A 144,179-nucleotide genomic window follows, 5' to 3' on the forward strand; every position below is an offset into this window, starting at 1 on the left:
GGAAAATGATTTCAAGTTGGCAAAATCGCTCCAATTTTTATGACTGTTTAAAGTTGTGAAAACGCTCCTTTTAAAGGCCTGTTCACACGATACGATTTTATCGTGTGAACACATAAGAAGTGAGCACCCAACAGTCGGATGCGTAAATCGAAAAAATCGGATTGAAATAGAACTTGCTCTATCTTCATCCAACAAAATCAGAGGAAGCCAACTAGTCAAATTACATAGATTTGAAATGAGTTGGAAACAAGAAAAAAATACGAAAAACTTATCGATAAATGTACTGGATAACACAAATGGCTGTTCATACGACTATAAATATCTAAACGAATATAAATATCAACAAAATTATAGGACGTATGAACAAGCAATCAAAAGTCGGAACCGAAACAATAGTGTGTGAGCCTTAGCCGTCTTTCGAAAATTCTGGAACGAGTTACTTTAGTTATGTCACGCAAGGGATTTTTCAATACTATAGATATATATACCAACTACCTTGGATGACGTCAGAATTTGGAAAGATTCAGAAAAAAATTTTCAATTTTGTAAAAGCGTCTTGTTATGGCGTTTTAAAGTTGCTTTTAACGGACCTTGTCAGTCGTGGCATAAAGTCTGAAATGTTACACAACCACCTAAAAGCTGATAGAGGCACTTTCAATTTTACCTTAACTAACCTTAATCTCAAAATGTTAATTATTTGCGACAGTTTTACTGCCAGATGACACATTTGAATTTCAACTAGCTATTTCACGCAAAAATTTTTCGCAAACATTGCACGCTGATGGATTTAGAAGCGTTTCCCCAATAAGCCCAACTGTCTACTTTTTGTTTATACACCCTTAATAAGCAATACTCACGTGACCTCCCAGAATAATCAAATTTCACTTCAAACGTATGTCGATTAATGAGCAGGTTGCACCAAGATACCCATGATTCGCCCTCGGGAAGAAGCGCGATCATTTTACCGTCAGGAGCGAGTGCATCGAACGAAGTAATAGACTTGGATACGTTTACCATGCAATTGTATTCGTCGTCTTCTTGCAACAGAGTGTTCAAGTAAGATTTCGCTAACTCTAAATTATAGGTGAGCAGAATAGGATCATCTACCCAACGCATGTACAACGATTCTTCGTCATGGAGAACTTCGGGAACTTTTGTTCTTTCCATTTCACCCAAATAAAGATCACAGCATATCGATGATAGTGACGAACCTTGCGCTATACCTAGTTACAAAATAAAAACAATAAAACGCGTGTGCTGATTGGCCTATATTCTGCTGAGTTTGCATTAGACTGTGCAAACCGAATTAAGCTCAAGAAATTAAATAATTTAAAGAGAATTAGCAAATCAATTACCAATAAATTGTTATAAATTTATCTGCTTCCCATTGAATTATTTTATAAAAAGAATTAAAGACGTTTTTCGTGTTTGCAGTTGCTTATGCAAAGCTTCGGCCTCGGGTTTGTATACCAATTTGCTCTCGAGTTCTCGAAACGTCTCCTCGGTTTGCACAGGCCTGTGCAGACAAAGTAAGCATCTTTTATTTAAGAGAACATGAAAAAGTTTTCAATCATTTTGTAGCTCGCGTTCCTGTGAATTTTAGGGGATTGTAGCTTTGTGTGCATCGAACAAAGATTTAGTAAATTGTTCCACTAAAATTCTTTAGCGTCAAGCAGTGGTCACAAAATGGAGTCTTTAATGCGACATAAATAAACAGGATAAAAGAGTTTCGTGGAAATTATTTTCGTACAAAGTCGGAATTAGTATTGTGCATATTTAATGTATAATAAAAAGATATTTATTATGTTTGAGAAGAATCAAAAGCGTCGATACACTTTACTTCAAACGTAAAAGCGAGTGGTGGCGATAAAGATCGCCAAATTATATATTAGCATTGACCTTAAATATACATACCACAATGTTGAAGGTAGTTGAGTTGCGCAACTTGGACAACATTGCACTTGATGTGTTTGCGGACAATCGTTAACAAGTCGTCACGATAACAGTTTTGATCGTTGTCCAATACGACCGAGTTCTTCAGTCGGTTGCCTTTCACCTCGTCTTTTACTAACGCCAGAAAATATCGGTTGTCATCTATCGGTACAGCCAATTTTTTATGATTATAAATCACGTGATTACTCATGTTTAAACCGACGCGAGAGTACTCACGGATGGAGTACTCGTCTTCCTTGAGAACCTACAAAGAAATTGAACTGTAAAAAAACTGCATGTATACATTTTAAAAAACATTATAATAAAGTCGAACAGGTATCAATACTATGCGGCACCGCATAAAGTTGTCACTCTGTGTTAAGCGGACCTGTGACAAATCCAGAAAATCTCATATTATAAATACAAATAAAGGAGCCCTCAATGTGTCAACCAAGATGCATTGCGCGCTTTTGTAATTTTTTACATCGTAACTTTTTGAGCTTGCAGTCATTGAGTTCTATAATAACTGGAGCGGCTATCTCAAGCGCGGCCTTAGATATCTGATGACGCAAAAAAATAGCGGATTTTGTCCTTTGCCGCTGAGATTTACCGAAATTGACCGCTTTTCCGACAATTTCACAATTTCCCACTCACTCCTGAGGAAAGAGTGAAGAAAATGTATGTGTGTTTTTGGGATTCGGTAAGCAATTTTTTGATGAAAATCAAGGTAAAAACCTTAAATTCATAACAGTGAGTCAACTGTGGTTGTCGGTTATCTGCTCCTACGAGGATGCATTTATAACTATCGAAAAACGCGCTATATGTCGGCTACACATGTATGAATGCAAATGGGCGTCGTTTTCTTACCAGCTTCAAACTTGTTTGATCGATTAAACTCATTAGTCTATACAAAAAAGTATATCATAGTTCATCTCCACGGTTCACGAGAGAGAAGTTAGCTTATTTGTTATCATTGCTATTTTGCTTCTTTTCATGCAATGGGCAATGGCCTTTTTCGCCACAATTGTGGGATTTTTACTTTTTTCTTTAAAAAAGTAAATATTAAGTCTCTGGATATTTACGGATTTTCAGTAATTGAGTTTCGTATTAACTTTCAAAAAGACACAAGTCTGCTTAGGTTTGGTAAATGAAAACAAACAATATTGTATAGAAATTACTTTATTTTAACCTTTTTGTGATGTTCTGAAGTGCAACTGCATCAAATACTTGTAAAATTGTAGCACATTTTGATTTTGTTGTATTGATATATGAATTGGGCAAAATGCAAATAATCATCAAAGCACTTATGCTTCCAATGGTGTTTATAATTCAATTGTAGTTTTATTACTTCTACCCTTCTTTTTCACTTTGTTTTTCCTATATTTGCAATATAAGTGCACAATTTGAATGATTAACATAGTTTTCACCTCAATAATAAATTTCATAAGCAGTTGGTAGTGCATTTTGTTCTCTGAGTATCCACATCTGGTGTTTTGTTCATACAAGAATGATGAAGTGCAAGTACATATGTAATAGCAAGGCAATAAAACTAAATGAATTAAATACTTTTAGTGTACTTTTATGCTAGAAGCTTAAAAGCTTTTTAAAAATTAAGCCGAAGGCTCAGAAAATCAAAAAATAAACATAAACAAAAGCGATAAGTGCATCTTGCTTGACACACAGTCTTTAAACGGTAAGAAAACGGGACCGTTTGATCAGGTTTGCCTGCATTGTGAGCCTAAAAAAAGTTCGAAAGCCCTTTTAAAGTATTTATTTTAAAGAAAATCAGGCTTACCTTTTCAAGAATTTCCACCATTTTATCTTGACGAATCCTGTCAAAGCATGCCGTAAAGTCAACCTTGACGATTTGTAATGGACGCCTTTCGTGTCTGTGCTTTTTTTTAAATGCTGCCAACATGTTGAATATTTTACCATAGGTCATTGCTCCGCCACCGAAAACGTCTGTCGACAGTTTACATTCGTAGTCGACGGCACTCAACGCGTCAGAAAGCTCTTCGTTCACTAAACGAGATCTCTTACGGCGCGTTTCTGGGGGATTCGTCAATTTTCCCAAATTGTTAATGGGTCTTAAGCCACTAAGTAAAGAAGTGTAACTATTATTCCTATTTCAAAGTAAACAACAGCTAGTAAATCTCTCTTAATTCTCGAGAATTGATTAAACCTATATGACCGCTATTTGAGTTTTTATTGACTCTGACAGATCTCGAAAAGATTGTTGACAACTTTTGACTAAGTTTTTACAAAAAAATTAATATATCCAGAAATAACATAGCTCGAACATAAAATTAATAAGCGTTTAATAACCAACAGAAAGCAAGGTTATTAAAAGGACTATTATATGGCATTATTTGACCTGAAACGAAGCTCGCTTTCTTTCTAGTCCTTGCTGTTTTTTACGGGTTGGCTTTCCTTTTCTACTTTTCGTCCAGAAAAAAATAAATCGTTTCAAATTGTATCGTCTGGATAGTTAAACTGTTTTCCAAGTTGAATTATATAGTTTGTTTACATTTAACAGTAAAATTACGCGTTTTCCACCGTGGTCGATTACGAAAAATAATGGACCGGCAAAAATGTTTCTGAGCCAATCGAAGCGCGCCATTTTCCGGAAGTGACGCTTGCCATATAATTATAACTCAGGCACAGTCAATGAACTCTAATACAACTGGAAGGCTAACTTGACCGCCATCTTTGAAGCCTGCATGATCGCCGCCATTGAGGGTACGGAGGCGAAATACATCACTTCGAAATTACCGGATTTTTTGCAAAAAACAGTGGTCTTTGAGCCAGCTTAATGTCTAAAAACAGAGCATGTGAAATTCTTACAAAGCAAGTCTAACTTTAAAAGCAATAAAATTGCTATGAGACATGTTATATTAATTGGATTGTGTGTATTTTGCACAGCATTCAAAGATACAGACTACCTGTTATCAGTTTTATCTTAAATTTTTGGTCTTTCGACGACAAATAAGAAATTCATATTTCGAAGCAAGTTCTCACTTTTATGATTTATATAATACAGCGTTACGTATACAAAACATGTCTTGGAACGTCCACAACGAATCTCAACACATTAATAACCGAATTTTGTTAACGGTTTTGAAAAAAATAAAGCATTTAGGCTAGCATTCTATTTCCAAGTTAGCAGTTTTTGCAAAACAATCCGTCACGCAAATAAAACAGTCCACGCGAGATACACGCGAAGCGGCAAATCAGCTTCTAAGTGGCTTCACACAAGTCTAGGCTTGTGTATATTGAGTTGGCCTTCCAGTTGTATTAGAGTTCATTGGGCACCGTTCAAACGTAGAACTTTACATGTGCCGAATGCTTTTAAGACAAAAGGCAATTAGGAATTTCATCTCATTATCTTTTGTTTATAATGCATTCGGCACATGTAAAGTTCGACGTTGGAACTGTGCCTCAATGCACGACACTTCAGTCTCGCAAGAATCTTCCATTTCTTACTTATAAACTTAAACAACTCCACAGATGTACTCCTGAGTTCCAGTTTGAAGATGAGAATAATATTTTAGTTGAACGCCAAAGCAATATGCAAAATAATTTGAAGATGAGAATAATATTTTAGTTGAACGCCAAAGCAATATGCAAAATAATTTGCATATTGCTTTGCTGTCTTCATCAGCTGCCTTCCCCCGAAAAATTATGTGTTTGAGCCGTTGGAACTATGGAAATACGGCATTTTACCAAAAAGAAATTAGACATTTTTCAAATAACTTTTTGAGATCTATCAGAATGAAAAAAAACAAACTCAGAATGAAGTCCACTTTATTGTAACAAGTGACTGTGTCCTCCCTCCCTTTTTCATTAACATTGGGTTAAATTATCAGAGGTTGAAATAGCTTTAGGTGGCCTTTGTGGCTACTAAGGGCGTGTTTATAAGGAAGCCGAGCTGGCCCGCTTACCGAGATAGCCAGTTAAGCGAGATTTCCCTATGTAGTAGATATTATATTAAAAATGTCTTTGCGTTTATACGGCGATACGGGCTGGCACGCTTAGCGAGATCTCGCTTGGTAAAGGCGAGATCTCGTCTGCCAGGATAAATTTTTTCTCATGTAAACGCTCAACTGCCTAGCTAAATTTCAACTGGCGGAATATACGTGCACGTGCGAAAACGAGCAAAATAGACACGAGAATGGTTCAAAGAATGAACTTTCTCTGCGATACAAAGATGATGTAGCATTTTATTGTCAATCTATCAGATTAAAATAGATACTTTATACAAGTCTTGATTTCGACCGCGAAAAACGTCGAGATCACATCAAAAATTTATTTCGTTTACCGGGCTATCCCTCTAAGCGGGCAAGCTCGGCTACACATAAACAGCCCCTAAGAAATTTAAGTTGGTGGTCAAATATAGCAGCAGGGTTGCCTTTCTGATAGTTATAAAAAAAGATCAAATAAAGCACAAACAGAACAACTTAATGAGTTTTGCTTCATTGTTTAAATTAGTAAAATTTTGTGTTGAAACGTATACTGTTAATCGAAAAGATGTTTGATTTTACGGGGTAAAATGTTGCTTGTATGTGGAATATAAGCGATATTTTATATATACTACTCAACTGTTTTGATGGTTTGTATATTTTCATTTTTATTTGGTTGCCTCGAGGGCCACCTTCGCACAATATCTGGTCGCCATATGAAATCTTTTGTCGCATTTGGCGACCAGGCAGGGGCTCAATTCAACCCCTGAGCATGATATAAAATACAACAAGAAGTGAGTATACCTTGTTTTCGGAATAAACCGCACGCGACCAAGCCCAAGACAATGACGATTGTTGAGCAATTCAGTTGCATCCTGTTCAGTTAGGGGTTTCAAAGTGGTTTTTACAAGTTTATTAACGGCCTCCTCTTGAGCTAGGGAAAACACGTTCTTTCTATAAAAGAACACGTGATTGCCTCCAGACTGCGTTTCCGTAACAAAGAAAGCACGTTTTACAATCGGACTGATGTAAGATTCCACCAACCAGAAGAGCAAAGTTCTTATCAAGTCTTCCTTTTTCTGGGATAGTGTTAGAGGTGAGCGGCCAAAACCATTAGATTTATTGGTAAAATTGCAATCATTCATGCTAATACCTCGGAGAATCAATGATTTAAATAACTTTTCGTTTATCCTGGCAGTCGTAAATTTTACCACATTTGAAATGAACGTCCTCTGGTTGCGATGCGATCCCCATACTTTCATCGGGATGGTTCGAACAACGATCGTGGTTAAAAAAGCTTTTACCTGTAATAAAGAATTATTAAAAACGTCACTGAAAACTATAATTACACCGTAAACAAAATACTCCCAGTTTTCAATCCACTTGTTCACATTAAGAAATGCTTTTACAAAAACAACGTAAGACTAAAGAATGTGTGTCAACAAATGGTGTAAACCAAGATACATTGCAGCTTGCGCGTTAATTACGGCAGGACCATAGAGATTATAAATAAAACTAGAGGTGGCATTGATGACGAATTTAGGAGACGCGTAAATTGGGGGGTGGGGTGGGGGGAATTTAGGTCCCGGATTAAAACACGAAGTAAACAAGTGATGTTTTTTCTATCTGCTTCGAGTTTTGGATTCTTTTTTAATACATTTAGTAAGTTTTTTTGCTCTTTTGTATGGGCATCAAGAAAATTTGTCATTTTAAAGAGTTAATACTTGTTTTTAGAGAGCTTTTATTATGATTATACGCAGATTTTTTTTGTTTTTACAACCCGCATATTCACACAGGTCAACAGTTTTTAGCATTTTTCCGGTATGGATGACAAATATATGTTTTTTGAAGTCTGTTAGCGGTTGAATTAAAGACGAAAAAGGTCTTTTTATCAAGCAATGACTTGCGACTTATAATTTACTGAATGAGTAAAAAAGCAACACAAACATGTTTTGCAAAATACAAGTGGCCTAACCATCTAAAATTACGATAAAAGGGCAAGAATAGTTCAACAATTAGATCGTGATAGTATTCACTAGAGTATTTACGCTTAATATGTAGTAAAAAGTCAAACAATCATTGTGTTCCACTGTGGCTTAACATCCGGAAATCGATTTTGCCCCCCAAAAACGCGTACCATATTTTGGACTATAGATTATATTATGATGCCATCTCTGGTACTATTTATAATCTCTATGGGCAGAACAGCCCAGGGACGACCATGTTTGTGGGTCAGGAAAATGGCGGATTTTTTTATTGTAGTCCATGCAATTACGTAAGACAAACGGTAATAATTGGTGTAAAATAAAGTTTTTAATCAATGTTTTTCAGAAACTTTTCAGATAAATTAGACGATGTAGTGACTAGATTGAATTCAGTGTGTTGCAAGCTCAAAAAGTAACGATATAAACATAAACAAAAGCGCCCAATGAATCTTGGTTGACACAAATTCTTTAACTTAACTGGACAATTGGACATTCAATCCCTTTAAATCATCGGGCTAGCTCGCTATCCGGGCCAGCTCGCCTCCATATAATCAAGCCTATAACATTGAGTTCTATAATAACTGGAGCGGCTAAGTGGACTGGGACCTGACGCCAAAAAAATGGCGGCCAATGGACCTATTTCCGCTGAAATGATCGCTTTGCAGAAAAATTATATTCTCGACCTCCCCCTGATGTCTATATAGCTAATTATACAACATTTTTCAAAAACAAACACGATATCTTTTTTGGCATCTTTTTTAAAATGCCAACACTTCAATCATTCAATTGTTGGATATCGTAGTGTCCACAAAAAGGAACATGTCGCTTTCACAGGTGAGATATTTGTTTTGTTTGTTCATCAAAAATTGAAAAGCAATTGAACTTGAAGTCTGACTTGAAGCCTGACCGATAAAATCCGACCGATGTTTTTCTGTTTTTGTTTTTAAATATCAACATACTTTTCCACTTATTTGTTAATGTGTGAAACCGTAAATCTGTTTGCAAAATGGTTTCCCTGACGCGAAAAAAGATTCTGCTGTTTTTACTCAGTGGCCATATACTATGAAGAAGCGATCACCCCAAAGAGAACCCATGAAGTAGAGCAGAGTTTGTTCTGATCAATTTGCAGACAACATGAAGAGATGATCGGATAGCAAAATGTTTCTGGAATATGCTGCAGTACCACTATTTCATAGATCGCTATATTAAGACAATTGGAAGATGCTATTCACCAGACAGAGACTAACTGCAAAATGCTAAGGCTGAATACAAACATGAATAAGGTAAAGACAAAGGTAAATGATTTACAGACTTCCCTGTCCAACAGTTATTTGAACTTAGACTAATTCTATGGATGGAGATAATGGATTTAGTAAAGATCCCTTGAATGCTTTGAAAGTAAAGGTCAAGTACCAAATAAAGATGACAAGGTTTTGTGTGTCTTGATGTTTGATGAAATGTCATGTAAAAAGGTCATAAAGTTTGCTTATGTCAATATTGATACTGGGATTGATGATGACTTAGTGCAACTGTACAATTTTTGTACAACTAAATTGTAAAATCATGTCACATCTCTTTATTAAATTATTTTAGTAGAATGCTGTTTGTATGTTACTTGTATGTAATGCATGCCATATTGAAGCATTAAAGATTCAGTGATGAAAACTTCAGTGCTATATATTTCTTCTCAATTTCAGTTTTGCTGAAAAAATATTTTGAGCTCATTTACCTAATAAAGTACAGAATGAACATTTGCCATTAGCTATATTTTCTACTTTGATAATCCAGGGAAATGTTTTGACTTTTCCAAGTTTTTCTTCAATTTTTTGCTTCTTAATTCATTTCATAATATGAATGAAATACAGGTAGTACAGTTTAATAACTCTATAATTACTGAAAAGCTGTTATGCTGCTAACATTAAAAAACACAAAATGTGTTTAATTCATCTGGTTTTATTGCCTTATTTTTACTTGAGTACATGCATTTCATAATTCTTGTATACACAACACCAGATGTTGCATACTTAGAGGGAAAAATCCCATAGCAACTGGTATTAAATATGGGTATAAAATTTATTATTGGGGTGAAAGCTGTATTAGTCAATCAAATTCTGAACTCACAAGGCTAAGAGGAAACATATAAAAAAGAGAAAAAGAAGAGAAGTATTAAATACACAATTGTGCATTAATGTTTTCAAGTATTATAAACACTATTGTAATTTAAGTGTTTTAATTATTTGCTTTTTGCCATTTCAAAATCATTACAACGAAATCAAATATACTACAACTTGGCAAGTATGTGATGCAGTTCTTGTTCAGAAGACCACAAAAATCTCAAAGATTGTCGACTTCTCGTGATTTGTATACAATATTTTTTTCATTATTCATTTACGAAACGCGAGATGCATGCACAAAAACAAATCCTACAATTGTTGCGAAAAAGGCCATCACATAAAAGAAAGCAAAAAACTAATGAGAATAAATGAGCTAACATTTCTCTCGTGATCTGTTGAGATAAAATATGATATATTTTGTTTCGTGCGTACTACAAACTTTGATCGAGCAAATCGTTAAACGACAGTTACGACGCGCACATCTGCATTTATATGTGGCCAACAAACAGCTCGTTCGTCAATAGTTAAAAAAGGCATCCGTCATAGAAGCCGACAACTGGCAATCACAGTAGACTCGCTTTTATGAAATTTATGTTTTTACAGTGATTTTCATATTAAAATGCTTGCCAAATATGCGAAAAACACATAAACATATACTTTTTCCTCACTCTTTCTTAAGGGGGGAGAGAGAAATTGTGAGATTTTCGGAAAAGCAGTCAATTTCGGTAAATCTCAGCGGTAATGGAACAAATCCTCCATTTTTTTGGCGTCAGCTGCTAATTAAAGCTGTGTTTGAGATAGCCGCTCCAGTTATTATAGAACTCAGTGGCCCTTAAAGCCGGGACAAACGCATACAACATTGCATTCAACATCAATCAACATTGTTGAACTCAACACGTTGAGTGCGTTTGGCCAAATGTGTTGAAATATATTGAACATGTTGAACGATGTTGAATGACATGTTTTGTCCGTTTGGCCATCATGATTTGACAAAGTTGAAGACAATGTTGAATGTGTTGTTGAATGCGTTTGTTTCCGCCTTTAGAATTAAAAGTTGGCTGATTATTTCCTTTTTAAAACAAAACAAAACAAAACAAGTCTTCGCTCGCTATAGGATTCTGGACCGCAATGAGATATTGTAAATTCCACCCGTTGCAATAGGACAGGGGTCTCCAAACTTTACAGCCAGAGGGCCACATGAACTTTCATCCAGCATGTTGAGGGCCGAAGAATATAAAAAATTTCCATGTTATCCTTCAGCTTTTTAAATTTCGCAGTGTGCTTGAAACGGAAGTAGGAAGTTGGGAGAAAAATTGACGTAAGCCACTCTTGCTAGTTGGCTTGCGACATAACGTGAACTTTCTGCACAAAATTTATTTTGTTTAATAATATTATTATTTTTTCTGAAGTGCCTCTGTGGGCCGGATTGAGAAGCCCAACGGGCCGTAGTTTGGAGACCCCTGCAATAGGACATTAAAAAGAGTAAAAACTTGAAGCGAAAAAATTACAACTGTTTGTTAAGCGCTACAGGTCATTCGTGTTGTAATTATCATACTACGCCAAATTGGTTATTTTCATAGTGAATGTTTGGCGTATTTATAAACTCAGAATATTGTGAAAGTGCTGAAAAAGCTCTGTCTGATGATAAGAACTGAATCGTTTCACCGGGTTCATGTAATCAGCCCTTCAGAAATGTATAGCGTCAAAGCTGTTTTATACATTCATCCTCGGGGAACGAACTGGTGCTCCGCTTAACGAAGGTGTCCGCTTGATGGATGTTTCATTATTACCAAGTAGCTATATGAGACTAAATTTGGGACTTTAGGAAGTGTCCACTGAGGCTGAATATACATGTAGCTTCGTCTGCATCTTTAGAGCGTGAGGTTCCTTCATACAGAGTGCGATTAGGCGGAATATTTTAAGATAAATTGTCGCATTATTATATTTTGCTGAATTGAACTTGTGTGGTGAAGCTTATTCTAACAAGCCGTCTTGGACTGAACGCATAAACGCTCAACAAGACGTGGTCTTGTCACTCGCGTTGACGCCGGAAAAATGACAAAATGCAAATTTTACTCGTGCCTGTCCGAACGATTTGCCTTCGCTTCTCCAAAGTAGTCTGTGTCTTCTTATCTAAAGCGGTCTATTACCTGAAAGTATGGTACATTAGAAACTCCACCATTCTTATTTTGATAAGTGCCGCTCGTTGGACAAGTCTTGTTCAAAATGTCTTTCAACGGACACGATTTATATCGACGTAAAAATTGTTGAAAAATGGGAATCGACTCTTTCAACTGTTTTGGAATCTTTTTCACTTCCCGAGACCCACCATAAATCGCTTTTATGAGACGATCGGCTCCCTGTGGGCTGCAAGGTGCAACCTCCATTACGTGGTCCTTTTTCAACAATCGTATCGACTTCGAATCCTGCCCAGATGAATAAAATATATCCCTTTGAAGCTGTCTATTGCCACCATCTATGGATGTCAAAACGATAGTAATTAGTAAATAGCAGTGAGGATAAATTAAAAACAGGGAGGCTACCATGTTTAATCGAAGATGTGGCACTTTCGTGGAGCACATGGCACGACATTTTTAAGCCAGTTCACTTATAGTGTAATTGTTACAATTCTATCAACGATGAAGGTTTGCAACAATTACAACTATAAGTGACGTAGGCTTTAGTTTAAAATAGGTAATTTTTCAAAAATTTCTGAATTCTTATTTTTTCCTAAAAGATACATAACTTCAATTAAAAGGACACATTTTTCATTTGAAAGGACACAAGTGTATAAAAAACGCATTCATTTTAAGGCCAGAAAATAAGTGACGTTGACTCATGAGCTAAAACGTTGCGTCCTCATTTGTCATGTGAAACTTGAAGGGTTGTTCGTTTTGTGTGACATGCGTTTTGTACATGTATACTATTGATTTAAACATGTTCACGGAAGGGCGGCATGACACTGCAAACGAATTGAGCACATTTTGTTTCATAGGTTAAAATAATGCACATTAGGCCATTAATGTTTTCGCAATAATTCATGTTTTAATGTCATTTAAGTTTTTGCCAGCCCAAATTTACGCATAGTCGATGACGACTACAAAAAATAGCATTTACGTACAAAACAAAACACTCGAAATATTCGAAGATTTGGGAACGTTAGCGAAACTTTATCAGTAAAGCTCTAGAGGAGGCGCAAAACCTCCACGGACGTACGTAAGAAGATCGATAATTGCCATTGGGAGCCCGAAGAGGGGGGCTCATATTCATAAATGCACGTTATAATTTATTGAGAACAATGAATTTCAAAAAAACATACCACTGCATATCATACATATATGAATATGAGCACCCTCTCCCCCTTAATTATCGATCTTGCATTCTTGGGCTTGCACTGATCAGTTCTCAAGTTCTCCCAAAGATCTCCTCGGTTTGCATAAGCCTGTGCAAACGCGATAAACATCTACTATTTGTTTAATGTAAACAACGTGATGAGATTACATTGTTAAAACATGCCAGAAACCATACATATTTCTTCACATTACTACTGTGTGGCAATTTCAAATTAAGAAAGTTTGAGATTTTTCAACAGATTTATCAACGCATGTGTAAAATATCAAATAGCTAGTTGTGTATACAACCAATCCTGTTTTTCACATTTCACTGAAGCTTGACAATGCAGTTGTGACAAAATAATAAAGCGAGCCATAGAAATAGCAATTTTTGCAAATACTTATTGGGAATTCACATTAAAAAAAACATATGACTAAATTATTGTATTTCAATGTTTGCATTGAAGAATATCCAATAAGAGTTATGCAAATAACAAACAGTCATGTACTAAATAAATCATGTGAAGCACATCTGAAGAAATTTTACCTCACAGTTAAATAATACGATTAAAATAGTTGGAAAATTCTTCAAATCCAAGGTTTATGCATGACAGAAAGATAAAGTTCAATCATATTGAAAGATAGCAAAACAAGTTTGTTTTGAAACAAGTTTGCTTCTAAAATCTTTTTCTATAAATGGATAAAACTTTTCTTGATTATAGAAACACATCACATTGTAAAATGTTGTAAACTGTACAATACAGGTGCTGAGAAACCATTCAATATGAAGCAAGGCTGTACCCAAGTCTGCAGTCTGGTAAGGTAAAAAACATCATAAACTGTTTTTCTATGTTATGCTTTACAATTATGGAAAGAGGGTAAGCAGTTGGCTCAAGTGAGACTCGCTTTTTCCTTAATTCACAGTGAAACTAACAAAGTAATGAAGGCTTAAAAAGAGGTACTTTGGGCTATAGTCCTACTTCATAATGGATAATTGCAAAAATAAAGTAAGAAGGGATGAAGGTGTTAGCTTGCATTACTCTTCGCTTATACAATTCAAAAATATTAGTAGTATTCAAAAGCAAGCATAATATGTAAATTAATTCTAGGACTCCCCCTTTCCTAAAAGTTTCTGATGTCACTGGTCATGGGCTCCTGATCAATGACGAAGCTGACTCAAGTCAAGTCTGTCAAGACTTACATGTGAAATTTTAATACTTATCTAAGCCGAGTTAATTTACCAGTTTGTCCATGGTGTTCAGAAAAAGCAGGTTTCATGTTATGGATTGATTGCCCACACACTTGGATAAAAGTGTCACCTTCCCGAATAAAAACGCTGAGATTCACTAACAAATGCGCCATAAGATCACTGCCTAAGAACACATGCAGCTGTTCGAACATTTCTCCTTGAACATATTGCACCATGCTGTTATTTGACCAACAGATTTGACTATTGCGATAGTTGCAACCATTAAGTCCTCCCATTGTCGGTGAAACATCCTGGTTCAACCAAAATCCGCGCGCTAAAACGTTATCATCTTTCTTTTTCAATTTGCGACTAGTGAAGATCTTTTGCAAAACACTCGTTATCATATCTTCCATACATGCGTGCTTCTCCAACGTGAAATGGCCAGTAGCTATAAGTTTGTCACGTTCACCGCAGCAGGCAACGATTGTGGAATGCAAAAAATCGCTTAAACCATCGCTAATATTGGATGCTCTTTCTTGTCGTACTTGAGCGCACATGTGTAGCCCTGCATATTCCCATAGATTGCAATATACGTCAAAAAACTTCGAAACAACTTCCATAGTAAATAAAACTGAAAAATCGGCTACGATGAATTCAATCGAAACTTTTCCAAAAACAATGCAATTCAACCATTGTCAGTTCGCCACACGTGTTCAAAGAAAAATAGCATATGTAAACGGCACAGCGGGTGGAATCAGGTTTAATTCGTCACGGGCGGAAGAAAATGCATATATTTTCAAACTGACTTCCTACCGGAAGTTTTCCAACTCATGTCTCTACTTTCTAACTTCATTCTCGGTCATAGATCCTTCTCACATCAACATTATTTCTGTCTTCAGTGTTTTGTTTTTCAAAAAAATATTTGCTGAGTGTTATGTACGATTAAATGTCTAAAATTGAACATCACAAATTTTATCTTTCACTACATGTAGCAGAATAGCAAAATCTAACTGAAAAGCTGCTTGAAACGTGGTTATAAAAGCCTGTAAATTGAAATGCCTAAATTTGTTAATTTGTTGCAATGTTCTGAAAAAATGTCCCAAATCCAGAAACCAGTAATATTCAAGGTTTTGGAATCTGGAGTCCACTGGTATATGACACCATTTTTTTTGTGCATTCGGCGTCTGCTTCTGCGTCTTTCTCCAGCTTCGTTGCTTACTGTGTCTGACTCAACAGCTCCTTATATATAAGACACCAGTTTTGTATTATCATATTTCTGTCGTCTAGTGATGGGCGATACCGCTAATATCGATTCGATACGATACCGATCACTTTTTCTTAAAAGTATCAAGGTATCGATTACTAAAGCGATTACTTTCTCCAATTTCGAAAATAAACGTCTAAGTCACTTGATAAAGATCTGATAATGGATTGCAAAAGTGTGGCCTTATATACTTCAACAATACGACGAAATTTTTATTTTTCTTGTCTTAAATTACAAACTGTCATAACATTATTAGGAGTAACGATAAGTTTTCAGAAGCTGTATAAATTCGAATTGAAAAAATTGGTTACATGTTATTATTCTGAAGGCGAGATCTCGAAGTGTATTGTTTAGTAAAAGTGAATAAAATATTAAAATAATAAAACAGAAAAAAAAACATGTTTGTTAAAACCAATAATGAAAAGGAAGACAAACTTACATAATAATGAAACTTAAAAAGTAATCGAAGTCCTTTTTCGATACCAGGCAGTATCGACTACTTCCGGATTAGGCTCGGTATCGGGCGGTATCGATACCAAGTAATTGGTAATCGCCCATCTACGGTGGCCCACAAGTACAAGCACACTTACAAATAACAGCATACGCGCACAAATTCGAGGATGCACACTTACAAATAACAGCATACGCGCACAAATTCGAGCATGCACACTTACAAATAACAGCATACGCGCACAAATTCCAGAGTGGCCCACAAGTACAAGCACACTTACACATAACAGCATACGCCCACAAATTCGAGAGTGGCCCACAAGTACAAGCACACTTACAACTAACAGCATACGCGCACAAATAAATATTCACATTCATGGCTTATTACATGACGTTTCGTAAAATCGGGCTGCAAAAACCGAAAAGATTGCCGGCGAGAAATATTTCATGATTCACATGTTCACAATAGCAATAAGTCAATAACCCAACGATGTTTTGTCCACAATGTGGAAAAGAAAAGGATGAAAATGCAAATTTCTGCGAGAACTGTGGTGCAAGTGTATCAGAAATTAAACCTTCGGCCTCTAGTCATTCGAATTTGTGCGCGTATGCTGTTATTTGTAAGTGTGCATCCTCGAATTTGTGCGCGTATGCTGTTATTTGTAAGTGTGCATCCTCGAATTCGTGGGCGTATGCTGTTATTTGTAAGTGTGCTTGTACTTGTGGGCCACCGTACCCATCACTACTGTCGTCGACAAACTTAGTAAATCGTCCGATTAAACGTACAAAATACACAAAAATCTCCAGTAATCAAGTTTTAAATGAAAATTGCCACTAAAACATACACTTCTCTAACAGACGTATTTCGATGTACAAAGAAACTGCCATATTACAAACAATGAACTATGACCGATCACAATTAATACAGCCTATTTGATTTATTCCATACATTAAAAAGTTCTCCTCTATTTTCGCTTTCGCAAAGTTGTTCACACTTGGAGAGTTCAGTTTTCAAAAGTAATTAATTAAAGCAGCGACATTATGAGGAAAATGGCATAAGTTGGGCCGAAAAACTATGCCTTGGACACATCGCTCTCAAGATAGTTGTTTAAAATTGCACCCAGGATGCGTCTTGCGAGGACCTAAAAAAGATAAACATTTTTATTTTTATATGCGGAGTGATATATTTTGATGCCCTGCAGTCCGATTGGCTACAGCAGCGGGCAGCTTTTTACGATATCTTGACCGTGATCCAAAAGTGATGATTTTTTCGATGGAGATTACGAAGGGAAATTTAAATTGTTAAAATTTATTAAAAAGCCATGTAAAGTTATTTTATTTAAAGTACTTAAGTAGAAAGAAAATGTTTTCAGATGGTAGTTATCATGGCGAGAGTGAATTTTACCATGCAGACGAAGTCAACTTTGTAGAAAATAATTAAATTTTAGTCTCAACAAGCCACATCGACCATATAACAACATGAATTGCTTTATTATAAAAAAATAAAACGTTGTTTACCGTTTAGGTCAGTCCTTGCTGAAAAAATATCATCTTCGGCCTATTTTGACAGTACGAAAAAAAATTTTTCAGCACGGGCCTTTCAGCCGGTACATAACATATGAATTTCAACGATAATTTAAGGACAAGCAGATATTTCTTAAAAAACATATTGGTTTGTTCGCTGCATGATTTCCACCTTTTTTGTGATCTCACTTTTAATTTTTGGTTATTTTAAAGTCAATGACGTGTCATATGACGTATAAATAACATATTTATTTTTTATTTTTATTATGAAGAAATTCGCGTTGTAAAATGGCCGACGGCCGATGCCACTTGATGTTGAGACTAAAATTGGATTCTTTTCTACAAACTTCGCTTCGTCTGGAGAGTAAAATTCATACTTGCTATGATAACTTTTATCTGAATACACTTTGCCCACTCGTTCACCAATTTATATCGCTTTTAAATCAATTTTAAGAATTTACATTTCACTTCGTAAACAAATATATTGCGAAAAAATATCGCTTCAGCTATCGTAAAAAGCTGCCCGCTCAGGAGTAGTTATCATGCAGCTTTGTCACATGATAACTACTCTCAGGCAGCCAATCAAATTGCTGGAAATAAAAAAATATCATTTTGGACCACTAAATAAAAATAAAAAATGTATGTTATTTACCGGCTGGAAGGTTCGAACTGATGATATTTTTCAGGACCAACCTTCACCGATAAACAACATTTTTATTTTTATGTGGTTTATTAAGACGGTAATTGATTGCTTTCTACGAACGCAAGGACGCCACCTTGAAAGATGGCAAAAAAACAAAACATAAAAGAAAGATTAAAAACTAAACCAATCCTATCACACATTTTAAAAATCAAACCTTAATACAGATTTGAGTGTGCCGTCTGAATACACTTTACTTTCAACTTGAATAATTTACATGGCTTTTAAATCAATTTTAAAAATTTAAATGGTACTTTGTAAACAAATTTTTAACAAACACACTTCTTGATCACGGTCAAGATTTCGTAGAAAGCCGCCGCTTCTGCAGTCAATCAAATTGCAGGACATGAAAAACATCACCTGTCATGTACAATTAAAAATTAAAAGTTTCTCATCATTCATTGCACAAGACTTACGGTTGGTTCGATGAAGATGCCATCGTAAAGTCACTCCAGTCAGAAGGCGTGTTATTCGTCATTAGTGGTATATTTGTGGGCTGAAACGCAGATGAGCCGATGTTGCTGGTCGTATTTGGTTTGCCACTTGTTGCAGAAACTGGTCCAGCAATCCTTGGTACCACATTTCCGCTTGGTGGCGGTGGTAGTACACCTACAGTGGAGTTTCCTACAACGGTGCATCGAACAAAAGTACAGTAAATGAAACAAGAAATAAAAGACGCGCGCACGTACATAAGCCTGGTCCTCACTTGCAAGGAACACTTAGATTTATAATTTGCGATGTTTGCTGTGTTTGCACAAGTCTCAGGCCTAAGGTCGAGCTCAAATCTGTTTGTACAGGCTAATACAAACACGGCTATAGACCAATAAAGGCATGCCTTTTACAAAATGATATAAAAAGCAATATGATTGAAACATATCCATAACTATAGCATACCTGTATATTTCGATTTGTTTGTCGGCGCACTGGCAGTTTTGTTCTACAAAAAGAAAGCTCGTTCATTTGGGGTTCGTGCAATGCAAAAATATTAAAATTTAGGTATCTTTCAAAAACACTCGACGACAGATTTTGAAGACCTTGAATTGCATGCAAAACACAACTGATGCAATAAATCGTCACACGAATATGATCAAAATATAGAAAAGCAGAAAATCTGATGAATCGAAGAATAGTGCGTTTTTATGTAATGCGAGGCATAGCTTACTTAAAAGCTCCGACACTACGAATTAAGACTTTAAGGCGCTGCTTACATGATCCTGGCCAACCGGGATTCAGTGAGGCGTGAAATAATTTCGAGATATTAAAAAGGAGGCAAAACTTCAAGGTTAAAAATTACAATTGTTTGTTAAGCGCCACAAGTCATTCCTTTCGCAATTTTTAAATTAGGCCAAATTGGTTGTGGTAATTTTAAATGCTTTACAAAGTTATTAAACCAGAATATTGTGAAATTGCTCGGGAAGATTTATCTGATAATGAGTAGTGAATCGTTTCAATTTGCCAAAATCATTTATCGCTTGGCTGAATCCAGGCTAACCGCGGGCTAAATTAGCGCCTAAAGACTACAATTTACCTCTACTAGTGAAAAAAGAAGTTAGTACCCTAAATCACATGTTTCTTAGAATTTGACCAAAAAACTAGAACAAAAGGACACTCAAACACCTTCTTTTAATTTAAGAACTTTCACGAAATATTCGTAAGAATCATGTTGATATGGTCTACGCAGTTTAACAAGTGATAAAAACAATATCGCATTCGCATCTCCAACAAAAATATTTTAATCGTGTGCATTGGTTTCTACTGGAAACAGTGGCGGATTACTAATTACGTTACGGGACCTGTGAGCTAAGACAAAAATGAGGACCTTTAATGATATCTATTCTTTCAACTAAATTCAGTCTCTTGACGACGTTTGCACGGCTTGTGTTTGTACAAGCCACAGTGTAAAAGGAGGCTCCCTGCAGTTACTAAGCAGGGGACTGGTGATAATTTGCACGCGCATATTGCGCTAATGTCGAGTGGATTTTTTTCTACATAAACGCATGGCCGCGCTGACTTTGTTGAAAATTTTTTCGTTTTTCCTTCGGTAAATTTTGTTAAAAGTTAAAAGTGGATGTTTATTACTAAAAAATATAACATACGCAAAATAGAAGAAAATCTACAAATAAGTTTTCATGTAGCCGAAATTTCAAATATCTCAAAAAATTATTTATAGAAATCCTTCAATGTTCAACATGTTTCCTGAATGAATAATAACAATCGTCACGCAAAAAATCAGAAAAATTCACGGAACCAAAAAAAAAGATACGGTCAATTCCTTAAAAACTAGACAATAAAAGTGTAAAAGAAAATGAGACATGGTTGCCATAACAACGCAAAAAGTTATCCTATTCAAGCATTTTTAGACTTTACTGACATTCTTGAATATTCCCGCATACTTCATATTTCCAAAGTTTCAGTGTGTGTGATCAAAATAATGTTGTAAAGTGAAGGCTACCTGAAACACCCGAATCTCGGGTGAATTGTAGGAGCCTCCTTAAGCCTTCTTAACTCACTACATGAGTAATCACCTATTGATTGCAGTTGTCATTGCAATATACATTGTTTTAAGAATAAAATAGTGATAGCTTTTTTCAACAGTAGCTACAAGTGAATAATCGGTTTTGTTTGTTTCAATTTTTTAGAAAAACTAAACATACCCCAAAATTTATTCTTATTGTTTGACCTTCTTTAAAACCAAGATCTAACTTAGGAGCATTCACTGTCTCTGAATCAGCGTGATCTTTCTCTTGCTTAAGTTGCCTAAAAAAACACACAAAATAACTAATGTTACTACATATGAACTGCAATTGGTAATTCATTAATCATTAACACCTCTATCATATGTAATTGTACGCATGATTATGCAGCCACTGTTCGAATTTTTTCTTAATCTATATCATAAAACCATACATTTTGTACGGGTAAACGCACGCAATATTGAAGAAAAGCTTGTCTTCGCATATCTAATTCAAAAAGCTTTTGTGAAATGAGTTATTTTCAGCTTGGTAGTGTATCTTCAGTAAATTTTGCTTGTATCTCGTGTCTTAAAGTTCTTTCTGCCAAAAATGTTAAAAAGTTCGTAAAAGATGATATCAGAACAGAGTTGGAAGACGTTCCTGGGAGCAGCTTGAATAATGCAGTATAATTTATGCGACAGTTGAAAACGGATGTGACATAGGAGGAAAGGAGAGAATCTTTTCTTCAATACATTGCATAGACCACTGGCATAGACCGATACGACAAGTATGGGCTTATGAAAGGCAACGATTTTGCGATGACAAAAAAAACCATAAAAAATATTAATCTAAACGAATATGTAAAAAAACAAGGTTCACGTACTTAAAATGATCTTGTAGTGAAACATTGAAATCAAACGAGTCTCCTCGATCTTGAAAACCTATTCCGATAAAAGCATGACGGCCTAGAAAAAAACTATCGGTTAAAAAAAAAATAATAGAAAGTAAAAACGATGAATTCACCGAAAAATCTATTCACTGAACAAAACAAATAGATTATTAGTTAAATAGCGATGTTCACTACGTATATACTATATACATAATACTTTATATGTTACATGTTAAGATATTTTATTTCAAAACACTTCCACGAACAGTACATGTTCGTTAGCGAAATAAAGAGCTATCAATGCAGCTACATGAATATAAATAATGGACTTTGGTATAAGGCTTATGTCTACTTCTATATATTAGGGTTGTGTTTTAAACCGAAGGCCAACTACGTTTTCACTAGCCAATAATGTTCCTTGATAACATGCATTAACAACCAATGTATACAGGGTGTTGCTAAAAAAGCCCCCACAAGTTAAGATATTTTACATCAAAAACAGGCCAAAAAGGCAAATAATTGCACGCACAGTGTTAATATGATCCAATTTGTAGGTCATAGCAGAAAGTGCTGCAAAGCTTCCTTTTAGCAGGCAATGCAAAGATACAACGACGAAGAAAGAGGTACGAGCCGAAAAAGGCAAGAATAAGATGAAAAAATATTGTATTGTTGGTTTTATTCGTAATAATGCATGGAATTCTTGGCAAGTATCAAATTTTCAAATAAAATGAATTATTAACGTTGTTTAAAAATTTGTACTGTATAGAAGTTAAACTTCAGGGAGCACAGCATGATGCATTCGCTCCTGATAGCTACTTAAGCCTGCATACTTTCGTGTACGAGAAAGCTGATGTTTTTACAGGAAGCAAATAGTAAATAAGTGAAGGGAAATCATTCATTTAGAGTAACAAAAATAAAACAAAAAATACATAGTTGCAAAAAAAATTATACGATGGTCACGACATCACATCGCATGTACATAATCTCGTCGATAGACAGGGAAACTGTCTTCAGCACTTTAATCAAAAATGTAATTCTCGAACACTCCTTAACACTTCTTGCATGCACCCCTTAAACTTGAACACCACTCAAACTTGAACATCCTTTTCGTTTCATGAAAACTAAATAATCGATATCGTGTTAAAACATACCACCATCATCCTGAATTCTCAAGACGAAATATCGGCTGCTATCTAAGACGGACTCAACAGCAATACCAGGATGAGCATCAACTGGACATTTGGCAAACAACTCGCCTAAACATTACAATTAAGAGAAGAAGTTTATACCCGATTAAAATGTATTTTGTGTGTCGAGAAAAGTACATTAGCTATACATCTAGTGAACTAAAATGTGTGTCGAAAAAAGTTAACATTGAGGAAACGAGCGAAGATCTACGGTATAGGTCAAGATAAACATTTGAAATTTCAAAGACTTTTTAACATCGCCGTTGGTTAGAAATTTCTAAAGAATATTTGAGGCAGGGTACTTCAAATAAGATTTGCTCTGAAGTATTTTAAAATGGAAATATATTTTCAGTAATGTATTCCGATAGAACATCGATCCGCTGGTGGGGAAAACGTCGCTAAATATATGAGTGGGGAAAATTTTGGAAAAATATTTAGAGATGGACATTGTAGCTACAATATATTGTGGAAAAAAGGGGGTGGGGGTGGAGTGTTCATTAATCTAAAATTTGCCATTTTAAAGTCCGATGAAATCCTTTCAAATCGTCGCATAAAGTTCAGCGCGAAATATTTTTTCGGAGTAATAAAATTCATATAATTAATATAAGCTCCCCAAATTATCAAGCTTGATGAGCAACTGCAAATGATGATCATTTTTAACAGCTGTTGGCACGACCCTGGATCACTGGGATAACGAAGTAGTTTTGTTACTTGCTACATCATAAACATTATTGCCAGATCAGTTTTTCCAAAATCAAATAAGCAACCTCACAATTCTTTCCCCGAGAAGTACTTTCGAAATTGGCTTGCTCCAAAAAATCACACAAATAAAAGGCAATTGGAACACATACGTATAGGGTTAAAATATTGCACACGTTCTTCAAACTAACAAAGTTTAAAGGAGTTTAGTCAATACCCGCACGAACGCCCAGTTTCCAATCTGGATCATCTCGTTTTTTTCATTTTTAATTGCAAATTTTAAAGCCCTTCGGTCATTCAAATTTTTGGACTGTTCCTAAGTGATTATCATCTTTTAAACAGTATCGATCTTCGATGTGTGCTCAGTGAACGAATTTGTATTGTTGTTCAAGGTAGAGGCCTTAAATGTTGAAACAACAGCTTTAAACGACGCTAGCAAAACCTCAAGGCCCCCTCGTGTATTCGAGGGTTCGTACTTGCGCAAAAAATTCGTGTGCAAAAACTTAAACTTATTAACTTAAGACGAAAAACACAAAATGATCTGAGATTTGGAAGATGGATAAGCGTTCGCGTATGGTTTGATTAATTACCGTGAACAAAGTGTGCCATATTTTTATCCTACGCATGAGTTCCATTGCTTTTTATTGATGACAGTTATTGGCAAGCCATTTCAATCATGCTTCTAAAACCAAAAGACAATAACCCAATTCTCATCCTAAACTTGGTTGCAACAACGTAAGATAAGTAAGATAAAGCCATCAGTACACATCTTTTTCACCGAGGTTTTTGCCAAATTTGCCGTGTTAATTTAGCAGCATATTACTGGGGATGTGATGTTACAAATAATTCAGGTACTAGTATTTTTATATTGGCAGTGTAACATTTTCAATTTTGAACACCAAAAATTCACAAAAACCACACTTCAGAATTATAAAATACATTGTGAAAGTATTTAGAACTGCCTAAACTATCTAAATGGGTCAATGAGAAAAGTGCTTCTTCAAAATCGTCCTTTGAAGAACTGGATTATGTAGCTATTTTAAAACAGAACATGCAGCCATTTTCAAAAAGTAAATGTTTCCAAACTCAACTATTTACATTAAAATAACTATTTCCTTTCATTTTGTTTTTAACTTGCTTGAGGTAACCAACTTCTTGATTCAAATTGCCTAAATCATGAATAAGTAACATGTTATACGCACCATTAGTGTTATCTTCAAGTTTTACATAAAGTTCGTTTCCTTTAGAACAAACACGCATTCTTCCTGTCCAATCAGGTTGATCTAATTTCCAATCAGCAGCTCTATAATCAAAATAAACATTAATAATACAAATATAATTAGGGTCATTATTAGCAGATGACATTATGAGGGTAAAATTTTGACAAGAACAAAGCTGACCAGTTTGGCCATATATGCCAATTTCTTAGTAAGATTTTGTCTAAAACCAAAGGCCTGTTCATATGAGCTGGGTTGGCCACTTTGCCAGGCTAGCTCACTTTGCCAAGCCAGTTTATTATTTAATTCACATGAGGCAGGGTGGCCTGGCGAATACATAAATAATTAATCAAGCACGCATGATGTTTCACTTAACTTTTATAAGCTGAAAGAAACTCAATGACGTTCCGCATCATTCTATGGTCCACCAAAAAATATTCTTCTGCTTGCCTACCATATTTCATCAAATTGAATTTCACAAGCATGTGCACTAGTACGATGTTTGGCCCAGCATGCCAAGCTAGCCCGCCTTGTGCATTCACATGAACCTATTTAGGCCAAGATCCTACCTAGCTCAAGCAAGATCCCCGGCAAAACAAGCCAGTCCGCCTCTCAAATGAATCAAAATTAGAAATTACATGCAAATACTAAAAGAGGCGAGATTTTGTAAATCATGGCATAGCACGGTAAAGTGGGCAACCCAGCTCATATGAAAAGACCCCTAAGCTTAGACTCCACCACTTGCTTTATATATTTGCAAAGTTGCAAAGAGGAGTGAATGTTTATGCACATCTAACAGAATCTGGTAAAAAACTTTCATATATGGTCACAATGGTGCTGACTAAAGTCACCAAGAAACGAAACTGCTTGGGAGTTATTTACTAGTAACAAAAGAAAATCAAGAATATCGCATTTATGGTAGGAAGACCAGAGTTCACATCATAAAAATGGGAGCTTAATCTAAATATGTTCGTAATCACCACAAATAAAAAGAAGGCCTTGTATTTGGGTTCATATTAACAGTGAAACAAAGTGCTTTTGTGTATGGTAACATGACTGTGAAAATCTAGATTATCAAGGGGCTTAAAATGATACTAGGGAATTTCTAGTGAGCATTCAAAGTCACTTTAGTTGGCAATAATAATCAACAAACTTTCATTTTTAGCCATAACGAAAGGAATTTCACTTGGGGTTTTTTAAATGGCACAAGTAACAAAATTAACTAATCAAGCAGGAGTGGACATGTCATTTTTAACTTTTTTGTTTGATATTGTATTAGGTGCAGAAATAAACATATGCTACAGTCTGCTTTAGAATAAATTAGTTCATTCAAAAGTAGAAGTAGTTCAGTCAAAATACTCAAGACTCTTTAAAATGACGGCAAGGCACGTTGATAATAAATGATAAAATAATGCGGTATGGTTAATTAAATATAAAATTAAAGAATTAGAACTATTTGGCATAATTTAACGCGAATGTAACGAGAGGTAAGGACTACCGAATGTCACGAAGAATCAAAAAATATATATAATTATGGAGGAAAAATGAATATTTTGTTATCCGTAACGACATTTTTTAACAAGGCTAAAGTGTGATGTTTAACTGACGGCGGAAATTGACATTCATTTTAACTATAAACGTAAATTAACAAAGACATACAAATAAAACATTACATATTCGTTACATGAACAGCAATTATTTAAACCTACAGTATCGATACATACCTGTAACCTCTGTTTGTACTCCTGGGCGGTATTCGAAAAACAAAAACTTCGTTTTTGACACATAAAATTCTCTCGTATTCATTGACATCGGCCATTTTGCTCAAGCATTTCCGTTTTTACTTTTTGCGAGTCCACGATTTAATCTCGTACACGCGTCATCAACACATCTATCCATTGTTTTGTAATAAAGATCACAGCCCACGTTCTGATTGGTTCGTCAAATCCCAGGGCTCTTAAAAATTGAATGCAACATTTGTCTGTTTTATAATTTTTTTGCATTGTTGAAAAACTCCAGGGACAACTTGTTTTGTTGCACATTCGCAAAAACTTGGCATATGCTGCTGTTATGACTGTTGCTGCATTTCAACAACCACGTTTCTTTGATTTCTTGTATGGGTTTCTTCATTCTTTTCTTTAACTCCAACTCTTTACTTCTTTTCCCTTCTTCTTTTGTTTATTGCCACTTCCTGTTCCTTGTTTGCATTTCCCTTTCTTTGAAGTATTCTAAACAACTGTTTCTTTATTGTTTAATTGATATATTTTCCTTTTCTCTTTTTCAGCAAGACTTCCCATAAACCGTTTCCTTACATCTTCTGCTGTAGTCTTTTCGTTTCAGTAAGCCTTTGGTTCTTTTTATTTTCTGCAGCCAATAAGTAAGTTTATGATTAGAGGACGTTTGGTGAATTTCTACTGGCTAACTAAAAAATACACCTGATTCATGTTGGGAATCACCGATTGTCAAATGATGCTGAGTTATCAGTTAAGCTAAGAACAAGGTAAAGCTATTTTTTGTTACATTAAATCAGTATTACAAATTAAGTTCATATGTTAATTTGATTTGGTACTTTAGTAAATTTTCTTATTATAAACAAAGTGGTACTAAAAACTTATATCATTGCGCAATTATTGCAATGTACTAGTTCATTTTTGTACTCTAATCGTATATATGACAACCAAAATTAGCTATTTTTAAGGATAATTGCAAGGAATTTTGCAAAGATATTAAGAAATTTGGGCAAGGAAATTTACTCAGAAAGAAGATTTTTTAGAGTCCGAACAAGAAATTTGACATAGCCATTGTGGAAGCTCTGGAAATAATGCATGCTTTCTTGGCAAGTGACGTTTGTTTTGACTTGTTGGAAGGGGTACTGTCAAAAAAATGGGCCACACGCTTTGTAGCAAATTTTACAGGTAGTCTGTATCTTTGAAAGCTGTGCAAAATACACACAATCCACTTAAAATAACACGTTTCATAACAATTGTGCATGTCTATGCATGTCTATATTGAGTTAGCCTTCCAGTTGTTGTAGAGTTCATTGTGTAGAGTTCACTGGTGCCATGCTAATTTCTAGTGTTTCCACTCCATTATTGATATTATTTCATTTCCATTTATTTACAAAGCAAACTTGATTTATTTCACAGTTTGAATTAAATATTTTTTTAACAGTTCAATTGTAGTTTTGTTTCAGTTTTGTTTTGTTTAAGTTTTGCTTTTTTTCCAAATCTGTTCAGTTTTCCAAAAATAAACTGAATCAATCAAATGCCATGGCCTACGAGTGCCATAGCCTGTGATTAGCATCAAATATTAAATTATCTGTTTAACTAAATGACATGAAGTACAGAGTCAATATTTGGACAAGGGGTATATTTTCGAATTTTGATTATTTATATTTATTTATACTTTGAAATTGCTACCATTGCGAAGGCTGTTTCTCGAAACTATGTCAAAACAAAACTTCAAAGAGGATTTTGCAAAGTTTAAGGAGCGAATCTCAAAAAAGAGAAGAAAAGAAGAAAAAACTTCCAAGTCGGACATGGACTATATCACAGTTCAAAGATTGTCGTCTCATGTCAAAGGAAGGTATCAAAAATACGCAAGGATTGGGCCATTAGCAAGTGTTCCTTTTGGTGGAGAACAAACAATCCAAAATATTAAAGAGGCATGCAAGCGCTATTTCAACATGGAAGACGGGTTGTGCTGGATCATCTAGCTGGGGAGAGAGGGCCATCTTGAACTGAATCAGTTCAGGATAAATAATTGGAAGGTAATCCATGTTCCTTTTATTGAGGGAAGTGATGAGAGCCATTTGTGTCATGAAAAGCCAATAGAAATCAGTTTCAATCAACGGTGGAAATCTCATGAGACCCCAACGAAAAAGCCTTCATCAACAAACGCGTTTGTTCTACGTGGTCCTTTCGGTTTTCCAATTCCACCTCGTGATTGCAGTCCTTCTGGGTCAGCTTCTCCCATTACAGCGTAAACTAAGTCGCGTGAAACATTGAGCCCATGCCCCTCTCTTACCTTTTGCTGCATTGCCTGATAACCTAGAAGAACGCCAGGACCGTTCAACTCCTTTTTGACAGCTGTTTTAACGTCTTCCAATGCAATGTCGTGTATTAAATATTAAAATGTTGAAGCCTGCGACTTAAAGTGCGAAAGCTCCATGCATACATGGGATACTCTGCAGACATATAGTCTAGTGTCTCTTTTCGTTTTAAATTTCGCTGTACATATTTTTCAAGATCATGTCTCATCTCTTCATCATTTTCCCAATCAGGGGCCGGTTGTATAAAGCTCTTAACTACTTGTTAACTACACTTTTTGCAGTTAAAAAGTAGTTAAATTTAACCACGCGGTTAAGTCGGTTGTATAAAAAAGTAGTTAGCGCTAACTGCAGTACGTTAAAAGGTAGTTAAAGTTAACTATGCTATGGAGCATAGTTAACTTTTCAAAAAACAGTTAAATATGGGGGCTTAGCTTCTCAAAGACAATTATGGGCGAGATGTTGTTGATCAACAAGGTTTTACCTTGAGTTTTTAATCACATATGTATCTTCCATGGCAAAGGCTTTTAGAATAAGAGCTTTATGGATGGTGTACTACTTTCGTCAGTGCTGTAAACATCCCAAGTTTTGCTGACGAAAAACAGCCTACAACTTATCTTTTGTTGTCATTTTTCTTGATCTTGAAGAGATTTTTCTTGATTTTGAAGTCATTTTATAGTTCACTTGCCCGCCATTACAAAGCATAAATTGATTAAACTTTATGTCATTTAACGTAAACAACACTCCACACGCAATTTCCACGCAAGTTAACTACGCAGTTACTTAACTATCCGACAAATTACGTTTTGTGCAACGCAGTTAAGTCGAGCAGTTAAGTTACTACAGTTAAGGAGTTAACTACGGTAGTTAACGTTAACTATAGTTAAAGTTAACTACGTTTTTATACAACCGGCCCCTGAGATTTTAATGCGTTCCGCCATGTTTATAAAGTATAGAGCCCCACTCCATGTAATATGGCAATATAGGGTTTATGAGGCAGGGCTGCCACTCGTAGGGGAAATACCCCACAGTAGGGGGATTTAGTGGTTTGTTGGTGGTAGGGGAACCTACGGGGAAAACTGTAAAATGTAGGGGATTGTAGGGAGAAAAGAAAATCGTTTATAAATGAGAATGTCTATTCTAATTTTTGCCAAAATACCCTTTCTACTTGTGTTCTCACTATTTAAGAAGTGATTGTAACAGAAACTCTTTGTTGGAACATTTTGTGACCATATATGGCAATAGAAGATTAGCAATTTAGCCTAAACACAATGTGTCATTTCTGTCTTTTGCGTGTCTTTACGTCACAACGTCTTACGCCAAATTACTAATTTTGTAGTGCAGATGTTTTTCAATTTTTTTTTGTATTCACTTTTTTACAAACGGACTAAAAAGTTCAGTGGTCTGACCCAGCATAGGTATATAATAGGGAATACGTTGTTGCTTAGGGGAAAGTAGGAGAAAACAAGGAAAATCGTCGTAGGGGAGGTAGGGGAATATAAAGTTTTGGTAGGTGAAATGTGCATATACGGAGTGGCAGCACTGTTATGAGGTAAGAATTACAGTGAATTGTGGTCTATGGCACTTATGGGCCATGGCATTTGATTGATTCAGTTTATTTTTGGAAAACTGAACGGATTTGGAAAAAAAGCAAAACTTAAACAAAACTTGAGAAAAGAAAAGGATGTAGGCTCAGCAGTACTTACAAGCAAAAAAGTAAAATTTCACAACACCACAGCACTACGAATAGCTAATAATTGTCGGCGGTACTGCTCAAGTGCGAATAACGACAGTTAATTTGTCTCCGACTGAATGAAGTGATCCCAGTTGCCCAGATAATATAGAACGATGAATGCGTTCATAGTTTAAAGCTGAAAAAAGTTAATTGTTTTCATCTTTTCTTACAGAATATGCAACAACCACAAACATTAATCAAGTTGGGGTTTCAACTTTTCTTAGGCAATGAATAAGACAAAGCTATATCCGGTTTCCACAAGGTCTTGAATTTTCCGTACAATGAAACGGAAAACTTTAAAGTAGAACAAGCGATAGCAAATATGGCATTGGGAATTCTTTACAGATTAAAATGCAACGATGAAAAATCAATTGATCATTTAGACAAAGCTCTGGATATTTCAATGAAACAAGATGATTTAGATATGAAAGCTGAGGCCCACATGGGCTTTGCACATATTTGTAAATGGAAGAGCGATTGGGAAAATGCTATTAAGCATTACGAAGAAAGTTTGAATTTCGCCAACAAAGGACACGACAAACTTCAACTATCTAAAGCATATTTTGAGCTGGGACACATCTTCATTTGTAGCAAAGATGAAGAAACATCCGTTTATCTAAATAAAAGTGTTGAAATTTCAAGTGAGTGTCATGATACCTTAAGCTAAGCTAAGGCACTTGTTGGCTTAGGAATTATTTATAGTCGTAAAAATGCTTCGAGTAATTCAACAAAGTATATCACACTACTAAAGTATTACAAAACAGCATTGACTATAGCGAAAAAAGAGCAACGTGAACGTCTAGTAGTCAAAGCTTATTTTGGGTTAGCTCATGCACATAAAATGAATGGCTACCATGAACAAGCGTTATAGAATTTAAAGCAAGGTTTGAGAATTACACAAGAAATTCCAGAAAACAGCAGCGAAGGCAGTACCTTAGTACTGCCTTAGAAAGTATTAATTATGACAACAAAAATTTTTGGAAAATTGCATTAGAATGTATGGGAAAAGTATTGAATCAAGAAAAAGAAGAGAATGAAAGAACTTAGGATTTATTACAAGCATATTTTGAGCTGGGAGACATTTATAACTTTAAGGGTGACGGTCAAATTTCAATCGACTACATGAAGAAAGTTTTGAAAAGGTCACGTGAGCTTGAGAAAGAAGATTTGGAAGCTAGTGCACTGAAAATGTTGGGATATTTTTTTCAATGGGAAAATGACTGGAATAACGCACTTGAATATTGTGAAGAAAGCTTAGGTATAGCAATAAAAAGAGACAATATTGGTGAAATAGCTCAAGCTTGCATTGATTTGGGAAATATTTATTTGCATCTGTCAGCAAAGGGACGAAATCAGAGGAACGAAAACGGTAAGGTCGTTAGGATCAATAGAAATATCACATTAAGTAAAAGAAAATGTATTTTCTATTTTTAATTAAAAAACATTATAAAGATTGATCTAAGACTGGTTGAAATTCTGGTCATTGTTTGACAATAACATTCACAATGATCCAGACATCCAGTGCCGTAGCTAGCCACGATAATTTTTGTTGAGGGGGGGGGGGTAATATTCATATATGCATGTTATAATCTCCAGAAAACCATTGATTTTAACGAGATTGTGGCCTTGCTGAGTGATAGTGAACATCTTTATGTAAATAGTCAACTAAACGTCTTCATGAAACTTTTACTCATTAATTAATTTGCATTTAAATTGTAGGTATCAGGTAAACGATAACCGCGACGACCAATCCAAACAAACAGATAACGACGAAGCAATAAAGTTTTTTGAAAGAGCAATAGTCGTTCTAAACGAAAACAATGAATTCAATGATATCAAAAGAGAAGCGCATCAACGTTTTGGGGGACATTTTCGCAAATAAATTCATGTATGAAGAAGCGGCCAAAAACTACGAAAATGCACAAAGCCTTTTTATAAATTTGCCAACTAACGAGGCGGAAATCCTTTGCTATTTGTGGTTAGGTTGCTGCCCTAAATGAGAAACATCCAGACTCCAATGATTATTATAAACAGGCAAAACGTCTCTCCATCGCGAATGGAAGAAAACAATTGAAAATAAACGCATATCTTGGACTAGAAATTGGATTTTACAATATAAAGGACTACGAATCCTTTGCCCATTATATTGTGAAAGTCTTATCTGAAGTAGAGCCGAGCAATCGAGCTCATGTTTTAGAATTCATTGGAAATATTTTTTATCAAAATGGTAATTATATAAAAGCAGGCGAGTCATATGCTGAGACGCTTGGCATTTCACTTCAGCTTGGTAAAACGCGGGGATTCAAATTTTGTTTAAAGCTTTTCGACGCATACCATCAGTTAAATGAAGTCGAAAGACCAGATGAATATTTGCATAGAGGGAGCGAAATTGCAAAAGAAATAGCCAATGAGCGAATGATTACGGAAATTCATAAAAATTTGGTAAAATTGCACGGGCGAATAATTGCAAATACTGTAAAGCAACTGGATCGAGAAGAGAGGGCTGAGGAGATTGCGAGAAAAGCAGAGGAATATGCAGAAAGAGCTAGGACTATGGGCGATTAAATGCGCAATGAAGACAGGCTTGAAAGTTATATCCATGAATTGGGATTGACATACATAGAGATCGCGTTACTTGCTTGGGAAAAATTTAATTTTCGGAAAGCGGAATCACCTTACAGTAACTTACTAAAACTCCTTGAAGTGGAAAGTTGTGATCAGCTTTTATTCGAAAAAGCTTTAACAGGTTTATTATATGTACATTTAAGTTTGGGGAGCAAGAAAAAGCACTTGAATACGTGCAAAAGGTGTTAAAATTTGCAGAAGAGAGAAAGAAATCATCAGAAGAAGGTATAGAACGACAATGCATGGGGAAATATTTCTGTGATATACTTTTCTTTTAATATTAAGCCCTAAAAAATACACAATATTAACTTTTACACACAACAAGCATAATTTAATTAGTTTTCTAAACTCCAAGACCAACTCTTAAAATAAAATTTTTTTACATCTCATTTTTTACATGCAGAGGAGAATAAAGAGAATGTAAGTGATTTTGAGCCAAATGAAAATGAAACAAACGTTGAACCAATAACAGGTAGATCTCTTTCTTTTTTTTTCAATTTACTGCAATGATTGTACAATTTAAAGCTATCTTAAGGTAATTTTTTGGTTTAAAGATGAAAAGTTAGACGAACTGATAAAAGATACATCACGAGCAGGGATGTTAACCACTAATAAGATCCTTGCTGTTAAAAAATATGTCAGTGATATCCTACCAACTTACGTGTATGATCGACAAATATGGTGCATAAACCATTTGACGACAGAGTTCAAGCAGCCATGACCGAATAGGTCAAATCGTCACTCTGCGACTGCCTGACGGCGGACAGCGCAGAGAAAACGCATGGAAAAGTCGACTTTATGGGAGAAGCCGACACGGAAAAGCTTAATCTTGTGAAATGTGAAGTATGTAAGAATTCATCGACCGCAACTCCTGCAAGATTGAATAAAGATTTAGCAGTATACATTGATTGGATCGGTCAAATAACTTGCGGCAACGTTGGAGGAACGTGTTTTCTTGTAGCGGACAAGTTGGTTATAACAAACTATCACGTTTACAGAATGATTAAGAAAGAAAAAGCAAGGAACACTAAATTCCGCGAATCATCGTTAACTTTGATTATTTTTCAAGGAAACAGAGTGTGATGAACGCTGTATTCGTTGATGAAAATAATGATCCGAATATAGAGAACGCGTATTTAGATTACAAATTCTTCAAATTGGAAGATAGTCCAGCATTGCAAAAACGTATACCACTCGGACTTTACGTAAGAAATTGGCAGCTGTCTGACGATCGGGTCGTCATCGTAGGCCATCCAAGATGTGAAGAAATGAAAAACGAGACATGTGTTGTTGTCGGCTATCGTCGTATGCATGATGTGCTAAGAGCGCGATCTTGATAAAACTGAAGATTATCAGAATAAACTATCGTATGATACAACGTTTTTCTCAGGAGCAAGTGGTTCTCCTGTTTTCGATATAAGTGGAACGATTGTAGCCATGCACACGCAAGGGTATATTATCTCGAGTAGTGAAAACGACAGTATCGAAGACTATACAATTCAACAGGAAACATCAAAAACTTCAAAACAAAAGAAGATGTCAGTTATTGAATTTGGAGTTCAGTTCATAGTCATTTGTAGAGACATAAAACGATTATACGGCGAAGAGGTTCTTTTAAAACTATTTCCCAACTACAACTTGAAGCCGGGAGAAGAGCGGATGAAATAGTAAATAACAGTGACTTAATTTAACTGTTAAAAAGCACTGGAGGTATAGCCTAGTAAGAAAACGTTCTTTAAAATAGATACGTAGTGCGTACATGTGGGTAATCTCGCAAATATCATGGCCAAAAAATGAAGTAAATTGATGAACATACTTCAAATAATATTATTCATTGTACAGTTGTGATTGGCTAACTGTTGAAAAGATATCAAAAATCATTTGTAGGTGACGTAATTGCTCATGTGAAAATTCAAGATTGTAAACAAAAAAGCTGTAATGGCGGAATCTTGCTCGAGATTTGCAAGCGTTTTACCAAGTATTTTCACTCGAATTATTGAGGATAAATATTCAATTCAGTTTTGCATAATGTCAAAAAATTTTCCGAGATACTAGGCAACGTTATCCGCCTCAGTTAATACCGATCTTCTTCTGAATAATTCTTGATATCTGGCTCAACCTTTTTCAATAATTGTTAAAAATTTGTACGTGCATAATGAATACCAAACTATGAAAATTGTTCGAGATTGCGAAAATGTGCTTCTTGCTTATTGTATTTAAAGGGTGTTAAATTGCATTTGAGGAAAATAGGAAGTTTGGAAGACAGGACAGAATGGAAGGGGCAACATATTAAATATTAAATAAGGTTGAGGGGGAAGGAGTTATCTTGAGTGTTCAGAGAGGGTTTAAGCTTGCGTATGAGAAGACTTTCGTAAATCACAAGGTCATCTTCTTCCTCTGACAATTTCGTAAATATCTCGGATAATCTGCTTGTATTTAAAGCCCCATGTAAATATTTATCATTTTATCCGAAGATGTCTTAAGGCATAGATAAAACGTCATTAATAAAAGTATCTTTTATGGTAAGTTAATTTCTTAATGTGAGCTATCACATTCTTCATGAAAATTACATAGAGTATTTATAATTCTTACACTCTAAACATAATCATTCCTAATGATGACCGTAAGTAAATTTGAAACATGGAATCAAAATGTAGACATTATAGAGTTACCGTAGTTGCATTTTGAACGCTGACGTATTGAAAACCAGACCATTGATGTTGGCAAAGCTTAAGTTAGGATTGGTGTAGTGGTACACAGTGTGCAATCACACTCAGTCAACAAACTCCTGTTTTGTTGTTATTTCTGCTTTCGTTTTCTAGGTGGATCTGACAATGATTGGTATAACATACCAATCATAAAAAGAACAGCTCTATGTCCGTGCAAAGAGCATGAATTTCAATTGGAAGATTGTGTTTTCAGTACATCTGCATTTGCAGAACGCTTCGGCTTACATCACATGTCACGAAAGTTTTTAACATGTTTCGAGTATAAAATTCAATGACCATAACTATATGACATTTGACTGCGAGGGATCTGGGCTCCATTCGTAATCAACAAATGTCAAACTTTATATAAGCTTTTCTATTGTGGATTGTGGAGGAACAGAGGAGAGCAATGAACATTGTTTTTATGCCTTTAAAGGAACAAATCTAAAATTGTGCTAAAAGGCTTTTTTTCAATTATTTGTATTTGAAACTTGTTAACCTACGTTGTAAAAATGGCCAAAATGGATCTAATTTCTTCACCTTTGTTAGCACGGACGATGTCACAAGATGATTTTGATCCAGAACGATGTAAGTATTGCTTCTTGTGTGTTTCCTAGCGTACAATTTTGAAACATTTAGCCACAAACAATGTCATACTTCTTGTTTCGACGGTTGGAGTATTGTAAGCAATATGACGGTGGCTTCAGATGCAAGTTCACTTTACTTTAATATTGAAATTATATTGTTATTTTTGATTGAACTTATGCATTGATACATTAAACAAATCAGTGCTCAAACGATTAAAATACATCTAGCAAAATTCTATAGCAGCATAATTGAATTCCTTAAATGCTTTTAGCTCAATTGTGATGATCTTACTTGAAATTAGAAAAATCTCCTTCTAACAATTACACAATTTATTTTCATATTGTATCGAGAATGAACACTTCCATTAATCTACCTCAACTTTTTTGTTCATCTTGGTTAATCTTCTAAAGATATGCCAATGATATTTTGAAATTTCAATTTAAAAATTCCTTGCTAAAATTCATATTGATTATCAGTCAATTCAATTGTAATGTCCAAAGTCACCTATTTGTTATGTTTAGATGTCCAGAACTTGTGCAGCAATCTTAACACTCATGCAGAGTTAAAGGAACAACAAAAGAAAATAAAGACCTTGAATGAAGAGACAGCAGCTACTTTGAAAAGAAATGTTTACAGAAATTATCAGCAGTTTATCGAAACGTCACGAGAGATTTCTTGTATCTTTTCATCAAGTACTTTTATCAAGTGTATATAACATTCGAAATACAATCCTCATTAAGATCATATAATAGTGGGCAATTATTTGTAGAAACATCAAATACCTCCCTTTCAATCCCACTCTGAATATGATTGAGTAAAGTGGTCACTCCCTATGCTGTCATATGTATGGTGAAGCCTTCTTTTTGATAGTTTAAATTTCGATCCATGGGATGACTGGAATCTTTCAAAATTTTTGCGCAATTTCTCAAATTCCTTCTTTGCTACCTTTTTCCACATCTTCTTTGGTGGTCCTTACTTACACTAAACTCTTGTCCTTCACCACAAACTCTGATGCTTTTTATAAAATGTTCACACCTTCTCACTCTCAGGGGTAGATATTCTTGGTCTTGTGCAGGGGGTGCACACCCCAAGAAAAATTCTAAATGGGTTACATACTGTAGAAGAGTTATATAACGGTATTAGAATCTATGATGAAAACTGAGTACAAAGTAACTCTTCTCATTTCAAAGACAAATTTTACAAATTTTATACTACCACCATTACAATTTGGTACTACCATGTGCGTTTTTATTGAAACATTAAAATTGGAATAAATTGCTAAATGCACATGCATTAACAAAAAAACATATAAATTTGTTTAGAAAACCAAATAAACATGTTTACTACACAACGTTCACTAATCTTTAAGCCTAAAAATGCACAATAGCTCAACTACTTTGCAACTTAAGCTAGGATAACAATTTACCTTCCTGGGGAAATGAACATTGATCGGCCCTTGCTTACTCAAACCAATTTGCCAATTGCCATTTAAGTCTACTTCTCTCTCAATATCAACAATTTCATCCAATCACAACAAAAATTGCTTACAACATTTCTTACTCCCATCTCAATAATGCCACTTTTTTTACCTCAGTCATCTTGTGTCACTTCTTTATAACATTGTCAACCTTGCATAGACTGACTCTCACTCGTAAATTAGTTGTTATAAACTAGTCATTCTTCAAGTTGAAAATCGTAATGAAGGCCGGGCTATCCAGTTTTCTTTCTCCAACACTTGAACTTAAACCATCATTTTGAATTGTTTTTGTAAATTAATGTGACATAGCCTTTCCTGAGCACTTAATTTAGATTTGGAGGCTGAAATGTATCAGTTGAGTCATTTATTGACAGATCAAAAGTCCAACCTATCATCCCAGCTTGAGATGTGTTTGTTTGGTCGGTCTGGTAAGTGTGTTTGTTTGCCTGACTTACGTAGATAGTATACACGACGACTTTTTTTAGAATAGACATGTTTCGACATCTCATGATGCCATCTTCAGTATCTTATTATCTCACTCATACTGAAAATGGCATCATGAGATGTCGAAACATGTCTATTCTAATAAAAGTCTTCGTGTATATTAAATGCGCATTAGAAACAGTGCTTTTACGAAATTACGTAGATAGATAATGCATGGGTTTGTGTTGCTTTGCTCTGAGTCTGACCCAATGACCTAGAATCCAATCTACTAGTTGTATGACTTTGCTAACTTCTATAGTTTTGAGTGAGGCAAGCTGCCATCTTAGAAGGTGGTAAAACGGACGATATTTGCGATATATATCTGCTTTTCCTATGTACAGTTGCAAAGTTGATAGTCTTGGTTCAACTTTTTAAATGTTTGACAGGATTGAGTTTTCTAACCTTGTTTCAACTTATTTTTAATTTTGTGTTTTGCTTTTTGCCACCTTTCATGATGGCGTCCTTGTCTCACCTTAACTACCCCAGACCATTGAACTAAAATACATGGAACGCTCCCTGTAATAGAAAACAATTTTTTGAGGGCCAAATCTTACTCCTAGACACGCGAGATTACACCCAGACACGCGTATGTAGCCAATCAATTTTTACTCTGCGAGAGAATCTCGAAACACTGCACACGCGTGTCTTTGCTTCAGGTAGCGTTTCATGTATTTTAGTTCAATGCCTCAGACACACGTGTGTAGTGTTTCGAGATTCTCTCGCGGAGTGAAAATTGATGGACTACACACACGTGTCTAGGGTAAAATCTCGACTAGGATCAATCTTGGAACCTGACCAGGTCAAACTCCCCTTATCTTGGAATTCAATCTAGATAGATAGATCGATTGATAGTTTTATAAATCTAATATAACTCATAATGAAATATACATGTACATATTTAAGAAACTGCCAAACATGTAGATAAAAGAAACGAATTGCAACCTATAAAGCCCTCCTCTCATTTGCAGTTCAGCGTATTTTAAAAAAGCTTGCCACGTGCTCTATGCCCTTTTTGAATTTAACCTACGCGTGAACTCATGCGCATATTTTTGTAGTAGTGGCATCATAGTGGACAGGGACCTTGATATTTCTGCACGTGTTACGATACTTTGAAAGTCTTTGTCGTTATGACACTATGAAAAGGGATTATTTCGAAGAACTTCAGGGTTGTATGAGTTCGCTTGCGGGTGTTCGAAACAAGATTTCATCCATAAAGACTGACTGTCAGATCACACCGAGTACTATGTCGACATGACTAACTTATTTTACGTTTTAGAGTCGTTAGCTTCGATTGATGTTAGCGATGGTTTACCTTCTGAAAGCGATAGTTACAACGAAACCATGTCCCTTCTCGAAAACATAGATGGATTGTCTGTAAGTGGGCAAATTTTTATTTCGTGTACAATAGCGTAGGGAAGGGGGGAGTTGCCCGCCAATATTTCCCATAATAAGCCTTCAAATAACATAAGTTGAAAACGTCTGTAACATCAAACAGTGTGTTGTACATGTAAGTGCCATTTTAAGGGTGTTTTGCCCTGCAAAATACAACCTTGCCGGGGCCATTATTTGTGTTGTACCATATATTCTCAAAAATAGCCGCACGGAGCCCCTTTCGAAACTAATGGCCTCCAAGGGCGGCTTTTTTCTGAGACACAAGTAGTTTCGGAGTGTGCTGAGTTTCGAGTAGAGGGCGGTTACTTTGGGCGGGAGGCTACTTTCGACACATTATGGTATTTTGGTATAAAAACGCATTTTTCGTTGGTATTTTTAGCTTCTTTCTATCGCCGTATATTTCATAAGGATAATAAAAGTGCACTGTGGAAGCCTTCTTTTACATTGTTTAGAATGTAATCAATAACATCCACGAACATCATTGTGTGATGGAAGGAGATCTGTTAGAAATAGATCAATATTCTTTGGGTGCTGTAGAAGGGATCAAAGCATTCCTACTCGACGATTTTTTGGTGATTGCGATGTTCGTTACTAACAAGTATGTTCTATGATAACAAGTACCAACTCTTTTATAAGTTACCTAATAGAAACACAGCGTTTGCCCGACTCTTTAATGGTAGCATGTAAATTTTAATGTTCAATAGTGTATTGTCATCATAAATTTTTCGCGTGTAGGAACGGTCCAGGACGTTTTAAATTGAAATGTGTCTTCGAAGTTGATAATGTTGGTGTTGTCAATGTTCATGATATGGAAGGTTAGAGATCTGTTATTGCTTTGTTTCTGGTCCAAAGCTCTGAAGTTCTGTATGTTCTCAACTGATTTCATTGTGTTGATTTAAATTATCGTTCATTTTTATAAAATAACCCTTTACAAATACGGACGCTGATTCCTTGAATGCTCAAACAATAACCCAATTGTGCATGTTGCACGAATTACGTTAGTATTTTTGATTATCTCATGCATGGGTGGATTTAGGGTAGGGGTGCGTAGGATATGACCAACTCCTAACCTTGGCTAGATTATATGGTGAGCAGGAGGGTGGAAATTTCCCTACAAATTATTAATAAACCAAGCAATCGAGCAAAAGCAACTCTGATGAGCTTTCGTTTAATGGAGCACACTTTTAAGTGCCCATATCATCCTCAGAGAAATTGTCTATTTAGATAGAGTTGACTGTTTTAAGAACATTTGCAATTTATTTTATGAGAAGAAAATTTGATCTTCCTTGACTTTTTGGGCCTCAATGTTGGCTTTTTTCGTGTTTGGCCGTGAGATGCTGTGACTGGGTCTAGTTCACCGGACGTGACGTACATTGGAGAACACGCCGCTTTTTAACCCTATAGAATTACAGTGTAATTCAAAACAAAGTGTTCAATACAACTCAAGATAATAAAAATAAATTTCTTGACTTTGCTGTATAAGCAAAGCGAAACACGAAAAAAGCCAACTTTGAGGTCTAAAAAGTCAAAGAAAATCAAACTTTTGTCAAATAGAATATATTGCAAATGTTCTTGAAACGGTCAACTCTATCTAAATAGATTATTTCTCTAAGGTTAACATTGGCACTTTAAAAAATCTCACATTCATAATAAAAAGGTAACAGATTTAACAAAAAAAAAGTCAGACATGTTAAGGTAACAATTAACCGCTGAGATTTAAACCCAACTAGAGCTTCCTCGAAGTGCCTATGTCAGGGTCGGGGGAAAAACGTCTTTAGATAGTTTCCATTTTAATAACATTTGCAATATATTTTACAGGATGAAAATTTCATCTTCATATGTTTTTGTTTATTTAATTATCTAAAGAAGTTATTTTTCTGACCCTAATGTGGGCGCTGAAAAAATCGTGAATCCGTCCTGGTTTTATGTTACAAATATATTTTTCGTAGGGTTGACCGCTGCGTTTCGTGTAATGAATTTCCCTACAGGCGAAACTTACATATATCAGGCGAAAGACAACGACACTAAGGTAAGATATAGCATGTATTAGTATATAATGTGGGTAAAATCTCCATTGTGATTGGCTAAGAGCCTACTACATAAGAGATAATTCTCAGGAAAGTGTTATAATGTAAGTCCGGAAAGTTTTCATTGAGTATTTACGGGTAAAAGACAAAGGGAGCCGCAAAGAATACAGTTAATGTCGAAGCACGGAAGACTTTATTGCTTCCTTACAAAATAGTTTAAAAGCTTCTGTATGTGTAATTGTGTGATAAAACAATTATTGAATTCGGTTTTCGCCTGATATTATAGAATTATTTGACCAGCTTTTTTCTGCAATATCACCGACCTCGGTCGAATGATTCTTGATATCATGCTCAACCTCACCCAAAATTGTTAACCATGTTAACATATGAGCACTGTTGAACTTACGTACGTAGATAAAATTTTATGATAGTGATTGTCTATGTAAAATCGTAATCAGGATAGTGTTGACTGACCATATTTTTACACAGTAGCTACAGTTTCCAACTTAAGTAGAAGCGAATACATCGCACGAAGATTACTTTCACCACTTTCAAAAGAGTTTCCACGTTGTAGCTAAAACCCATGAAGAGCTTTTTAGCAGGATGTTTTTGTAGTGAATACAGGCTATTGAAATATTCTGTGAAAGTTTGCTTCCATCGATGTTAGGTAAAGTGGATGAATATGCTCGAAGAAACTAAGCAGCGCTTTAAACTTCAACTGCAAAAAGAGGTTTCTGCACAAAGTCACGTTTCCGCGCAAAGTCACGTTTCACAAGAGCCATATGATAAGGAGAAAAATCCGTTTTATGAGTCAGGTTTGGATATTCTTTTGATATCAAATCAGAAACACGGACTTATAAAACTTGGAAAACTTGTCTGCTGAAAAGCTGAAAAATATATCATTGTTCATTGTTATATGGATGAATAAATTTACGTTATGTAGACAATGAAGACGATAGTACATTTGTGGACGAAGCTGCATCACCAAGCCTCGTGTCAAAGGTACCTAACTTCAGTCATACTTGTTTGTAAATGTAGATCGTCCAGGTTGGTGTAGTCCTGAGAAGGACTGTTTTTGTTGTTGTTGACTGACGGTTCGACAACCTTAGCGGTAGTCATCTTCAGAGTCAAATACTCTACCAACCTGGACGATCTACATTTACAAACATGTAACGATACTCACGGGTTCAAACCATTTACTTTATTCAGTCATACTCTCAAAATTCCCGAATACATGGAAATGCATGCAGAAGTGAAGGGAACACAGTATTTTCCTATTTTCTTCATATATATATACACAAATTTTCAAAATATAATCCTACTTTGAACTAAACATGGGCTTGATATATACATTTGTCTTTCGGTTTGCTTAATTGCTTACTTCCTCTATAAAATTATCTTCTCTTTCATCCAGACTTCGAAATAAATGCCAAAAGCACCGGTCATTATGACTAGGGCATTATTCAATTTGCCGTCAAAACTGATCTTTTGATTTCCTTGATTTATTTGTAACGTATTTTGATTTCCAGCTTTCTGAAGTAATTAGAGAAAACAAAATTTTACCGCAGGAATTTTACATTGTAAAATAAGCACAAACTTTTCGGTAGTGCGTGTCCGGAAAGAAAGATATTTTTCCGTCAAATATTTTTTTTTCTCTGGACTTTTTCCATGCCGGCCTTTACCCCGCGCAAATAAGTGTTATTGAGCATGTAATTTCTAAAGTTCCTTCATCGGGGTTCAGAAAAATGACTTAATTACTTAAATCAGTTTTAAGAACATTTGCAATATATTTCGTAGGTCGAAAGTTTTATCTTCGTGGATTTTTTGAGCCAAGAAGTAGATAACTCGACGTAGAAAGGGAAAAAGGCATTTGTACTTTCTAATCGTTTTCTTTGTTTATTTGTTAAAACGAGGTTGTCAAAACTATACACCTATGCAACTTCTTATATTTGTAGTGCATATTTTCACGACGATTAACAATAACCGTGTTTTTCTGTAAATGTAAGCTATATGCTCGCTGTTCGTGTCCTTTTTTTTTCGTCACATCCGGTGCAGACACACATTTTTCCATGTCCAAAAAGTCCATGAAGATGAAATTTTTGTCTTATCAAATATATTATGAAGTTTCTTTAAAGAATGTGTGTCAACCAAGATGCATTGCGCTTTGATCACGGCATGGCGGCCATTTTCTGGGTCGCGAAAATGCCCGCTTGTGTTATTGCCTTTTATCTTATTTGTTGTCCTTTATCTTATTTGTTGTCCATGGAACTTTGACCAACCAACAACTTTAAAATAAGTAATTTTATAAACTTTTGTTTTGAAATGGCGTCGTTTCCCAAGCGTATAAGGCCAAAACGGAAAGTTGAACAACATTCGACTCGTAAATAAGATAAAAGGAAAAGACAAAGCCAAATCGGATTCGGACGTTGACATTTTTGAAGTGCCTTGAATTTTTACAAACTTAATAATTTTTTAATTAATGCTTTTTTGCTCAATTTTTCAACTAAATTAGACGACGTAGTGACGAACTTGGATTTAGTGTGCCGCACTCTCAAAAACTAACAATGGTTACAAAAACTAACATAAACAAAAGCGCGCAATGCATCGTGGTTGACACAAATTGTTTGACTTGGTTCAACTTTATAAAGAAGCTACTTCCCTCATCCCGATACTCGTGGTGAATATAAAAGGTAATATTAAAAGGTACTTCATTTTAGAATTTAGATGTGGAATGGCTACGTGATGTACCCGATGACTTGGACGTCTGCATTGCGCAGAGAGAGTTTGAGCAGGCTATGAATCTTATTGAGAAAGGTGCGTCGATGTTGTCGGATGGTTTTGTCGAGCACGTGGTGTAAAAGTGTCCGTCTGTCTGTCTGTCTGTCTGTCTGTCTGTCTGTCTGTCTCTCTGTCTGTCTGTCTGCCTGTCTGTCTGTACGTCGTAATCCTCAGTGATAGTTGGATATACGAATATTGGAGAACATTACCGTTTATTGTGTTCGTCGCTTTGCCGGAAAAATATCGTCAGTTGTTTTGCTGACAGCATGTCGTTTCATATAATTCATTGACTGAAAGCGAATTTTTGGTGAGAAAAATCTAAATTTTGTTTGTTTAAGTTGATTCAAGTGAATTTTGTCATTAAGTAATTAAGCTTGCTCGTTTTATAAATTTTTTTGTACTCTATAATTTAAACTCAATGCCACAGTAAAGAAAGGAACTGTAGTCACACAGTAAGGAAAATTTTATGTGGCAGATATCTTATTGTCCGTGTAATTAACTTGGTGCGGAGAAGTAAAATGCATTATCTAACCAATGTGAATGTTAACATGGCTAGATGCAGCCAGTAATCTATTTGATGAAAAATACAACACCAAGTAAGGGGACTATTGACTACTGTTTGTTCCGTGTACTATAACTCTGGTCAAGGCTATGTTCACACATGTACCCACATGTACACACTATTTTCCATCTTGTGTGGCACCTGTTTTTATGTACTTTTTGTACGCATTTTGTGATCTTGACTTTTTCAAATATACCTCAGCAATCTTTGATTTTGTCAACACGTTGAGTTTTAGAAATTATATGGAATAAATAAATAAATCTTCACTTTATGCTTTGGGTTAACTGTTTTTGAAACATATTCTTCATGTGTTGCCATCAATTGACAAGTACCTACGTAAGAAGTATAATTTGCGAGCGAACTATTTTGAAACATATCTTACTTGTTTTTAGTGAACGAATATTTGAAGGATTCTCCCAGCTCTCATGCCCTTAATGAAATTCGGTATGTATTGCTACATGTTAAAGGTCTCTCTGTTTTCATTTCCTTAATGGTAGGTCTGGGATGAAGATCTCTTAGCTCTCATGTTCTTTATGAAATTATGTAGGTCTTAGCCATAGCGTAACGATCTCTCAGTTCTTATGTTCTTAATGAAATTCGTTGTGCGTTAGCTATATGGTAAAGGATATGGATTTTTTAACTATCAGATTTATAAAATATAATGCAAATGTTCTTAAACTCGAATATTTTAAATTAAAGCGCTGTTGCACTTCCGTGACAAGAAACCTGAACGGTAGGATTGTTTTATTTTTTTTCTAGGAGTAGAGTGGATCATCGAGAAAAGTTATTATCCGACTCGTTGATGACAGAACTGGAAGCAAACCAAAGTATTCTACTTCATGGCGGCCCCCAGTCGAGTAGGAGGGCAGTTTTACTTCTCAACAAACTTGGCAAATCGCATCAGGTAGCTATGATGGACGCCTATAATATGACACAATATAACATTTGACTGTCTTTTATTTGATATTATAGGCAGTATGATGAATATAATGTATAGTGCTGTAAATCTTATTACTTGTGCTCTGGAGGGCACGAGTAAAGGTTTCGGCTAACGGTGTCGAGAAATCGACTTTTTGACCCAGAATGCCTTGCGCATTCACAATATGGCGACTGCAAGGAGTGACAAAATGTAATTCTTTGACAATACAAACATTGAAGCCATCCTTTTTGAAATAATATGAAGGAAGCGAAATATATACACACAAAACAAAGCTACGCCATAATGCATGGTGCGATTTATAATTTTAAACTTTTACAACTTCCTTTGCTTGATGGGTTATACTACTGCAATTTGGCATTTAAGAGGATTTAGCTTTCATACTTTTGCTAATAGTACTTGTAACGCTACCCTCTTGTTCGTATTTGATAAAACTACTTAATATGTTTCTCAAATGTGCGATCAAATAAATGACCGGTGGCCCGTTCCAAACACATGGGAATATTGCTCGAATTAAAAAACCGTAAAAATCACTCGCCCGAGGCATATTTTTTCCCACATTCTTTCATTTCGTAATCTGATCATCAAAACGGAAATTATTTGATCGCCAGAGCACGAGTTTTCGCCTAAGCAGGCGTCTTGCTTCCTTGATAAAGCCCTAAATTTTTTAAATTTTTAATTTCGTATCGATTTGTTTTAGTCACTTTACTCGTCATTCATGTTGAATTTGCAGACTGCAGTATTATATACATTTTAGAAGTTGATTACCAAAATTGCAGTGTATCAACCTAGCTTTATCCTGTCGGTTTTTGATATGTAAATTCTCTCGTTTTGACGTCATCATTTTTCATTTAAAACTTGCTATAATGAAAGTTATTGGTTTAGTATTATTTTAAAAAGTTGAACTAACTGTGTGCTAAATTGCTTTTTCCTTCATAATAAACACTTGGAATGGGCTATTTCTATAATGATTTATGTATACACTGTAACAGGAAGTTTTTTTATTGGAAGGCGTTTTTCGATGGAGCCTTATAACATCCACTGTTCTACGCATATTTTGTCTCGTGTTAAACAGTCATATATCAACATTTACTTTTTTGCTTTTGTACTTTTGTCACATTCAGGCGTGCACGTTGTTTCTTCGCAACAGAAGCGAGGCCGTGAAACAGAGCTTTCGGTAGGTTTTCACTATATTTAGACTAAAAACAGTGTAGAATTTTTTCATATTTTAAACGAAAAGTGCTCATATCACAATTTTATTTTTACTACATTTGGGTAGAGGACAAAAAAATAGTTATTTAGTTCTTTAACACTTTTCGGGTGGTTCTTTTCATTCGCCAGTTGTTCTAATCTTAACAACAGAAAGTCAACAGTTTTGATAAAAATGTTGGTAGAAACTACAGTCTTGGTCGGGTAAAGTATGGCGTAGCTTAAGGGACTTAAATTACAAGCTTCTTACTATTGATATATCAAATAGCCTCAGCTTCGCTTCGGCAAATAACATTCACCTCGGTCTGAATAATTCTTCATGTCCTTAACCTCATTCAATAATTGTTTATTATTATACAATGTGCTTCACGCACTCGATTGTGATTTTCTCAGAGACTACAGATAAATCTCAATGTCTTGCCACTAATAACACATTGAGATTTATCTGTAGTTGACGTAATTGCTCATGTGAAAATTGTAAACAAAAAAGTGTAATGGCGGAATCTTGCTCGAATCTATTTAATGTCGAGACACGGAAAACTTAATGGCTTCGGTACAAAATAGTTTGAAAACTTCTGTATTTATAGTTGTATAATAAAGCAATAATTTAATTTGGTTTTCGCATGATATCAAGAATTATTCTTATCTCGGCCAATGTTATCCGCCTCAGCTTCGATTCGGCAGATAACATTCACCTCGTTCGAATGATTCTTGATGTTGAATACAAACGAATCTCTTTTTCTTTTCGAATTTTCCATTTTAGGCAGCTGAAAATCGAAGGTGCTACTGCTTTGTATATTGATAAGCTCAGCAATGTTTTTTTCGCCAATCTTGTGGAATGTCACAAAGAGTTTGGTAGATTGTTTTCTGAATGCAAAGGATTCAAATCAGGTTTGTTATTATATGTTGTATACATTGTACATTTCTCTCTTTCGTCTATAGACATGTTTTTACTGCAATCGATCTATATTTTTGAAATTATACTTGCATAATTTTTACACCATGTATTTTTGAAGCATGAATTCTAATAAAATGGATGATCTCCAGTTTTGAGATTATGTCAATTTGTTTTTTTTAGTATTCAAGATTTTACTGTATCCTTGCTCTACATGTCGATAATATGCTTTGAGATATTTTTCGATCGTGATTGGCTAATTGCATTGCAATTGAAAAAATGTGCAATTGCCCTGTAGAAAAGTGTTTGTTCAAACTGTGAAAATGTGTATTTGTATCGTAACCTGATTGGCTGAAAAGCAGCGAAAGCCAAACAAGATGGAAGCAGTTATAAGTAAACAAAGATTTCCTCAATTTGCAATTGAAATTCGTGTGAAATTCAACAATTACAAAAACAATGCAAAGAATAAAGACACAACAGCAAGTGCTGTTTTTATGATGAATGTTTATAAAAGTTGGGCCTTGCAACGAGGTTTTTGCTGAAGCAATAGTCAAGAAGCGAGACAGAGGTTGGCGGCGTTTTGCGAAGTATCTCAAAGTGTATTATTAGCAAGTAGAAGTATAGTTTCTCGTGCACGTATGGTAAAACATGCATACTCGGAACGCACACGCACATTTGAAAAAGTCACTCGTTCATCCGTAGTTGCACTCGAAACTGTACCATTACCTATGAAAGTAGAAAGCGAGTCACTTGTAGGCGTAAGTTTGTGTTTTTTCATATGTTAAAACTGTGTTTTTTCAGCATTCATTGTATGGGCTAATGATGAGTTGGAGTACTTCGTTTCAAAGTTCTCCCGTCAAGTTTTTCATTGTGACATCACTTTAAATGCAATCGGCGTCTGTGTTTGCATTGCGACAAGACATTGTAACAAGGTATATGTCGATATTCAGTATGCGCGTAATAATTTATTGTCAACATTTATAAGATAGAAACAATAAAAGCGTTCGCTGATTGGTCATAGCCATGTGTTTGCATTCGCCTGGCAAACCGATATGAGCTCAACCATGCAAGCAGATCAATCAATCAATCAAAGACAATTTGAAGTTAAATCATAAATACATGTTAGAGGAAGTAATAAAACGTTTTTTTTAAAGTTGCCTGTTCCGCATTTTGGTTGTTTTATAAGAGAAATAAAAGATATTTTCGTGTTTGCACTGGCTTACCTCAACGTCATCGGAGACGTTTCTGAGAATTGTTGAGCACATGTTTGGCCTTCGGTATGAGCTTGCACTGATCTGCTCTCGAGTTGTCTTTGATTTACATAAGTCTGTGCAAACACAGTAAACATCTTTTTGTTCTTAATTAAAAAAAAAACGGCGATTTTAATAAAGAAACGGCTATATGTTTCGGATTTCCTCTTTTGTTAAGCTCCAAGAAAATGGATTAGATTTGACGTTCTCTATGCGTAAAATGATGATGGAAAACATCAAAGATGGAATTTATGAGAGTCATCGTCATCATGTTGAGGCGATAAAACACAGAGTTGTGGTAAGATCAATGCATTTGTAATACATTCAATGAATGAAGTAAAGAGAATTTTGCGATAATTGAAATTTAAGATATGATGATGATGGCCTAATGTTTAATTGAGTCAATTGACACACACAGGTATCATTAATACATGTTAGAGGAAGTAATAAAACGTATCATTATATGTATACACATTTCTATAATAACCATAAGAATTTGAGCAATTCCATTGGTCGAGAGCTATGATCTACAAGAGGACAGACGCATGGAATTGACGTCACAGATATTTCTTGTTTTTAAATTACATACGAACGGCGAAATTATTTGAATATTTATCTGAATTTATCCCTGAATGGGCAAATGAAGACATTAAGAATACCTAGTTGAAGCAGTTCACGTATTGAGCTAAAAGAATATTACACAATTTCAACGAAATTGATCAGCCATTGCTTGTTTATTCTGTCACATTCTAGCACGTGACTTAAACTAGCCATACATTTCTTCAATCCTATTGATCATGTACGCTTGATATTTGATCATGTACGCTTTTTAATTTTTCAAGTTTAGGGGACAAAGAAAGCAAACTACTCTTTGGGAATTTTTTGATTTTATTACATAAAAAAATAGATTCGGCGGCTCGTGGCCACTTTTTTAGCTCTTATCACAACAAATGACGTCATGACCGTGTATCTACAACTGTATAGACAACGGTCAAACACGAAAAAAGCCAACTTTGAGGCCCATAAGTGTCAAGAAAGGTCAAATTTTCGTCTTATAAATTATATCGCAAATGTTCTTAAAATAGTCAACTCTATCTAAGTAGATTATTTCCCAGAGGGTGATTTAGGCACTTAAAATGTTGTCTGTTAAATAACGAGTAAAGCGTCATTCAATGCGTGCATTGTGTGATATTAGGCAACTTAAATGTGTAGGCTTTCGTGATCTATCCGGTGTTGACGCAAAAAATTAAGTGAATAAATGTTAATTGCTGTAAAACATATTGCTATGATATTGTTTCAAGTTAGACATTTGTATAAGCCATGTATTTTTGTGAAATTTCTCACTTGGCTTTCACCGAAACTTATCACTCTTTGGAAACCTGGCAATTTTTCCATACGTTTTAGAGTCTAGACCAAGTCTAGACTGGGTTTTAACAACCATTAAAAAATATATTAACTATTCAATGCACTTTTCCTGCAGGAGGAAAAATGGCAAGCTGTTGATTATACTAATAGACATGACGAACTGGATAATTTAATACGTGAAATGGAAAACATGGGGATCATTACGTTTAACACTGTCGTTGTCTTTCGTAAGTATCTGCCTTTATTTACGGTAGTATTTCTCGACTTTGCATCGAAGTTTGAATTGCAGCAACTTACAAAATAGGCTATGTCGTATTTGTAAAATTTGGTTTAATGCTGGGAAAACTTTGTTGTTATAACTCCATAATTCGCGAGACTTCAGTCTCGCACGAATCTCGCAGGTTGCGTGATTTGTACGGGAAGTTTTAAAGGACACATGCAAGCTAGAAGACAACTTTATTTTATTGTAATGCCTATAGCGTGAAAATAAGACGTACCAAGTTTCAAAGTCGTCCGCAAAATATTTCAAAAGATATTTAGGGTTATAATCGGTAAAAACACGATATTCGATGACCATTGCTAAAACGCCGTGAGATTTTTTAAGTCTGGGAACTGGGAAAGAGTGACGTAATAGTTGACATAAACAAGCTTCGTTCTTATATCGTTCTACGACTTGCACGCAGTGCTTGCACGGCTTTCGGTAGTTTGCTATTACTGTTTTTTATTTAACAAAAATTAATGGATTCTTCTGAAGAAGATGCCGATTATGATATTGTCATCAATAACAATGAGGTACAACCTTACATGTTTGAGCTATTGGCCAACGCGCAAGGTGGTCATAGTAATGACAATTCTCCGTCATCGGAAAGCGAAGATAAATACATTCAGAGAATTGGAAATGTTGAACGGTTAGTTGCATTTTATTGATGCTTCATTGTTTTTCCCAAAGTAAAAACAATGTTTTTCTTTAGGTGCGAATGTGGCTTTGTGTTGTCATGAGTACAGGACGGGAAAGTATATGTTGCCAAGAGGTAAACAATACTGATCCTTTGATACATGGCGATCATATTTGTATCACACAAGAGGAAGAGTTTGCCACAGTGTGTAGAAACGAAGCTGTCGTAAAACAGCTATGGTCGTGTACACATGACATTGGACCTATGCCTGAGAGTGAAGAAAACGAGTGAGAGTCTGATCCATTGTAGCTATTGCTCATCGTCGACGTGCTTTCTGTATCAGACCATACAGCGCTGTCCTCAAAATGTTCAATTTCACATGACGTCGTCTGTGTGCTATGATTTTTTGTTGAAATTAACTCAACCTTTAAATAGAATTATCGTATTGCTGGATTTTTCACAAAAATCAAAACGGCCGAAATGGAAAGTCTATAGCTCTACTTATCATATTTGGCACTTTGTTTGAGTGGTTCTTGACCTTACGTGTTTTTGCGGACGGATTGTTATGGCTGCTTGGCATTTCACATTGCGCTTCTAAGGTACATTAAGGAATTTTCTATGAGTTAAAATAATAAAGAAAAGATCAAACGACATTAGTCTGAATTAGTTACCACTGTATATGTTTTTGTTTCGCTGTCTACATATATTTTGACATCTTTATCTTAGACAAACTTCATTTGAGGTAAAACGCACAAACATTTCGATCCGATGTCGACACATCGTGGTCGTCGCCTACAAGAAAGTCGTCATGTTCTGCAAGAACGTCGTCAATAATCTAAAATTATAAAATTGTCCTCAATTTGGTAATGCTCTATAGCTTAGTTTTTATAAATGTAAACAAATATTGCTAAATATAACTATAATAATCACCTCTTGCCTTCGTCTCTTCTCAAATGCAGTTCTAACATTTGTTGGTTGCTTCCTTTAGATGGCTACACTTGTGGGTTCCACAGAGTATTAAAAAATCGTGGATACAGCATCCTTCTTAAGGCGAAGCCGTCCTGCTGTCCATCCTACTGATTGCATCGCTTCAAAATTTTGCACGAAGCACGAACTCTCGAAATGTTGCGAGCACAATTTTGAGCTCTTTGTTGGCTTCAAATTTTTGCGTCGGATTTTTTCAATCCAAATATCTCGCATGCGCTTGTTTTCGGGAAACGAAAAAAGAAACCTTTTGCTGCGTTTGATGGTTCTTAGAAGAACCGTTTCTATAATTAAATGCGGCACAATAAACCATATTTTCAATGCTAAATTGTCGTGTTGTTAATGCAGGCAAAGTATATTTTGAACGAAGCGCGCAATTGACCGCGTTTAGCTTATGTCAACTATTACGTCACAACGACATCAGTAGCCGTCGTTAGCTCGTCGGGCATTTTTAATACGTTATCAGGAAAGCATCAACTTTAAAGCTCCATATCTTCAAAAATATTTATCCTTTGAGTCTCAAACTTTGGTGAACTATTAGTTGGAGCTATACCTTTATGTAAAGTACAAAAATAACAATCCGAATTTTATGTTGCATGTGTCCTTTAATGGCGAAGATATAAACAATAAAGTAAATGGTTTGAACCTGGGAGTATCGTTACATGTTTGTAAATGATGATCGTCCAGGTTAAAAAGTCCTTCTCAGGACTCGTTACAGTTTTTGTTGTTGACTGACTGACGTTTCGACAACCTTAGCGGTAGTCTTCAGAGTCAAATGAGGAGTAAACTTCAGGTTAGCCGTATTTGTTATCTGGTTCTTACGTCATTGTATTGTGTGTACAGGAAATGTGTATTGTCATTGTGTATTAGTGTGAAGTGAAATATTTTATTTTTAGTTGTGATGTGTGATTTAGGTGTGATGTTTTTAGTTGTAATGTGTGGGTGTCAATTGTGTATTGTCATTGTGAATTAGTGTGAAGTGTAATGTTTTTAGTTGATCGTTTGTTTGTATTGTGAATAAGTCGTTTGTAAGGTGCCGGTAATTGCTGTGATCTGTTCAGGGGGGCTTGTTCCAAGTTGGTATACCAACTTTCTAATGTAAGCCGTTGTCTATAGTCAGTACTGTAAGTAATGCATTTTGCCGAGTCCCAGTCAATGTTGTGCTTTGTCATTCGGTGATGTTCGGCAATGTGATTAGTTTTGTCTTGTTTCTTAGTAGCTCGTTTGTGTTCAGTAAGTCTTATGTTTAAGTTCCTGCTAGTTTCCCCGATATAGGAGGCGTGACAGTCGGAGCAGTTTATTTTGTAAATTGCACCTTGTCGTTCGTTGTGTTGTTCTTTGTTCTTTATGTTCGTTAGTACTTTTCGTAACGTTGTGATTGGTTTATGTGCGAGACGTATGTTGTATGGTCGTAAGATACGCGAGATAGTCTCAGACGTACCTTTGATGTAAGGTATCGTTTCTGTTGTCACTGAGTTGTTCGTTTCGTTGGGTTCGTTGGGTTTGTAAGTGTTGCGTTTGATAAAGTCAGAGTTATAGTTGTTTTTGTCAAAAACACGTTTAAGATAGTTGTTTTCGTTTTGTAGAGCGTCCGGTGAATCACATATGATTTGTGCACGTCTTGTTAATGTTCTGATTGTGGTGGCTTTGTGTGATGTAGGGTTCTAAGATGATTGGTCTAGTAGTCGGTCAGTATGTGTTGGCTTGCGATAAACTGTTGTTCGTAGTTTTTGATTGTCATGTGTTACCACACAGTCGAGAAAAGGAAGAGTTCCGTTTTCGTCGACATCTTTGGTAAATTGTATGTGGCTGTTCTGTTTGTTGATGTGAGTATGAAAGTCATCAATGTCGTCTGCATGTAGTGCTGTGATTGTGTCATCTACGTAGCGAAACCAAAAGTTGTTTTTGACAAAAACAACTATAACTCTGCTTTATCAATCGCAACACTTACAAACCCAACGAACCCAACGAAACGAACAACTCAGTGACAACAGCAACGATACCTTACATCAAAGGTACGTCTGAGACTATCTCGCGTATCTTACGACCATACAGCATACGTGTCGCACATAAACCAATCACAACGTTACGACAAGTACTAACGAACATAAGGAACAAAGAACAACCCAACGAACGACAAGGTGCAGTTTACAAAATAAACTGCTCCGACTGTCACGCCTCCTATATCGGGGAAACTAGCAGGAACTCAAACATAAGACTTACTGAACACAAACGAGCTACTAAGAAACAAGACAAAACTAATCACATTGCCGAACATCACCGAATGACAAAGCACAACATTGACTGGGATTGCATTACTTACAGTACTGACTATAGACAACGGCTTACATTAGAAAGTTGGTATACCAACTTGGAACAAACGACTTATTCACAATACAAACAAACGATCAACTAAAACATTACACTTCACACTAATTCACAATGACAATACACACCACACCAACTAAAACATCACACCTAAATCACACATCACAACTAAAAATAAAATATTTCACTTCACACTAATCCACAATGACAATACACATTTCCTGTACACACAATACAATGACGTAAGAACCAGATAACAAATACGGCTAACCTGACGTTTCCTCCTCATTTGACTCTGAAGATGACTACCGCTAAGGTTCTCGAAACGTCAGTCAACAACAATCCTTCTCAGGACTTTATTAACCTGGACGATCATCATTTACAAACATGTAAAGATATAAACAACATGCGATTAAATCAATTCATTTATCTTTTAAATATTGTTTTTAATGGCTACTTTACAAACGAAATAGAAAGCAGCATATTTACTTGTTTTTATTTAGGTATATAAATATTTGTGAAAGCTTGGGAGAAACTAGAAATTGCTAGGAAACACTCGCACTTCGTGCTTGTGCTAACCACGCAAATCCTCGTTTCTCCCGAACTTTCAATGACAGAAACTCGGAATATGTTATCTATTACTTTAATATTTCATCCTCATTGCACTTGCTTTAGATATACGTATGTTATTTGAGTATACTTTGGATAAAACCGGAAACCAAGATGACATTGCTCTTATTGAAATGTTGAATTTTGTTGTAGAGGAGATCAGAGATCAGTACATCTGAGCAACTCAACCATAACGTTCATCAAGAGTGTTTGTCGCTTTCTTTTGATTGTCTTGACTTGTATTCTTCTGATGTAAGCATACACTTTTTCTTACACAAATTTCTTGTTTAATTATAGAGCTTGTCAATATTTATTTTGCTTTATTTACTGCATTGCAACTCAATTTTGATTTTATTGGAAGATATTTTGGATGGAAAAACATTTGATGTATGTTCACTTGTTGAATATTCAAAGTTTCAAACCTTTTGTCACCGATCATAACATCTATAATTATATTTTAATATTGCTCTGAACGGCGTATTTGTCATGGTGAATGACAATTGAGTAGTTCTTAAAGGAACTGTTGAAAACCAAAATAAAGATGGCTATAAAATTAAATGACATGATACATTTCGGCAGGTTCCCCCATCAGGTGCCCCCGTCTGCTTCTATGAAATAAAAAATCTCTTGACGTTTACATTAAAGACAAGAAATAATGAAAAAACGTTCATACTGGAAAGTGACGTTTAAAACAGGAACAAGTTGCCACCTGATGAGAAGTCGGCTAAAACGTATCATGCCGTTTAATTTTATTGCTATCTTTCTTTTGGTTTTCTACAATTTATTTAAGAACTACTCAATTGTCATTCACCTTGACAAATATGCTGTTCATAGCTATATTTTTTTAGTAATAGCATTGTATACGATTGAACTGTAGACTCGGTTGACAAAGGAAATGTACTTAAAACTTACGCCAGCCATTGCAATAACTTTGTTTACAATAACTTACTTTCCCGCCTTTGAAATGTTTTATTTTCATTGGCTCTTAGATCATTTCTTTGTTTCACAAACCAATCAGGAGCACTTTCGAGAAGAAATTCGCACTTTATTTCCTTTTTTTTTGCACTGTGTTTCCTAATTTTTTTCTTTGGTATTTACGATAAATTGCATTTTTCTAAGCGATAATAAGAATCGACAAATATTTTCATGCATATTAGTAAAGTGTGTATACCCAACGAAGTATTTGTTTTATAATTATATTTCAGCTGCATCATGACATCATTCATTGTTTACACAACTTGTTCGAAACTCAGGTTTCCCTATTTCGTTCAAAGCTTGACTCTATCCGTAAAGCGAAACAGGTAAATAATTTACTTTTATTTCTGAAGTGAAAATTGTATTGTATATGGTATATGTTTAACACGGTACTTTGCAAGGTAGCATATATAAACATATTTCTTCAACTCAGATGTATCCTTAAAAGAAATTCTACTTAATTGTGCCCTTAAGTGCCCCCATCAGCAAAAACTTCTTATTGTCGATATCAAAACTAGGTATAATGTCTAATGTATCGGTGAAAATTTTTTTTCAAATTGTTCAAATCGTGTTCTTGTTATGGCGGTTTAAATTTGCTTTTCAACGGACCTTGTTCGTCGTGGCATGAGGTCTGAGTCGAGCCCAATTGTGACGTCATCCATGGTAGTTGCTATGTATCATAGAGATTATTGCTGCAGAGCGTCTGCGAGGAAGCACACTATTCTTAACAGTAAAGTCACTCGACTTAGTCCTTTTACATGACCTATATATTGGTGAAATCTCGATTTGGTGTTTTTTCCTGGCATGACGTCAAAATTTAGAATATTTTTTAATGTGGGGGAGTGGATAATAAAAATGTTAAGTTGCGCACGCATGTTTTTTTCTATTGATAAACATTTGAAACGAACAGAAAGACAATTTGCGAAGAATACCTAATAATAGCAGTGGTATTTTTTTTAACGGCTGCGGATTTGCATCAAGGCGATTCACTCTGTTCGAAAAGCAATGTGCTTTCATGTTATCATTGGAATTTTTAACGTCAGGAATATTTATTGACCACATGGTGGACAAGAGTACATTTAATGTGTTATTACAAGTAGACAATAAATAAGTAAAAGCTCTCAATAGTGACTTTACAGTCTCAGAGCCAAGAAATGTTTCATGTAGTATAAATGTTTGAGCATCTCAAATGATTTTCGTTTTAAAATATGTACGTATGTGTAATGTGATGGCCACGAAAAGTACAGAACTGAGAGTTGTAGTAGAGCCTATTGTGGAAGAGAATCTATCAATTTGATAACCACAACATGACTATGGAATAAACTGACACGAACATATCATAATTAACTATAAATATTTCGGCTTCATAAATACTTGACCACAACGTCCACAAGAGTCTTAGACGAATTATAAATTTTTCCAGGATAACTCAACTAATGAACTAACAGGGAAGTTTTGCTTTGACATGTTAAACTCATTAAATCATCGCTCTGTTGACTCTGTTCATTTACAGAAGAAAATTTCGTTCGATTTATCCTTGAATGACGATTTTACTCTTCACAAAGCGTTTGGACCACAAATGACAATAAAGTATTTATCTATTAAAAACGGTTTTCATTCAAAATAGCAATGAATTTGACGTTAAATTTTCGAGGACGTCTCTATAACCTTGCAAGTAAAGCACCGGAAGCGGATATACTTATGCTCGCTCGAGCTTGCCGTCGGCTTTCCGAGCGCGTGACACTTATATAGCAGTGCATTTTATCATTTTAAGGAACAAACATTACAGCGTTCAAAAGACGTGGACTCCAATAGGTCTTATTCCCTTTTGTTTAACGTAATGTGTAATCAGTGCTTACAACTAATCAATTCCATGCCCATTATCACTGTGTGTATAATGTATGTAAATAGAAAGCTAATGGTGCCATAGATAATGCTGCAACATGGAATGTACCATTCAAGTTTGTATGTGTATTAAAGTGATTCCTTGCTGAAAACAACTGAGTAACATGAATCCAGATGAAATCAAATAATATACTTACACACAAACACTGGGAGACTGAGAGATACATATATGACACCATAAAATTGTTGGTGTTGAAGGATATGTTGATCTTGTGCTGGTGGGCAACAAATTGAACAAAATACAAAAACATCCTTTAAGCTCCAGTTAACATGATTTATAGAGCATAATAGGATAATCATTAATAAGGGGACAGGACCCGACTGTTATTGTTGTTTATCATATATAAGACTTAGTCTATTTCACGAAATAAGGATCTTGTAAAACATATATTGAGGAACAAAATACAGAAGCCATTCGTTTACGAATGATAAACAACAATAACAGTCGGGTCCAGTCCCCTTATTAATTAACGATTATCATTATGCTCTAATTGGTTATTGGCTGAGTTCTAACTTTCATGTCAACTGCAACATGTACATGTAAAGATCAACAATTTAAATGAAGCAATTGCTTTGCTCCGCTTGCCTTTAGCATACAAATTTTTGTAAATTGAACTTTGGAAAACTGCTCGTCCAATTATTCCCAATTTAATATTAGTATATTATACATACACACAGTGTTGCTTCTTGCATGTTCTTCTATAAATTCACTTAGTTATATGAGAATTTGAAAATAAAAGATGACACAATTAGTTTGTCTATCTTAAGTGATAAAATATACAAGATATTGTAGTTTGCTGCTCATCATATCAATCGCATGTTTTAAAAATTGATGTGCTTTTTAGTCCATTTGGTCTAATGTCGTTTATGGCAGATGATAAATGATGGAAAACACCCAATAGCAATTTGCAAATGGCAGTTTTTGCCTACTCGGGAGGGGGAGTGGTAGCAATCCCCTGCGATAGTAAGTCCTACTAAATAATCTTAAAATGAGCATTAAAGCCCAGCTTTTTGCAAGAATATGAATTGCCATTGTTGAAAATACTTTCTTTAAAATTTTTTCAACAATGGCAATTCATATTCTTGCAATAAGCTGGGCTTTAATGTTCATTATCAGATTAAGTTTCCCGCCTGGAAAATCAATCGCCACTGTAATATCAGATTATAAATAATACTAGAAATGGCATTGTGGTATAATCTATAGTCCAAAATATGGTACGTGTTGTTTGGAGGGCAAAATTGATTCCCGTAATTTAATCTACAATGGCCGATTATGATTTTTTTGACTTTTTATATATAATATACGTAAATACTATTGTAAATATTATCACAATCTACTTGTTGAACATTATTTTCTTTTTAATTGTAATTTTAGATGGTTTAAACCACTCGTATTATGCGAAACTTGACATGTTTGTGCTGCTTTTATACTCATTCAGTAAATTAGAAGTGCATGAATCATTGCTTGATAAAAAGACCTTTTTCGTCTTTAATTCAACTGCTAACAGACTTCAAAAAACATAAATTTTTTATCCATACTGAAAAAATGTCAAAAATGGTTAAACTATGTGAATATGTGGGTTGTAAAAACAGAAAAACAAAAAAGAAGAACATAAGTTTTCATTGCGAATAGTTTAATTAAAACGTACAAAGCATACGGAGATTATAAATAACATATAATCATAATAAAAGCTCGCTAAAAACAAGTTCTAACGCTTGAAAATGACAAATTTTCTTGATGCTCATACAAAAGAGCAAAAAAATTATTAAAGTATGTTAAAAAAGAATCCAAAACTCGAAGCAGACGGCAAAAGCACGATTTGTTTACTTCGTGTTTAACAAGCGTTACATCCGGGACTTAAATTCCACCCACCCCCTCCCCCCATCTCTCGCGTTCCCTAAATTCGTCATCAATGTGACCTCTAGTTTGATTTATAATCTCTGTGGTATATATATCTTGTATTGAGAGATCCTTGCGTGACGTCACAAAAGTAAGTCGTTCCAGACTTTTCAAACGACGAACAAGATCCATTAAAAGGTGCATTTTTGCCAACTTTTCACAGCCATAAAAATGGAACGATTTGACATATTTAAATGTTGGAAATCACACCTAAATTTAACATCGCAAATAAAAATTTTTCCTGAAATGGGCACTTATGGGCACTTGAATGATTTCATGTGCTTAACGAACACGAAATATTGATTATAACACAGAATAATTTTTGCTCGTCAGTCATGCAGTATATATTCCAATACTTTCCAATTGTAAATGGGCATGTTCTTTTGACCGTACGTGGTCCTTAAAATTGAACTTTTAGAAGAAAAACATACTAAATATTCAATTTTAAGCCGTTTGATATGCTCAAGTTAATACGTCATTGCATTTTAGGCCGATTTTATCATTGAAAACGCAAGATTTATACTTGATATGGTCCTACCTGTTGTTGAAGAAACCTTAAGGGTGAGGAATATGTTTTACATTGTTCTATTATAAATATTTGCTTGTGTAATTTTTATGCAGTCTCACTATAAATATTTAATAATTAATTCTAAATATTGAAACGTATTATTTTTTGTGTCTGTTGACGTGTACATGCCCAAAAAGCTGAAAGTGCTTAGCCAATACACCATTTGCTCATCATTCATTAGAGCACATATATTATATTATAACTCGCTTTGACTTATCAATAGTGCTGTAGAATATTTATTAACACGAAGGGAGAATCAGGAGCACTTGTTGACAATCAATAGCATTTATTTATGCCGCATAACAATCGGGAATGTTCATGTAGCATTGGGTGCATTTAATAAAATCAAAGGAAGAAACAACAAGATCAAGCAGTCATTCATATAAAGATGTCTAAACTTTGTACGGAAGACGTCTTTCCAACAGAAATAGTCTGTCGCAGATGTTCTTTCGCAACTGCAACACCGCACTTCTCTGTTATACAAAGTAACTTTAAGTTTATATAAACATCTACTTTATCTTAACGATCTTTTCTTTGATGTTATTGAATGCACGTTTATGCTACTTGAATATTCTCATTGTTATATGGTATAAATAAATACTATCGATTCTCGACTTGTGCTCTTGATTTCTACATCGCTACTGATAAGTCACAGCGTGATATTAGCGAGCTTAAGTCCCGCGACGCGCCCTTGGGACGACGCTGACAGGAAGTACATTCTCTTGATTTCGATAACTGCGCATGCGTCTGTTTGAAAATTGATGCGTTATGTCACTCAGTGCTGCCACGTGTAGGGGAAATCTTCTACAGTTGGGGATTTAGTGGTTTGTAGCTGGTAGGGGAAACCTACGGGGAAAACTGTGAAATGTAAGGGGGATTGTAGGGAGAAAAGAAAATCGTTTATCAATGAGAATGTCTATTCTCATTTTTGCCCAAAATACTCTTTTCTACTTGTGTTCTCACTATTTAAGAAGTGATTGTAACAGAAACTTTCTGTTGCAACATTTTGTGACCATGTATGGCAATAGAAGATTAGCAATTTAGCATAAACACAATGTGTCATTTCCGTCACTTGTATGTCATTACGTCACAACGTCTTACACCAAATTACTAACTTTGTAGTTCAGATGTTTTTCAATTTTTTTGTATTCACTTTTTTACAAACGGACTATAAAATTCAGTGGTCTGACCTGACATAGGTATATAATAGGGCAATATGTTGTTGTGTAGGGGGAAGGAGGGGGAAACAAGGAAAATAGTCGTATGGGTAGGTAGGGGGAAAATAAAGTTTTGGTTGGGGAAATGTGCATATACGGAGTGGCAGCACTGGTCTCACGACGACGCTTCCTTTTTTTGTCGTTTTCACGGCGGCGTCAAAGTGTTGTAGTTTTTTGGACTTAAATATGGCAGAAGAAACTGTTTACATCCCACAATAACAACAACTCTTTAGCGTTTATGCTTGCATCATATGCTACAGCAAGTTATTCCTTAGTTTTTCTAAAGCTAGTCATTTCTTTACAAATACAAATGGTGTTGGTGATCAATTTTCTTAATCAGGTCGGTTGCTACGCCGCCGCCGTTGTTTTTGGCTTCGGCGACGTCGTCGTGCTAAAGGTGCGTCGTGTGATCTTAAGCTCATTATTAAATGTGTAATGTGCTCTAGTGATGAGCAAGTGGTGTAGTAGAAATTTGTGGGGTACTTTTCAAATGATTACCAATCAAAGTTCTATTTTACGTATGTATTTTTTGGTATTTAATTATTTATTAATGGTTTTCTTATCAATATAGGAAAGTTTACACTATATTCCAGACAAGATTCATTCACTCCATTCCGAAATGAAGACCCTCTACTCCGATGAAAAATCTGGAAACGAATGAATCGAGTGTAAATAAGGAAATGATAATGCCGTTCAGTTCATTGTAGCACAATAAGCTGTAAATTTAACTTAGTGGGATTTTAATGCGTGTATAACCCAGTCTACTAGACAACGGACTGTGCCGAACTTCTATTGTTACGAGAGTTATTAGCAATGTGAGTTCAGAATTTGATTGACTAATACAGATTTCACCTCAATAATAAATTTTATACCCATATTTGATACCAGTTGCTATGGGATTTTTCCCTCTAAGTATGCAACATCTGGTGTTGTTTATACAAGAATAATAAAGTGCATGTACACATGTAAAAATAAGGCAATAAAACCAAATGAATTAAACACATTTTGTGTTCTTTAATCCTAGAAGCTTAACAGCTTTTCAGAAATTAAAGAGTTATTAAACTGTACTACATGTATTTCATTCATATTATGAGATGAATTAAGAAGCAAAAAATTGAAGAAAAACTTGGAAAAGTCAAAACATTTCTCTGTAAGTAGAAAATAAAGCAAATGGCAAATGTCCATTCTGTACTTTATTAGGTAAATAAGCTCAAAATATTTTTTCTGCTAAAACTGAAAATAAGAAGAAATATAAAGCACTGAAGTTTTCATCACTGAATCTTTAATGCTTCAATATGGCATGCATTACATATAAAGAACATTCAAACAACATTCTACTAAAATAATTTAATAAAGATGTCAGATGACTTTACAATTTAGTTATACAAAACATACTGCATGGATTGTACAGTTGCAGTAAGTCGTCATCAATATCAGTATCAGTATTGACATAAGCACAAACTTTATGACCTTTTTCGTTATTTGTCATAAACGTTATTTGTCATAAACGTTTCTATGGTAACTGTCCATCTTATATTATTGATATTCTACCAACAAATGCCAGTCGCCACAATAGAAATACTCGTTATAAAGACTTAACTATTTGTTTACCCAAAACGAAGAGACAAAATGATGGTGGACGATCTTTTGCTGCTACTGCAAGTCGATTTTGGAACAGTCTACCTCTTACTATGCGTAAACTTTCATCAGCTACACTTTTTAAAAAGAAACTTTATGATAAAGCTAATTCAGATATGCTCATAGAATAATTTATTATTTAGTTTTTTAGTATTTTTAGTCTTGTGTAATTCTGGTTTTTAAATTGTAATTTATCTCGTAGTTTGTTAGTTTGAGGGCCACAAGTTTTTCACACTTGTCGTGTTACCCTCTTTTTAATAAAGTTTAATCAATCAATTAATCAATTTCATGACATTTCATCAAGCATCAAGACACACATAACCTTGTTATCTTTATTTGGTACTTGACCTTATCTCCATCCATGAATTAGTCCAAGTTCAAATAACTGTTAGACAGGGAAGTCTGTAAATCATTTACCTTTGTTTGTATTCAGCCTTATCATTTTGCAGTTTGACTCTTCTGGTCAATAGCATCTTCCAATTGTCTTAATATAGTGATCTATGAAATAGTGATACTGCACCACATTCCAGAAAAATTTTGCTATCCGATCATTTTACTTCATGGGTTCTCTTTGGAGGTGATCGTTTCTTCATAGTATCTGCGCACTGAGTAAAAAGAGCAGAATCTTTTTTTGCGTCAGGGAAACTATTTTGTAAACAGATTTACGATTTCACACATTAACAAATAAGTGGAAAGTATGTTGATATTTAAAAACAAAGACAGGAAAACATCACTCGGATTTTATCGCTCAGGCTTCAAGTTAAATTGCTTTTCAATTTTTGATGAACAAACAAAACAAATATCTTACCTGTGAAAGCGACATGTTCCTTTTGTGGACACTACGATATCCAACAATTAAATGATTGAAGTGTTGGCATTTTAAAAGAAATGCATTGTTTTTGAAAAATTCTGTATAATTAGCTATAGACATCAGGGGGAGGTCGAGAAACGATGCTTTTTTTTCACTTCTACCGTGTGTTTTACTTTCGCTGTGAAAGTAGCGTTGTTTTGCCGTGGAATTGGCGTGGTTTTGTCGTGGGATTAACATGGTTTTGATCGAATTAGTAAATTTTTGCCGTGGATTTAGCGTGAAGTGGCCGTGAGTTACTAAATTTGCCGTAACCTTTGTGGGCCACCGTACTAAAGACAACGAAACAATAAACAGACATATATTGACATAGCCATCATATATTCACAACTAAAGAAAAGGACAGGAGAACTACAAACTACATTAAGCCTACAATAACATACTCTAATAATATCAACACCAGTCCTATTCACAATACACTAAAACTCATAACAACGCATTCCAAATCATCCAATCATCTCAATCCATCCATAATCTAATTAGACGCTCTAAACGTTATTATTCTGAAGAAGGCTCAAAGCACCGAGTCAAAACCTCAATAGAATTATTTCTAAAAAATCCGAAGAAACCTTCGTTTTTTAAATATTAACATGCCTGGATTACCAATCTTCAAACTTATATATACATATCATTGTTTTATTTTAAATACATAATATTTAATATGATAATATTAAGGATTCTCTGGATTTTTATTTTGAAATTTTTATTAAGCTTTCAACTCGGTGCTCCATAGTGTGATGTGTGTGTTGTTGGTGACTGACTGCTTTTCAAGGTGTTGCATAACAGCTTCTGCAAGGAAGGTGGATAAAGGGGAACCCATTGGTGTTCCTGAGATTTGTCGGTAATATGAATTTTGGAAGGAGAATTCAGTGGAGAGGCAGAGGTCGAGCAGGTCGATGACATCGTCTTGGTCTAGTTCGGTTGTGATTTTCCACGAGTTGTTGTTAGTAAGTAGTTCGTTTGTGACTTGTTTGGCTATGTTTGGTGGTATGGATGTGAAAAGTGACACTACATCATAAGATATCATGATTTCGTTTGTTTTTAGTTTTACTTTTTTAATATTGGTGAGGAAAGCGGTGGCATTTTTGATAGTATGATGTGATGATTTCACTAGTGGGTGCAGAATATTAGAAAGATATTTTGATAGTTCATACGTAGGAGATCCAGGAAGTGATACAATTGGTCGGAGCGGGTTGTTTTCTTTGTGAATTTTTGGTAGTCCATAGAATTTGGCGGTGGAGGAGTCGTTGGGTCGGATTCTTTTGTAGACGGTTTCGTTAAGTTTCTTTTTGTCTTTTAGTTGTTTTAATTTCTTGTTGATGCGGTTGGTAGTGGTTTTGTTGGGGTCTGTTTGTATAGGTTCATACGTGTTGATGTCTTGTAAGGGGGTCTTCGCTTTGTTGATATAGTCTGATTTGTCCATGATTACAGTTTTGCATCCTTTGTCGGCTGGTAGCATGACTATGTCTTCGTCGTTTCGTAAGTTTCTAATAGCTTTTTGTTCTTCGTTGTTAAGTGTAACTGGTCTTTTGAGGCAGAGGTTTCTCGTTACTTTGTGGCGTTACGTTGTCTTTGCTATTAGTGAAGCAATTTTTATTATTAGTGGATATTTCCCTAGCTCTCCATAGACAGCCAAATTGGTAGATTCTAAATGCACACGAAGAACTCTTTTACAAAATTTTAGGTGTAAACTCTCTTTAAAGTTAGTTAATCTGAAAGTCTTATTTTTAAACATTTTAAATAACTCAACGGTCCCCATATTTCACAACAATACAGTAAAACTGGTTGTACCAGTGAAGAGAACAGTTTTAAGAGTAACTTTATTGGTATATTTTCAACGTTTGAAAACTGTCTAAAGAGAGTGTGGTAAGCACGTAGTGCTTTACCATAGAGTATTTTTTGATTTCGTTTAAGGGCCTGATTACATGAAGCATTTCAACCCCGGGGTTGAATTTTTGAACCCTTTTGTCAGGGCTGAAAATTTTTTACGATTATATGGCAGCATTCCACCCCGAATCTGAGTCAGAGGTCTTGAGTAATTGCGCGCAAGTAATGAATTTCGCACGAATATCCAAAATTGTAAACAAGGCTGACAAAAACTTTTATCGATTTGTAATGTTCGGTGCTCATCAACTGTGACGGATCATTGGCATAAATGGAAGCCATCTCACGTCTGACAGCTTCGTACTGCTTTACTTTATCTGCGTTAAAATCACTATTCTTAGACTCCATAAGCGTCTTATAATTGCTCAGACTCCTTAAAAGGTTGTCAACTTTGTTGTTATCGCAACGAAATTTCTTTATTGGGACGATAATCGCACTTTCTGCTTCTGTATCTTCCGGATCGTAGGATATCCTCGTGTATTGTTGACACCATTTTGTTTTGGTCATGTGCAATGTTGCGCACAATTCTTCGCTACCACACATGCTCAATGATTTCAGCCCTGGGTATCAAACAATTACATGAGATATTTTCAGCCTCGGTGCTAATTTCAGCACAGGGCTGAGATTTCAGCCCTGGGTAGCTCAAGCAGGGCTGAATGTAATCAGTTTGTAGTTAAGCTTTTGAGCCGTTGGTTTGGTGCTCCAAACACAATGACTTTCGTTTTTTAGATTAATGCACATATTCTACTTATCGGCAGATAGTTTGAGTTTGTTAAGACAAATTTGTAATCATGATTTAGACTGAGAAACAAGTAGCAGGTCGTCTGCATAAAGTAAACAGTTCAGTTCTGTTTTTCCAAGACTTACGAGGTCACATGAGTTATTAAATGCATTAGGTATATTATTAATGAACAAATTAAATAACGAAGGGCTTAGGTTACATGTTACATCCCTGTTTGACACCTACATAGGATTTGAAACAGGTGGTGTTTCCTGTTTTAGTTTTATAGAATAATCAATTGAGGCATACATACTCATCATAAGGCGTATGAACTTCTTACTACAACCATATTAGATACTTTGTAGAAACGTCCATCCCTCCAAACACTATCCTAAGCTTTTTTGAAATCGACAAAACAAGAGAAAATTGGTTTTCGTTTTGATTTGAATTGGTCTATTATAGTTTATAGAACTAACAGGTGATCTGCTGTTCTGCAATTTCTACGAAACCCAATTTGACATTTCCTAATAATTCTGTCCTCTTCCAGGTGATTGTTTGAGCGTGTATTCATAATTAAGGTAAAAAATTTCCTAGGCAGCTGCTAATACAAATTCCTCGATAATTATTTGGGTCAATTATGTCTCCAGATTTATGTGTTGGTACAATCAATTCTTTGGACCATATTGATGGGAAAAATCCGTATGTTACGACGATGTTAAATAATTTTAGGACGTACGATGGCATGGATTTTACTTCTAACTTTATTATCTCATTGGATATTGAATCACTCGCACTAGCTTTTTTGTCTTTCAACCTCACAGAAAGTTTGCACATTTCTTCATAAGTGATTGGTTGGTGAAGGATGTCATTTCTGGAGGCTGCCCAAATATTCTAATCGTTTACGATTTGGGTTTCATCGCTTAATTTAGACGCGCTAAAATTCATTTTCTTTAAATTTTGGAAATGTTGTAACCATTCCGACGCGGATATTTCGTTTGACACACAAGATCTATTTGTTTTAAAGGCATTAACTAGTCTCCAAAATTCTCTAGGGTTATTGTCGGACAACATATCAATTTGTTGCAATAATGAATTATGAAATTGTCTTTTCTGTTTTTTATTGTACGTTTATATTCTCTTTTTTGTAAAATACCTAAATTGCTCAGAATCTTTTTCAACATTAGGCAATCAGAATCATACCATTTTTTGTTTTTTTTACCTTTTGCGTTGGACCTGCAGTTAAAACTAAGATATGTTTGATAAAGGGTCGAATCTTTTTGACGATAGATAACTGAAAATTATAGCATTATGAATACTATTGCATATAAATGTTAGGGAAAAGTTTTTAGAGATTGAAATTCTGTAATTAATGCAAAAATGTCTTACAATTTCAGCTGGAGCAAAGAGATTACCTGGCAAAGACGGCGATACGAAAGACATAAAACATTACCTTACAGATGGATATATTAAACAATTCAACCTTAAAACCCAGCCGTTTATCAACTACGATAAAAATGGAATTTCCAAAATTTATGAGTTCCAAGAAAAAACCATCGGTTTGTGCCTATTAAATTACATAAAGCTACTTTCAAAATACTTTTTTATTTTCGAGTTTTTAAAAGCTTTAGAGGAAAAATTAATTGAAAAATTAACTCCATGACAAGGCTTCATATACATAAAGTTTACACTGAAATATAAAGATAACTTCTCCTCTGTTTTCATTTCAGTCGCTTAGATCTTCTTAAAAAGAATTTTTTTAATAATTTACTTGATATAAAAAAAAGGCTGTAAGTAATAATGGTCGTATTTTTGAAATCATTACTCAGCTTAAGATTCTGAGGGGGGGGGACTTATATTTATAAATGCATATTATTTCAATTAAGCTTTATTAAAAGTAATCGCCTGCTTTCAGGAAGTGATTAAGGGGCTGTTTGCATGATCTCGGCTAACCGAGATTCAGTGAGGCGTTAAATGATTTCGAGGTATTGAAAGGAGTCAAAACTTCAAGGTTAAAAATCAAAACTGTTTGTTAAACGCTAGAAGTCATTTCTGCTGTAAATCTCAAATTAGGCTAAATTGGTTGTTTCAATTTTAAATATTTTGCGTAGTTCTTAATCAAAATATTGTGAAATTGCTCGAAAAGATTTATCTGATGATAAGTATTGAATTGTTTCCCTCTGCCAAAATCATTTAACGCTAGGCGTAATGCCGGCTACCCGGGCTCTCATGTAATCAGCCACAAAATGTCTCACAAACCGAGGAAGATTTAGTAAAAGTCCGAGGGCGTAGCCTGAGGAACTTTTGCTAAACCTCCCATGGCTAAAGAGAACATTTAATCATTAATATCCCTAATGAATATATTATCCCCACTCTATTAGCTACCTTGAAACGTCTCAACAAAAAAAAACAGTTGTCTTTTTTACCACGTCCTGAAGCAGTTTTGCATGATCATGGAGGGAATGGCTGACACTTACTTCTGTTTGTGACTCTACTTTGCAAAGCCTCTGTTGTATTTTACGCTGAAACGAAGCGTAGCTTGCTTGTTTCACGAAGACTTAGGCTAACTTCCCCCACCCACACCCTCTTAATAAAACATTTTACAACTAGCACGGGTTGTGTTAACCAAATTGAAATATTTTTATTTTTCAATATAGAATAGACAAGTAAATATTTTGATAAAGTATGGCCTAAATGGCGAGAGGGTATAAAATCCGAAGTTGCCATGTTAAAGATATCGGTTTGTACAAGCTTTAATACATTATTAGCTTTGTATGAAGATGATAGATATACATATTTGAGCACAAAACATGTCATGTTTAACTATCACTCTACATTACCTACTATTTTTAAAATAATAGATTATTCAACTTGACACCATGAAGAAATAAAATGCAGTTGAACTTAATTCAGTCAATTAAAGAAAAGGGGAAAATACGTGCAAAATTTGTAACTAGCTGCAGATGGGAATGTTAGGCTTGATTTCTTATTTCTCGACTGCACTTTCTAATTTGAAGATTCACAGCAATATTAATAAACCTTTATTATTTTAAAACTTACCAACATGGTACTTCAAGATTAACCATTAGAAAAATAAAAAATTTATAAATATTCTTTTAAAAACGGGCATTGATTGGACGAATGCTCGAAAAACTGTGTTTTTACGAGACATAAGCCTTGCAAAAATCTCGCAGGTTGCGTAGCTTATGCGGGTAATTTTAAGGTGAAAATATAAACATGCCATTGAAGTCAATAAATATGCCATGTATAAATATGCCATGCCATGCCATTAAAATGAATTAATTTAAATGTTGTTTGTAAACATTCATTTTACAAAAGAAATAAAAAACATAATTACTTGTTTTTATTAAGTAATATAAACACTTGTGCTCAGTCAATTGAGCTTTGCTCAGTTGGCAACACTCACATCTCGTGCTCGTACTTGCCCACGCAATTTCTCGTTTATCCCAATTTGCATTGTAAAAAATTAAAATAAAATATTTAAGAATTTAAATATTTTCATGCGCAGTAGTCTTTTTAATACAAATCCGTTTCCTGCCAAGTAAATCACTGGCCTTTTATCATTCATAAATAATTTTCTTTGCAGATTAACGTTTGCCTGTAAGAACATCAAGATTTATGAGGCCAAATAGAAATTCTTAAAATGAGCTTAGCGGTACACTAAATTGTTGGTGACTAAAATATAAATAAATGTTTTAGATGATTACCACAAGAAAACAACTGGAGTAGTTACAGATCAATTGCGTGCATGGTTGAATAAAAGTTATTATGATGATGTCAAATATGATATCAAACAATGGAATCGTTGGTTAAGAATTTGGAGTCAATTTACCATGGAAAATTTCCTCAAGAGTACTTTGGACACAATTCTTTCAAAAGTCAAGGGCTCTGATCGAAGTGATCTTGATTTGAATACTATTGGAAATCTTATTCCTTGGTCCAATGATGCACTGCGAAGTTACTCAGTGTCTTCTTACAATGTGCAGCTCGATGTATCTTTAGTTGCATTGTTGCGTGATCAACTTGGAGGCTGGTCGTCCGAAAATATGCATTGTTTGGCAGGAGGTATGGAAACACTGCCGAAAGCTTCTCTTTGGCGACAATGATGAAGACAACAAGTTGGATAAAAGAACTGACGTCGTTTTCAATCAATCTGTAACAAAAATTGCTTACACTTTTTGCAAAAAAAATCCCAGTGTGGACTCGGTAACTGTAACATACTACCAAGAGAAATGAAATGAGGAAATAAAATATCAGGGCAAAGTAAGATACAGTGTTTTTAATGCATATACAAAAAGGCATGCAATGAGCAATTTTTCCTGACTAGTGATGGCATATTTGCTAGATTGTTTCGATTGATTCATGTATTTAATCAAAGTTCAGCTATTTCAGCCGCAAAAAGTTGTGACCAACTAATAACATTATATCATGAATCCTTACAACGGTCTCTTCACAATGCTTTGCTTGCTCCATTTAATTAAATGCAAAGTCAATTTTAAGCAGTGATGGAAATCGCTACGAGCGATAATTTGAGAGCAAAGAAGTTCAGTGAGCAAATGCAAACACAAGAAATCTTTCATTTCTTTTCCAAAATAATAATGCAAAACAAATAATTTCAAACAAATGCTGTAACGTTTCGTGAAACCTGTATTAATTGAGCTCAGATCAGTTTTCACAGGCTGATGCAATCTCAGCTATAGACTAATCAGCGCACGCTTTATATTGTTGTTATTTTATAGCTAACTAAGCCGAGCACAGGTATGTGTAATTGCAGAATGGTTGCAGTTTCTCTCGCTCAGGGAAAAAAATTTAGAAAGCCTATTCTCTGAAAACTTGAATTTGGTCAACTTTTGCAATTGAACAATAAATTTATCTTTTTTTACAAAGGCTGCACTTGTCACTCTACCCGTGAAAATATTGCGTCAAATCACTTTCAAGCCATATTTTCATCATAAAAAAACACGATGGAAGCCTTGCGCAAAACGCAACAAGCAATTGAAGACATCTTCACCGAACCTTTCACAAAGATATTCATTCAGACAAAACGTCGATTTTGGTAAGATCAAAGTATACATGGTGGATTTTCCATAACCAACCTACCAATTGGCCAGATACATTATGTGATGCCAGAATCAGAAAATCAAAAGAAGGGTTTACTGATGATATATACTTGGAAGAGTGAGGCGTTAATGTTTGGTTCTCGGTCAGAAGAGCAAGTAAAGCGGGAGGTCATTGAGCAAATTACTGAAATTCATCCTGAAATAAATGAAGACGGAATGGTAGAGAAATGAATCGTTCATGCTTGGTACAGTCAACCATCTTATCAAGGTGCTTTCGCTTTGTTGAAGACTACACAGTATGATAATATAAGGTATGTAAATATGTATGTTATATAGGTGCTGTGTTTGTCAAATGTGATTGGTTCATCTGTAGCCTACTCACATGACTTAAAAGAAATCCAATGTTTCCAGCCAGGAAACGAGTAAAAAATTGACGGTCACTTATTTCAATAAGAAATGTAACAGCTATGGAGCTGAAAATTGGAAAATTATTGCTCAAACTTATTAAGCGACAAAATTCAAATAATGCATTATTAGCAAGTAATGCAAGCAGTGCATTACAACGACAATCAGGGTTCAATTTTGGGTTTTTTAAATAATAAAATAGAGACTTTGTCATGGTGACAAATCTGAAAATTGTCCTAAAGATAGCAAATACCATAGTGAATGGTAAAAGTAATATAATAAGTTGATAGTTCTTAAAAGAACTGTTTTAAGTAAAGAGCACTAACCCAGTAGTTCTAACTTGAACGACACGATGCATTTCGGCAGACTACTCCTCAGGTGTCAACTTCTGCTAAATGAAAATTTACAATCTACCGATATTTATAATACCAAGAAAGAGAGTGCATCATCTCTTTGATGACGAATCCCTCCCGCCGAAGGAGGCTTTCTACTGCAAACCCTCCGATGAAGGCATTACCGATAACGACTATGCCCACGGAAAAAGGTCTGGGACGCCTTCGGCTGTACAACCCTCGGCGACTACCACGATCTTTACCTTCGGACCAATGTCCTCTTCCTCGCCGATGTCTTCGAGATCTTCCGAAAGCTGTGCCTTGAGCGATACCGGCTAGACCCGGCCCACTATTACACGAGCCCGGGCCTAAGCTGGGACGCTCTCCTCAAGCACACAGGGGTGGAGCTCGAGCTGCTCACCGAATTGACATGCATCTCTTCATCGAGAAGGGCCTGCGCGGCGGCATCAGCGTGGCCTGCAGGCGCTTCGCCAAGCCAACAACCCAAAAGGTGCCAGACTACGATCCGGGGAAGCCCCAAAGCTGGATCCAGTACTACGACGTCAACAAGCTCTACGGCTGGGCGATGTGGCAGCGCTGCTGACAGGCGCGTTTGAGTGGGTCGCCAAAGAGGATGTGAAGGCGGCCCTACACCAGCCTGTAGATGCAGGGAAGGGCTACATTCTCGAAGTCGATCTGGAGTACTCAGAAGAACTGCACGATGAGCACAATGCATATCCGTTAGCGCCAGAACGCCTGAATGTCGACAACGCGTGGATGTCGGATTACCAGCAAAATCTCCTCAAACAGTTGTATTGGGGTGCGTCTCACGAGGTCGAAAAGCTGGTCTTCAATCTGCGCGACAAGACTCGATACGTCCTGCCTATCGGAATCTGCAGCTCTATCTGCAGCTTGGCATGCGCCTGAAAAAATCCACTGGGCACTCCGCTTCGATCTAAGCCCATGGATGTAGCCCTACATCCGGAAAAACACCGAACTCCGGAAGAAAGCAAAGAGTGACTTTGAAGCCAACCTCTACAACTGCTGAACAATCGTCTTTGTAAGACGATGGAGAACCTCCAAAAGCGTGTTGATGTTAAGCTGCTCCTCCAAGCGAGACCGAGAGACTCCGCAAACTTATTGCCAAGCCGACATCCAATCGGCATCTCATCTTTGGCGATGCGGGGAACCTCGCAGCCGTCCACATGAATAAAAGCAGTCTGCTGCTCAACCGGCCTGTCTTCGTGGGCATGAGCATTCTCGACCTCTCGAAGCATCTGATGTACTACTGGTATTACAACTATCTCAAGGTGCAGTACGGGTGGTCAGCAGAGCTCCTCTACACCGACACCGATAGCCTTGTGCTGGAGATCCAAACTGAGGATGTTTACGCCGATATGAGGCACAACGCCGGTCAGTACGACACCAGCAACTATCCCAAAGACCATCCGCTGCTCAGCCAACAAGAAGGTGCTGGGGAAAATGAAGGACAAGTGCACAGGGGCGCCTATAGCTGAGTTTGTGGGGCTCAGGCCCACGATGTACTCTATCCTGAAAGCCGATGGTCTGGAGGAGCGCAAAGCCAAATGTGTTAAAAAGGCCGTTGTGGAAAAGCATATCATTAATGCCCAGTACAAAGAGGTGCTCTTCGAAGCAAAGCGCTTCCGCCACGGTAAGGATATGCTGCGCAGTCGCGGGCATCAGATCTTCGGCGAGCACGTCAACAAGACATCGTTGAGCCCACCGGACACGAAGCGCTAGATCGCAGCCAATGGGATCTCTACCCTAGCATACGGGCATAGAGAGCCGGTGCCGCAGGCGAAGAAAAAAGAAATGTGTAATTACGCTAGCATAATTACAGTAGAAGAGCTGCTCCACGGCTAAGCGCAAGGTATTACATGGTAGTGAAAGCTTTCATAAAAAGCGTGACAGGACCCCATCGACTAAGCCGGCGGTGTTTCGATCTCAAAGGGCACCACTTGGAGCTCCTCGCGCACAAACCCGTGCTTGGGCCCATCGCTCAAATAATACAACAAAGGCTTCCCGCCCTCAACCACAGCTCGCTCGACCTGGTGGGAGGTCACACTCCAGATAGGATCGGTCACTATACGCCGTTCGCCACCCTCGAGTTCGCCAGGGGCATACAAATACCGCACCATAACATCCGATGGCAAGCGTTGCTCTTTGAAACCAATAGACGAAGCGCTGGCGCAGCGGGTTTGGCCTTAACGCTCTTCTTCCGAATCGCAAGGGAGGGCTTTTCGCCCGTCAATCGGGTAGTTTCATTATCGAGCGCTTTAACCACCTCAGGTAATCTTGATACCCATTCTTTGTTCCGAGTTCCGGGATCAGCCAGCACGCGATGATACTGGTAACCGAACAATCGCTCCGCCAAAGTTCGGTTGAATCTTTGTACGATCCCCTGATCTCTATGAGCCCCGACCTTACCCCGTCTAATCGTGACACCATTTTTATCACACGCTTTTTGCACAGCCCCGCGGAACGCCGAGCCAGGGTCGACCTCTAAAACTTTAGGCCATCGAAGAGGCCTACGGGCATAAATAGACCCTAACGCCTTCCCAACCTGGGTCGCTGTCTTGTCTGTGATTGCCTGGGCCTCCTTATACCGACTTGCTACGTCAACGACCGTCAATGCGTATTTAAATGTGCGTCTTCCGACTCGATCGTGAGGCAGGTAGAAGAGATCGGCCTGGTGGACCTCATTCGTGGTGCTGATGTCAAACTTAGGTCGAGGAATATCACTTCGCGCTGGTGCGGGCAAGTAGATCTGCCAGATGGCCTGTTTTGTTAGCCATTCATGAGCCTCATCCTCGCCGACGCCAGCCTCTTTAGCCAGCCTTGGGATAGCAGCACGGCCGCGTCAGTACCCGGCAGGACTGTAGTACGCTTCTGCGAGGCATTCCTCAACGCTTCCGTCCGTAGAAACGCGACCATTCTTTGTCGAGACGACGGTTTCGACACTACGACGTGTCGTAGGCGACTTCTCTTCAGCTTCGAAATCGTCAGGACCACCGCCAGTGGTCAGAGGCATAAGGTCGAGCACCTTCTTATCATTAGCTTCACCGAACATCCCCCTTAATCTTTTTAAAAGCCCTCTATAGTACCCTCTTCTATAAACAGCCACCCCGCCAGGACAGCATGGCACCCGCTGACAGCCGTTGCTCGACTCTGCACAGCAAACATATTCGTAACCATGACCCGCTCGTGAAAGGCCTCCAGAAAATATCTGCGCAGCTGTGGCTCTGTATTTGCTTCCTCTATTTCAGCGAGCGCACGTCCAAAGCTATCGAAGACAAGCACATGCATTCCAGTACGACAAACAGTTACCTGTCATGATCATGGAGAGGGTAGATGTTGTCCGTGTTGCTGATGCAAAACTGCCCATCGTGGAGATGTGGTAGGCTGTCGTAGCTACAGACCTCAACGAACCGTCCTCGGGCTCGCTCGGGCGTCAAGAGGAATTCGATGTCAACGCTCGAGAGCGGGTAATCCATCTTTCATTCCTTATACAGAGTCTAAAAAGGCATGCCAGCGTTAATCAGCTCTCGATGATGCGCCTGTAAATATTCTCGAGGTGTTGGAGTGCCTCTACAGTAAGTGGGCAGCGACCGTAATGAGCAATGCCGCCCTTTGCCCGCACCGCGCACGGTAGGTTCTTTTTCCCCCAGTCGACGAACGCTTCCCGAGACATTGCTCTCCATCCCTCCAGCGAACCATCGGCAATATCGTCTAACCCCAGAAGTGGAAAACCTCTCATTCGCAGAACGTGACCCCTGAGATCGTGGCGAGCTGCTGCAGCGACACCATGGCTGGCAACCCAAAGCTCCTCGGGAAGACCCTTATTTATCTCTTTTGTTCATATCTTATGGTACATTAAATCTCTGATTATAATTAATCGATATCAACGGTTCTTAGATCCTGAAAGGTCGGATACCCTTAGGAAATGTACTCTCCAGTGTTGAATTTCAACCAAAAGGACACCTCATTAATTTGTTGTTAGGGGCATAGACGGCGCAAGTCGGCTTAGCAAACACATAATCGTTAATGCCATCGAGTGTCTGCCCGAGAAAGGTTTTGAGGACCCGGCTGTCAGAGTTGTCCTCATACTCCACAGCGGGGTAGATCAGATCCGTGTAAAGGAGGCTGCCCGCCAACCCGCGCTCAGGTCTACTGCATAAGAAAGGGTTTTAATGATTCCGGAGGAGCCACCTGCAACATCCCACAATCTCCTCTCGCAATCTCGCCTAAGCCAAGGATGAGGGATGGGCTATCTTTTGTCATCTTCAAGGTCTTACCAGCCAGCACCCTGACCTGAGCCGGCTTATAGCTGAAGACTATACCGTCATGACCGGCGTTGGCCAGAGTCTGGTTTATAACTTTGAGGTGCCTGACCTCTGTGTATGTCCCGTGAGAATGCTGAGCGCGGTCTCGCTGTCACCAATAACATTGTAAAGCTTGTTGCTTTCAGGCCCGACATTCAGATAATGGAGCTCAAACTGGGCACTTTCGACGAAAATCGCCTTTCCTGCAGTGTTCAGGTCGTTAACCCGCATCGTAAAGTTGGGCTCGAGGAGGCCGCGGCTGACCGCCGTTGAGTTATTCACCGCGGATAGGACTACGCTTGTCGCTGCTGCGACAACAAGACTGAAGACATGGGCGTCGAAGCGCGCAGCGCCTAGAAGAACGGCAGGGACACGGTTTGGATGAATTCAAGAGCATGCTCCTGGATGCTGCAAAGAGCGCGGGCAAGAGAGCAACGAATTGCGCAAAATTGAGGGCCCTTTCTAGGTTGAAATCGTCAGCCACAAGTTTGGCACTCAGTGTCCTTGCTTCGGCGCTCGCGGCGGCTTCACGCTTCCATCAACCCATCAGCAACAGCATCTCCCAGGCCTTGCGGGCCGCGTTCTCGACTCCGACGAGCGCCCACATCGGCCAGTCGTTCAACATTTAGAGCAGTGCATATCTTTCCGAAATGGATCTTCCGCTGTTATTCCCCGGGTCAGTCGTCGCGACGCCATCACAGGCGCCCGCGCCTCCTGTTCTTCCAAGTGTTATCGCGCGCGATACTAGCACTGTTGGCGGCAAATACCCCGCTATCCCTGGGCTTGAATTTCACAAAGAAGAATGGTTTGACGAGCTTCCGCCTTCACTCAAAAAATGGGGGCAGAATGTTTTGCTCTTGGGTCAGAGCAATATGAGCAAGAACTTCTTCATGAAACGGCTCCTTGCTCACGTTCGTCCGAAAAGGCTGTACGTCCTTTCGAACACCTCCGCTGATCAATATATCCAACCTAACACGGTCTTGAAGCATTATTCCGTCATGCCTGAATCGATCGAGGATACGAGTATAGAACCGGAGTCCTTTGTCATCATCGACGACATCTGCGTCATGAATCTCAAATGCGGAACGCAGAGAGAATGCCTCTATAAGTTCTTTACGATGTACAGCCATCATATGAAATTGAACGTCTTCTTTCTCTCCCAGAAACTTTCTCTATCGATTCACGGATAAGTCGATCGTGAAGCGGTTTCTTAATACGCTCTTCAGCAGCACGGGTAATAAACCGGCTCTCATCTTCAAACTGTACGAGAAACTTTTGACCCGCTGCAAGCGCCCGATCCTCGCTATGGACTGCACCAATCAGCGATTCGCCTATTATTGCGACGAAAAATCTATTGCGGTGGACTTTCAGTGAAAGCTTTCTCCGTCATTATCAGAAAAATCTGAACAAGAATTAGAGGAAGAAGTTCAGGAGGGATATCACCAGACTTTTAAGCGTATGTTTGAAGAAAATGGAACATATTCAAGTCCGGATCGTCGATGGCCTGCCATGGCGACTTGAGCGGGTGGCGGATGGTTATCCGTCGGCCTTCCTCATCCCAAAGGCGCGGCGGCTGGAGGTCCTCCAGTTTATCGAGAACCAATCCGAGCACATCATCAAACGCGCTAAGTCCTTTATGGAGGTCTTGGGTTATCTCCCCGAAGGAGCCCGAGAAAAGGAGGCTGGAGCACCAAATCGCCACCGGGATTTCATCTCCTTCCTGCGCAAATCATTGCAGTATATGTCAACCCATCCCCTTGCTAAGTTGAGCTTGGTGGAGCTAAAAAAACACCCAAGCGTAAAAGAGCTCTATGCCTTGTTCGAGAGCCACTCCAAGCTTATCAATGAAGAGTCACTCCAAAGCGTTGTCAAATTCAGGTTGCTCATCATCATCATCATCATATCTTTTCTCACCAATGGGTGATCCAAACTCGGGCTGTTTCGTTACATTCCCTGAGATCTTGATTTGTACAACGGGGACCTTGTGGGCATTCAGAGAAGATATGGTCCATGGTTTGATTGGGATGGCCGCAAGGGCAGGCACCGGTTGGAGTGAGGATCCATTTGAGCAGAGTTGCAGCTGTTTTTCCCACTTTGGCTCGGGCTCTGTTGAGGGCTACCCATTCTTTCCTTTGCAGGTCGGTTCCTGTTGGTAGTTGTTCGCCAGGGTCTTTGGTGGCCTCGTTGGGGTGATCATCCCATTCCCTCCATGCTTGGAGTCTGCTGGTGGCCGATATGTTTGGATCCAGGCTGTCCACTGTTCTGAAGCTCTTCCTTGATTTCAGTCGACTGTTTGGGTATCTGTGGCCAAACATTGGATGCCTCTCGTCGGTTTCTTGTACATATTTTTGCACTCCGGCTTGAATTTCTCAGCGGATGTGTGGCGGGGCGATCCCAGTTGTTCTGTAGAGCAGTGGCAGTGGTGTGGGTCTTAGTTGTCCGGTCACGATTCGACAGGCATTATTTAGTTCTGAGTCGATTTTTTTCGCATGGCATGATCTAGCCCATACAGAGGAGGCATATTCAGCTGAAGAGAAGCTTAGTGCCATGGCTGTCGTCCGTAGTGTTTTTGGGTCTGCTCCCCAGGTAGAATTTGCCAGTTTGCTGAGGAGGTTATTTCTGGTCGCAACCTTGGCTTTTACGTTCTGCACATGCTTTCCAAATGACAGGGTCCGGTCGAGGATCACTCCTAGGTACTTTGAGTGACAGTCGTTTTCAAGAACTTGGCCGTTCCAGGTAATGTTGAGCTTCTTTCCTGCGGCATGATTGTTCAGGTGGAAAGCACATACTTGAGTTTTCCCTGGGTTGGCGTTTAGAGCGTTCTTTGTATAATAGTTGTTCAGTCCCTCAAGTGCATCTGTTAGTCGTGTCTCGATCGTCTCAAGGGATGTAGATTGAGTTGCCAGGCAGAGGTCATCCGCATATATGAATCGTCGAATGTCGTCAAACTCTGGTTGGTCATTGGTGTATATGTTGAACAAGGTAGGGGCAAGGACCGAACCCTGGGGAAGTCCATTCTTCTGGTTACGCCACCTGCTCTTTCTTCCATCTAGTTCAACAAAGAAGCGCCTGTTCTCTAGTAGGGACTTAATGATAGAGACGATTTTTTTGTTCTTTATCTTACTCATAAAATTGCAGACTCAGAATTGCACACTTTTGCGTCTAAAAGTTTGTGTCTGTGAGCGTACTGTCTATGAACTTATACAGGCTCAGTTATATGGTGTAATGTGGTTCATGAAAAGCATCACAATACCACTTGTTCTTCCTTGCACACTTGAATAATTCAGGAATTACTGTTTTTTCATTTTCAAGCAATAAAAAACTTTACGACACGGCTGATAACGCAGAAAGTGTAAATGCAACGCAAACTAGTTTGCACACCTAGTAGAACGCTTCCTTGTACAGCATTAAACTTGTGCGAATTCCGTAAGAGTTACATTAATGCCATGTGCTTCATTTCAATTTCTAATGCTGCATCTCAAGACCTTTTTCTAAAATTCAAATGGGGGGCACTTGATACAGTAAGATTTTTATCTCATGCCTTACTTAGCAAAAACACCAGAAGATTACTTTGTTATAAGACATCTGCCAGAATCCTAGTAAGATTTACTCAAAATTTAATGACTACAAACTTAGTCAAGATTCATCTAGCAGTTGAAAGATATGCATACTGTAGGGGTAGTCCAACACGTTCTCGTGCCTTCATGTGTATTTTTGTTAAGATTTTTCTTACTCACTAAGCCAATGACTAAGGCCTAGTTCAAACCTGGAACTTTACATGAAACGAACCCATTTAAAACAAAAGATAACGAGGAAGCTCATCTCATTTTCTTTTGTCCTTTATCTGTTCGATGCATGTAAAGTACAGATGTACATATCTAATAAATAATTAAATTGTCGTCAGAACAACTAACATTTAACTAACCATAATTTTGCAGTCCGTTAGTTATATTAGTAAATCCAAACTTCATAAGAATTGTGTCTTAATATTTTATTCATTACGCTCAACTATTAAATTACAGTAGATCTATACTTTGGCAGGGGGGAGTCGGAAACATTTCGCATCCAATTTCTATTGCCGAGAGAAATTTCTTAAATAATATCCAAAGCGTGGCTTAAATTTGTAGTTAGTGCACGAAGTTGCCATTTAACTAAGGATATTTCATATGTAGAAGAACTAAAGCTGAAACAGGAAGAACTAAGTACCCACTCAATGCATGTGGGCTTTCCCTATTGGGTCAATCAGGCAATAGCGAGTAACATCTATTTTTCACTGTATACATAAACCAACCTACATAAGCCAATCACAAACCCGTGCTTGATCATATTGTTAGAAAGATACATGCTCTGTAAAAGACAAGCTGTCCATGGACGAAACTAGAACGTTGAGTGTGAATATTCATACATTCAGCATTGCCCGACTGATTTTGTTTGTTAGCGATTTTAATTTCAAAAGGAATCAGTCGGGCAGAGCTCAATATATGAATATTCACTAGAACATTAATAGACCACTTTGGCGGTTTTATTTGAATAAAAACACGTGCTCGCTAAGTGAAAAACTCGGACAAACATGGCGGAAAGTCATAACAATGACTAATTTGCTATATGAAATAGAAATATTTTTCGCTCTCTTGCAAATGTAGCGACGAGCGCTGGATTCGTGCGTGTCATCGAGGTGACAGATTTGTGTGTACGAAAGACAGTTATATTTGCAGTCTTCATTTTGTGGGAGAAAATGGTCCTACTGTAGATAACCCAGACCCTATTTCAGCGATACCAAGTATTGAGAATGTAAGTGTTGACTGCTTTTTTGTCATAAATGTGTGAATTATACGAAAGCTTGCTGAACGTTTTATAAGCTTATACATTCATTTTAAATTCATATAGAGAAGAAAACTATCGGGAAAACGAAAAAAAACAATGACGAGGGTATATAATCCGCCACCAAAACGAGCGTCAATCTACAAAAAAGATGCAGCAGAGGCTCTTCTTTACTTGAGCGAAAGGGAACACGCTAAAAGAGACGCAGCTGACGGCCTCCTATCCGTATGTGAAAATAGTACAACATCCCGTGATATCCAAGAGGACCAAGACGAACTTCTTGTTTTAAAGAAAAAAGATGCTGCTGTTCAAACCAACCTAACTAATGAACATCTTAAAACTTATGCGACTGAGTCATTTGTTAACACCATCAGTATACAGAAATGCATGTTTTTAGAAAATGTGGTTAATGATTCAGCCCATTATACAGGTATAAAATTTCATTTTTTACTTTGTTGATTATAACTAAAAAATCTAGTGGAAATAATAAAGGACTTTGTGAGCTACTCTGAATTAATTTATCTGTAGGCCTACCAGGTGAAATGTTGAAAATACTTTTTGAGTTCGTGAAAGCAAAGGCTTCCAGGCTTATCAAATGGAAAGGGAAGAAAACAGCAAAATATAAACAAGAAAAAAAGAGCAGTGCTAGGGTACAGTAATATATAATCATACATATTGCTCAAGTAAATACTCAAGTTAATAGTTGTGTAATGCAGTTAATAGCTACCTATGTGTAATGAATGATTAGCACTTAATCATTTTATAGATCCACAAAACTTCTACATGGGCTAAACTTTCAGTTTATGAGCAATTTATATTCACATTGGTCAGGATCAAAAGATTCCCTAGTCTCAAGATGTTATGTGATTTATTTGGAATGTCAGAAACTGTTGGTAGCAGCATATTTTTGACATGGGTGAAGTTTCTTGAGAAGGAATTAAAGTTATTTATTCCATTTACCACTTTGAAAGACATGGAAGGAATAACCCTGCCTAAAGTTTACGAATCTAATCCATGTCTTCGTGCAATAATTGATTGCACAGAATTCTATATACAAAAACCTTCTCTTCCTTCAAGTCAACGTCAGACACATAGTAACTACAAAGGCAGAAACACCTTCAAACTATTTATTTCCATGTCACCGCTTCTACATATCAACTATATCTCTACATTGTTCAGTGGTTGCATAAGCGACAAGGAAATCATCAAGAGATGTGGATTTTTGGAAGAGTTAGCTGCAGGGGATGAAGTCATGGCTGACAAAGGATTTAATATCCAGGATTTACTTGCCCTTCAACATGTCCGTTTAATTTCACCTCCAATTATGCATAAAGGTAATGTTGGCACTGGTGCAACAACAATGACAAGGAGAGTGGCTACAAAGAGGATTCACATTGAAAGAATTATTTAACGACTGAAGTCATTTAGTATATTACAAGGTGTAATCCCATTAACAATGAAACCATATATTGATTCTGTTGTGTCTATCTGTGCAGCATTGGTTAATTTGCAACCACAGATTATTGCATCACCTTAAAACATTGTATATAGAAGCTTTAAAAATATACAATAAAATATTCCTTTGTGTTAATAAACTTAGATCAATGCAGAGTAAACAATGTGTGCAAAGTTCTGTGCCATTTATTTCTTTCCATTGTTGCATCCTTGTTACTGAACCATTTATGTTCCATGAGAATGAAATCATTGGGACATTTCTCATATTTTTTCAATATCCTAAAAAATGTTGTGAGATTGAAAAAGTAAGCACTCTTCCCTATGTTATTGCATTGAGTACATCTTTCCTATTATTAGGCTCTAACTTGAAGAAACATGTAGTTTCCATAATTACCTTCAAAAAGTATTTAATAAAAAGTGATACAAAAACAGCACAGAGGTTTGAAGAGATTTCCTGCTGTGGGACCTACCAAATAATGCATATAGCAAGATTTATTTGCACAATATATTTTATTGGTGGTATGATAAGAACTCACTTTTAACATAAGATGAGAACGATGCTTTCTTTTGATGCTGTGCTTTTGAAAGGTGTAGTCCAAATATCTTCAGAATGAAAAGTAAAAATTCTTATCCAACAGTAACATAGCAATGAGAGTAGGCATAGTGCAATGGAAAAACAATTACTGTGAAATATATTCAAATGTAGATTTCTTGTCTTCTTTATCCCAAGTTAAAGAGTCCAGAACAAGGATATGCCTAAATATGAAATTGGTTACTATTGTAACATTACATGCTTTAAAGGAACACATGTAATATAGCAAATGTTGCTTTTCCTACCATGGTGAAATGATGGCCAAAAACCAGTATAGGCTAAAATAATGGAATACGGCTTCAGATAACTACTTACGGTTATACCTCTACTCTGCAGGTAACTTTTTAATTCTGGCAGTTTCATAGCTTTGAATTTCTCTTCACGTAACCTTTCTTCCATTTTAGCGCTTATATTTTGTCCTATTCTATATTTTGTCCTATTCTATATCTTGTCCTATTCTATATTTTGTCGTGCATTTATATAGTAACTAAAGGGAGTGTTCTCCGTCATATCCTGCACGTAATAGTGGGATGACTTAGTTCTTTCTAAGCGCGTTATAGTGCTTTCATGCTTTGTGGTCGGGATTGTGTGGTTAGCTTGTAGCGAGTTGTTGTGCTTACTCACATCGTATATCCGTTGACGCACAACAACTATGACTAAGTTTGATTCGTCGCTACATTTGCAAGAGAGCGAAAAATATTTCTATTTCATATAGCAAATTAGTCATTGTTATGACTTTCCGCCATGTTTGTCCGAGTTTTTCACTTAGCGAGCACGTGTTTTTATTCAAATAAAACCGCCAAAGTGGTCTATTGGGCGGGGTTGTGTATATTCATATATTCAGTTGTGCTCTACTGATTTCTTTTGAAAATCAAATCGCTTTCAAAAGAAATCAGTAGGGCACAACGGAATGTATGTATGTATAACATTCTAGTTACGCCTCTGGCCATGAAGCTGTCAAATTTACAAACATTCTTTAAAATTCTTGAGAAATTAACAAGCTTGCAGCCTTAGGATGTTATTGATCAGGCAGTACAAATAAGTTGCAATTATAATGTACACTTATCAGGTATGAAGGGTGTATCGAAAAAGAAGACTTAAGCAATTGACGATCTGTATTGTGATAATTGTCAATGCCTGTCGTTATTATAAGCCCTCTGGTGCATAAGTAATGCCAGCTACATGTAGGTGCAGGGTATCCCCCAAAACTCCCATCTGTGCAAATTGCGCATCTTTCGTTGAACACGAGTTACGATACTTCTGGGAATTTAACCCTTTATTGCGTGAATTTTTCGCCGTAGTGGTTGCCCTGAAGTAACGCCATGCGGAAAGGGGTTATTCCAACAAAACTCGCTCGCAGCTGCATTTGTAGTGGATTCATTGAACTAAATATAACTGCAAGGCTACCTTCTGATACATCGGTAACACACGAAAAGAAGCCACAATTTTGCGTGGTCTGACTTCCATGCAGACAGACAAAGTGAACAAGTATGTTTATAATCGGAATTTTGGCAAAGCTACAGGAAAGAAAATCATTGTATTTTTTTGGTTTCACAGCCTTTTCTTGTGTTATTAATACAGGAAATTTAAGTTCCCTGCCGAGCAAATATTTTTTTATACAGGAAACTTAGAAATGGCAAAAGTTTGTGCTCGGATTGGTTCTGGCCCGAGTGAGAAGAAACTACGATGTCTTTTGCAAATAGCACTTTAAAACATTGATTTGTTTACGTCCAGGTGCTCTTCAATTGTGTTTTTATGTTAGTCTCGTAATCTCATTAGTAGTTAAACATTTTTTTAGAAATTTCAACATAACAGTCGAAATCAGCTTGTCAAAGTTTGTTAAGTTCGTTTTTTCCTCAAAAAAGATTGCTTTAAAGATGTACTACCATAAAATTATTGTTAGAAATGAGTTGGACAACTTTACATCTCTCTGAAACTATTTTTTGCGATTTATATCCGACTTTATTGCCGGCTTCGGCTTCAAATTTCCTGGCAAAGGTAGTCTTCCATTTATATTTAGTTAAATGAGTGGATTGCATTTATGTTGTAGTGTGTTGTGCGTTGCGGCGCATGAGTTGTGCGAAGACCTTAGTGCACGTACACAGCACGTACGCCACAGTTTCGTATTCCATTAACACTTTGTTGCATGAATTTTTTCGGCGACCGAGCTCCATCTTGTTCGGTGATTTTTCCCCTGAAGCAACGCCATATAGTAAATAGTTAAAATCGTTTCTAAACTGACTACTTCTATCATGGCGATTACTTAATTTGACGAATAAATTTTCTCACTTCGTTTATGAACAATTCAACTCAATTCCCATCAATATACTATAACGCTCAAGAATTATTTTTATAGGGGGACATTTTTTGGGACAACCTGTATGGTACATAAATTTATGAAAAATACAAAAGCTTTCCTATAGTCCTGGGAACCTGACGTAACTTCCCACAACAAAACATTTGACCAGTGGGTTTGACATGGTGATCAGACATTGTTAATTTCGCAATAGGTTACCTTCTAAAGTCTTTATTTTTTGATACACCCTGCATGATAAGGTTGAGATCTAAACAAGTTTATGTGCGTCGTGCTTTAGGAGCCAGGTACTACAATTGTACGAACTTATCACACTAAACTACTCATCTTCGAAATCAGCCTGTACTATTTAGCATCTGCATGATTCAGTAGTAAATGAGGCTTTCATGTGTAGTCGCATTTACAATTTGCATATGTAGTCGCAATACTTATATACTATTGTTATTGGATTGCGTTTACGACTCTTTGGGGATCAATTATTTCTGAATCATGCAAATTCTATCTAGACGTCGGCTGTTTTCAAAGAAGAGCAGTTTTTGAGACACCCTTTGTAGTTGCTGAAATCAGGCAAGCTAGCTAGATTTGAACTGGTTAGTCTAACTGCAAGAAAGCAGGGAAAAGATTTCAAAAGCATGTGAGCTGCTGATGGGTAAGTATAACTGTTAGAATTGATTTAACAGATCCAGATTTCACACCTTAAATGACCCCGATTTATCGGCATGAATGTGGGTCTAAGCGTCAACTAAAAAGGGCAAGTACACTGATCAAAACATTCAAAATACGATATTTAATATAGGTATGATTTGAATGTCTTCTCGTTATTGCAGGATGAATTGATACGTTTTAATATTGCTAGTTCTTCTATACTGTGTGTGGGTCAATGGCTTACAGGTTTTTGACGACTTGCATTTTTTTATAATGCCCAAACGTCCCAGCAAATACTAATGATTATGCAATATGGAGAAACTTTCACTATCGCTTGAAAAAGACTGATCATACAATGAGTCCAAATGATTTCAGCCAACGCGATATAAATGTGATAACGGCGACCAACAACTTTATAAAGGAAACACAGGGTAAATTTGGGAATGCTCACTGAAGCTAATTTACAGAAGAACAAGAGTAGCATAGCTCAGTGACATACAGGGAATTGGCAAGCGTTGGGTGTGCGAACACCCATGTAATATTGCTATCTTTTACTTTCAAGTATTCTTACAATAGTGCTCCCTGTACTGTCCTAACAAAACCTATAACATATCAAATTGTTCTCCATGTCTTATATCTACTTCTAAAATTACTAACTTTAACTATCCAAATGTGCAATGGGCTATCCATAGGTATCGGCTTGAAATGTGAAACATTTCTCGTTATAGAGCGCCCATCTTTGCATCGTACAGTTACTCGAGAATGATGTCTGCTTATACTACTTTACATGGTGTTTCGTTAAAACGAGGTGTTAGATTGTCTTGTCTCTGTTGCCTCACAAGGACATAATCGCCAACTTTTATCTGACTGTTCTTTATATTTCGCTTGTCATCAGCATATTGTTTGTGGTATGCTTTCTGGCCCGTTTCGTTCTATTGCATTTCTTTATGGCGATTGATGGTGTTCCTTTTTTGAGCGATTGGCAACTTTCCCTTAACCATTCTGTTGAATAACAGTTCGGCGGGTGGAACCCTAGTTGTTGTGTGAGGTGTTATACGGTATTGTAACAGGAATCTGTTGAGTTCTTGTCGCCATGGAGATTTTCAATTCTTGCAGTTTTGAGTGTTTTACCAAGAGGTTGCATAAATCTTTCTGCTTCAGCATTTCCTTGGGGTTAAAAAGGGGTTGAAAATTTTGCTTTTATTCCCAACGCTTACAAATAACGAGAATATTCTTCTTTGTTAAATGGTAGGTTATTATTTGTCTTCACAACATATGATATGCCGTGGGTTGCAAAGATCCTGTCTAGCTTTGGAATCACTACGGAAGCTTTTGTTGACTTCAAAACTTCCACTTCGGGAAACCGTGAATATCTGTCAATGGCTACCAACAAGTATTCCCCTGAATTTAATGGTCCACAAAAATCAAGATGTAGAGTCTTCCATGGTCCAATGGGCATTTCTGTCATAACTAGTGGTTCTTGTGACGTTTGTTTGCACACTGCTTGACATGGGATGCATCGATCATTTGTTTGTTTCACCATGTTGTCAATGTTGAGAAACCAATTTTTTTCTCGTAACAGCGCTTTTTTTTTTTAAATTTCTAGATATGTCTCATGAACGATGTCGATTCCCCGTTGTTGTAGTGATTTTGGGACGATTATTCTGGAACCATGTAGAATAATGCCAATCGTCGTTACTGTCAGCTCATATTGAATAGCTTTATATGGTTCGACTAAGTCATTATTCCATTTGCCTGATCTTATTGCAGCTTTGGGGACAAGTAGCAAGGCTTCACGTGCTGTCCCTGATTTCGACTGATTGCTACAACACGCGTAACACTTGCAAACTTCCAGCCCGAGTTTGGATCGCCCTGGCGCGAAAAGATATGATGATGATGATTGCAGCTTTTACCTCTTTTAACTTTTTGTCCGCATCCGTTCCTGTTCACGGTCATTGCTGTTAGTACACTGCTCTTTGCAATGTAATTGACAAATTCTTCTGTCATTTTCTCTTACTTTAAGGAGGTTCTTTTCGGGTTTCTTCATAAATAGTCAGCGGGATTGTGTTTGCCAGGTTTATAGATCACTTTAAAAGAATATGTTTGAAGACGCAAAACCCATCGTTCTATACGCGCTGATGGTCTTGAATTACATTTCCCATTTATTACTTCCAACCGTTTATAATTGGTTATTAGGGTGAATTCATGATCATAAAGGTACATATGAAAGTGTTCAACTCCTCATATAATAGCCAGCGCTTTCTTTTCTGTTTGGGAAAATCTCTTTTCCACATTTGCCCGACTCGCATACGCCAGGACCTTTTTGCCATTTTTGTCCTTGTTCTTTTGTGATAGTATTGCCGAAACTCCAACGTAACATCAACAGTAACATATGTTTCTTTTTCTTCGTCGAAATATGCCATACATTGAGAAGATAATGGCGCTTTGGTTAGATCATCGAAGGCTTTTTGGTGTTGCTCTTTTCCTTAAAACTTTGCATTTTCCTAGTGAGATTACGTAGCGGACTTGTTATTGTTGCAAAATTTGCGATGTACTCACAGCTGTAGTTTGCCATACCCAGTAGACTTTGTACATCATGCACACTTTTTGGAATCTCCGCTTTTTGCAAATCCTGTACGCGTTTTGGATTAGGTTTTCTTCCTTGTGATGAAAATATCTGTCCGAAAAATGAAACGTACATTTTGATTGGTTAACATGTAAGCCTTTGTCAGAGATTCGTGCCAAACACTATTGTAGATTCAAATCGTGCTCTTTCGTGTTTTGCCAAAAACAATGATGTCATCTGCAATGTTCTTTACTTAACGTAGTCCTTGTGGTTGTGTTTGCAAAGTGTATTGAGAGATTTCTGCAGAAGCATTTGTTCCATAGTTTAGTCTTTTGTATCAAACAAGACTAATGTGTGTGTTGAATGTGGTAATGTATCGGCTTGATTCGTCTAATTCTAACTGATGGTATGCCTGCAAAAGGTCAAGTTTGGAGAAGTACTTTGCACCGTTTAATTCAAAACTGATGTCTTCAACGGTCGGTATCGCATGGCGGACTCGCTTAATGGCCACGTTTGCAAGACGCATATCTGTATAAATTCTAACTCCGCCATTTTTCTTGGGCACTGCGACAATAGGTGATACCCATGGTGTTGGTTGGATCCTCTGGAAACCATTCTATGATGTCTTGATTAGGTAATTCTTCTAACGCACTTTGTACGTCTTGTCAAATATGGAACGGAATGCTTCTTTGTGGTTCCACTTTTGGAGTGTGATATTTATCGATGTTTAGTTTGCCCATGCCATGAAATACTTTAGCGTGTTTTTGTAAAGCTACATCAAGATTACTATCTTTCGTCATTTACACGTTATAAAGATGTATACTGATAAGACCGAGCTTTTGAGCTGTTTCTGAAGAGATTAGGTTTGCTTTTTGCTGGACAAATTCTCGAGTAAGGATATGATCCGCCACAATTACGACAAGTCTCTTTTGTCTGTTCAATTTGATTTATGTCTTTGCTCCCTTTTTTTTTATTCGATGTTCCTAGCTTGAAACGCACTCTGCTCGTCACCTCTGCCATCTAGTAAAATTGCTTTTAAGTCATATGTTGAATTGCACGATGCTTTCTTTTGTATTCTTGAAGATGTGTCTGTGGTAAGGATTTGTTGTTGGACTGCGCCAGTGTTCGTAAACGCGGTTGAAATTGATCCAAAATCTCATTTGGATCTTGTTTTGCTTGTCGAAATCGTAGACTTCGTATCGACGGTTCCTTTGAGGTTTAAAATACTCAGTCAGTTTATCTTTTACGAGGTCGTATTCTGAGTCCGTTCCTGTGTTTGGTATCTGGAAAAATATTTCTCGTACTCTTTGTCCGTCTTGATATAATAACAACGCACATTTTCTTTTGTCGTCCGTAATTCCAATTGCCAGTATAAACATTTCAAAGTCTTCTACCCAATTGATTCAACGTGTTGCTAAAGTTGCGCCATTTTCTGCGTCAGGGTTAAGTTCAGGTACAGGCTGAATTGATACAGATGGTGTATTCCTGTTGATGTTTGCTCTTGTTTCATTTCCATCAGTCCCCATTCTCATCGCCCATGTAATATTGCTATCTTTTATTTTCAAGTATTCTTACAATAGTGCTCCCTGTACTGTCCTAACATAACCTAACCTATAAAATTGTTCTCCGTTATATATCTACTTCTCAAATTACTTACTTTAACTATCCAATGAAACACACTTAGATAGACGATCGTTATCACTATTACAACCCACAATCAGTTTTAGAGTGTGAGACACAGTACAGTAAATATGCAGTAGAGCCATTCCATCGTTTTTTTTCGCGTGTCAAGCATATCTTATTACGCATCTGATGAAACATTATAACAGCCAGTAAATCACTTTTTTTACCAATAGAAATGATGAAATGAACAACGGGCCAGCAGTCAGTTATCAAATTTCATATACAGCAGCCAGTTGCACACGAAGTGGCCCTATTGTGTATTCCCTCTATACTGCTGTACATGAAACGGTGGGGGATTTCGTTATGCTTATGGAATGAACAGCAAGAGGATTTAGCTTCTAACTTGAACATTTTGAATGCTTTGTTTTTGGACGTTAACAAACTTTTAAAATCAATGAAACAACCTTTCTCTCTGATATAAATGAAAGGTCAAACAAAAAATTGACTAGAAACAACAAACATCAAGTAGTTTCGTAAAATTAATTTCTAAATCAAATATTGGGTAGACTCACACAGTGAGCATAGAACACCATCAACTTTTAGAACCTTCCAAAGACACTGGTATCATATTTGGTTCGGCTAAGCAAGTCGCATGGCTTACAATTCAAAATTTCCTCTCTCCAACATCATCTACCTTTTAAATGTCAACATGTTATTCAGTGCCTAACATATAAAATTGTACTGATTTGTTGTATTCATTTCACAAACAACCATGCACATCCAAATTTTTAAATATAAGTTATTAAGAAATGTGCAATTCTTGCGCTCGGTCAAACGAAAAAATTGTGAAAATAAGCAAGTGACAAGACAATTTTCTACATAAACTTTATCTTTTAGTTAAATGAGGCGAAGGAAATTCCGAGTCAACTAATTATCGATAAAATGAATAGGGCACTTGCTAAAGTATCTGTCAAGATTTCATGAAGAGTTCGTGCAACCATTTCATTTCCACCTATGTTTTTTCTCATTTCTATCCTTTAAAGTCTAACTGCCTGAGCTTGTATCAGTCTGCTATTCTGTCATAGCAAAATAATACTAGAATATTCAAGAAACATAAAAAACAAAGACTTTTTGAGAAGATGAAATGGATGAGTTCAAGTGTACTTGTCAGATCTCACAGAAAAAGCTCTGTAGCTGTGCTTGCGCATGTTGAATAAAAATTTGAAGCGTAATATTTCAAAGCTTTCTGCCACACGATTCTTTGATGAACATTTTTCCGAAGTATTTTTTGTGAAGAGCTTTTGCGCATACTCCATTTGCGCATATTGCATAACCATTTGTGCATCTTCATTTTTCACCACATGCAAATGACAAAACAGACGTGTATAAGTGTTGTGTGCCTTTTGGAAAAGTGAAGCTGGCAGTCAGTTTGAGCACAGAATAATGATTATATAGAAGGGTCACTCAGGAGTACAACGCATCGCCATGTCAGTCATTATTCCAGCCAGATGATTAGGATTTCTCACTTGCTTCCAACCATTAAAATTAGATGACGTCAATACTTAATAATGAATTCAAGTATATTTTGACATATGAAATAACTTCGGATCATTTTAAAGGTTTGGAAAAAGTCAAAAACCCTAATCATCTGGCTGGAATAATGGCGGCCACCATGCCCAGCACGACATGCGCGAGGACAAAAAACATCAGAGGTTCCGACATAATGACTCTTCTGTATATTCTTATTCTGTGGTCTGATTACGACGGCCTATAGTTCTACTAAAACCATTGTCACCGACGAATATTCAATCAATTCAATTCTTGCCAAAGTGAGTGAAGTCCAATGAATGAACAACTCGGCAAGAGCGTGCGAATGGCGATTCTGGCTTTGTCAAACTAAAAAAGGAACGATACTACTTCTATACTTGGATTTAGTCGTTCGATGACAAATTTTGAAATCAATTACAGATATGAATCTTTAAAAACGGGAACAGCGGTTTGCAAAAGCCTCGATTTCTATCGCTCGCACAAAGAAATTAGAAGTTCAACTTATTAATTAATCGTTTGTAAACTGCCTCTCTCTAAGGCCATGTCCACACGTATATGGACTTTTAAAAATAAGACGATTTTTTCCTCCGTTTCTAAAAATATTTTCATCCACACGTAGCGTATTTGAATCGTTTTTGCCTGTCCCCACGTATCCGCATAAACGGAGTAAATTCAATACTTGTAAGCACTGAGCATGCGTATTTACTTGTAAGCACTGAGCATGCGTATTTACTTGTAATAAGGGATTCTTCAAGCTTTTGCAGCATCGAATTGCAATATTTGTTATTTGTATTTTGGCGCTATTCATTAACATTTCTTTTGCATCTTGGGCACTCGGTTGATTTCGTGAGTTTATATAAAAATAAGAATGGTAAAGTGAAATAAAGGCTCCATAAAAGAAAAAGGCAAAATCATATGTTATATTTTGTGGCATGTTGTGACACGGAAAACATCTTCATAATGTGTTTATTATTGCAACATACAAGTGAATGCATGTTATCAAATTTGAATTCATTTTAAGTAAAATAGCAATGCACTTATGACCCACCATTTTAAAAAGTACTCGGTTGATTCAACCATGAGACTGAACTTGATTATTGACGTCATCGTTTTCAAAAACCTCCGTTTTTGCCCGTTTACAATTAAACACAATGGATTTAGAATGGATTCGAGTTTAAGGGTTGTCTTCTGCATAAGTGGAGTACGGCGACAAAGAGCCTGACAACGCGCCGAATCAATCAAGAGCAAAGAAGAATATGATGTTACAGTTTGTTGGTGCTGGCATGACATGGGTTTCTGCTGCATACGAGTTAAAGAAAGCAGGATTAAAAGTTTTGATATTAGACCAAACAGAAAGAATTGGTGGACGAGTGTACACATATGAGGCATTGAACTCTGACTTTGCCCCTGATTTATTTGCAGAAGGTGCAAAATGTATCTTTTATAATCAATGTAGTAAATCTATTTTATTTTAAATATAGTTGACAAAATTATTTTCCTTTATATAATAATGTTAAGAATTTAAGCAGTTTTATTGGTGAGCTATGATATATTAGAGGACATGTGCACTGAATTGACGTCACAGAAAATTTCTCTTTTTTTAATCACAAATGAACGGCGAAATTATTTGAATATTTACTTGAATTTATCTTTGAATGGCTAAATGAAGTCATTATAAGAGCCTGGTTGAAGCGGTCGACGTATCTTAAGTGTTGATTTGCACTTTGTCTTCGATGACAATTTTTTGACAAAACTGGTCCGCCATCGCTGGTTTATTCTGTGAGCCAATTACATTTTAGTACGTGACTCAGGCTGGCCAATAGCTATTCTTTAATCCAATAGATAATGTACGCGATGTGATATTTGCTAAATGTTGCCTTTTTCTGGTTTTTCAAGTGTTGGGGAAGATAAAAAACGTTTGGCAGTTGAATCTGAGATTTTTTCGATATTATATAAACGAAAAATTAGTTTTTATCACAAATGACGTGTATCTATTGGTGAACAAACAACAGTTGACTATGATCTATTTGTTAAATAATTTAGTTAATTCATCATGTATGTTGCTTTACTATTGTCCCTTTCTATCTTCTACTGAGCTTGTTATAGTATTATTATGCATAGAAATGTGTCAATAAACGTTGAATTAGATCTACCAAAATTACTGAACCAAATGAACAGTGATTGAAACAAAGATGTGATCGTTGAATCATTTTCACTAGAGTACCGAAAACTATAGCATTGTTTAGGTGCTACTGTTGCATATAAACATTTTTAAGAAGTTTTTCGAAATGCAAATTCTCTAACTAAAGCAAAAATTTCTGATTATTGCAACTGGAGTGAAGAGATTACCTGGCAAAGACCGTGATCCGAACGACAGAACCCATTACTGACAGATGGCTATATTAAAGATTTCAATTTTCTAATCCAGCCGTTTCCTAGCGACGATAAAAATGCAATTCCTAAAATTTATGAAGTCAAAGAAAAAACTAGCGGTTTGTGTCCATTGAATTGTTTATCATTGCTTTCAAGAACTATTATTTTGAACAAAAAACTAATTGAAAAACCAAAAGGCATGACGAGGCTTCGTATTAAGTTCAAAACGAAACTTCAAAATCACTGTCCTCACTGTTTTTGTTTGCTATCACTTATTTCTACCTCAAACGCATTTTTAGTCCCTTGTCAGTCTTTTCCTTTTTCTATCCCGTAATAAAAAGTGATAGAAAACCAAGTCAGGTGCAATTCTCCTTTCATCTTTATGACTGATCTGGCTTTGTCCTTTCTGAATGAATGTCATCTCAGCTATCTTTCTTTGTTTCGAGCTGTAAAATTTTGTATGATTGACAAATGATCTTTCCAACACTACTATAATGACGTCATGAGTTGGCATTCCGATGCTTATTAAGCCCTTAACAACCAATCGCGGGGACTTTACGGAGAAATATTGGACTGAGGTCTTTTTTTACAGCCCAAGAGAGAAAGAATTGCATCATGCCTTTTTGTTCTTGTTTTTAATGTGGGAATTTTTCTTTATGCTAAGTAATTGTTTGTCTTTGAATAATATCTTAAACCTGTATGAGTTAATTGGTGTAAACGAAATTGAATTTTTTTTTCTTTTTCCATTATAGAATGGGAATGATAAGGCATGGCCTAGTTGGAGAGACAGTATAAAACCTTCGGCTGGAGAGGTCAAAAATATTGGTTTGTACAAGTTTAATACATTAATTAATTTTATACAGGGTGTTTAAAAAAACCCTGAGCAGTTAGGAAAACGCCGCTAAAAGTCATCAGCGCGAAAGATTTGTAAAATTTTGTGGTGGAAATAGATATAAAAATGGTTTTATTGCATAGACGTGAGTTTAAATTAATGCCAGTATTTAAATTGACGAGGTTCTTAAGAAATGACATTTTTGAAAAGGAAAGACGCAAAGTAATATGCGATTAGCATGCCTAGCATTCGCATACAATTTAGCCAAATTTCCCGAAACTTTGTTAGCTTGAACAACATATGCTATATTTTAACTCTGTATTCCAATTGCTTTTTAGCTTTGTCATATTTGTCTAAAAATGGTTACTAATTGCGACAAAAAAGTAACCATAAATAACCATTTTACGCGATTCATACAAAATGGTGTAGATACAGCACAATTGCGTGCATGATTGAACAAAAATGATGATGATGATGTCAATTGTGATGTCAAACAATGGGATGATAAGAATTTGTAGTCAATTCACAATGAAAAGCTTCCTCAAGAGTACTTTGGATGTAATTCTTGCTAAAGTCAAAGGCTGTGATCGAGATGATCTTGGAAATCTTCTTCCTTGATCCAATGACGCACTGCGCGGTTACTTAGTACTTTCCCACACTTTGCAGTTCGATCTTTCTCTAGTAGTATTGTTGCGTGACCAGCTTGGAGGTTGGTGGTCTAAAAATATGCATTTTTTGGTCGGCGGTACGGAAAAATTGCCGAAAGCTTTCTTTAGCGACAATGGCGAAGCCAACAAGTTGGATAAGAAAACTAACATCCTATTCAATAAACAAGTATCAAACTTTCTCCAACGAAAATCTCAATATGGACTCGGAAACTGCTGTTACATGTTACCCAGTAAACGGGAATGGAGAGTTAGAATACCACGGCAAAGTAAGATGTAGTGTTTTTCAAATCGCATACAAGAAAGCATGTGAATTAATGAAATCAGTTTAGAACTACACGACCCTCATCCCTATATAAATGTAGGAAATACGTCAGTAAACGTTCCTGTGAAAAACAAGACCCGAGGCGGCCATGTTATTAGTTAAAATATTTCATAGACAGTTGCCCAAATAACATATAACATATAGCTAGAACTCAGCGCTTTCATAATATTTGAAAACTACGGTCGTTACTTCAGTAATTTGCAAACATCAGTGCGCCGAAGTTCGATCACCTTTGCTTTTAGAGACAGCGTGTATAATACAACCAACCGCATACTTGACCTGTTTACCAACGGTAAATACATTTGCCAAAACAGCCATTGAAATTATATAGATTAAGAAAGTACACGAATGTTGTAATGCCTAGAATTATTTGCTTACAGGAGTGCATGAATTAACACTCGGTTCTCGGTATAAGACTGCACATTGCACATCGACATAGCTTGGTAGGATTCATTACAATACATATCTTTCAAAAAGATAAGAATATTGACTGAAAATGAGCACATACAGTTATTTACAAATTCATCTTTACTGTGCTATCAATCAATCAAGTTCAATTGTGAATGGCATTATGATTTTAAGGAAGACACAGCCAACAGAAAGCCATGCCAGTGTTGGTTCACATTAAGAACACCATACTTTTTTTCTATTTACAACATTTTGGGAAAATTTCGCTTTTGGAAAATTTCTGGGAAATGTTATATTGCATCAAAACTACGAATTTTCACAAGGATCTCCATGCAGGTGATTTACTTAAAAATGTTGAAGGAGTTGCTTTTTAAATTGCCACAAATCGACGTTGATATTTCCACTCTGTAAACAAAAATATGCGTTCAATCTTAGAAACGATGCAGTAATATATCATCGCTATGTATAGATACATAACTTCATCATTAAAGTATGCCTTTTCTCGTGAATTTATTAGAACTTTGCGTTTTGACGGCATTATATTTTATTTAAGAAATAAAAAATGTTTACTGTGTTTGCACGGGCTTATGCAAACCGAGGAGACCTTTGGGAGAACTCAAGAGCAGATCAGTGTAAGCCCGAGACCGAAGGTCGAGGGTTGCACATGCTCGAGAGTTCTCAAAACGTCTCCTGGGTTTGCATAAGCCAGTGCAAACACAGTAAACATTTTTTATTTCTTTTGTAAAATAAAATAATGCGAAAATGACAAACATTTTAATTTTTCCTCTAAAATGTATTCATGATCGATTCGCAAATTCTCTTTGACTGATTGATTGCTTTGATTGATTTGATTGGTTGAGCTCAGATGTGCTTTGCACAGGCTAATGCAAACACAGCTCTAGACCAATCAGCGCACGCGTTTCATTGTGTTTATTTTATAAATGTTTATAACTAAGCTTGCACTGTTAACGAATGGCTTCAAAAACGGCTTCTAACATCCTTCCTTGATAAAATAAAAGAAACCTCGACTTTCCTACGCATTCGCTACATCAAATGGTATTTGGTTTTTAAAAACTTGCACAAAAACCAGATCCAAGTTTGCAACATTTTTAAAAAGGTATTTGCCCGCATATTTCGTATCGCAGGAAAACGTTTTCCACTTGAAATTGGATAAAATGATACAAACTGGCATTCAAAAAAAGCTATTTACGAAGTTGAACTTACCCCAAATAATTCCATAGAGCTGATGTCTGACCGTGCCCTGCAATATCAGACATAAATTGTCGACAAACAAAACACTTTAACACAAAAATATCGAAAGATATTGGAATTTTTTAAAAGGCTGCACAATTTTATTGTTGGTATTAAACGCTAAAAACAGTCCTGTTCACGCGATACCGGATTGGTTTGATACCAGATTACTTTTCTTATCGGATAGGCCTTGCGTTCATACGGCTCCGCTGCGATCCAATACGGTTTGTATCGTTTTTCCGGAGCGATTTGAGTACGCGGTGGAAGTGGTATGAAAACCGATCGATACGTTCCGCAGTTCCGCTGTCGTGTGAACGCTCGAATCCGATACGTTTCACTTTGGAAACTGAAAAATTCGTGCGATTTTTCAAAATGAAAGCCAACATAGAGATACAAACTATGTTTTCAATCAGTAATCCGCCAATAAATATAACATATCTTCAGCAAGGCACGTTTAAGCCTTTAACAATGTATTATCGTAGGGTGAAAGGGTTTATTCTAGTATTATTGTAATGGCAACATATATTCGGTCGAATTTTGACTTTATACTCTTCCAGTCCTTGCGCCCATTCGTACAAAACCTTAACACGCTAAAAAAAACTCTACGTTGTTATCTGTCAAAAAAATTTCTCATTACTTACGAAATATTTGAATTAGCAAACATCGCTGTAATTACTTGCACATACAAGTACTGGGGCGAATAGACCTTTTCAAGGTTATCGTAGCCATATTGCAGGGGGTGCAAAAACATTGGGCCGAGCGCGCGGTCACGCATGGCGTCCACATATATTACTAATAAATGCGCAAAAATTACCCTTATACATATTGGCCATTTCTTTCAAAAATATTTCTCAAAATCATCCATTATAGTAGTCAAATTATTATTTGCGATTTTTTATACACGTGAGTCCAATTTTGTGTTAATCAAAAAGCGGAAAGTTAAAGAAAACATTTGTTTTTTTTGAACAACTTGACCGTCGTTTGAGCGATGTTCTTCAGTTCGCAAATGTGCGGATCTCATAAGCCAAGTCAAACGAACTAAACCCTAAACTTGCCGAGTAGCCGTGAGCAGTCATAGCCGAAATTTTAAAAAATGCGCGTTGTGCAGTTGGATATTGCGATAATGATAAACGCTATCCCCTATTATTAAGTTAAGAGGTCTCACGTAGAAAATTCAGTTTTTCATTAGTGGCCCAAAGATCAAGCACTTGCTGAAATTTGGCGAAAACAAATTGCAAACAGCAGAGCCGATGACTTTAACCCAAAGCCTGGTGCACAAGGTACTTTAGTTTGCTCAAATTATTTTCCCTAGGTAAGAAGAACCCCAAATAACCGCGGAACGGATTATCCTTCGGTTTTTATTACGCTATCAGAGTACGAGCAATCGAGGACTCCGCTTAAACGTAAAGGAGGAGAAACATGGACGACATCAAAGCGTCCTCATCAATCCTATGACACCGAGTATTCTGATTCAAGTTTTGATGGAAATCCAGCAAAATCTGAGGCATCTTTACTCCCTGTCCCTTAGGAATTTGAACAGTTGACGAGAGAGTATGATGTAAGGTTTCACACCGGCCTGCCATCGACTAACAGTTTTAAGTGTGTATTTGAATTCTTGGCTGTTTCTTCTTCTGGCTGTTAAGTCGCCATACATAATAATAAAAATAGCAATGTCACTTTACAAATAATTGGAAATACTAATAAGAGTTTGCCGTAGAATAGTTCCTCGTGATACTTGCTGACTTTGCTGTAGACATGTGCGTGTGTTGCGAACTCAAGAACATCGCTCAAACGACGGTCAAGTTGTTCAAAGAAAACAAATGTTTTCTTTAACTTTCCGCTTTTTGATTACCACAAAATTGGACTCACGTGTATAAAAAATCGCAAATAATAATTCAACTATTAAAATGGATGAGTTTGAGAAATATTTTTGAAAGAAATGGCCAATATGTATAAGGGTAATTTTTGCGCATTTATTAGTAATTTATATGGACGCCATGCGTGACCGCGCGCTCGGCCCAATGTTTTTGCACCCCCTGCAATATGGCTGCGATAACCTTGAAAAGGTCTATTAAGAACTTATGTTGCGTCTTACGAATCCGGCAGCGTACGAACAGAGTGCATTTTTCGTATCGGATTGCTCAGCGAATCCGGTCCAATACGAATCAGGTATCGTGTGAACAGGGCCTAAGATTTGTCAGGCAAGCAGAACCTCAAATGGACACGAACTACGTTTACACTACTCTGGAGCGAAAAAGTGACGACGAAATTTGAATGCGCTTACACTGATCCGTTTGAATTGTGCTGCAGTTTTGCGGGTGTTTACACATAATGTCTCTTGTCAAAACTCGCCGGTTGTTTTTGAGAAAATGGCGCCATTTCTTGTTCACACAATGCTAGATGTTTGTATCTCTAGCCATAAATTATAAAAACACTGATTTGTCAAAATAAGAACGAATTTGTCATAAAAAGCTTTCCACACATAAAATTCTCCCAATTCAATTATGCGCCACTAAGCGGGAGAATTCGAAGAGAACTGGCTTCTAAACAAATGCAAACCGGTTCTGTTGGTTCATTGGGCCGTTTTCAGACCAATCTGGTGTAGTGTAAACGTAGTCGTAATAAATTTAACAAAGCAGTTTGCCATACAATACCCAGCCTTAAATTAATATACGCACTTATCAATGGCACCACGATAGGCTATTCTGATGATGCAAGGCATTTTCTTCTTTGAGGAGGCAGGGTTCTTGAAAAATTCAAAACATAACTTCTCTCAGTTGTCATTAACAAAGAAGGAGATGACGTTGGAAAAAATACATTTACGGATTGAAAAATAAGCGAAAACTTAAAATTCCATAAAAGAAATGAATTGGGTTGAACATCTGAAAATTTCAAGTAATTTAAGTCTATGAATAGACTCTTACCAGTGACGGAAAGACTCCGCCTGCGCTGATGGCATAAAGTTTCATCTTTATGAATGCTATAAAGGAAAACAAAGTTCTTCACTATAAAAAGGTAAGAAATGGCTGTTTTAAAAAAACATCGAGCACCTTTCATGATGCGATAAAATAATACGAAAAGATCCCTTCCAGGATGCTTGCTCAAAATGACGACCTCGTTTGAAACACTGGGTGTCTGAACGAGATAAACATTTTAAATAATCAGAAATTAACAAATAAGAAACAAGTGTAGAACATGAGATACAAGCAAGAACTGCGGTCTCACGGTTATTGCTGTGATTAAGAGGATTAAGAGCAGCGGTTGACAAACATGAAAAATACATCAACACGCAGAGCATATGCAAAATGCTCACAGATTTGCGCTCAATACGATCATTCTGGCTTTGATCTCAGATTTCACGTCTAATTATTAATGGCAAATATCCGCTTGTGTTGAAAATCTCTTTATTCATTGCGGCGGGAAACAGAATTTTCCTCACTATTTGTTACTAAAAAGAAGTACTCACAACAGATACAAAGGCAACTGAATCTCCATTAGTGATGCTCAACTGCAATATCGTGTGAATCTGCCGCGAAAAATTTCAGTTAGTCATAACGAGTGAGAAAATCTAACAGTACTTTTGAAATTGCAGAGTGAATGAGAAGATCGTTCGGTAGCATTTGGCTGAATTGTGAATTGTGCAATAGATGCAGAACACACCAGTGGGCAAAATTGTGGTTATAGACTACAATCCCAAAATTGAAAATATGACTTTAGGCAGAAAAGTTACTAAAGAGACACGACTTCGGCTGTTCAAGGCTTTATGACCAGCGAATTGCAAATTACAAAAACCGTAAATTTGCCATTGCTCCTCAATCATTTTACACATGCTTTAGTTGATAAAGTAGTAGGCGACCTATAGTAGGGAACCAATGAATCTCGAGACTCTCCCGCATCAATTTTATGCTCATCAGGGACAAACGTTAGCCACAATGGTCCAACAGGGGTGTTCTTACGACATTCTGAGTACTTATAATACTGTTATGAAATTTCTGTTCCACCTTAATGAGATCGTTGAAATAATTGCCACCTTCCGCCATTTTGTATTCATTTGTCGCGTGAAAGATCTTTTCCCAGCCGGCTGTAAGTTTCAAAAGATTGAAAGTACAGTCACTTGAAAAATCATCATCTACGTAACTATCAACGGGGGGAGGGGGGCAGGGGTAGAATATACAAAAATACTTTGATAACGACTACAAGCTTACAGAAATAGAAATCCTTGGAGACGAACATGTGAACATGAGGATGAATTTGACTAGCGCTTGCTTTTGGTAGAATATCCCATAGGAAGCTTGGTAAAGTAAAGTTTGGATCAGTGTCAAAGCATTTTCGAAACCTATTTAAGTAGAAAATAAACATATTAGACTGTGCGTCATACTTTTACATATTTGCTATAAGTTTTCATATATGTAGAAACATGCTTCTGACGGACAAACTAAGACAATTAATCATATTATTCGAATTATGGAAGCGCAGGATGAACTTTTAATCGAGTATAGAAATATGGATGTTTGTAGCTAGATGTAGATCATCGAGGTTTGTATAGTCCTGAGAAGTATTATTAGTGTTGCTGTTGACTGACGTTTCAACAACATTAGCGGTAGTCATCTTCAAAGTCAACCTGAGAAGGACATCTAGCAACAAACATCCAACGATACTCCTGGGTTCAAAGCATTCACTTCTTTAAAAATGTATACCAACCATTCTTGAGACAGATTCATTAAATCTAAAAACTGGAAAGATAAATATACGATATAAGTCACAGAATACACATCTAACAGAAGGCCCACTCGGCTAAAATCGTGGCGTATTTTTTCACTACGCATGCGTGACTTCCCATCAAGATACTTTCACAAAATCAAGATGGAATAGTGTTGCACGAGAATGCCATTTTACTAATAATTCACGTTTAAAGCAAAAGTTTGCCGAAATTTTTACAAAGAGTTATCATCTTGGGAAGGAGATAAGGTTCCAAGCTATTGTATTGCAAAACGATATATTATTAAAAAAAACTATATTTTCTATTGCGATCTAGCGGAAGTATTTTGCTGGAAGGCGTGTCTCCTTTAGAATTTGCTTCAGAAAAGTGGGGGACACAAACATCAAAGGCTCCGACACAAGTGGACCTTCTGTTAAGATATCTATTCAGTGATATAAGTAAAGAAAAAGACAAAACAAGTCTAGATGGGGGTCGAGTTAATATAGCCTAGCAACCTTTGTAACTAGTGACCTGAACGGAAAACATGTTTCATGAATCTAAATTATAAGCAAATCTCTGTCATAGAAATAGTCGTGAATAAACAGCAAAAGGGTGGACAAACGATTTACGAAGTGGTGTGATTGAAAATAAGTTGAATTGCCCGTTAAAAGGAGAGGCTATGTGCGTTATTTCTTAGAAAGAACTTCATTACTTTGTAAAAAAAGTTAAGTGGGCTCAAAATAAAGTTGATTTTCAAGTAAAGTAAATTAACGTACGCACTGTAGCAAAGGAAAATGATGACTTTTGAATCCCTGAAGAGGAAGTCTTTGTTTAAAACAACTCGCACACGCAAGACAAAAAAGTAATTCTTATCTTCCCGAAAAATACGAAAACTCAAAAACAAATGGAAGTCGAGAAATGAAGCAAACAAATACGGAATTTCGAACGATCATGGTTTCAGCCAGTGACGTCACTGTGCAGTTGAGATTTCAGAAAAATCCTTTAAAGAAAGAAAGACAAATCCATAAGCAAACAACTGCGTCCTTTGGAATGCGTATGAATGTATGAGCTCTTCGTCATATTTTGCGTATTCGCACTCATGTGTAATAAGTTTCAAAGATACGAAGGTAAAATATTGATTAAAGTGTAAGAAACATGGAGCTTTGTCAATAAATACTAACTACCTGTTCTTCGTTGAATTCTAAAGGATTATGGTGCTTCCAAATGGCAAGACCGTGAAACCGTTCGATTTTGAATGTGTTCGCAACTAAAATAGAAAACAAGAATATGAGCATGCGTCGAAACAAACGCTCGATGTATTTTCTTTAATGTTCTTCCGTTACTCCTCTGCATAAGTAAATGCCATGAAAACAGGTTATTTATGACAGAAATTGATGAAATTTGGAGCAAACCCCCCTTACTTGCTGCAGAGTACTTTGAATCCAGGTAACCGAAAATATCCTTTCCGGTCATCCTTAATGTAAAAAAAGAACAACTGAAAACTACAAAACAACGAAGGGGACGATAGAAAAGGAAACTTGACAAAAGAGAAGGAATGAATGAGGAAGGAAAGAGGAATGGAAGGAAGGAGGAAGGAAAGGAAGAGGGAAGGAAAAAGGAAGGAAAGGAAGGAAATGGAAAAGGAAGGGAAGGAAGTGGAGGAGGAAATGGAAAAGGGGGAAGGAAGGAAGGAAAGTCTGGAGGGAAAATGGAAATGGAAAATGGAAGGAATTCAAAATGGAAATCGGAAGAAGGAAGAAAAGGAAGGAAGGAAATCTGGAAGGAAGGAAGGAATTGGAAATGGAAGGAAAATGGAAAAGGAATGGAAGGAAGGAAGGAATGGAAATGGAAGGAAGGATGGAAAAAATGGAGGAAGGAAATGGAATAGAGGAATGGATGTTGGAGGATAAGGAAGGAAGGAAGGAAGGATGGAAGGAAATAAGGAAGAAGGAAGGAAGTCCTCTTCTGCTAACCAACTTCTCTAAGCAAAGCAAACATAAACTCGTACATTAAACATTTCGTTAATTTTGTTTAATGTTTAATTTTGGCGCGAATCTGCCCATAACGTGACCATGTTTTCCGCTTCACAATTTGCACCACACAAGCCGCAGTTTAAAATTTGAAACTTGAAAACATTTTCAAGGTCAACTATAGGTGTTCGTATATTTATTGAGATATTCTTACAGTTTATCAACGTCTTCTGCACCAGCAAACCCAGGTCGCTTATTTCGTAAAGGATTTAATAGCGTCGCATCCTTAGTGTATTTGTTCATAATTACTAAAATAAACTGGAAAAAGTAAATTAACATTATTTTGCTTCCATAGAAAGAAAATTGAAAAAAACTTTGTTATATACCTGGTGTTTTGTAGATTCCAAAAGTTTCTCATCGCCATTAAACCAGGACAAAACCTTAAATAACACTGAAGCTTAATCGGTATATGGTAACAAAAGTTAATAAAGTAAACAAACACGTCAAGGAACACAATATTAATACAATCTTAAACGTAATCTGCATTGACTATTATTTTTGTTAAATTCTTTTACTCTTACGCCATGATTGAGAGATATTTTTTGAAAGTGTGCTCTATTAAACAGAAAGCACAATTGCGTTTGCATAATTTTGCTTCTTATATCAATATTTAGCAGGGAAATTTGTACTTCAGCGCAACTTACCTGTAAATCTATCTCTGGGGACGGTTGTACGAAGACCGAATAGCGTTAACCACTGAATAGCAATTTTTTGAACAAAAATTCTTTTAAGGGAAAAATATACGATTCAAGCGGAGCAATCACTGAAAAAACTATTGCTTCTAAGATTACGGAAATTTCTTTGTCGTTAGGACAAAATAAACACTTTTCTACAAGTTTGAAAATTTTACCATTCCAATGAATAACGCTATCCAGGCTTCGTGCAACCAGCTCCTGTAAAGCAAGTTCTCTATTACGTACATTGGACGTTAAAATTACCTTTTTCGAAAAAGTATCAGACAGAACAACTTCCGTTTCACTCTTTCGAAAATAAAATAATCTTGAGAAAAGTGCGTGTGCCGACCTTCATGGAGAAAAAATGTCCAAAAATTGGATAACTTACAGTTACAATGTTGAAAGAATGAACAGACCAAGCTCAACAATCAAATCACAATGTATGGATGCTGGCTGAGGCAAAAATGGCTCAATAAAACTGAATAAAACATGGCTGCGTACCTACAGACTTCAATCCTGGTATTCTTCAAGTTATTTAACACTTCATTGAAATTATCAAGGGAAATCCCATTGTTGATGCAGGTCTGTGAAACCTGAAAAATAGAAAATATGCAATTATGTCGCTAACATTTACTACACATCAACATAAATCATTAAGTACAATTTATAGGCAAAATAACAAAAAACTGTAGGCTTATTTCATTGCAATCCATTATTATTACTGAAAAACTTGGTTTGAAAGACAATTAGGTTGGAACAACAAGATTTGCAAAATTTTTGCGGACTGGAAAATTTTGTTGAGCATGTATCCATTATGATGTCGATGGAAGTGAAATATGATACGGCTGTGACAAAAAATATTTTAACTTAAAGATTTAGGTGTGTCAGCTAATTTAGCTATGATTGCTAGATAAAATTCATCAAAAAAACATGGATCAAACTTATAGCATGCCATGAATGTTGTTAATCTCCAAATAATATAACATAAAAGCTATACATTTGGTGATTGATTAGAAAAACAATCCCAACAGAATAGGCTTGGGCCAATGATTATAACAGATCTCATTAAGTATTTTGAGCTAAAGCGCAACCAGATTTACATAACACATAAATACATCTAAGAAAATCCTAGATATTGTCAATCAATGCACAATATTAAGCTTTAAGTTTATGCCATTTTAGGTACGTAAAGTATGAGCTTATATAAACTAGCGAATATGCATCATTGGCAAAGCTTGATTTTTTACTATTTTCATTTTTGTCTTTTCTAGTTTGTTGTTGTTTACTTTTAGTCTTTAGTTCAACATTGTATGATATATTTGCAATAATGAACAGAATGGAAACAGTTTTTCAAGTTATCTTACATCAGCCTTACATGAGTCTTTAGTTCAACATTGTAGGATATATTTGCCATAATAAACAGAATGGAAACAGTTTTTCACAGTTATCTTACATCAGCCTTACATGAGTCTTTAGTTCAACATTGTAGGATATATTTGCCATAATGAACAGATTGGAAACTGTTTTTCACAGTTATCTTATATAAGCCTTAAATGAGAAGACAATCACATTGTTTACAAAGCTGATGTCAAACCCATATTGTCATATGGGTTTATAAGCATAATCAACGAAAGCCAGCCTCATATCCGTTTGAACTGTCACATAAATTATACTGGTTTACAACCAAGCAGTAAACAACCCATTTTGCAATAGCTTTTCAAATTATATAATGGCAAATTGAAATTACAAATTAAATTGATTTCAAATAAAGCAGTATAATTTATGCAACTGCTTAAACAAATGTGACATATATGTGTGGGGGCTAAGCTTTTCTTCAATATTGCACCATAGGTGAAGTATGGGTCTAGATGTAGACCAATGTTTATGTACAAGAATGAATCTTTAGAGTTTTTCCAATCATATTTCATACTATTGACTTAAATACTAATATAACTAAACAATCTAAATTTAAAAACAAATGATATTTCAGTGCAGAGTTCCATGAATAACCTACCCTACCCCTAACCCTATTCCTAATCCTGACTCAGCTTGATAGTCGTTGGCAGTCTTCGTGACATGATATTCAGTCTGTAATTGTGCCTATGTTTGTAAAGGGAAATGGAATAGTATGGGAAGATAAAGACTGATGTGACTTCTGCAGTTTGATAATCGATTTAGCATCGATGATACGTTCACACGTTATTCACACTAGCAGAATATTAAACAATCAAACATTATTTGTAATTACTTCTTATTATATCGTATACCTTCTGCAGTTCGAGATAGTTAAACTTCAATAAGTCCTCGGCATTATCACGGTCTACCAGACTTATGTTGGTATAAGACGATAAATTGTATCCAATCGCTCTCATCCATACAAACGCAAACGATAAGACAATTACCACAAAAATTATAGCGACGTTAACGTGAGATTTAGTGTATAGACGCATTATACTTCTTCTACTTCACGTTAAAGTATCAAATTGTCGCGCGAGACTTCATCGACTTGTTCACGGTTGTTTACAACACCCTGTCGACAAAGAAAGTTAATATTGTCTAGCAATACTGTTGGAGGATGTATGATTTAAAAGACTTGACAACATTTTTCGAGTAAGAAAAAACAACTTTTTATAGTCTGTGATGTTTTATGCAAACCAATGTGAAAGTTGTTGACTCAGCAATGCATAAACAACAACATGTTCCGGGGGGGAGTGGTTGAAAAACAATCTTATCATGGTCGCCGACACTTAGATGGAGATTGTATTCCTGCAGTGTTGCTGAGTTTAATACTATAGAAATACATCAATAAAAGGTAAATACAAAAATAATATAGATCAATTTTTGCACTTGTGTTACTCATGTTTACTTTGTTGAAAATGATTTCTCCAGGCAATATGTAATAAGAAATACGAATTACAAGCCAGACATAAAAAGCTTACCGTATTTGTTGCCGGGTGTTTATTTATAAAATACTTCGGTGTTTATTTACAGTTTGTTAGCATTCAGTTCTTACATGTTCATATTACAACCCAATTTCGCATATCTAATGTTATATTCATGAACTTTTGAAATAAACGATTCTCTGTAATAAACGCCCCCGATTGTTAGAGAGAGGCGTATATTAGAGAGGGACGTTTATTTCCGAAGTTCATAATTACAAAATCTGGGAGTCACATGAACTTGCAACTACTTAACGTTTACAAAATGCCAATGATGTCAAATCGTCAACCGACCTGTTCACTACGTATAACTGGTCATCTTCAGCTTCTTCAATCTCCCAACCAGAAATGTCTTTGAAAGAGTCGGGTCGTATGCTTTCGTCCAGAACTAACAGCTTTGAGCTTAATGTGACAGAATGATGTGACGTCATCCCACGCTGGATACGGCTGGTCTTCCTTAAAAAAAGGAGAGATCATATTCTCAATCATGGGACCATCCTCTTTTCAAATCCACATGTCTTTTTTTTATATTTCTTTTATTTATTTTTTTACAGCAGGAACCACTCTTCGAAAACGTAATGGACAATGCTTGGCTTCGTGTTTCCACATGACTTGAATTGATAAACACTATTTCTTTGATTTTCTCACCGATCCATTTATAGTACATTTCGTTAACCTTTGACTTGGGGCATGAATGTGATGATTGTAAATCTACAAGGAATTACGGCTTGAGCAACATTCAATCGTCAGTTTGACGCTTACACAGTGTTTTTTAAACGAAAAAGCTTTTAAATAAAGTGAATGCTTTGAACCCCGGAGTATCGACATCGTTACATGTTTGTGGATATAGATCGTCAAGGTTAGTAAAGTCCTGAGAAGGACTGTTTGTGTTAATGTTGACTGACGTTTCGACAACATTAGCGGACTGACTACCGCTAATGACTACCGCAAAGGTTGTCGAAACGTTAGTCAACATCAACACAACGGTCCTTCTCAGGTTGACTCTGAAGATGACTACCACTAAGGTTGTCAAAACGTCTGTCAACATCAACACAAACAGTCCTTCTCAGGACTTTATTAACCTGAAAGATTTACGTCTACGAAAAGCTTCTGCTTCACCCAAAATAATGCGTAAATTCTTTTAATAAAGTAGGCATTCTTTGAACTGCCTACCACGCAGACCATCTTGAACGCTTCAAGAAGAACGAGTACGAAAAATGATCATCGGCTTCGTTCTTGCTCTTCCTGAAGGCTCGAGCAGACAGAGCCCATGACTTTTCTGTAACTAGCTTTTTTCCAATGGTAGAGATTTACATAAACATCGTGAACTGTCGTGAACTGTCGTGATTGAAACCATGTTCTCTCACTCCTACGCCTGGTCCATTACAATTACGGAAGATGGTTGATTTAGCTACTTGATTGTCATCAAATTTTTGCTGTCAGTCGAGAAAGAGTTTGTAGTCTATCTTACACAGTTTCCATTTATTTTCTATTATTAATAGTTGGCTTTTATTATGGTTGATTCTTAGCTTCTCGCAAAACTTTTTCAACCGATAGATTGCCGTCCACGAATTCAATCCAACTCTTCCTCTTCCTGTCCTTCATCGACGTAATCTTTCGTCCGACAACTTGTAATTTCCGCTTTCTTTTTTTCTTTCCCATACCACACAAGTGTCGACAATTTTAGTTGTGTTTTTTTTTTTTGCCACTCCCGTTCGTACATCAACAATTATGTTTTTTCTCTTCGCAGGGTTACTCAGCTTCAACGAAAGTAATCGCTTTTCCTGCAGAAGTATCTTCGCCGTTTAGCTTTGTCACGAAAGCTTTTGTGGGGATGGGGTTGGAATATTTGGTCAGAGTTACTTCAATATAGTATATTGGTATAGCCATTTTATTTTGTCTTTCGTATTAGGTGTGTGAATACTTTAAAAGTCAGGTTGTTTGAATTTTCAAACCTTACGAGAAGTAAATTAGGAAAAACTTGAAAGAGAGACTCGCCCATGCATTTTAACCATCGTTATTTATTTAACTCGACCGGCACCAAGAGATTTTGCACTCTTAAACCCTGGATACAGCACTTTGGCGCATAATTAGTAGTTCTTTGAACAATGAAATGATCTATATAATCGTACTTAATCTGGAGAGACGTTTTAGGCTCTTTATGAAAGGTATTTTCGTCATAATCCATTCTCCGTTTTCCGCATAATCCTCCTATCAAATAGCGTTAATTAGTGAGGAATGAACTTTTTAAACCATCTGCATTGATGTATTATCTCCAGTCGTATTAACAATGACCGTGTCTCTGTTGCAGTCAATATATTGGTAGCGTGAAATTATCTTGATCAGCATTCTAAGAAATACTTTAGTCCACGCCTAGTTTACGACAAAGCAAGATTCATTTGCTTCAGTCTATATATCGCATAGATTACCGCCCAAAAGTCAACAGTATATTACAAGATCGCGGTAGAGATCGTTTATATTAAATTGAAATCAGTCCAAAATAAGAAAATGTGTGTGTTATAACGAATTCAGTGTATAGTGTTAAAACAAAGATGGATATACCTCTAAATACTTTACAGCTTATCCCATAGGCACTATTTTATCAATACGTCATTTTTTATCATTTTCTCCCTAAATGGTGCAACCCCGCATTGCATTTCTACAACCCCAAAGTTGTTCTTACGCTATGAAAGAGCACCCAATCGCAAAGCCAGTTATAAATATTAATAATCTCTTTCACGACCTATGCAAGTTCAGGATTTTTTTTAAAAAAATTATTTAAACCCGTCTAGAATCACCGACGGGCGGAAAGTATTAAGTATTAAATAGTTTTCATCTATGCCTAACTTCAAAACCTGTATTTTAATAAAGGACCGTGCCTTAAACGTTAATTGCGGGGACAGAGTGTTTATTCATATATTCGGTCGTGCCTGACTGATTTCTTTCTCCTCCCCCCTCCTCCAATTAATGTTCTAGCTACGTCCCTGTTCTAATGCCTTAAAAACTCGTTGAATGAAGAGTTTCAGTTACTACAAAATACCTGCGGTCAAGTTAGTTTTCTCTATAAAAATAGCTAATTTTCTATTTCATAGCTGTCAAAATATGCAAACTGTCAAGGAGCTTTTTGTATTCGACGCGTTTGTATGATCTTTTTCTCCGTTGGAATACCTGCACCGAAGGAAGAGGCGCTTGATTTGAATACCTGTCTTTCCCATATGTCTTCCCCAGACCCGCTGTGCAAAAATTACCTCAAAGAGATGCGCACACGAGAGTCATGTGCACGCCATGCCTCTTATTTTTCCATTCTGTCATCAAAAAACATATTGCGTGATGATTACCAAATCATAAGCGGCTTTTTTTTATTGAAAAGCGTTGAAAGCATCGAATCAAATTGTTAGCATCGCGACACTAGCGTCTTGATCTCAGAATTTTGTTTATGCGCGGACAATTATGTGCTCGGCATGCTGTTGCTCCGCATGTGTTTATTTGGTTTGGGCTTGTTCGAAACGAAATCGCGGGATTCGGAACCGCATGTCAGTTCGGCGAGCAGACATGCCTTTCTATGGAAATTATCTTTTTTACGACTTGAGTGGAAAAGGAAGTGATTTTTTATGCGAGCCCTTTTTTTCATATCTGTGATTTTATTCCCCAAAACAAAGTTTAAGACCATCGAAGGAATGTACCACCTTCGCTCGAAGTTTTAATTTTAAGAGGAAAGGTCGCGCTCAATTTCCTGATCACAATAGTAACTTGCCCAGACTTGTAAATTTATGTGACGTAGTATCATGCCTTGCACCGCCTTTTCTTAACCCTTGCTAATCGAAACATAGTCACCGTGTCCTGCTGGTTGTGTCTCGATGAATGTAATGGCCGTCTTATTATGCGTAAGCAACATGCCGCGTTTTCTATCAATGCTTGGTACTTTGCTGTTTACGCAAATATAAAACTAGTCAGTCTGTTTGTAAATGGAAGTAACTTGATTTCTGGGTATCCTGTGCTTTGTCTGTCACACAGTAAGGAGGAGAGGCACTGTGGAAGAATTTTAATTTCACCCCCAAGCCATTTATTTTGTTTAGTACTGCGCAGTGAGAAATTTCGTCAGTTATGAACCTGTGGCGAGATTCGACAGATCTTCATGAGAAACTCTGGCGAATCGATCGCAACCAGTTTTGAATAGTTTAGTCCATTCAATTCGCACAATTTATTACGTAATTTCACTTTACGAATTTTGGAATCACGTAATACATGACTGTCGCACTTAACTTAAAGTGTGTACTTCATGTTGGTGTGACAAGTTTGACTGTTTGACAAAGAGCACCATTAAAAAATGCTCTCATTTTATGCTGTAACTTGATATCTTTTGAAAACATTGTTTTCTATAGGCGTTTCAGCATACTATCAATAGTTTATCATCCGCCCACCCGGATATAAATATGCGCTTGAACAAGTGCGGGAAGACATCGGAGCAGCCTTGGTGAACGGCACGCTATCTATAGACGTGCAACAAAGTCTGTTGTTTACGAATTCAATATTGACATGAGAATGTAAGTGTAGCTGTATCGAAAGTGTGAGTGGCATTTTACAGGACTCTGTAAAGTCCTGATGTTTTATGCATGTAGATTGCTATAGCTTTTGGTAAATACGTTATTGTAAATTGTTATCGTCGAGGAATTAGCTGAATAAGGTATTTAACGTCATATGACCGCGAATTGTCATGTTTACAGCGAATTAATTGAGAACGTCACTGAATTAAATTTTTAAAATTCATTTTTTCATTATTTCGATCTTGGTTTTCCCATCTATGTCTTTTATGAATACCTCTATATCTGTTATAAATATGTGAATAAGAAGTCTTTAGTTGGTAGAGGGCTTTGTAGGATCGACATGCTTGTAACGATCTCTGTGTGTAGTTCTCGCGAACACATTGCGGCAGTAAAAATTTATTTTATTACATAAAGCGATTTGATGAATAAGTTTTTACTATTTTTTTTTGTTTCGTCGTCGACATCATTTATGATGCAATGGTTATAATTTACTGCATGTGCGCTCTGCGAACGATCGAGAACTTTGCCGTCGTTTGAAGAATATATATGCTTTAGACATGAGAAAATATGCTTAACTATGTTCTGAAAAAAGATTTTTGCCAATATTTTTCAAAAATTATCTACTTCAAGTGGTCGGTTACAGGCCAGCACGCGGGAACCGAAAGAACAACGTAAAATAAACAAAACTTTTGGAAAGGTGGAATAAATACACAACAAATTCTTAAAATTCAGCATCATTCCGCTTAGGGTTTGTGCATTTTCCTGCTCGCTGAAATTTTAACGCATTTTTACTGTGCGAACTATGCAATTTTAACGCGAAATCGTGTCGGCATTAGAAAACGCGACAAACCCGGATGTTTATTGACGCTTTGTATATATATATAGCTTGTCTATATGTCTATAGACATGTTGTCAATAACAGTTGTGATTGTATTTATAATTTCTGTCGGCTGATTAGGAACTTTAGGAAACTTTTCAACCAAGTGCGACTGAGGGGCGACGTCTAAACCAATTTACAATGTTGCAAGCAATATTGATTTGATCTGACCATCGAAGTAAAAATATATGAAACGTTGCTTGCAACACAATTGTCTTGTAATCCAATGGAGATAAATTTTTATAAGCCAGATCGACGCGCGTGCTCGCACATGTTTACTGTTTCGCGATGCTTTTTATCGAAATTACTGCTAAATACATCCGGGAGATTGCATTTGTTTCTAATCTAAACTGTCGTTCGTTTATTGTAATTTTGTGTTGACAATTGACCTATTGTTTTTTACTTAGCACTTGTAATATTATGGAAATATTGTCCTCGTTTGAGAAATACAAGTTGCTTTGTGCCAGCAAGCAATGTAAGAAGCTGTTTAATGGAAGATTGCATTCCCCTTGATTGTCGTGACGAGTGTTTTTTGGTTGTTAAGCACGAAATTTTTTTCGATTAAAGAAAATTGCCCCGTAAATAATGTAACCTGATTTGGGAAAAGTAATGAACAAGCTTTTTTCAATTTTTCAATTGAAAAAAAAAACATGGCGACAGATTTCCACGATTGCAATCGAGTGAATTTGAAGAAATACAAACCAATGCAAAGAATAAAAACACAACGGCGAATGCTGTTTTGTTTTGTAAATGTTTGTAGAAGTTGGGCTGCGTAGCGAGGCTTTTCTGAAGAGATATATAAAGCTAATCACTAAAATGAATTAATCGAGACAGTCAGGCGGATGTAGACGGTGTTATATCTCCAAGTATATTATTAGCAACTCAATAAATGCATGAGAAATCTATCTATTACCTACCCTAATTTCGTTTCAAAGCAATCATTCTACTTTTTTTTAGATATTTTGACGTAACATTCCTACTTTGTCTCGGGTTGCTGAAACTTTCATCAGGTATGTTTAAATTATTTTTTACGTCTCAAAAACATGCTGTTTTTAAAACTGATGGCCGTCGTTGAGTGTGTAATGACGAAAGCAAATAAGCAATATAGTGTATACACCCACATTATTTTTAAAAAAAAATAGTTTCGCAAACAGTTTCGGAAATTGAGAAATCAATTGATTTAAATGGATTCAATTCCTGTGAGAACAAAACAAACTAACGGTCTATTTGTCGTCCATTGAGTTCTGTCTTTATGCCTATTTTCCACTAGGCGCAATTTTCCGCGTGCTAAGTAATATTGGCAACCTGATTGGTTGTGAAAAAACTAATAAAAACATCATCTACAAATCTCGTGTTATCAGTTATTACCAATGAACTCCATAATCTGTAATGATTACGGCGTAATGATACATTTGATTGATTTAAAATTACATAACATACAAATGACTAAATGTTTGTAAATGTAGATCGTCCAGGTTGGTATAGTCCTGAGAAGGACTGTTTTTGTTGTTGATGATTGACGTTTCGACACCTTAGCGGTAGTTATCTTCAGAGTCAAATGAGGAATAAACGTCAGGTTGGCCGTATTTGTTATCTGTTTCTTACGTCATTGTATTGTGTGTACAGGAAATGTGCGGGTGTCAATTGTGTATTGTCATTGTGAATTAGTGTGAAGTGAAATGTTTTTAGTTGTGATGTGTGATTTAGGTGTGATGTTTTTAGTTGTAATGTTTGGGTGTCAATTGTGTATTGTCATTGTGAATTAGTGTGAAGTGAAATGTTTTAGTTGTGATGTGTGATTTAGGTGTGATGTTTTTAGTTGTAATGTTTGGGTGTCAATTGTGTATTGTCATTGTGAATTAGTGTGAAGTGTAATGTTTTTAGTTGATCATTTGTTTGTATTGTGAATAAGTCGTTTGTAAGGTGCCGTTAATTGCTGTGATCTGTTCAGGGGGGTTTGTTCCAAGTTGGTATACCAACTTTATAATGTAAGCCGTTGTCTATAGTCAGTACTGTAAGTAATGCATATTGCCGAGTCCCAGTAAATGTTGTGCTTTGTGATTCGGTGATGTTCAGCAATGTAATTAGTTTTGTCTTGCTTCTTAGTAGCTCGTTTGTGTTCAGTAAGTCTTATGTTTAAGTTCCTGCCAGTTTCCCCGATATAGGAGGCGTGGCAGTCGGAGCAGTTTATTTTGTAAACTGCACCTTGTCATTCGTTGGGTTGTTCTTTGTCCTTTATGTTCGTTAGTACTTGTCGTAACGTTGTGATTGGTTTATGTGCGACACGTATGTTGTATGGTCGTAAGATACGCGAGATAGTCTCAGACGTACCTTTGATGTAAGGTATCGTTGCTGATACCCGTTTACGACGATCGTGAAAAAGTGCTATCTTTCTTTCCTCTATACATGCTCTCTTTCTTTATCATAGCTTATTCGTGCGGAAGCCTCCTCTCCGGTATATATGGGAGATTTTATTCGCCTGGCTTTCCTTCAAGTTATCGCGATTATTTGCATTGCACGTGGGAGATACGAGTGAACAAAGGATTTTACGTAAATCTGCGTTTCACCGTGTTCGACATCGAGCACTACACAAACTGCTCTTATGACTATCTCAGTGTTATTGAAAAAGGAATAATCAAAGGCCGATGGTGTGGTTCGAAAACGAAAAACGAAAGCGAGGCAATCACTCGATTAAAATCCGAAGAAAACGTTATTGAAGTTGTATTTCATTCTGATTACTCAAACGAAGAACCTTACAGAGGCTTTCTGGCACACTATTCGGCAATGGGTATGTACACAACATTTATAGATTGTCAGGAAATCCAATAACTATTGTAAAATAACAACGTGTGCTGATTTGTCTATAGCTGAGTTTGCATTAGCTTCAGAGCTAATTGATTTGAGTTCGTTTACTAATTAAAGAGGATTTGCAAATTAAGTATGAATACATGTCATAGGAAAAATAAAAACATTTGTTTTCAATCTATCTGTCTAGCACTATTGTTATTTTATAAAAGAAATACAAGATTTTTTTGTGTTTGCTCTGGCTTATACAAACCTCGTGAAAACTCTTAAGCAGATGCAAAACAATGGTGTAACTTGTGTAACCCTCGACCTTTCGTTGGCTCGGGCTTGCACTGATTGGCTTTCGAGTTCTTCCAATGGTCACCCTGGTTTGCATAAGTCTGCGCAAGCGCAGTGAACATCTTTTATTTTTTAAATGAAAAATGTGCAATGTATCCAAGCACGTTTTTATCAGGCTGATTAAAAATATTCATTCATTTTTTGCTGGTCGATGACTCACGTCGTTTTAATTGTATGAATGCGCTGAAACCACTATTGTCTCAGCAAATTTTGTTCTTAAATTCCATCATCGAAAAGAAGCTTTTTCTCACCGCTTTAGATATAAATGAGTGCGAAGATAACAATGGCAGATGTGATCACTTGTGCCATAACTATCTTGGTGGATACTATTGCTCTTGTCGTTTGCATTATGGTCTCAGAAAGGACAAAAAAACCTGCGGTTATAGTGAGTATTCATATGAACTGCATTTTAATGTGCAGTCTTAAACGTTGTTGGCAGTAGTCTTGAGCCAGCCTCCACCCAGCTTGCCGACCCAGGAACGTAGCCAAACCGCATATTTTGTCCTGTTATTCGAATTTCTCGGTGTTCACTTACAACAAAAATTTCGCTTTCAAACTCAATACAAAAAATAATACTGTTTTGAATTTCATTTCGAAGAACCAAATCTTTGTTTGCTTCGGTCAGCGTTAGTTGGACAAGCTACGTTACTCTTGATAGATAATTTTGTACTGTTTGCGATGTAGAGTACCGAGTACAGTATAGTGAACATACATTAGAGCCACTCTATTGAATTTTTTCATGCTACTCAAATCTTATTACGCATGTCATTAGCTACCATAGTGGCAGCCAGTCAATTGCTTTATTTTAACCAGTAGGAATGATGAAATGGCAAAAGGCATACATTAATGTATTTAAATATGCAGTTACCAGCTGCACACGAAGTGAACCTACTGTATGTTCTCTATGCTGTGGTTCCAAGAATTTGGCGAAAATTAATGAAAAACAGAAGATACCAAGTTACTTTTCATCTAACTTGAAGAGCTCTACATCCATTAGGGCACAATTGATTATGCTCTAACTGTCTTAGAGAATGACTGCCTTCACGAAAAAATTAAGAAACTCCAGCTAGAGTCACTATTCTGGGGTATTCTTTACTAGACACTATGAGATAGCTATAGCGCATGCAAATAATGAAAGCCGATTGGTTGAGTGAAGGTAATGATTCCCTAATTTTGATTTAAAATGATGATCACATGACGTCTACTTGCCCAATGAAACGATGCATCGTAAGTGGGAAATCTTTATCATGACTCATCTTCGCATCATGGCTTAAAACTGTTGAATTCAGTAGTCAAAAGTGGTTGATTTCGGAAACTTTTCGAGCTTGATTTTTTTCTGATATTGATAAAATTTTAACGTTTCTCATCATCTCGAAAAGATTGCACCAATTGCCATCAATATAGTTTAGGGTAAAATCAAATTTTGCATTCGTTTATAAGCCAGTTTTCAACAAACGATTTCTTATTTTGTGTTAGAGTTGTGTCAAAATGTGCACATGCGCAGTATGCAGGGGAGTATATCCAGCCCAGAATATCCAAACGCATATCCGAGTCATTTGAACTGTTCTTGGAGAATCACTGTCCCACAAGGTTATCGCATTGTGCTGCAGTTTCTTCAAGTATGTATGTCAATTTTGCATGTGTATGATCGAAAGGTAGAAAATTACCATGGACCAATTTTCTGGGGGTTGCAAGGGGGTCCGATATTCAAATATCAGATTTCACTCCCCTAATATAATTGTTCAAGAGACATTTTAATTCCCCCGCCTATTTTTAGCAAAAAAATCAGTAGCACAGTTGAACTGAGTCTTTCTGAGCAATGTTTTAAACTCTTTACAATATCTTTGGTGGCTATACTTAACGATAACTGCCCCTAAAATCTAGACCTTTACTTTGTTTTGTGTCACTTCCTTGCCGGCTCAACCCCTCACCCACTTTTTTCATATTTTTTTTCATCACCCCTGTAAAAAAATTTCAGATCCATCCATGAAAAATACTTCAATTTCTGTATTCAATCACTTAAAAAACTAAGGACATCTATGGGAATGTGTAATGATCATGTTCCGAAATTTAGATTGGACAACCGAAACTCCCGGCCTTCCATTGCTACTAAATTCAAGACTCGTCAACGAGCATCTTAATCTGAAATCCCCAAAGGCTCTTAGGGAAGACAGTCTTCATGATTTCTTTTAAAATTACAATCGCTAACAAACCAAATCAGACAGGCAGAGATGAATATATGAATATTCACCCTTCTCCCTCTCCAAATTAGCGTTCTAGTTTCGCACTTGCCATCATTATAACGGTTTTATTGCGCTTTTAACATCATCGAATGAAGTTAGCATTTCAAATCAGAATTTACCTGTTAATTCGATAGTTGATACATGCCCTGCTCTTATTTTAGTTTGAAATTGAAACGCATCCTGATGTCGTGTGTCCTTACGACTATTTGAAGATTTTCGACGGTACAAACTCCGCTCCACTTTGTGGCAACACGCCTCCTCGAAATATTTCCTCTATAAAAAACTCGTTGTCGATCAAATTCGTGACGGACTACTCGTACAATATGGGTGGATTTCTGGCAAAATATTACACCAAAGGTATGTCAAGTTAAAATGGTTTGCATGTTTTTATAAATAAGATCTTCCCAACTAGTGGACGTCATACATGCACACTTTCAAAAAAAATTTTTTTCAACTCGTTTCTGTTGCCACAAAAAAATGGAAAAGTGGAAATTTGCCTGCAATGCGTGGCCATCTTGGCTAACAGAGCGTTTTTTCTTTTGGTTGTTGTTTGATTATTGCATCAAAGCACGTCATCGAAACAAAAAAACTTGATGGGATATTTTCTTTTTTACAGGTGTAAGTTGCCCGCGATTGGTGGCACCCGAAAATGGCGAAATGAGTGCTCTCGGATTCTCGTACAAGGACGAAGCGACATTTTCCTGCCTGGATGGATACATCATGAATGGAACGTCAAGTGTCACGTGTCAAAGTGATGGAGAGTGGGATAGAAAACCTCCATTATGCGAACGTAAGGTTTTAGTTAGATTTTTAATTGTAAATCAAAGACTTGGTGGTTACGAACTTAAATATTGCTGTGAACAGCGTTTTGTCATTGTGAATGACAAGTAAAAACCAAAATAAACATAGCTATAAAACTGAAGGACACAATGAATTTCGGCAGACATCTCCTCAGGTGCCACGTCCGCTTTGATGAAAGCCAAAAATTTACTTCTATTTATGATGAAGCCATGGGAGATGACGTCACACCTAAACGGGTTTGTCACGTGTAAAACAGGGACAATTCAAAGACATAATCTTTTTAATGACAAAGAAAGGGATTAGTAAACTTAAGAAACACGAATTCCTTGACGATAATTCTCAAACTGTCATCTGAGTAAGAGCCAGCACATTGAGTGTTGCTTGAAACATCTCAAAAGATGTTTCCCAATCGCAGAGTTTAATTGTTTGTCGAGAGCGATAATATATGTAATATGTGATTCAGTGCTGTTTGAAATACATATCTGTACTGAATTAAAAAGCTCAAAGCTTAAGTTATGGCTAGTTAGTGTTCAAAAGGCTCTGTGATAAAACGGTTTGTCCTGTGCCTCAACTTTATTAGTTATGTCAACTTCCTGAAAATAACAGTGCAGCCATTTTATGCGTGCCAATTTCAACATTCATGAAAATTTTCGCCATTTTATACGTGCCAACTTCAGCATTAATAAATTTTTCCTATATTTCGATTTATTATGTAGTTGACAATTTATCTTTCAGTTAAATGCGTCTAAAAATTTTTTTCGTAGCGGTCTCTTGTGGCCATCCGAAAACTCCACATCGTGGAAGAGCTATCGTCGAGGGAATAACCTTCGGTCAATCGGTGTCATTTGAATGTGATAAATATTACGAAATTGAAGGAGGAAGCACATTGACTTGTGAGGCTGATGGTCTGTGGTCGAATATTTCACCAAAATGCATCCCAGGTAAAGTTGCTTACTGTAAATGCTCGCTTAAGCTACGCTCTCTGTCAAGCGCTGCACTCACAATCCGGGAAAATTATTTAGCACCGCTCACGGTTAAGCGTCTCGCCTGAGTAACTTTTGTGCGGCGTTCGGAAGAAATATAGAGTTATTAAACTTTGAAGGTCATGACAACAATGTTCTCCACTTATGTGACATTATTTTCATCAAGTTTTACATTATGATATCATAAAAATAGATTTTGTGTACTCGTTATTTTCTTGAGGCAGTAAAAAAAATTTAATAAGCACTGCTCCAAATTAAGTGCCGCTCCCGCATAAACGTCGCATTCAAAATCGGAAAAATGAAATAAGCGCTGCGGCGCCAAAGCGAGCATTTACGGTAGTTGTTTTTTCTTTGAGAAAACTTACAACATAAACCGATATCCTAACTCGCAAAAGCATCATCTCTTTTTTGTCGCTCGTCTGCAATTTAACGTACAAGTTATAAATATGTCTTGAGATCATCATCCTTGTCCGAAAAATGGAACTGTGTTTCGTCAGTTTGCACTTTCCATATTGCTTTATTTATTATAATAAAAGGACTGCGATTTTTAAATTTCAATTTTTAGGGTTTTCAAGCTTCTGTGGTATAATACATCACACTTCTTTTTCAAAAATATTTTAGTGTGTGGAAAGTCGAGTTTGTCGGATGAATCTATCCAGAATTGCTCGGGAAATTTGCTGCACCAACAAGACACTGGCCCCAAGTCCTTGCCTTGGAATGTTTTGATAAAACTTGACGATCAAGAAATTTGCAGCGGATCTCTTTTGAATGAGTTTTGGGTGATTACGGGTAAGTTACAAACTCTTAGTTAATTGATTAATTGATTAATTGATTAATCAATTAGGCGATTAATTATTAATTACTACTATTATTATAATCGAAGTTACTATGATTATAATTTATTATTTATCATTTTAGCTTGTTACTATTTATTATCATTGATTTATTGATATAATTGCTGTTGCTTAGATAAATTTATAAAAATATTTACAGCGGCCCACTGCGTTGTGAAGGAACAACGAGTGTTAAGTCCCTCACGATTCACCGTTTTCCTGGGTCTATATAATCGATCCGAAGATGACAGACATGCGAGAAATGATATACAAGTTGGTCAAATATTTCATCATAGGAATTTCAACCCGACGTCATTTCAAGGCGACCTGGCGCTCTTGCGCCTTAGACGTGCGACGGTTTTCAGTGATTTTATCCAACCCATATGCTTACCTGAGGAAAACGGGTAAGTTTGTGTTAACGGCAAACCTTAACTACCCGCTTGCCGTTAAGGTTTGCCCGTTTGAATTTAGCTTGACGTTTTTGCATTTGTATTTTACAATTCGCTTTGTCCGAACTAAATTTCATGTTTTGTTAAAAGTTTGTCGATAAAAAGATGCATATTCATGTTGTATACCCAAATAAAATATTCATTAAGCCATAAACGTCACTTGGTTGCAGGGACGCCGGAACTTCGATAATTGGGGAGCAAATATTCATATATGCGTGTTTTGCATGATTACTTTCTTTTGAAATCAATTGTTTTTACGAGCTGTGATTATGGATATATGAATATTGTCCCCCCCCAATTATAGATGTTCGGGCGCCCCTGCTTACATGTATTTAAAGTACTAAAAATCCTGCTCTGAATCACTTACCGCAAGAAGGGAGAGAAGGATCTCTTTCCATTTAAATATGAACTGCAAATCCATGATCATTTGACTTTTTGCGGTTTGCCGTCTGCCGTCAACGCGAAACTAAAACTCTTTTAATGAGAAAAAATATGTTTATTTGAAAATACAGTTTCACGATGTCGGTAGCCTGCTCACATTACCTGCGTATTTAGTCCAGGCATGGATTTATCACTGGCGAGTTTAATCCTAGAAACTGTTGTTCTTTGCAAACATTATTCTCGTTCCCAGCGCGTCTTTAGATAATTGTGATGGTTTTGCTATTTTTGAAAATAAAAAATTTCATGTTTTAGGGCACATGTAGTCACAACGCCTGGATCTCGAGGTGTTGTTGCCGGATGGGGAAAATATGCCAATGATTCCTTACCTCATGTATTGAAGGCGGTATGTACCTCATCTGTCTCCACCGAGATTTGCCGCGACGAATTTATGAAGGAGGGTTTTCAAATCACTCACGATATGTTCTGCGCGGGATCTGGATCGGGGCGAAATTACATATGCAAGGGAGATTCAGGTGGAGCGTTTGCCTATAGACACGAAGTGAAGGGTCGTTGGTTCATAGGTGGCTTAGTGTCTTGGGGTAGCTTCAAAGGTTGTGAAAGAGGGAATAACTATAGCGTGTACCTAAATATTGAGCACTATATAAATTGGATACGAAGTAGAATAGTAAGCTAAATATTAGTATTTGCGTATGAGCTGCAGGTTATGCTGGAAAACGTGTATGACATTCGCTAACAAAAGAACACCAAGTCTGGATATCTTGAATTGAACTCAATTGAAAATTCAGCTGGAGGTGTAACTAAGATTTGTACCGCAAAAGAAGCTGGCGTCGTTGCCAGTCCATATAGTCATTTCTGTATTTTGCGAGTGTTTGCTCAATCGTGATTATGCAGACGCTATTATATTTTAAGGATGTCCCGTTTGCACTATTCTGGGCTGCCATAGTACCAGGATAATATTTCTATGTATTAAAAGTCATGTGATAATATTTAGTGTTAATCATTGACAACCATATCTTGATGAGCGCATCCGGCATGGTACAAACCATAGAATAGAGAATATATAGAAGGGCAACTCGCAGGTGAAACGCGTGGCATATTTTCTGTGCGCATGCGTTAGGTCCGCCATTACTCTGGGCAGTAACTTGACGCTGGCGTACTATAAAATGATATTGGAAAAGTGCGATTTTGGGATAATAATCGCCTAAAACGCAAACTGTTTTTGAAGATCATGGAATTTTGTGACAAAACGTGATAGAAATAAGGTGAGAGACCATTATTTAATTGCTGGCAAGTCCGTAAAGGTTTTTTATTGGTAAAAATTACATGTTTCAATGTAGGGTGTTTATTTTACTGCTATAGAGTTGTCAGTATGTTAGGTGAATAGAAGTCCAGAAGTAAAATCTCTTGCGTTTTCGTCCATTCTGAATTATAAATTTCAAAATTTTGAGGTGTTATTATAAATGTATTATTTAAAACACAAACTTGTCAGAGTTTTACTTGTACCAACGCTGTAATATTTCAGGTTGCAACTTGCCAACTTGCTAAACTATAAATCAAGTTAATCAACCAGCTAACCAAGTAATCCAATAATGATTCATGATGGTTGTGTGTGAATTATAACTGATAATAATTTGCAACATTCAGTTTCAAACCATGGAGGGTTTGTTTATCATTTTAAGCATGAGTGAAATGTTAATATGTTAATAGTTGGGCATTTTTAAAACCAAATGTAGTTTTAGTGAGGTATACACTCTGTTTGCCTTATTTATAAATTTTGCCTTGCTGTGATTTGTGCTCTATTAAATTTATTACCAATAGTTATGATTGATTTTCTGATATTTTTTTCTAGTTGTTATTTTGGCATTCAGTTCTCAAGTGAGGATTATGTTGCAAGTGTCTTGTGTTATGTTGGATTAGATTTTAGTGGCTACTTGTTGCAGTAGCATGTTTAACTTTGTTTGTTAAATTCTATTATGTTTTTATTATGATTGGGTGGTTTTTGTAAGGGTGCTCTATTAAACATTGATCACAATTTCTTCAGCTTAATTGTTTAGTATACCAATATTTATAGAGAAATTAGCATTTCTTCTGCACCCCCATCTAGCTCAAGCTAGGAGGGCTGCACACCCCTATCTTATATCCATCTCTGAATAAAGTTGTCATTAAATTTTTTAAATGCAAATATGTGTACTGAGTTGCTGTATTTTATTCTGTATATTCTATTGCATGAAATGCACACATTCTAAATTTAAATTGTTTTGTGTTAAAGATTTTTGTGCACCATGTAAATCTTTAATGACAAAGACATGTTTTTAGCCTTGTAACCATTAAGAAAATATGATATTTATTATATTGCTGTTATTTTGTACATATTTTTCACTTAGAAATGTCTTTATCAAAATAAGTTTCCAATGTTATTCAATTCTCAAAATGCCCAAAGCATTGTATATTGGGTTTGCTGTGAATCTTTCTCACATGTGTGTTTCTACTGCAACTTTTTGATCCGAGATTATAAAGTTGTAAATTTTCCATTTTTGGTACTATTCGTCGCCAGGGAGGCAATAGTGACAACCCCACTCCAACCCAATTTATGCAAGCATTTAGAAAGGTTTTCTTCAGTTCCCTTCTAACCTGTTCATCTGGAAATTGTGACAACGACCTTGATTCTATGCTGGTTGAGTATTCCAAAAATGTTGCAAAGAATAAAGTCAGCCAGAAGAAAACGGTTCAAGTCTTTCCACCTCCGCAACCACAAATTTTAGCAATTGGTCCTACTGACTACAAGGAGCCAAATGTTGTTACTAACATAATGAGGGAAAATGCCATTGCATATGTGTCTGGTTTTCTTCTAATGAAGAGTTTCAAACTCCACTCTTGTCTGAAATGCACCAATGCTCTTTCATCTACAGAACTGGAAGATAGCAGAAAGTTATTCTGCCACTTTAAAGCATTGGATCAAAAGAAATCTGATTTAGGAGGACTACAATCACCATCTTCTCCTTATCTGGAATACATCATCAAACTTGAAGACACATTTATTAAGACGTTTTCTGTCTACACAAAGAGCGAAGGTGTTGGTCGAAGTATATTAGACACCGTCAAGTCCATACCAAAGGAATTTGATTGCTGTACGGAATTCCCATTCGAGTTCTTGCAGAAACTTTTGTAAGAATGCGCATTTATTACGCCATAAAATTTGCGAACCGCATATTCGCAACAACTAAAAAGAAAGACAAAAAGTACATTAAAGTCACACACCTTTGAGGGCTTTGTGCATATAATTTTTTGTCCTTTATAAAACTAAATTGAAAACAAAAGCTTTTTATATCACAATAATATATTTAACATGTAATACATCCAAGTTCATTTAAGTCCTCAGGACTTGTGAACCTCAGAACCTGTTCAAGCTTTCCGAATGAATTTCGCTATAAATATATTAAATAAATGCATTTGTTACATGATATATAACAAATTATCACACAATCACTTTTTGTGCTGTATTGTGCATGTAAGTGGATTTCTGGCTTTGGTAAGCCAACTCACCATTCCTATTAGTTAGAAAATATAATTGATCGGCTGCCACAATGCTAATCACATGCGTAAGATAATACGCGCTATACTCGAGAAGTTTCAATAGATTGGCACTACCGTTGGTTTCTATACTGTGATCGAACCAAGGCTGCACTGGCGTAGCCAGCCCGCTTATTTAGTCGTGCTATATTGATTTTTCTTTGTTCAATCACTGTGAAAACAATACATTTCTAAAGAAATGAATAATGTTAATGACCTAAAATTTACATAGCAGGAGAAAAACTTGGTTGATGTCAAAAAAACAATGGAAAATACTTACCTTGTTTTAGACTCCGTTCACACGATGCCAGTATAGTTTGAAAACGATGCAGAACTCTTACATCTTGTTCATAGGATGCCGGTATGCAAAAGTATGAAACCGTTACGCTGACCGTAGAGTTTCATTACGGTTAGGCGAAACTTTTCCTATGCAAAAAAGGATGGGATAAAATATTCGAAGAAAGTTGTGACGGCGATGTATGGTCAGCAAAAATTGGCAGACTTCAAACAAATATAACTTAAATAAACTGAAAGCCGGCATCAATCCGGAGTAGTGTGAACACAACACCAAAACGGAGCAAAACTCTGACGGTAACTTGTGAACAGTGCGAAACGGTGTGAAACTATACGGGTAGAGTTTCATACCGGCAACGTGTAAACGTAGTCTTCACAGCAAAGTTTCAAAGATACGTAGAAGCGTGATACGCGTATTTTCAAGCGTAAAAAGTACCGCGAGCAATTATTTTATTGTTAATCACTGATTTGGTTTCCTTAAGTAACTTTCAGTTGCCGTGCCTTTAAAAAAGGTAGAAAATTATGGTCTTGGTCGACTGTATATGAACGTATATTATAATGTCAGCAAAACATGAAACAAATGATGAAAAATACCAATGTTTTTATCTCTATTAGTGCTTTCACTAAAAGATTCAATCATTCTAGTCTTTGTTTTCCAACCTTGAGTTATCGTGGCCTACTCAGATTTCTGGTATGGGTGGCTTGCAATCAATCCCCAAGGAGTCAAAGGTAATGGCCATCTTATTTGAAATTTGAGTTGTTAGTGAGAAAACTCCTTTGTTGAACTCAACCAACATGGCGGCCGTGACGTAACACGCAATCCACCATAGAGATTATAAATAATAATTTTAGATTATAAATAATAATAGTTTTGATTATAATCTCTATGTAATCCACCGTCACGGCTGCGATGTTGGTTGAATATAACAAGAAAATTTTTTCGTTTACAATTCAAATTTCAACTAACATGGTTCTGACTCCTTGGGGAATGTAATGCTTATAATAACAAGGTCACCAGGAATCTTGCATGCCATGAATGAATAAATAGTATAACGTCAATCAGTTTTCTATTCATGTTTCTGCAGAGTGCAATCAATTTAACTACATAATGGCCCTTACTACTTAATGTGTTTACTAAGTTTGGTTCCAAACTAAGCAAGCAATCATTAAAATGTGGGATTGATTTCTGCATCATTCGAAAGGAGAAAATAAAGATAATCCATTTTTTTAGACCTAGTAACATCGCGAGTAAAACGGGTCTTGTCGTTTTTGCTCAATTTACTCGGTTAAACCAGGCATAAGCTTTTGCTTTTTTGAAGACTAAAGCTTGCTTTCCACTAGCAATGTATCGCAACGTATCGTAGCAAAACGTAAGAGGGCGCATGCGTGCTTATGAATTTGATGGTCAATAAGCGCAAGCACGCATGCGCCATGCTACGTTTTGCTACGATACGTTACGATACGTGGCTAGTGGAAAACAGGCTTAAAGTAGAAGCAAAGAAACGCCCAGAAACTTTGCTAATTACGTAAGTGTAAGACTTATTTTCCAAGCTTATTTGAATTGGTTTCGATAAGTCCCAAGAGAATATTCTTCCTTTATGATCAAATGCAACGAAAACTTCATTTTTTGATTTGAATATTCAAAGAAAGGTGGAATGTATTTTCCGTTTAACATAGGTCGGTTTAATGCGCATTTTAGCTTCAACTTTTAAAGAAGCCACTGCAGTGTGTCGTTTGTGTTCGTGACTGTGTCCGTCTACGTACTGTTGATTTTATCCCTTTATTTTACACTAACTCTGGTGTAACTTTTAATCTCAATGCTTGAATTGTCCATATATCTCGTAAACTGTTATATACAAGATGCCAGAAGTTGGATACGGGCGTTTAGACGATTTAGTAATCGGGCATATTTTAGGCTCGGGCGGCTTTGGAACCGTATACAAAGCTTCATACAAGGGTGAAACAGTTGCTTTAAAGCAGTTGCACACGAACACAAAGAACAAAAAGGCGGCAATGCAAAGTTTTCGTTCAGAAACTCGCCCTGAAGTGTTGAAGTTTAACCATCCAAATATTGTGCGTACGCTGTATGTCTCCCATGCGGCAACCATTGAAGATTCTCCGTTTTTGGTAATGGAATACATCGAAAATAAAACCTTGCAACACATGCTCGACGACTCCGAAGAGATTATCAACGATGCTCGACGAATATCTATGGCTTTAGAAATAGTAAGCGCTTTAGCTTATATACATCAACAAAACATCGCCCATTTGGATTTAAAACCAGTGAACGTACTCGTCACAAAAAAGGTGATAATGAAATTCTTACGGTATATACTACTTTAACGGCTGTCATTCACTGGGCTCAATGCATGTGATATATATTATTATTTACCGGGGTGTGAGGTCGGTACTGAAAAAATATTTTCACGAGGTTTCAGAAGCGGCCTGAGGATGAAGGCCGAGAGAAAAAATTTTTTTAGTATGGACCTACCATAATGTATTTATTTTTTTGACAAAGAAGCAATTTACGTTGTAAAATGGTCGATGTGGCTTTTTGAGACTGACTTCAAATTGATTTCTAGAAACATTACTTCGTCTGGATAGTAGCTAGCATTCACTCTCGCTACGATAACTACTATCTCAATACATTTTGCTTTCTCCTAAAACAATTAAAATGGCTTTTAAAACAATTTTAAAAATCTCAAGGCAATTCTTATAACGACTTAAAAAAATATTTTTTGTCATTGTATTTCTATGAAATGAAAAATGAAATACTATAACAGAATATGTAGTTGGGTCAAATTACCATACGGCAAAAGTCACAAAAATAAACATGCCTTAATTCCTGTGTACGCTCGAAGCTTGGAGTAACAACAGTGGCGGGAGAATCTCCCCACCATAATGCGAGGAAAAGTGTAAGAGCTTAGTGATAGCGTATACAGTAAATAGAGATTTGTGCATGAAAATTTTTCACAATTGCTTCAGAATATTTGCAAATTGGGTGATTTTGGTTGCTGTGAAGTGGTGGAAGATACTCCAGTTAGTCCAACGAGATCTTATCTGACTGGCACTTTTGCGTACCGAGCTCCGGAGCTTCTGCGAGGCCAATCCGCCAGTTGCAAGGCTGATATTTACTCTTTTGCCATTTGTCTGTGGCAGTTTTGGACGCGCGATATCCCGTACAGAGGCAAGAATCAACATGTCGTCATTTTTGGTGTCGTGTCGAAGGGACTGAGACCCAAACTTAGTGCGGACAACATGCCTGATAATAAATACCACGAACTTATGACGAAATGCTGGAGTGTGCAGCCTGGGAATAGGCCTTCATCCAAAGACCTTCTTGACGTGCTGACCAGTTGGAATGCTAAATAATAAAACCAGGCTAAGGTGAGAATGTCAGAGTGAATTTTTTGTCGTTAGTCAATTGTAGAATGCACCGAGTATATAAGTGACATACCGTATTCCCACTATTTAGCTACCAGCTCTCATTTTACCCTCATTTTGTAATTTTTTGCACAGACTTATGCAAACCGAGGGGGCCTTTTCACAACGTCTCCGAAGTTTTCATACAAAAGCATCTTTTATACGGAAAACATCTTTTATTTCTTTTATAAAATCAATGACACAGGCAAACTCAAAACAAGCGTCTCAATTTTCTTTTACTATAAAGTGTTGATTGCATTGTAAATTATCATTGCTTGATTGATTGATTGATTGATTGATTGATTGATTGATTGATTGATTTGATTGGTTGAGCTCAGATCGGTTTGCATAGGCTAATGAAAGCAAAACTATTAAACCAATCAGTGCACGCGTTTTATTGTTTGTATTTTGTAAAATAGATTGCAATGCTCCCTCGTTGAAAGTATGAAGGTCAAAGATCAAAGTACGCCATATGTGAAGGTAATAAAGGAAGTTTTATTATTTTTTTATATCAGCGTCTCGAAAGTTTTACAGGTTTTGGAGTGTTTTGATCAATGTAATAATATCCTTTGAGATTTTTTTAACTGCGATTACTGGTTGATTGCAGTGCAGTTATTTGTAATTGCACTGCAAAAAATGTAATTGCGCTGTTCAAAAGCATATACTTGCAGTATAAATACTCTAACCTAACTGGCTGAAACGCAGTGAAAATGGCGAAAGCCAAACAAACAAGTTTTCAATAAAAAACAACATGGCGGTAGATTTAAGTAAACCATTGAAGCAAACAAAGATTTCCACCGTTGCAATCGTGTGAACTCGAAGAATTAGCAAACAATGTAAAGAATGAAAAAAACCCAGCAAGAACTGTGTTTGTGATTAATGTACCTAAAGTTGGGCAACGCAACGAAGCGAGACCGGGTAGACCGTAGATGGCGTTTTGCAAAATGTCTCAAAGATTATGTTATTAGGAAGTAATGGTGTAGTTTCTTGTGCAATTACAGCGAAAAATGGTCGTAAGTTTTGTTAAGGACTCCAAGTCTAACAAAAACTCACTCGTGCATGTTTATCCGTAATTGCACTCGAGACTATACTAGTACCTACTCAAATATGCTGCAGATTGTACAAAAACATTCAATTGCAATTCACCAACATTAGCAATGCTTTCTTTCTATTAAATCTGGCTCCATGCACATTTGCTCCTGACTAGTTACTAAAGTAATACAATCTAAAAATGTATGATTAAAATAATTATATCGCTTAAGCTTTCATGAGATCATTTAAAAGACTTAAATATAGTTGTCATATAATTTTTCGATGAATAAATTAATTGGAAACCATTTCAATTATAGATAGAAGAATACAGTATTTCGGTTTCGACCGCTGCTTTTAAATATCATCTTCCATCGTCCTTTAAGGCAAAGATCAAATACTAGAATCGTCAGTTCGTTCATCTGGTCAGAATATGAAACATATTATTGCACTGGATTTGCTACATATCAAGAGTTATATTAAAAATATATATATATGTATGTATAGAAGCAAATTATATAGAAATTTATAAGAGCATTGTATATGAAATAATGACAACAATATTATTAGTTTGTTTTATCCAAAGAAATTATGTTAAACATGTATAAATTTATGTATCAAATTGTTTATATAAAAATATGACAGCCATCTGGCTCAAAGAATTTCTCCGTTCCAAAGTCAAAAATCTTTCCACAGTTATTTAAGATTATATTTTGGGTTTGAAATCTTATAATGACGAATTCTGGTTACTGTTTTTAAAACTTAACGTAACCGGAACTATAGCGTGCCATTTATATTATGTCGACGTCGATAGCAAATCTGGCAAAATGCAGCAACTTCCAGCATTTCATGTTCCCAAAGTTAAGGTAATTTTTGTGATCATTTATAACGCTAGTTTTGCCCAAAGAATCTTCTTAAACTAATTTTTGAATAAAATAACACGAGTTGTATAAATGCATGGCCATTGTAAGTGAAAAAATTTGCCAGCTTAAAGCTAGAAATGGTGCATGAAATGTCATATCTTCCAGACTTTTTCAATCACTCAAAATGCATAGGTAAAATAACGCGACAGAGATATCTTAAATTGACTGGTTTGGTTTTTCATTGTTCGGATAAATTCTATGAGCCATATGCTTTCTATAAAAATATTGAAAGATTATATATTAGCTATATTATTAGTTTACAGTTAGAATGAAAAACAACACTTTTTAGCCGACATAAGTGATTATAAATAGTATAATTGTTGAAAAATGTACATATATTGTAAGTATAGCAAACGTTGATACAATAAATGCGTAAGTTATATGTATATATTAAGAATTTTAAAACATTTTCAAAATAAATGCATTATATATAAGATTGTTTTCGGAAAAAAGATAGCACTATATAAAGAGATCTACGTAATTATAAAATCATAATATTTGATATGTGTCTATGTGCTTTATTTTATCCATGTTGCAGCTACATGTCTATTGAATTTGTGCATAGATCACAGTAAATATACGAAATTTTACAAAAATAAAGACAATAAAGAGTAAACATAACGAATGTATATGAAATTAGTTCATTTTTCATTCATCCCATATCGCAAAACAAAGACTTAGTTGTGGTTACAAAAATAAATATTGCTGTGAATAGCCGTATTTGTCATGGTGAATGACAATTGAGTATTTCTTAACTGTTGAAAACAAGTAGCTAGCTATAAAATTGAATGACACGATGAATTTCGGCAGTCAACTCTAACATCTCTAACAAAATCATAGGTCCAAAATCTACTTCTATTTATAATGAAGACAAGTTACGAACGTCATTACACCCAATACACCAAAGCGAGGAGCTGACGTTTGAAAAAGGGACAAGTTAAAGCCAAGTTTTCTTGTCTCGTAACTCGTAAGATGAAGAATTGGCGTACTGGGCAAGTTGCTCAGTCTGTCTCGCTCATGAGCGCACACAAGGGTGCGTGTATGTGTGTGAAGGCGGGAAGGAAGCAGTCCCAGATTTTGTTAAATATGTAAAATTAGTTCAGAAAACGATAGAGAACAAAAATACATCTTTCCATTGCTCAAAATAACGGCCCATCAAAGGACGCATTTAACGCTTTGAACAGTCACATTTCCACAGGTTGTCCACAACAATTATACATCAGTTTTCATTTCAACGTTCTTTTGATTATGAGCTCCGTGAGCTTGAATCGAAGACTTTGATTTCGTTTTCTTAAAGAGTCCTGTTCAGATCGTTTTGCTTGTATGTACAACTAAATTGTGTGTTGGCTAATTTTGCCTTATGAGGGTTTGTCCAGAAGCATTTTAGTGAAGCAACGTCAAGCATGAGAATCAGTAGTTTCTCAAAAATATACTTTTTCATGTTTTTGTTGTATTAGCTACAAGTCAAAATCTGACTTCGACTGAGCTACACATTTCGGTCGTATTTTGTGGCTTACATTCCCTCTAGACTCGTGAGTTTTTTTGTTAAGTAATGATACTACAGAAATCGTTCTCAAAACGTTGAACACTCCAAAAAATGTTTGGAGACCTTCTCTCCTGGTGTCAGTTGGTCTTATACTAGTTAGTTTACTCGCCATACAAGCTCATTAGACATGTTTATAAAATCATATGATTTGTTAAAATTGAAAACAAACTTGATCTATAAAAACGTTACCGTTATAAAAATTGATTTAAAAGACACAAGCTACTTTGAATTACACATGGTTTTGTATACTGTGGAAATAGATTTTCCATTTACAACATTCAAAGATTTCTATACTTACCCAAGTCTTTAGAAAGTACAACCTCCTTGCAAAGTTTCGGCCCAATTCTACAATTAGTGAGCTTTTTGTTATGTTAAGGATTCCTTCGACATAAAACTAGCTATAGGAATACTCTAAATGGCCCTTGTTGGGAATTTATGCCTGGATTTTGCATGCCCAGAGCACCAGAGCACTGGTTGTTGGTTCTCAGAGTCACAGAGTAGAGTGGTCTATAAAGTGAATCAAAAGAACCAAAATGGAAGCACAGGAAAAAGAGCGCAAAGTCTTGTGGGAAATATGCAAATCTCGTTTCCAATCCGACTCACACATTCTGACGGTGAAGGTTTTGCCCGAATCCCTGGAGTAATGTCCGCTATTTTCTAAAGATTTTTGAGGGAAACGGGCAGTGTTTTTTTTTGAGTGCTCAAGCTTATTGCGAAGATGATTGGTGGTGTGTTTGTGTACAATCACAAAGGAGAAGTCCTTATTTCCCGAGTTTTCCGCGACGATATTGGGTGAGTCTTGCATGCATCGCACATCAAGATATTTTAACTTGAAAGGTGCTGTTATTAATGCCATAGCTGGTAATATTTAAACACTTCTTGTGTACAACTTTTTGTGTACGTCAAAATAGTTGACCTCTATATTTTGCTTATTGTGAGCTGGCGTAATGTTGTAGAATGGTTTTATTCAAAACTAAGGAAGTATCAAATAGAAATGTTTGAATTTTGTATTCCATTTCAACACGATTGTATCTGTAACAGCTAATCTCGCACATTTTGGTGAGTTTTTCTGTATTGTATTCTTACCATTTGTCTTTACAGCTTGCTTGAAGTACGTATTTTCATAATGTACAAAACGTAATGAACAAAACAAAGTTGTTTATTAGAGTTACATGTGGAAGGAGTATTGGTTTGGTGACAAAATATTTTGTACATTTTCTAAACACATTCAACGCTCATACAGGTTTTAACTTTTAACTGGAGAACAATGATGTGTCCTTGAATATCATTGCATTACACTAAAATATCTCCCTTAATATCACAGTTAACCCAATACCACACTAACATACCAAAATATCACACTGAATAATATTGGCAGTTTTTGTCAGACTGACAAGCAAAAAATTGGATTGTTCAATTTACGTTACTAATCTTATCTGTATGGAGGATAAGCATACCAAGAGAATTCAGATATTTTTGATATTTTTCAATTATTGTGCATATATACATAGTATACAGAAATCATAGTATACAGAAATCATAATTGGTTACGTAGACTGAAAGTGGGTGACCATTAAACTAATATCATGGACCACAAGTCAGTGAAAGAGATTTTTTTCTCGATGGTATAAATTTGAAAATAACCAATTGAATTTGTTCGAAAAGCTATTGATTATGCATCTTGTTTAAATGAATTGACTATTTATCAAAAAGTTTAGTGTTAAACCTGACTCACACTTGCTCCATTCGTTTGTGCATTATTGAATGAAGACATTGTCATCCACTCCTTGATTACATCTTTGAAAACAAAATTTATAAAGTTTTGCAAACTATTTTGATGTGGTTAGTCAATAGTTTAAAAAAATACCAGTGAAACAATTCACCAATTGAATGATTAGATGTTAACCAGCCAAGTTGTAAACACAAAACTGGATTGATTTTACTAGTCTAATTTTTAATTAACCCCGTAGTATTCAGTACTTTTTGAAGGTATTTAGTTGCAAAGTAATATGAACAACAGTTTTTCAGATCTGATGTGCTAAAGTTAATTTTGACTGATAAAGCTATGGCTTTCGTTTGCTTGCTTGTTGAGGAGAAAAACAGGAAAAGATTTTGTTCTCCATCTTCTGAAAGTTGTGAGTTGTGCTCTTTAGCAAGGTGTAAGATGTAAGAAAGTGATGGGCTGGAGGTGTATGAAGGTGAAGGGCTGGAGTTGAATGAACGTGAAGGGCTGAAGGTGTATGAAAGTAAAAGGCTGGAGATGTCTGAAGGTGAAGGGCTGAAGCTGTATGAAGGTGAAGGGCTGAAGCTGTATGAAGGTGAAGGGCTGAAGCTGTATGAAGATGAAGGGCTGAAGGTGTATGAAGGTGAATGAGTGGAGGTGTACAAAGACCGGAGGTGTATAATTCATGGTCAAAGGTCGTTTGTGTAAATTTCTGTACTTTCAATTGTCATTTGTGTAAAGTTCTGTATTTTCATGTATCAATTGTGTCAAGTTGTGTATCTTCATAATTACATCATTTGTCATTCCTTTTTCTCAAGACGAAACTGTATCGATGCATTTCGTGTCAACGTGATTCACGCACGTGGCTTGGTCCGTTCCCCTGTCACGAACATTGCTCGTACCAGTTTCTTTCATACGAAACGCGGCAATGTATGGATCACGGCCGTGACGAGGCAAAACGTCAATGCTGCCATGGTGTTCGAGTTCCTTTTTAAAGTTGTCGAGGTTATGCAATCATATTTTGGCAAACTAACGGAGGAAAACATTAAAAATAATTTTGTTCTTATTTATGAATTATTGGATGGTAAGTTCATTTACGTTGTTATGGAGCGCCTTCTCCAATGTACGATCTAACATAATGAAATACTGGATGTTACCAACGTTTATGTACGCTTTTAAATTTGCCTGGTACGAAGGGCTTGGAAAGTTAACCTGAAACCTTGTTTTCTATTGCCAACCATGTTCATTTATTTTTAGAATTACTTGTTGTATCCAACTTTATCACGATTGGTAATTTTTGTCAAAGTGTGTTGGCTGGAATTTTCCCGAACACATGTGCCATTTTTAAATTCCAATCATATGAAATCAAAGCACTTAAATATGATTTTGTTTTATTCACTTAAGAAATCTGTGACTATGGCTACCCCCAGAAGACCGATACGTCCATTTTGAAAACGTTCATCACTCAACAAGGAATAAAAACGCAAACTCGCGAAGAACAAGCCCAGATTACCAGTCAAGTGACCGGACAGATTGGCTGGAGACGCGAGGGAATCAAATATCGCCGCAACGAGTTGTTCCTTGACGTGTTGGAGTCTGTGAATTTATTGATGTCTCCTCAAGGTGCGTGCTTCTCAAATCTCCCTTCGTTGTGAACGTTTTGTAAAGTCAGTGAATAAGTGAACATAAATGATCTGGAATATAGATTTTGAAGTAGCTATGATTCTGCGTAATTATAAGTATGTTGTGATAGATATTTATGATTACGGTATCTTCAGCAAAATACATATAACGTACATTGTCCTGCCCTAGTTCACCTTGCTTTTCACTTTCTTAATATCATGTTTTGTCCATCGCAGCTCATTTTTCATGTAAATACTGTGTAAATGTGTTTTTATTGCTGTTTTGATATCTCAACTTTGGGGTATTGCATATTTACACACATTTCCTGCTGTGAGATGCGTGAACAAATCGTTTTTGTGCGCCTCTTGTCATTTAGTTGATTATATAGTGTTTGTGTGCAATCCTTTATCCTTGTCCTCAAATGACGCTATTTGCTCAGTTTGTTTTTCATTTCGATCAGGTCAGACATTGAGTGCGCACGTGAGTGGTCGTGTTGTTATGAAGAGTTACCTTTCTGGGATGCCCGAATGTAAGTTTGGAATGAATGATAAACTGTTGTTGGAAAAACAAGCGAAGCCATCAACATCCGAATCTGCTGCAGCTGCTGAAGCTAGCTCGAAAAGGTACATTAACGGATAAACAGTGTTTTGAAGTAGTTCCCTCAACTGTTCGGCGATGCTCTTCTTTTGGATAAGAAAGTTGTCTTATTTTTAAAACTGCTTCCCTTCGCCATAAGTTATTCTTATTCTAAAATTCGTGATGTTTAAAGAATATAAACATGTTCTTAGTTTGAAGAAGTAAAAGATGTTTACTGTGTATGTTCAGGCTTACATAAGCAAAATGTGGAGACATTAGGGAGAATTCGAGAGCTGATCAGTTGCACCTGCTTGAGATTTCTTACAAACGTCTCCGAGGTTTGCACAAGCCAGTGCAAACACGAAAAACATCTTTTATTTCTTTTCTGAAACAACACTAATGCGAAACTGACAAATTTTAAATAAATGTTTTAATTTTGCTCTAAAATGTATTCATGATTGATTTGCAAGTGTTCTTTGATTATTTGAACTTAGATCTGTTTGCACACGTTCATGCAAACACTGATATTGACCAACCACCGCCCGCGTTTTATTGTGTTATTTTATGAATTGTTTTCATTAACACGTAAGGTATTCAAGCTTAAGATTTAAAGGTGTATTTTTTACCAGGGTCGCTGAAAGCAGCCGCAAATCAATGATGATTAGTAGGAATGGAAAATAGGGCATTTCTACAATTTATGTGCATCATAAATATTTGCTTGTTTGCAAGTGTCTTTCGCCCTTTTTGCTCGTTAATTATAAAATAAGAACAATACAGTGTGTGCGCAGATTGGTCAACAGCTGAATTTGAATTCGCTATACAAACCGATAAAGTACCTGAATCAATCAAATAGGATTTGCAAATCAGTCATGAATAGACGTTAGAGTAAAAATGAAAAAAAATTGACCCGGTGCAAAGCCTTGACCTTTGGTTTCGGTTATGGACTGATTTGCTCTTGAGTTCTCCCAAAGATATCCTCTGTTTGCATGTGTAAGCCTGCGAAAACACTGTAAACATCTTTTCGTAACCGGATCATGTTCTCATTTTCAGGAATACTTCAAGTAAGAGCGGAATTGCTATCGATGATTGTACTTTCCATCAGGTACTAATGTGCTGCATTTTATCATTTCCTAAATCTGTTATACACTGTCAAAGTTTCTTTGGCGATCGCAGAGGAAAGCAAAATATAAACTAGTTTTTGTCACTAAAATGTTCTTTGCCTTCCGTCTACACTTAAAATTTTTTCCTGTCCTTTGAAAGTAAAAGCTTTAGGTACGTGTCTGTGACGTAGCAAGCGGTCACGTTTTTTGTGCTGTGTAAATAATTCGGCTATGTCATTACACTTAGCATTGTCTCCACTCAGCACGTCTACACCTAGCTACGTCTACAACTACGGCTACGTCACTGCACCTACGGCTACACCTACACCTAAGTCACTACACCTACGGCTATGCCACTACACCCAGCTACATCTACACCTACGGATACGTCTGCTAAGTAGCAATATGATTTAAACCCAAACAGCATTGCAAGACTATTGACAATCGACATTAAACTTTGCCAACACTGCATTATGCGTGCCATTCAAATGTAGCGAAGTTTTTGTCGCTATTAGCGTTCTATGTCTACTGACCCACATCTCATTTCAACTTTTTAATGACTGCATCAAAATCTGTCGGTTTGCACAAACTCTGTAAACAAAATGAAGTCATTATCATCTTGACGTAAATATTCTGTTTATCATATAGCTCGAGTTGAGTATTTTTTTTTTGTTTAGTGTGTAAAGTTGAGTAAATTTGAAACGGAGAGAAGCATTAGTTTTGTTCCTCCTGATGGCGAGTTTGAATTAATGAGGTGAGTTTAACTAAATTGAAATCCGAGTTCGTCATTTGGTAGTATTTCCATGATATTCAAGTGATATCAACCATTTACTTTTTCTTCTTTACCTGGATGTTTAATGTGTTGCTTTATTTTTCTATTAATTTTCATTTTATGAGACGTCGAAGGACTTACGACGTAAAATGATTTCCTTCACTGGAATTGTTGTTATTTTCACATGGCATTGAAAATTATTTGTAGATGACGTAACTTTTATCTGTAGATGACGTAATTTTTAATGTGATAACTGAAGACACAAAAAGTAGTATGGCGAAATCTTCGTCGAGATTTTCAAGCGGTTTATAAACTGTTTTCGCTCGAATTATTGAGAGTAAGAACGAATATAAAATGCTGAAATGGCTTAACTGTTGGAGAATTTTCAACGAATGTTTACGGGAAAAGACGAAGGCGAACTGCTAAGATTATTTTACTTCGAATCACAGAAAACTTTATTGCTTCCGTACGAAATAGTTTGAAAGCTTCGGCATATATAATTGTATTATGCAATTATAAAACAATTATTGCATCGGTTTTGAAAATCATTCTCGATGTCATGCTTAACCTCCTCCAATAATTAACAACGTTATTCTTCAGATATCGTACGACCAAAGACATCAGTCTCCCATTCCGTGTAATACCCTTAGTGCGTGAGGTTGGCAAAACTAGAATGGAGGTGAAAGTCGTCCTTAAATCCAACTTCAAACCATCCATTTTGGGACAGAAGATTGAGGTCAGTGACTGTTTATCTTACGATTCCAACCCAACATCAGTTTTATAACCCACAGCAAGCATCAAGATATGAACCAAAAATCCCCAATTCATCTCCAGATGCTGACACGAGAATCTTACATAGTTTTGGCAGAACATGACATTTATATCACGAGCACGCTTGCCCATGTGATTCGCAAAAAAATCGCAGTTTAAATTTGTTTCGACAAAGTATTTCATAATTAAATGGATTCATTTTCTCCCAATACATGCAGAGTTAATGTGATCGTAAGAATTGTGGAAACTGAGAAAAATATTTTCATTTGCGGTGACGTTCCCTTTTAATGTCGAGAAACAAGCAATAGCTCTGCAGATAAATAAACCGGTTTTTGTTTAGCTTCAGCCACGTTTGATGATTATTATTAAGGAATGAGTTTGCGCGCTTGTGTTTACTTCTAGTAATGAGTCTCCGTGATATCAAATAGCACAGAATATCCACAGATTACAAACTGAGACAACGTCTGTCTATTTATTCAATGAAGAAAATGGCCGCAAAGATCATTTGCATTGTGGTTGACAATGATTCTTTAAAATGTTCTTCTGGGCCGTTCCCTTCTTGTTAGCTCCTGCTTTTTGTCGTTGGAATCAGACATTTCTACAAATATCATTGTTTAGTGTGTTAACGTAAATTTTTTGATTTGTTAGATTCGCATTCCAACACCCCCAACAACAGCTGGAGTTCAGGTCGTATGTATGAAAGGCAGAGCTAAATTCAAGTCTAGCGAGAACGCGATTGTTTGGAAGTAAGTACCGTATCTCGTTATTAAATAAAACAAGACGTCCATCGGGCCCCGTTCTCTCGGCTTACTCGAGAAAAGTGTCACAGTGTAGTGGATATACGTACAGTAAGTCATCTTCGTATGCAATTTTTATGCTAACTTCTACACCGTTAGCCATTTTTATTATTTCTGTTTGTCAAAAAAGGCAATTGACTGACTGCTGTTAGCCATTTTTATCATTCTTATTGGTCAAAAAAGCAGTTGACTTGCAACCAATATGGTTATCACATGCGTAATAAGATATGCGTGGCACGAAAAAATTCAATGGAGTGGCCCTACTGTATGTTCTCTATACTGTGACAGTGTTAAGTTATATTTGCGTATTACGATAGTTGCCAAACAGCACAACGAATTCACGGAGATGCTCACTCGTGAAACGATCCAAGAAAGATTTTGATTGGTTTAAGGATTTCGTGTCAGTCACGCGTGATTTATGTAATCACGCGACTGTACGAGAAAATCCGATATCTAAACTTGGGCCTTACCTTACCTTAATTTTTTTGACAAGAGTTCCCAAAAACCGATACAACAAGACTTCTTCTGCTCTTCCAATTTTAATTAAGAAGTTGGAAGCAGCTTCGTAAGTTCAACATGGTATGATTGACGCCAGTTGATAGTTTCGTTCTTAAGTCAAAATATTTGACGAACCAAGAAAGATATTGCCTGCTGTGAAAATTTCGGCGTGAAGAAATCATTGTTGAAATCTTCCATTGCTTATAAAATATTTGGATTGCATATGATATATTTGGATTGCATTGCAAATGATATATTTGGACGATTTTGACTGCAGGATCAAGCGAATGGCTGGAATGAAGGAATCCCAAATAAGCGCCGAGATTGAGCTTATGCCAGCGAAGGAAGGCAAGAAATGGGCGAGACCACCAATATCGCTTAATTTCGAGGTATTTGTTATTCCTTTTAGTGATAAAATCGGCAACGTTTTATTCAGGGCCGGATTATCTGTGTGGATGGAGGGGGGTGCGCACCCCTCAAGAAATATTATAAGATGGTATTACTTACTGTAGACTGTGGACTATTATTATAACGGTACGAGAGGCTATTTAATTGTACAGTAAGACTGAAAAGTGGAACTTCTCATTTCAAAGGCAATTACATATTTTGTACTACCATCATTTGTAATTGAGTATTACCTTGCACATTTCTATTTAAACATTAAAAATGAAATAAATAAGTATGCATTCATTAGCAAAAACATATGCATTTTTTGAAAAGCTAATTGCACTTTCTTTGCGCACGGCTCGCTAATCTGTAAGCCTAAAAATCCATAATAGCTCGAGGCCCTTGCAACTTTAGCTAGGATAACGATGCTCCCCTCTCCTTGAAAAATCTGCACACCCCCTGTCAAATGAGCAATGATCCACCCCTGGTTTGATTAAGATATCTTTTATAACTGTAAAGATGTTAAGTACTTTGATGCCATTGAAAAGTAACCATGAGACAAATTTTTGTCAATATAGATTTTGTGCACGACTTGGATGTATCATTATATTTTTTACTGCACAATTAAGCCCGAATTACTATAAAATCTTTTGAGTGAAACCAGAAAATTGTTTAAGCAAAAGGACCTTCTTCGCCGTAACACGATTGCAACCTACGCTTCTTAATAGTAATTTTGAACATCCTATCCAAAACCATTAGTCCAAAGACAAGTTCTGTTGACAAATTGCTAGAACTCAAAACAAACCAATGATCATTTTGTCTAGGTTCCGTTCGCTTGTTCTGGCCTCAAGGTGCGCTACCTCAAAGTCTTCGAACACAAGTTGAATTACAGTGATCATGACGTCATCAAGTGGGTGAGGTACATATCTCGCAGTGGGCTGTACGAGACTAGATGTTGATATCAGTCAAACTAAAATTCATTCAATCACGATATAGTGAGGTCTATCATTGAAAGATAGACAAGCATTTTACGTTTATGCTATATTTACAATTCTACTCTTTCATTACTTAGTAATATAGTGTGTAATAAGCAACATGAGCCGTGACCGTTCATCGTGTTTCTCGCGCTTCTCGTTCGAAGATCAACTTGCACTCTGAGATACGGTTATATTGGCACGTTGTTTTATTTTTTGAGCGTAAATCTTCATCATAAAAAGCATAGGCTGATATGTGCTTTGCGAAAAGCACGGATGAAAATCACACGTGGAAAACGGGTAGTTCTAAAGTTTTTTTCTTGCTGTCCGTATATAAATTTCTCGCACAAAACAGGGAGCTGTTGCAACCAATCTTCCCAAAGCTTGACATTTGTTACTTGTCCAAGCAACTAATACAGCCATCATTACATTGCCTTAAAAGGCCTTGTTACTTACAGTAGCCTAATCTGTAATGAATGCTTAATTACTTAAAGCTCTTGTGGTCCATCCATC

At 36.4% G+C, this 144,179-nt stretch overlaps 9 protein-coding genes and 1 long non-coding RNA gene across 14 annotated transcripts; 6 read left to right on the forward strand and 4 right to left on the reverse strand.

Moving 5' to 3' along the window:
* Positions 1–747: 747 nt before the first annotated feature.
* On the reverse strand, positions 748–15,229 carry LOC124444563 (telomerase reverse transcriptase-like). Its single transcript, XM_046995179.1, has 6 exons — positions 14,564–15,229; positions 12,141–12,466; positions 6,696–7,195; positions 3,728–4,028; positions 1,915–2,197; positions 748–1,223 (listed from the first exon to the last, which is right to left on the reverse strand). The coding sequence occupies exons 1-6, from the start codon at positions 15,129–15,131 to the stop codon at positions 748–750; spliced, it is 2,454 nt and encodes an 817-aa protein (XP_046851135.1). The 5' UTR covers positions 15,132–15,229.
* A 1,798-nt stretch (positions 15,230–17,027) lies between these two features.
* Positions 17,028–26,739, reverse strand: LOC124444504 (adaptin ear-binding coat-associated protein 1-like). Its single transcript, XM_046995129.1, has 8 exons — positions 26,619–26,739; positions 24,880–24,980; positions 22,943–23,047; positions 21,786–21,867; positions 21,104–21,206; positions 19,344–19,386; positions 18,866–19,073; positions 17,028–17,367 (listed from the first exon to the last, which is right to left on the reverse strand). Exons 1-8 carry the CDS (start codon positions 26,711–26,713, stop codon positions 17,334–17,336), a joined length of 771 nt encoding a protein of 256 aa, XP_046851085.1. The 5' UTR covers positions 26,714–26,739; the 3' UTR covers positions 17,028–17,333.
* Positions 26,740–36,380: 9,641 nt separating this feature from the next.
* LOC124444099 (exocyst complex component 8-like) lies at positions 36,381–63,422 on the forward strand. 2 transcript variants are annotated; one of them, XR_006947832.1, is made up of 21 exons: positions 36,381–36,598; positions 37,120–37,275; positions 38,408–38,503; positions 39,835–39,932; positions 40,403–40,548; positions 40,686–40,765; positions 41,900–41,979; positions 42,645–42,792; positions 42,921–42,979; positions 44,695–44,791; positions 45,710–45,761; positions 46,077–46,221; positions 47,379–47,431; positions 48,227–48,354; positions 49,160–49,290; positions 49,787–49,906; positions 51,089–51,200; positions 55,944–56,042; positions 56,996–57,091; positions 61,060–61,131; positions 62,927–63,422. XR_006947832.1 is itself a non-coding variant. In XM_046994678.1 (18 exons), exons 1-18 carry the CDS (start codon positions 36,523–36,525, stop codon positions 55,967–55,969), a joined length of 1,803 nt encoding a protein of 600 aa, XP_046850634.1. In that variant the 5' UTR covers positions 36,381–36,522; the 3' UTR covers positions 55,970–56,103. The 2 variants fall into 2 exon arrangements, 1 of the variants encoding a protein (XP_046850634.1); XM_046994678.1 differs by lacking the exons at positions 56,996–57,091; positions 61,060–61,131; positions 62,927–63,422 and having other exon boundaries at positions 55,944–56,103.
* A 6,702-nt stretch (positions 63,423–70,124) lies between these two features.
* Positions 70,125–71,737, forward strand: LOC124444410. The gene is made up of 2 exons (XM_046995023.1): positions 70,125–70,203; positions 71,184–71,737. The coding sequence occupies exons 1-2, from the start codon at positions 70,158–70,160 to the stop codon at positions 71,588–71,590; spliced, it is 453 nt and encodes a 150-aa protein (XP_046850979.1). The 5' UTR covers positions 70,125–70,157; the 3' UTR covers positions 71,591–71,737.
* A 10,799-nt stretch (positions 71,738–82,536) lies between these two features.
* LOC124444080 lies at positions 82,537–84,334 on the forward strand. Its single transcript, XM_046994661.1, has 3 exons — positions 82,537–82,875; positions 82,974–83,095; positions 83,212–84,334. The coding sequence occupies exons 1-3, from the start codon at positions 82,545–82,547 to the stop codon at positions 83,854–83,856; spliced, it is 1,098 nt and encodes a 365-aa protein (XP_046850617.1). The 5' UTR covers positions 82,537–82,544; the 3' UTR covers positions 83,857–84,334.
* On the reverse strand, positions 83,896–85,099 carry LOC124444082. 2 transcript variants are annotated; one of them, XR_006947822.1, is made up of 4 exons: positions 84,808–85,099; positions 84,585–84,656; positions 84,437–84,503; positions 83,896–84,366 (listed from the first exon to the last, which is right to left on the reverse strand). It is a non-coding gene; the product is annotated as an uncharacterized LOC124444082 (long non-coding RNA). The 2 variants fall into 2 exon arrangements; XR_006947821.1 differs by having other exon boundaries at positions 84,585–85,098.
* Positions 85,100–97,850: 12,751 nt separating this feature from the next.
* On the reverse strand, positions 97,851–109,168 carry LOC124444565. The gene is made up of 17 exons (XM_046995181.1): positions 108,713–109,168; positions 108,465–108,545; positions 106,947–107,038; positions 106,710–106,794; positions 106,098–106,151; positions 105,926–106,029; positions 105,163–105,215; positions 104,926–105,008; positions 103,744–103,775; positions 103,248–103,378; positions 103,044–103,123; positions 102,509–102,568; positions 102,093–102,177; positions 101,967–102,022; positions 101,721–101,788; positions 99,016–99,052; positions 97,851–98,196 (listed from the first exon to the last, which is right to left on the reverse strand). Exons 1-17 carry the CDS (start codon positions 108,893–108,895, stop codon positions 98,137–98,139), a joined length of 1,344 nt encoding a protein of 447 aa, XP_046851137.1. The 5' UTR covers positions 108,896–109,168; the 3' UTR covers positions 97,851–98,136.
* Positions 109,169–111,138: 1,970 nt separating this feature from the next.
* LOC124444094 (mannan-binding lectin serine protease 1-like) lies at positions 111,139–125,842 on the forward strand. Of its 3 annotated transcripts, none has more exons than XM_046994671.1 (14): positions 111,139–111,264; positions 113,767–113,928; positions 115,763–115,815; positions 117,234–117,593; positions 118,209–118,334; positions 119,426–119,568; positions 120,354–120,549; positions 120,809–120,982; positions 121,758–121,934; positions 122,598–122,765; positions 122,970–123,213; positions 123,952–124,922; positions 124,998–125,054; positions 125,510–125,842. In XM_046994671.1, the coding sequence occupies exons 2-12, from the start codon at positions 113,921–113,923 to the stop codon at positions 124,331–124,333; spliced, it is 2,031 nt and encodes a 676-aa protein (XP_046850627.1). In that variant the 5' UTR covers positions 111,139–111,264; positions 113,767–113,920; the 3' UTR covers positions 124,334–124,922; positions 124,998–125,054; positions 125,510–125,842. The 3 variants fall into 3 exon arrangements, with proteins under 3 accessions (XP_046850627.1, XP_046850630.1, XP_046850629.1); XM_046994674.1 differs by having other exon boundaries at positions 125,020–125,054; XM_046994673.1 differs by lacking the exon at positions 124,998–125,054.
* Positions 125,843–129,384: 3,542 nt separating this feature from the next.
* LOC124444566 (serine/threonine-protein kinase mos-like) lies at positions 129,385–130,896 on the forward strand. Its single transcript, XM_046995182.1, has 2 exons — positions 129,385–129,831; positions 130,510–130,896. Exons 1-2 carry the CDS (start codon positions 129,385–129,387, stop codon positions 130,894–130,896), a joined length of 834 nt encoding a protein of 277 aa, XP_046851138.1.
* Positions 130,897–135,049: 4,153 nt separating this feature from the next.
* On the forward strand, positions 135,050–143,786 carry LOC124443664 (AP-2 complex subunit mu-like). Its single transcript, XM_046994144.1, has 10 exons — positions 135,050–135,237; positions 136,987–137,252; positions 137,573–137,791; positions 138,252–138,414; positions 139,418–139,469; positions 140,145–140,221; positions 140,840–140,975; positions 141,659–141,756; positions 142,583–142,694; positions 143,517–143,786. The coding sequence occupies exons 1-10, from the start codon at positions 135,164–135,166 to the stop codon at positions 143,649–143,651; spliced, it is 1,332 nt and encodes a 443-aa protein (XP_046850100.1). The 5' UTR covers positions 135,050–135,163; the 3' UTR covers positions 143,652–143,786.
* The last annotated feature ends 393 nt before the right edge of the window (positions 143,787–144,179 follow it).

The sequence above is a fragment of the Xenia sp. Carnegie-2017 genome, unplaced genomic scaffold (assembly GCF_021976095.1).
Source record: "Xenia sp. Carnegie-2017 unplaced genomic scaffold, XeniaSp_v1 HiC_scaffold_21, whole genome shotgun sequence".
NCBI classification, from domain to species: domain Eukaryota; kingdom Metazoa; phylum Cnidaria; class Anthozoa; order Malacalcyonacea; family Xeniidae; genus Xenia; species Xenia sp. Carnegie-2017.

Coding starts and splice junctions, on each gene's coding strand:
- LOC124444563 (XM_046995179.1), bottom strand. CDS start 15,131: ATGGAAGTTGTTTCGAAGTTTTTTGACGTATATTGCAATCTATGGGAA. Junction 7,196..12,140: donor CTAATGTACCATACTTTCAG/GTAATAGACCGC, acceptor TCTTTATTACAG/GTAAAAGCTTTTTTAACCAC. Junction 2,198..3,727: donor TGGTGGAAATTCTTGAAAAG/GTAAGCCTGATT, acceptor ATTTCTTTGTAG/GTTCTCAAGGAAGACGAGTA.
- LOC124444566 (XM_046995182.1), top strand. CDS start 129,385: ATGCCAGAAGTTGGATACGGGCGTTTAGACGATTTAGTAATCGGGCAT. Junction 129,832..130,509: donor ACGTACTCGTCACAAAAAAG/GTGATAATGAAA, acceptor CAATTGCTTCAG/AATATTTGCAAATTGGGTGA.
- LOC124444565 (XM_046995181.1), bottom strand. CDS start 108,895: ATGCGTCTATACACTAAATCTCACGTTAACGTCGCTATAATTTTTGTG. Junction 103,124..103,247: donor CTCCAAGGATTTCTATTTCT/GTAAGCTTGTAG, acceptor TGAAACTTACAG/CCGGCTGGGAAAAGATCTTT. Junction 101,789..101,966: donor GCGGAGTCTTTCCGTCACTG/GTAAGAGTCTAT, acceptor GAATTTTTCAAG/AACCCTGCCTCCTCAAAGAA.
- LOC124444504 (XM_046995129.1), bottom strand. CDS start 26,713: ATGGCCGATGTCAATGAATACGAGAGAATTTTATGTGTCAAAAACGAA. Junction 23,048..24,879: donor ACTTGAAGATAACACTAATG/GTGCGTATAACA, acceptor TGTAATGTTTAG/GCGAGTTGTTTGCCAAATGT. Junction 19,387..21,103: donor CAATAAGAATAAATTTTGGG/GTATGTTTAGTT, acceptor TTCTTTTTGTAG/AACAAAACTGCCAGTGCGCC.
- LOC124444094 (XM_046994671.1), top strand. Junction 121,935..122,597: donor TTCACCAAAATGCATCCCAG/GTAAAGTTGCTT, acceptor AAAATATTTTAG/TGTGTGGAAAGTCGAGTTTG. Junction 123,214..123,951: donor TGCTTACCTGAGGAAAACGG/GTAAGTTTGTGT, acceptor TTCATGTTTTAG/GGCACATGTAGTCACAACGC.
- LOC124444410 (XM_046995023.1), top strand. CDS start 70,158: ATGGCGAGAGGGTATAAAATCCGAAGTTGCCATGTTAAAGATATCG. Junction 70,204..71,183: donor TTGCCATGTTAAAGATATCG/GTTTGTACAAGC, acceptor TAAATGTTTTAG/ATGATTACCACAAGAAAACA.
- LOC124444099 (XM_046994678.1), top strand. CDS start 36,523: ATGGCCAAAATGGATCTAATTTCTTCACCTTTGTTAGCACGGACGATG. Junction 36,599..37,119: donor TGATTTTGATCCAGAACGAT/GTAAGTATTGCT, acceptor TGTTATGTTTAG/ATGTCCAGAACTTGTGCAGC. Junction 38,504..39,834: donor GTGTTTGTTTGGTCGGTCTG/GTAAGTGTGTTT, acceptor TTTACGTTTTAG/AGTCGTTAGCTTCGATTGAT.
- LOC124444080 (XM_046994661.1), top strand. CDS start 82,545: ATGACGAGGGTATATAATCCGCCACCAAAACGAGCGTCAATCTACAAA. Junction 82,876..82,973: donor TGATTCAGCCCATTATACAG/GTATAAAATTTC, acceptor ATTTATCTGTAG/GCCTACCAGGTGAAATGTTG. Junction 83,096..83,211: donor AAAAAAAGAGCAGTGCTAGG/GTACAGTAATAT, acceptor ATCATTTTATAG/ATCCACAAAACTTCTACATG.
- LOC124443664 (XM_046994144.1), top strand. CDS start 135,164: ATGATTGGTGGTGTGTTTGTGTACAATCACAAAGGAGAAGTCCTTATT. Junction 137,253..137,572: donor TATTTATGAATTATTGGATG/GTAAGTTCATTT, acceptor TATTCACTTAAG/AAATCTGTGACTATGGCTAC. Junction 141,757..142,582: donor GAGAACGCGATTGTTTGGAA/GTAAGTACCGTA, acceptor TTTTGACTGCAG/GATCAAGCGAATGGCTGGAA.